A 144179-nucleotide genomic window follows, 5' to 3' on the forward strand; every position below is an offset into this window, starting at 1 on the left:
GGATAGTCAAAGCACCCTCCTGGCTATATCTCAGCACGTTTTGGAGGAGAAAGAGGGGGAGGAGCAAGAGGAGGAGTGGGAAGAGACAGCCGGGCCCACTGCTGAGGGTACCCATGCTGCTTGCCTGTCATCCTTTCAGCGTGTATGGTCTGAGGAGGAGGAGGATCCTGAAAGTGATCTTCGTAGTGAGGACAGCCATGTGTTGCGTACAAGTACCCTGGCACACATGGCTGACTTCATGTTAGGATGCCTTTCTCATGACCCTCGCGTTATACGCATTCTGGCCACTACGGATTACTGGGTGTACACACTGCTCGACCCATGGTATAAGGAGAACCTTTCCACTCTCATACCCGAAGAGGAAAGGGGTCCGAAAGTGATGCTATACCACAGGACCCTGGCGGACAAACTGATGGTAAAATTCCCATCCAACAGCGCTAGTGGCAGAAGGCGCAGTTCCGAGGGCCAGGTAGCAGGGGAGGCGCGGAGATCAGGCAGCATGTACAGCGCAGGCAGGGGGACACTCTCCAAGGCCTTTGCCAGCTTTATGGCTCCCCAGCAAAATTGTGTCACCGCTCCCCAGTCAAGGCTGAGTCGGCGGGAGCACTGTAAAAGGATGGTGAGGGAGTACATAGCCGATCGCATGACCATCCTCCGTGACGCCTCTGCTCCGTACAACTACTGGGTGTCGAAGCTGGACACGTGGCCTGAACTCGCGCTGTATGCCCTGCAGGTGCTTGTTTGACCGGCGGCTAGCGTCTTGTCAGAGAGGGTGTTTAGTGCGGCTGGGGGAATCATCACGGATAAGCGTACCCGCCTGTCAACTGACAGTGCCGACAGGCTTATACTCATAAAGATGAGCAAAGCCTGGATTTCCCCAGACTTCTCTCCTCCACTAGCGGACAGCAGCAGTACCTAAACAATACATAGGCTGCACCCGCGGATGGAAGCATCGTTCTCTATCACCATAAAAAACAGGGACCTTTTAGCTTCATCAATCTGTGTATTATATTCATCCTCCTCCTGCTCCTCCTACTGAAACCTCACGTAATCACGCAGAACGGGCAATTTTTCTTAGGCCCACAAGGCTCAGTCATTTTACTTTTGTAAGCAATGTTTATACGTTTCAATTCTCATTAAAGCGTTGAAACTTGCACCTGAACCAATTTTTACTTTAACTGGGCTGCCTCCAGGCCTAGTTACAAATTAAGCCACAGTAACCAAAGCGATTTAATGGGTTTCACCTGCCCTCTTGGTTGGGCATGGGCAATTTTTCTGAGGTACATTAGTACTGTTGGTACACCAATTTTTTTGGGCCCTCGCCTACAGTGTAATCCTAGTAATTTTTATGGGCTTCGCCTGCACTCATGGTACAGCAAGGTGTGTGGGGTTGGCCTACACTTTTGCTACATAAATGTAACTGGGGCCTTGTCTATACTGCAGCTACTGAAATGTGAAAGAGACTGTTATCTCCCCAGACTGCTGCAACAGGAATGTTACTGTGGCCTGTCTTGACTGCTACTACTACTGAAATGGAACTAATACTGTGCTCCCCCTATACTGCTGCTAGTGATATGTTACTGGGGCCTGTCCAGACTGCTACTACTACTGAAATGAAACTAATACTGTGCTCCCCCTATACTGCTGCTAGTGATATGTTACTGGGCCTGTCTAGACTGCTACTATTACTGAAATGGAACTAATACTGTGCTCCCCCTATACTGCTGCTAGTGATATGTTACTGGGGCCTGTCTTGACTGCTACTTCTACTGACATAGAACTAATACTGTGCTCCCCCTATACTGCTGCTAGTGATATGTTACTAGGGCCTGTCTATACTGCTACTACTACTGAAATTGAACTAATACTGAGCTCCCCCTATACTGCTGCTTTGGAATTGTTACTGGGGCCTGTCTTGACTGCTACTATTACTGAAATGGGCAGTTGGGCAGCATGTTACCCAGGAGAAATGGCAGCGGAGTGTCATGCAGGCAGTGATTGTGCTTTGTTGGAGATAGTGTGGTGCTTAGCTAAGATATGCCTTGCTAATGAGGGTTTTTCAGAAGTAAAAATTGCCGATATTGTGGCTTAATAGTGGGACCTGGGAACTTGAGATGCAGCCCAACATGTAGCCCCTCGCCTGCCCTATCTGTTTCTGTGTCGTTCCCATCACTTTCTTGAATTTCCCAGATTTTCACAAATGAAAACCTTAGCGAGCATCGGCGATATACAAAAATGCTCGAGTCGCCCATTGACTTCAATGGGGTTCGTTACTTGAAACGCGGGAAATTGGTGCTCGCTCATCTCTAGTAGAGATGTATCCTCCAGCATTACCCCTAGTCGTTTAATTGCTGGTGTGGTGTACAGCTACCCACCATCAAGGCCGCAGTTCTATTGGGGTGATCCAGAGGACCTTCAGAAACAAGCCCCAGCAAATGCCCCCATGGCGCCACCTTCGATGGAACAAAAGGCCACAATCAAAAAGCAGAGGCTCCACATGGGACCCCTCCAGCTGGCTAGGCCTCGGAGAACTTTTAAATGAGGCGAGTGTGTCCGCGATTCTGCCTGCAGTCCTGTCCACGAACATTCTACGGGCAAGACTGGTGCCACGGGTGCTACCCTATGGTGGAGAGGAGCCATCTCTCCCCTGGATTATAATTAATCAGGCCAACAGGGTGGCCCACGCTGTTATACCCCCAGAGTTGCATCCCTTCATACGGGATTTTGAAGACCCCAGGGTAAAGTCTTTTTCCAGGCCCGTAAACATTTCTCCCGTTTGAGGGAACTGCACCCTCCAAGGTTGACTGCCATGTCAGATACTGACAGACTTTTTTCACTACGCAACTGCATATGAGCCCCCATTGCTTCCAGGTTCTTCTGTACTTCTTTCCGTACCCCCTGCAGTGTATCTGTGGTGGCAACAGTTGCAGGACAGACCGACGCAGTAGAAATAGCTGTTAGGAAGTGAGGATGCTGACCATATATGAAAAAGAATGGAGGCACCCCAGTGAAAGAACAAGTACGGTTGTTCAGTGCAAACTCTGCCAACGACAGGAATTTTTCCCACTGATGAGCCTTTTTGCTAGCAAACAACCGTAAATATTGCACTAAATCCTGTTTTTTTCCACTCAATCTGACCATTAGTTTGCGGGTGGAATGCTGATGAGAAGGAAAGCGAAATTCCCAGGTTTCTACAGAAGGCTCGTCAAAATTGCGCAACAAACTGAACCCCACGATCAGATACAATGTTCTTGGGAACCCAATGTAGACGAATGATTTCTTTTACAAAAATTCTATCACAGAAGGTAGCTTCTTTAACACCACAAAATGGGCCATCTTTGAGAAACGGTCTACAACAACTAGGATAGTGTTGAACTTCTGAGACTCAGGTAAATCAGTGATAAAATCCACCGGTAAATGAGACCACGGATGAAAAGACACCGGTAATGGTCTCAGAGGCCCCTCCGGACGCCGACGGCTACTTTTACCACGTACACAGACAGATCATCCCTTAACAAAGTCGTGGATCTCCCGAGACATGCCTGGCCACCAGTAGTTTCTAGTACAAAGATCCAGAGTCCCCTGAGCCCCCGGATGGCCTGCGAGACCAGATGAGTGAGACTCTTCAATGACTCTGAGACGCAAGGTCTCTGGCACACACCATCGGCCCTCTGGCACCCCCGAGGGAGCGTTCTGCTGACAATTTTGTAGATAAGGAACAAGATCAGATTCTGCAGCTGCCACCACCACCCCAGGTGCCAAGATATTCTCGGGAGCCACTATCTCACTTTCCGGCGAACTGAAACTCCGTGAGAGGGCAACTGCCTTCACGTTCTTCTCCCCTGGAATATATGTAACGACAAGGTTAAACCTGGTAAAAAACAACGCCCACCTGGCCTTACGAGCCGTGAGTCTCGTAGCATTGGTGAGATATACCAAGTTTCTATGATCAGTACACATGGTAATGGGATTCCTTACCCCCTCAAGATGGTGACGCCACTCTTCTAGAGACCACTTAATCGCGAATAACACACGATAACCCATGTCATAGTTACGCTCCACCAAACTGAACGTCCGAGAGAAGAATGCTCATGGACTATACCCAAGTCTCCCGCTGACTTCCTGAGACAGTACAGCCCCCGCCCCCACCTCAGACGCATCGACCTCAATGAAGAATGGTCACCGCGTGTCAGGCTCTACTAGCATCAGGGCAGCAGTAAACACACTTTTGAGATGACTAAACGCCTCTAGGGCCTCAGGAACCCTTCTTGGTTAGATCGGTCAGGGGTTGAGCAATAACAGAATAATTCTTAATGAATCTACGGTAGAAATTTGCGAAACCTAAAAACCGCTGGAGAGCTTTCAGGTTATCTGGTCTGATCCATTGGGAGATTGCTGCCACTTTACCAGACTCCATTTGAATCTCCGTGTGTGAAATCATATAACCAAGAAAAGACACTTGTTTACTACCAAAAATGCATTTCTCCAATTTGACAAAAAGTTGGTACTCACGCAAACGGGTCAGAACCAGCCTCAGGTGCTGCACATGTGAGTCCCAATCTGGGGAGTACACCAGAATGTAACTGAGACATATGACCAAAAATACCCACAGAAAGTCTTCAAGGACCGCGTTCCTATATCCCTGGAACTCAGCGGGGACATTACAAAGTACAAAGTGCATGACTAAACATTCAAAATGTCCCAACGAGTTGTTGAAGGTGGTTTTCCACTCATCTTCTCTCAAATGTGAATTAGATTGTAAGCACCCCTTAATTCCAATTTGGAAAACCAGTGGGCTCCTACAACCTAATTCAATAAGTCAGGAATCAGGGGCAAGGAGCACTGGTTCTTCACTGTAATTTTATTTAAAGCCCGATAATCCACACAAGGCCTCAATGTCCTATCCTTCTCCACAAAGAAGAGACCTGCCCCGGCAGGGGACTTGGACGGCCTGACATGTCGTTTGGCCAGAGACTCTGAGATATAGGACTTAAGGGCTTCGTGCTCACGCCCAGACAAATTGAAAATGGCTCTCTTAGGGATGGGACTGTTGGGGATCAAATCAATACCACAGGTCCACTCCCTATGGGGAGGTAAAGTCTAAGACAGTGTTTGGGAAAATACATAATGAAAATCAGACAAATACTCAGGAATAAGTATGGTATCTGCTGAACACCCAGAAATAGTAGCTAAGTGACTATGACAGGACAACCCCTAATGTGTCAATTCCCGAGTGGACCAATCAAATCAGGGATTGTGCAGTGCCAACCAGGGGATACCAAGCACTACATGAACAAACATCCTTCCCATTACCAAGAACAACAGATTCTCAGAATAGAGAACACCCACAGTGATCTGTAACATAGGAGTCCTCCATTGTACAACCCCTGCAGATAGAGGGGTAGAATCAATACTAGTGAAGCGTATGGGAATTTTTAACGCAGAAAATTCAGTCATCAGAGTTCTGACAAAACTTAAACTAATCAAATTGTCGGCTGCACCCGAATTAATAAAGGCTGGACCGGACCGAGTGAAATTCCGGAAGCCAATCTGACAAGGCACCAACAATTTAGGGAGTACCTGTGATCCTAGGCGATCCTCCCAAAGATCGCCTGATGTTGTAGATGCTTCTGAGGACAGGTCACTACCCGATGTCCGGCTTTCCCACAATAGAGGTAGAGGCAATGAGTCATCCGGAACCGTCGCTGTTCCTCAGGACTTAGCTGATCCACATCTATAGGCTCGGCACCATAAGTTGACATGGGAGAAGGAGGAGCGAGCCTGCCGGATTCCCTAGCCTTATGGGCCTGACATTCCTCTTTTCTAGATCTCAGCCTCCTGTCAGCGTTGATCGCCAGTTTCATTGTATCATTGAATGTCACGGGAGCGGGATGAGAAATGAGTAGATCCTTGACAGCGTTAGAAAGATCCAACAAGAACACATCTTTAAGGGCGCTTTCATTCCAAGACGTTTCACCTGCATACAGTCTAAATTTAGAGCAATAGTCCTCTACCCACTGCTGCCCCTGACAGAGAGACATGAGATGAGATACCGCCAACCCCGCACAGTCTGGCTCATCAAAAATACCTCCAAGTTCCTGAAAAAAACAAGTCAACTAACTGCAGGCAAGTTGATCTTTCCGGCAAGGAGTAGGCCCATGTCTGGGTGGGACCCTGAAGTAAGTACATAATCAATCCAATTTTCTGGGATTCTGAGCCGGAGGAGCGGGGCTGCATCCTAAAATACAATCTACATGCCTACTGAAAAACAAAAAAACTGCTCATCTCCCTGAAAATACCTCAGGAGGAGGACACTTGGGCTCGGGAATAGAAGGGGCAGTAGAAACATGCACTAACTCCTGCTGCTCCTGGGCCATCATACGACCGGACAGGTCTTGGATCATGACCACTAAATCCTGCAACTGACTTGCGAGGGTACTCATGGCCTCCATTGGAGAGCAATTTTAAGGGCCAGCTATTATGTTATGGTATACTATCCTTGATATGCCAGCCCGGGTGCCCTAGATCTCACCCGCAACCCCTTTCCCTACCTGCTTACCTCCACTCCTGGCTACCTCCAGGCGGGCAACTGGGCGGCAATCCCTACTTTCACTAGGGACTGAAAAGGGACACTGGCGTACCTGGATGGAAAGGGTAGAATACCGACAGAAAAGGCAGATGTAAACAACTAACACAAACAATACTAAGCAGAGCTGAGGCAGATGGAAAAACCTGGTGGACAATAGCAAAGTATAGCAAAGAAGATGTCAGAGGCTGTAGATCAAGAGAGGCAGACTAGCTAGCACTCTGAGGGAAACCAATAACTGCCAGTGATTGCAAATCTCTGCCCGACCTTTAAACAAAAGCCTCCACCCGGGGGCAGAGAGAGGGAGACTGTCAACTCCCAACAGAAAATAATAAAAGGGAGCTCGTGCACGGCAGCTGCACTTACAGGTGCACGTGCGCACGGTGCCGTGCACCACACCGGCCGGGCACCTGCGCCCCCGGCAGCTGGACAACAACCTGAGGGGACGCGCCCCGACCACGGGACCCCACATACCGCCGCCCCGGGAGGACCAGCAACCGCCCAATGGTAACATTTAAAGTAATGTGCAGGAGGATGTTTAATACAGCACTTATTGTTTATTGCACCTGCTAAAGTCTAATTCAAAGTAATATATTCTCCTATTAATTTAATGTACTAATGTAGAAATGTTTAGCTTAGATATGCCACCGTGTGCATGAGACTGTATGTATGGTATGTATGATTTATGTGTATGACTGGAGCTTTCTTAGGTCCCCTATGTCATGTCATACTGCTGGCTGTCCCGCAGACAAAAGTAGAAAAAGCAGCAGCACCTCCCTGTGTAACACCGCTGGTGCAAGGTATTCGTTCAAATGCAAAGCGCAGAAAGGAACCAGACTCCAGGTATCAAATAGATCACAAGTGGGCAGCATCAATATATAAAAGAAGTTCCTTTAACCCCTTGAGTGGCACGCCCGGAAATTTTCCGGGACGAGCTCCACTGCTCATAGCGACATAGCCCGGAAGATTTCCGGGCTATGTATCACTATGGGAGCTGCAGAGCACAATGCCACAAGCTGTGGCAGTGTGCTCTGCCTGCACAGACCCACACAGAGCAGTGCAAGGGCTTTGAAAAACCAGCAGAAGATATTGCCGATATGCCGGCAATCTCCTGCTTTGTTTACAAGTTGCCATAGAGACCATCGGCTTGTCAGAAGCAAGCCGATTGTCTCTGTGGCAGGGAGAGCTTTGTGCTTGGCTGTCAGAGGACAGCTAGGTACTAGCTCTTACAGCAGAGATCAGAGAAAACCTCCGATCTCTGCTGTGTTAACCCTTTACATGCTGCAGTCTAAGGGCTGTCACTGCAGCATGTAAAGGGCTGTCACCATCGGACCCCCGGAATGTGATCAGGGGTCCTGATGGGTCCCTGTGGAAGTCCCCTAAAGGGACAAAAAAAAAAAGTAAAAAAATTATTTAAAAAAAATTATAAAGACACTTGTCTCCCTTTACTTGGTAAAAAAATCAAAAATACAATCACACATGTGGTATCCATGCGTCGTAATGACCCAGAGAAGGAAGTTAATTAATTATTTAACCCCTTAATGACATGGCCCCTTTTTTTCTTTTTTCCCCATTTCTTTTTTTCCTCCCCCTGTTTAAAAAAATCACAACCGCAAAAAACAAGCCCTTATATGGCCATGTCAATGGAAAAATGAAAAAGTTATGGCTCTTGAGACGCAACTGCAAAATTAGTTGAAATTTAATGATTAGACCATTTTAAAAAACCTGCCCTAGTGGGTACAACAGGGTGGAAGGAAACCCGCCACTCAAGGGGTTAATCGTCCATGATAGGAGGGGATGTACAAGCCATGTATCAACCCCACACAGGTCTTTGTGAAGCTCATCACTACTAACCCCCACCCATCCTTAAATAGGGCACACAACCAATCACATAAAAGCACAGACATCTAAAACAGGTGTAGAGAAACACTCACCCATCGGTCTGCTGTAGAGGCAGACTGTTCTGGTCTCTACAGCAGACCGATGGGTGAGTGTTTCTCTACACCTGTTTATATTGATGCTGCCCAGCTGTGATCTAGTTGATAACAGTGCTGGCTGTCCATCTGGTCTGTTCCAGCTAGCAGGGCCTTCCTTTCACCTAGTTCTACTTTTTCATGGAGAATGATGGTCATTCCACTGGTCTCTTGTTTCTCTTTACTGCCAGTCGCCCCCCTCATATTTTTGTAGTTTGTTTTATTCTTCAAAAGAGAAAGTGATGTTCATTCCACTTGTCTCAATTCTTTTTTCTTTAGAGGAAAGAGTAATGAATAACCCCCATAGCTATACTAGTATTCCTGAATTCTGTTCAGCCTAGTAGAAATTCCTTAATGTACTTGCAAGTCATATTCCTGACATACTGTCATAATAGAAAAGCCATACACAGAAATTACACTTCTAGTAGTCTCTGTACACCTGGAGTGGGTTGATCCTTCACATAAGTAACTGGGGGTAGGACATGTGTTTATCGGTTTAGCCTTGCACACTCCATGACTGTGCAGAGGTAAATAGGAAGTCAAACACTGAAGATGACCGGACTCTGGATTCACACACTCTGTTTAGGAGGCGCAGGGGCGGCTTATTCTTAAGTATGTGGGGAAACTGTAGTGGCCCAGTACATCATCTTGTCATCTCCATAAATGTCATACATGTCATGTCTTATGTTGATGCACTGTGCAAGCCTGTCTTGTCATTCAGTTATGTGTACTGCACAGCTGCAGCAAATGTAGAGTTAAAGTCTGCAAAGTGTGATTGTAACAAATTCTATCCTGTCAAGTGGCATGAGTGAAGATATAAATGAGTGCCTGAGAGCAGGAAAGGGTCTTGTCCATGTCTCCTGGGTTTCTGCTAAAGAATGCCAGCTACACGGGTGTACCTTTAACCCTCGTGTAGTTAAGAATGGAGGTAGAGAGGTTTCCCAGAGTGCTTGTGTTGGTAATGATGATGGAGTGAGGCCTCCCCCCCCAAGAGAGAGAAAGTGAGCAACAAGTGAGTGCATTCTTCCAAGGCCTAGTGCAGAGGTGGTTGGGTAGGTAGGAGAACATTTATAATTATTTCAGACCCGTGCGTCCTGAAGTCTGGGATTGCCAGGTGGAGGTATTCTACCTTCATTGCTCATCCTCAAGCGTCCTGAAGTCTGGGTCTTGCTATGTGGAGGTGCGCGTCCTTTTTAGGTCAATGTGTGATTGTTCTCAGTGAGAGAAACCCAGTAATCTTGTAAATATGATACATTTCAATGGCTTACAAAAATGCATGATGTTACAGCAAGTTTTCGGGGATATCTCGCCCCCTTCGTCAGGCTATTGAATGAAACTAGTTTGGGTGACACATAACTATAACATACAGATGCAGAGGGGAGGAGAACAAATAGCTATTGATCTAAATAAATGTTCACACATAGAAATTTAAGACTGTTTTGCAATCAAAACTTAAAACATTAGACAAACAAAGCTGAGAAGTAAATCGTAAATCAGACCACTGAGCTCAGGACAGTTTTATGATGTGTCTTATCTCTCCTTCAACCTGCACACTGAAGGAAATGCAGCATCACCTATTGGATGGCAACATTATTACAAGTCAAGTTCTGAATTTTTTGAATTTTTAAAGAGAAAAGAAAAAAAAAGTAAACAATTATTAGGTCACGCACACACGTCCTAAAGTCTGGGTCTCCCACTTTGAGATACTCTGGCTTATGTAATTCCTGCACTTTCCAACCTTGACATTTGTGCCTTGTCTATTGCTAAAGTTACCATTAAGTAAAGTTATTCCAGGACTTCATCGTTCCTGGTGACCTGAGGTACTATATCACTGTCTGTGGCTCCATTATTTCCCCGCCGATGTTCATGCCAGTAGGTACCAGAACTGTGGCGTCATCCGTGACAGCCCTTGCACCTTTTCCACAATCTATTGGGCAGCCCTATGTCGGGGGTGCCCGAAAGAGGCCCAACGCTGCACTGGCCAAGGCTACATGTGTCCCACTGGGAGGGAGCGTGGTAAGTGCCGCTGTAACAAGCCAGCATCTAACCCTCCCTTCTAAACATTTGCCCCTTGTCCAGGGTCACCCTATGGGACGCTGTACAGAGGATACAACTGACAAAACTTAACTTATCCCCTATTTTTCGGAGAGAATGGTGTCATCCCCATTGCCGCAGAGTGAGCAGATCCAGGAATTAAGAGACGAGATGCGTTTCCGCTGTCAGGGTTGTGGAATGTGTAAGGGGCACCGTGTAACCCAGCAATCAGTCTGATGGGGTGGGAAGTGGCGAGGTGCCATGTTCCTGAAGAGCTGCTGATACTGGCACAGAAAACACTGATTTTATGGGGAAGTAATGAAAGAAAACCAGTAATTTGTCATTATCAGAGTTTCTGCCACCAGTTTTTGCAGCTCTCCAATCCGGCACCATAAGTCTGGTGACAGATTCCTTTTACATATATTGTGTGTGATGTCATTTATTATACTAGAGGTAAGTTGTCACATTAATGCTACTGTGAGTGATGCCATTTATACTGGAGGTAAGTGGTGACATAAATTGTACCATATGTGGCACCATTTATTATACAGAAGATAGGTGGTATTAAATGTACTATAAATGATACCATTTATTGTACTGCAGGTAAGTGGTGACATTAATTGTACCATGAGTGGCTAAATTTATTATACTTGAGGTAAGTGGAGACATTAATGGTACTGTGAGTGGTGCCATTTATACTGGAGGTAAGCGGTGACATGAATTGTACTGTGAGTGGCTCTATTTATTATACTGGAGGTAAATGGTGACATTAAATATACTGTATGTGGCGCCTTTTATTGTACTGCAGGTAAGTGGTGACTTTAATTGTATCACGAGTGGTGCTATTTATTATACTGGAGGTAAGTGGCCATCTGTGATGACTGACAGACCCCTTGTGTGCAGGGAGGTAAAGGAATGATTTAGGTCTGTATGTAACGTGATTTCTTTTTTTTTTCAGGTTACCTTAGATTGCCCGGCATTCGCTGATGTTCCAGGATATTTGCACATTTACTTGAATCTTCTCCTCTATCTGTTTGCACAGTAAATATCTACAGTAGTAAAAATATTATTAGAAACCTTAAGGACGCCGCATCCAGAATGTAACGTCAGAATCAAGACCTTTTACTTCTGTAACCTTTCATGACCGAGGTATTTTTTTTTTCTGTTAGTGTGCTCCTCGCCTTTGTTCGGCCTTAAGGCCTCATGTCCATGAGGAATATACAGCCCGAGCAGATATTTAATGCAGATTTCTGAAGCAGATGCACTGCAGATAATCTTTAAATTTTATGTTGCGAATTTTGCAGTGAAAAAAAACTGTAGTGAGTAGTCACCCTAAAAATGACAGGTCATTACTAGGGATGAGCGAGCGTACTCGCTAAGGCACTACTCGCTCGAGTAATGTGCCTTAGCCGAGTATCTCCCCGCTCGTCCCGAAAGATTCGGGGGCCGCCACAGCTGACAGGTGAGTTGCGGCGGGGAGCGGGGCAGAGCGGGCGTGAGAGAGGGAGAGAGAGATCTTGCCTCCGTTCCTCCCTGCTCTCCCCCGCAGCTCCCCGCCCACGCGGCGGCCCTCGAATCTTTCGGGACGAGCGGGGAGATACTCGGCTAAGGCACATTACTCGATCGAGTAGTGCCTTAGCGAGTACGCTCGCTCATGCCTAGTCATTACTAGTTTGTTTGGTAAAGTTCGTGTATATATGTAACTAGCTGATATACCTGGCTTCGCCTGAGTTAATTTGGTACTGGTTTTTATCTGGTGTTCACATGGAAAATCTTATGAAGTCGTCGTTACTTTAGAGATACCGAGGAAAATTTGGATATTAATTCTTTGCACTTAGAATTAAATAATCGAGTTGGGTCCCATTAGCTTTTCCTATTTATGACATAATCTATGCTCGTGCCAAATTTCATGTTTCTATTACATCGGGAAGTTGGAGAATTAGTGGCCAGTCAGTCAGTCAGTGAGGGCGTTCTTCTTTACACACACACACATATATATATATATATAAAAACATATGCCAACATTGTCTATCACTACCGCGCCATCCTGAACCTGTGTCACACATGACACTTGCTTCACTCTCCTTTCCCATCTTTTCCACTCCTGCCTTTGGCTTATTCTTTACCACACTTGGGGCTCATGTCCACGACCGTGTTCTCACCACATATTAGGCATGTGATGCAGGCATGAAACTTGGTGAATGGAGGAAATGAATGTGAATGGACTTAGATTGATCCATGCACCCCGGCGGTGGACACTGCGTATCGATACGCAAGAGAAATAAATGGCAGTGTGAGCCCTATACACTTGTATAGGCTGTGTATGATATGTTCTCCATACTCAATAAATGGACAGTCTTCTCATACACATCCAGGTCTGAAACAGCAAGGTATTAAATAAAATTTAAAAATCACAATGCTCATGTCCGTGTGATACCTGTGCATGTGATATGTGGGCATGTGTAATGCCATATGCAGCCGTACGGGGTCGCTGCCAGTTCTCTGCTGGCAAAGCATATATTTGTCAAGTGGGCAAAATGCTGTGCGGAGACCCGCAGTACATTACACATACGCCCGTGGGCATGAGCCCTTACTTTGCTGCTTGCTCAGACCTGCCGCCTGATTTTACTGTTATGCAAGATTTCCACCTGCTGTGTCCTCGGCTCTGTCATATGACTATCCATGACAGGAGGTGAAAGTTTAACTTTTCTTTACTTATGCCAATGGATAGCGACTATCACATGACCATGAAATGTGTACTGCGGCCCCAGGTCAAATCTTCAGGCTCTCGACTACGTTTGGTAGCCAGAAACAGGGTAATCCGTGGCTTTTGTGTATGCGGCTGCCATTTTGGTGACATGCACAGAAGCTGGGGTAAGGTCTGCAAATAAATCCAGGGGCCTTAGGTACGTAATTTCATCTCCCCTCACGGATTTTTATACTTTTTTTTTTTTACTTTATATGATCATTGTTATCCATTGTGACCAGGAACCGCCTGCAGCATATGCTAGCCGGGAGTAGAGAGATATTTAAAAATTTCCTGGGGCGCGAGCCCTTCTGTGCAGAAGGCGACGTAAGGGCCTGGAAGGACCATATCGCCGCGGGACATCACTGAGGGTAGAGGTGAGTATTTTTACCTCCCCTCATGGATCCAATCCATGAGGGAAGATGTATTTTTAAACTTTATTTTACTTTTTACAACTTTTCCGGCAGCGCCGGCTCCATTGAAATGGAGAACATCTCGTTATTTTGGCACAGGGGTGGCAGGAGATTCTTTAATGCAGTGAATGCTCGAGCTTCATTGGTGGCATTAAAGGATGAAAACCAGAGAACACCGGGGGCTGCCCCTCAATTTTATCCAAGGCTAAATTGGTTTTGTGGCCCAGCAGACCCACATCCAGTGTCTGAGCTGAGTTAATCTGGAATTCACATCAGCATTTGGTGGCTCCTCTGGTAACACCTTAATATATGTAAATGGGAACAGGGATGAGAATGAAGGAATTATATTTTCGTTTGAGTGCCGCCCAATAGCTAATGATCGGCACCTAATTGAGAGGATTATTCAGAGAGATTATCTAGGAAGACATGGATTATTTTTAACTGCCGACTGCCATTTGGTTAAAGCAACCCTCCAGTTTCGGGACAAAATTTTGTCCAGGGCCCAAAGGGCGGAGGGGTATCTTACCCGTACTTTATCTTCTCTCCCTGAGAAACTGACCAGATTATTGAGGCTTGTAAGTAATAGGTATATGGGATTCTTATGTAAGCTTACATTTCCTGCCATACTGACAGCACATGTGATCTCCAAAAAGATCTCCCTTGACACCTTCCAATCCACTGTCTGACCTCTGAAGACATTATGATTTAAGGCTATACAGCTCCGATGTTGGAAGACGTCCATCAGGGTTCTCTTACTGTATATTGCCCGCCTCTCTGCTGTTAGAGCCTATCCAATGTGTTACCTCATGCAGTACTGGCTTTAGCCAGCATATAGCGCCATTGTATAACAGCAGAAAAAATAGTAAGCCCTCTAGAAAACCCAGGATACAAATTGGGTCGGAAAGGGTTAAAAATAAGCCTTTCCCTGATTATTTGGGTTTTTTGAAAGGCTTGAAATATAAGTCCTACCCTGGAAATAAAAGTCCTAGCTGCATTACATAGAAAAAGGGAATACTTACCTAGCTGGCTAAGTCCAGGTCCGCCTGCTGCTGTCCGGAGCTCCGCCATGTGTCCTGCAGTCCTTGTTCACCCACTGATCACTTCCTGGTTACAAGATTCATAAATCTCACCTCCAAGAAGCGATGGCTCTGAATGGCTGAGCAGCACTCAAGAACCAACTAATGCAGCGCTATCGAGTGCTGCTTTGATTGGCTAAGCATCGGTCGAAGAACTAATTACGACTATCGTGCTGTGGAGGCGGGATTTTTAAATTGGCCAATCAATGCCGCTGCTCAGCACATCAGAGCTCCGGAGAGCAACGGGAGGGACCTGGACCAAGCATGCTAGGTAAGTATGATAAGACATCCCCTGAAAATAAGACCTAGTGGTTCTTTTGGGGCAAAAATAACATAAGACAGGATTTTATTTTCAGGGAAGCACTGTATAAGTACACGTGGCCATGAAGCTTCACGTGTTTGTTTGCCCAGTACGTACATAGCCAAGAAATCTATAGACTTTAGTAAATGGATGAGGAGGCTGGATGCAGCGTGTGACAGTAAGCTCCGGGGCGTTTACCTTCTTCCTCATCATATATCTTTGCGACGTGTGACTGAGGGAACTATATATGTCCCATCTACACCCAGCATTCTTCAGTCTCCCTGTCTGCTTGCTGGCTCGCTGGGTAAACACTCCAATCTTCTGCTGCAGCTTCCATCACTACAGATATGGCACAGCATAGCATTATGTCCATCTTGCTGTTTGTGTGCCTATCGCTCTGCTTTGAGGTCGCACAGTCTCAGTTAGAGGTAAGGTGTATTCTTTATATCACATTATGTATTTCCTATGTTGTATATTTGCATTTATGTAGATATTTCAGGCTTCTATATGCAGCTTCTCTCTGTTAACAATAGGGGATATTTCTTGCAAAAACTAAAAAAGCTATTTTTCATTGCTCTAATTTACCAGCTATAAACCTTCCTGAGCAGATTACCATTTCTGCATGGAGCAGATCCCTCCACTTGTAGCTGCAGGACATTACATTTGCTAATATGGTTTCAGGCAATGCAATGCGGTCTCTGGTGGAAACGTCCACTTACTGCAAGCCGCCTGCTGGTAACACTATATTATATGCCATATCATGTCATCCTATTCATGTGTGTAATAGTGTCCCAGTGGGAGAATTGCTGCGTGACAAGCAAATTGTTCCTCTGATTTGGCCCACCAGATGGAGGAACAATAAGTTATGGAGAGATTACAGCATCACAATTACCCACAATGGATGTTTTGGGGCCCAAAAATTTCTTCTGAAAAAAATTATACTGGCTTGTTGAGAGTTAAACCACATCCATGGGGGGCATGATGATCTATTCACCCCCATATAGTGTAGAATATCCCTCTATCTGTCAGATTATGCAGAAATATCTTCCTTTATTGCATGCTGACGGGGATTTTGCCAGAATTCTTGATTTCGGCTGTAAATTTGTAGCTATAAAAGTTCACAGCGTGCGACATTTATTATCAATCAGTATGATTATTGACCATCAGTTTGAACCATCCTCCAGGCTTCAGTATTCAGGGTGGGTTCACATAAGCGTGTTTTTGTGCGTTCATACGCATGCACAAAAACACGCTTGTATTTACAACAATGCATTCCCTATGGTGTGTTCACACGTTCGTACTTTGCAGGTGTGTGCCTGCAAAGATAGGACATGCGTGCATCATTGGAAATGCACGCATTGTTTTCAATGGAGGCGCTGCTGCTGCCTGCGGCTCTATTAAAAACAATGGTCTGCTGGCTCCCTGCATTCTTTTTCAGGGAAGGGCTTTACATATAAGCTCTTCCCTGAAAAAGAAACATTTTTGTGTAAAAAAAACAAACAACAAAAACAAAACTTACCTCTCTGCTGCTGCCGTGACCCCTGTGGGCATGAAGAACACATCTGTGGCAGATGTAGCAGAGGAATTCTTCAATTCTCAACAGCACATGACAGCTGTGGTAGAGAATCCTGCTGCCGGCATCACCGTCAATGGCTTTTCAGGGAAGGGATTCATAAGCCCTTCCTTGAAAAGCGATTTAAAAAAGTGTATTAAAAAAAAAATCAATACTCGCCTCTCTTCAGCTGCCGGGGCTCAGCCGCAACTTCTGGCGCTGTCCCCGGCTCTGTAGTTCTAAGCTATCAGCAGCTGGGAATTTAAAATCCCCACCTGCTGGTAGATCTGATTGTGATTGGCTGAGCAGTTCAGCCAGTCACAATCAGAGCTACCAGCAGGCAGAGATTTTAAATCCCCGTCTGCTGATAGCTCAAAACAGCAGTGCAGAGTCGGGGACAGCGACAGAAGCCGCGGCTGAGCCCCGACAGTGGAGTATTTTTTTATTTTTTTTTTAACAGTATTCGTAAGCCCTTCCCTAAAAATCCATTGAAGGCTATCGGGGCTCAGCGGCAACTTCTGCCGCTGTCCTTGACTCTATAGTTCTCAGCTGTCACTGCTGTTTTGAGCTATCAGCAGCCGAGGATTTAAAATCCCTGCCTGCTGGTAGCTCTAATTGTGATTGGCTGAGCGCTTCAGCCAATCACAATCACAATTAGAGCTACCAGCAGGTGGGGATTTTAAATCCCCGGCTGCTGAAAGTTCAGAACTACAGAGTCGGGGACAGCTGTACAAGCCGCGGCTAAGCCCCGGCAGGTAAGTATTATTAATTTTTTCCCCCACTATTTTAACACTCTTTTCAGGAAGAGCTTATGAAGTCCTTCCCTGAAAAGCCATTGACAACTGCCGTGGCTCAGCGGCAACTTCTGCCGCTGTCCCCAGCTCTGTAGCGCTGCTGAGCTATCAGCAGCCGGGGATTTAAAATCCCCGCCTGCTGGTACCTCTGATTGTGGTTTGGCTAGCTTATGAAACCCTTCCCTGAAAAGCCATTGATGGGGCTGCGGGCAGCAGGATTCTCTACTGCAGCTGTCATCTGTGACAGCTGCGGTTGAGAATTGAAGAATTCCTCTGCTGCATCTGATGTGGTAGATGTAGCAGCAGGGAATTCTTTTAACTAGTGGGGGTGAAGGAAACATCTGCCTCATGCGGCTGATGTGTTCTTCATCCCCGCAGGGGACACGGCAGCGGCAGAGAGGTACGTTTTTTTATTTATTTTTGCATTAAAATGTTTCTTTTTCCGGGAATGGCTTATATGTAAAGCCCTTCTCTGAAAAAGAATGCAGGGGTGCCGGCAGAGCATTGCTTTCAATAGAACCGCTGGCAGCAGCCGCGGCCCTAGTGACGACAACAAGCACGCAGCTGTGTTCACGCGCGTTTTTGCTTGTACCTAGGTGCACACATACGTACGCACCTAAGTATGCACAAAAACACGCTTGTGTGAACCCACCCTCAGGCTGTGTGAAATGTGGCCAGAACAGATGGATTTGTTGCTCCATTGTTCACACTACAAAACACTTTGTGTCACGATGAAACCTTTCAGCATAAGTCAATATATAAACTGTAATCCGAGTTCTGTGGTTTATCTCATCACGTCTGCCCTGCCAAGTGCAACATGTGCAAAACTACAAACTAGGATAAGGAGACAGATCTGATAGTGAACACGCTGGAAGGAAGAATGTATCGGCCGTTTCATCACATTTCTTATTGGTTCATAAAGGAGATTTTTCCTCTCTACAAGTCTGTGGTATTGAAAGAGTTAACCGCCCATTATGGGGTGGAGATCATCTCCACAAGCTTATTGTTAGATAGGCATTTGGATGCATATTTGAACCACCGACTGGACTTTTCATTGTTACTTTGTTTCCTTCTAATTGTATTTTGCCTCTGGGGTCATGTGTTCTTGTTCCGAGCACCCCATTGGCTGTCTATTGTGACATAAGCATTACTCACATGTGCCTTGATGTCTGATTAAAGGCAACATGTCGTTATACGTCACTGTATGCGATTCCCAGTCACATGATCGGCACTATTCATCATTAGTGATGAGTGAGTATACTCGCTAAGGCACATTCCTCGAGCGAGTAGTGCCTTAGCAGAGTATCTCCCCGTTCGTCCCTAAAGATTCGGAGGCCGGCGGGGAGCGGCAAGAGAGAGCGGGGAGCAATGGAGGGGAGATCTCTCTCTCCCTCTCCCTCCTGCCACTCCCCCCTACTGCCCCCTGCTCCCCGCCGCAACTCGCCTGTCACCCGCGGCGGCCCCCAAATCTTTACTCGAGCGAGCAGTGCCTTGGCCGAGTATCTCCCCGCTTGTCTCTAATGTGCCTTAGCGAGTATACTCGCTCGTCTCTATTCATCATGTAAAAGTAAAGAAGAAAGTGTAACTGCAGAAAAAAAGAAAGTTTAAAAAGTTTAAGTTTCCTCTTCTGTTATGGATCATATCCATAAGGGGAGATGAAATTCCCCACTTAAGACCCTCAGATTTATCCACGGACCTTAACTTGGCATGTGCAAAAGCCGTGAATTGCCGGAGTAATTTAAAATCTCCCTGCTCCTGGTTACCAAACGTATCCAAAAGCCTGAAGATTTCATGCGGGGCCGCATTAGGCAGTAGGAAGCCCTTGGTCACATGATTGCCGCTATCCAATTGATAACAGCGGTCACGTAAAATTAAAAGAAGCTAAAGTTTCATCTCCCGACACAGATACAAACCGTGAGGAGAGGTGAAATTACTTACCTCAGGCCTCTGGTGATGTCCCCTGATGGGATCCTTATTAGAGATGAGCAAGCATACAAGATAAGGCTAACTACTCGAGCGAGTATTGCCTTATTCGAGTATCTGCCCGCTCGTCTCTAAAGACTCGTCTGCCGGCGGGGTGCGGGGAGCGGCGACGGAGAGCAGAGAAGAACAGAGGGGAGATCTCTCTCTCTCCCTCTCTTCCCCCTTGTTCCCCCCCTGGTCACCGCCGCAACTCACCTCTCACTTGCGCCGGCAGGCGAATCTTTAGAGATGAGCGGGCAGATACTCGAATAAGGCATTACTCGCTCGAGTAGTTAGCCTTAGCGAGTATGCTTGCTCATCTCTAATCCTTATCAGCAAACCTCTCCCCAGCTTGGATGCGACCCATTCACCCATCTGCAAAATGGCGGATGCAAGCGCAGAAGCTGGCGAGGACTCGTGAAATTCAAAATGTCCTGGCTACTGGGCCCTGGGGCAGTGACCAAGGATTGCTGTGAGTGGTCTCTGATCACGTGATCGCCATTATCCAATAGATATTGGCAATCACATGAAAGTTAAAAAAACTGTTGCTTTCACTAACTAATCCCCCATTCATAGTATGAGGAGGAAAATAAACCATCCTGCTAGCCATGCCCATAGACATGACCCGGGTATAACAGACTGGTTCCTTTACTTGCTGTAGCTTGAATTCATAAAAATACACCTTTCCCTGGATAAGCAGACAATTTTATTACAAGACAAAAACATTTATTCACTCATTACTAATAATCATAACCCTGAATTAATCTTCCCCTCCAATATGAGGGGAGGTCCTTGGAGTCCAGACATCTGTCACCTTCTCATTCCAACACCAAACACGATCTGACCACCTCAGATCTGCGCTGCCCACCTCATTTAGGTGAACACCATCAATCTCCCAAAAATTGCCTTGGCCTTTTTCTAAATCCACATACCCCCATTTCTTGCCACAAAACTGGAAACTTCCCTATTCAGTTTAATTCACACTTTATTAAATAAATAAATAACCACCGACCCTGGAAATGTAGGATATCATACCGGATATCTCAAGATACCTAGCGAAAAGGCCTCTTACCTAAATCGTTCCTGCCTGCATGCAGCACCAGATTATTTGGTGCCCTGTCCAAATCCACAAAATGATGAAACTCGTGCAAAACCCTCCATCACAACACTCCTCGTATTCCTATGCATCACAACACCGCCGATCTTTCTTCAAAACCCAACTGTCTCCTTTTTGATCATACTTTTGCTCTCTCCCCACCCCAATACACATATGAATGCCCCAGAATCTCTACTAGGGCCTGTCGCTGATCTGAAAGGGAAAACAAAGGCAACCATAGCAACATAAAAAATTCCTCCGCCCCTAAATGAACCTTACTCATTAAATTCCCAGACCACTTCATGACCACCGTGGTCTAAATATAAGATTTAAACCTTCCCGACTGCCATCTCTCACTCCTCTTAATTACATCAACACTCAGATCCCCTCTTGCAGCCTCTATCGCCACCCCAATCCAAAAAGAATGGGGCCCAAAACTAGTACTGTCCCAGCTGAGGTGCGATGGGGCCTTTTGAAAAACCACCACAAACTGAAACCTGGATAGGAAAGACCTATGTCATAAAAAACTGCCCCATCCTCACCCTGGCCAACTCGTCATAGTGCTTTCAACATGCAACAAGGCTCATCTATACCCTATGAACCTATCAAATCAATACCCTTCTTCCTTTTTCTTTTAGGTCTGTCTTAGACCTTCATATAAAAGACTCAAGCTGTTCTTCCCCAACTCTCACATCCTCTGTTAGTAGTCTCCTCCCTTTTTTCTTGCTAGGCAAAACCAATTCGCCCAACCTTAATGCTCAAAAAAATGCTAGCATAAAAGCCAAATAGAACAAGGCCCCCTCGAAACGCCCCGCACAGATTATTTCCAATGCAACCACCACCTCTTTCAAAAACTGAAAACGACACAGGCCTACGTTTATCTGGGCTTATTTTTTTTCTTTTGAAAGCCTTCTAAGGCCTATCACATCCCAAAACATCGTAAGTTTAAAACCAAGAGACAGGCCGGCCAAAAATTGATTTACCATTGCCACAGATACACCCAACATATGCACAATCCCAAACCACTGCAAAACAGCTCCTTCTTTATCCTTATTGGTCCTTATGTCGCTTAACATCTCGACCCGCTGTTTCTACTCCCGCCACGCAACTTTGTATGCTCTCCTTGTACTCTATTCAAAAATTATCCACTTATTAGGTGCTCCGCTACTTGCCAACCAGTTTCCAAAGCCAAGCCGGACACATTCTGCTCAGGACCACCTTTCGGAATTGCTCACACTGAAAACGAGAGAGAGAATTCACTATTAAATTTTGTACGCCTGGTATATGCACAACCACTACCCACATGTTTAATAACAGTGCCTGTAATACCGCATGTCACAATAAATTCACCATTGGGAAGAAGATGCCGCCAAATTGGTAATGGCCTGAACCACGTCCTAATTAGTGCAGTGAAAACAGACCTTGTTATCTTTCAAAAACTCACCCCATAAGGACACAGCGAAAACAATTGGAAACAGCTCCAAATACACCAAATCCTTAACTTATTCTAAGTAGAGATGAGCGAACGTATTCGTCCGAGCTTGATATTCGTGCGAATATTAGGGTGTTCGGGATGTTCGTTATTAGTAACGAACACCATGCGGTGTTCCGGTTACTTTCACTTCCTTCCCTGAGACGTTAGCGCGCTTTTCTGGCCAATTGAAAGACAGGGAAGGCATTACAACTTCCCCCTGTGACGTTCAAGCCCTATACCACCCCCCTGCTGTGAGTGGCTGGGGTGATCAGGTGTCCGCCGAATATAAAAGTCGGCCCCTCCCGCGGCTCGCCTCAGATGCCTTGTGAGTTAGATGAGGGACAGTGCTGCTGGTACCGGAGCTGCTGTAGGGAGAGAAATAGCAGTTAGTGTAGGCTTCAAGAACCCCAAAGGTCCTTATTAGGGCCAGTAATACCTGTGTGTTGGCTGCTGTTAGCAGTGACTTTTTTTTTTCTTTTCTCAAAATCGCCTCTGTAGAGCGTTGCACCCGGCATTAGGGACAGAAGTGTTGGATAGGCAGGGAGAGTGTTAGGAGTGAGTGTAGCCTTCAAGAACCTCAACGGTCCTTTCTAGGGCCACTTCTATCCGTGTGCAGTACTGTCCAGGCTGCTGTTAGCTGTGCTGCATATTTTTTTGTTTCTCAAAATCGCCTCTGCAGAGCATTGCACCCTCCATTGATACTACAGGGAAAGAATTGTGTAGGCAGGGCCACAACACAGTTATTATTCATTGAATATACGCAGTGGGTCCTTTTGGTGTAAAAAAAGGGAAACAAATTCTATTTGTCCTGCCTCTGTCCATCCTAAGGGCTGTGGACACGTGTGAGCTGCGTGTACAACGTTAAAAAATCAGACGCACCCAGCTACGGTTTACTGCTGGCTTCGCCATTTGCTTTCCTTAATTGGGAAAACAATACCTGCTCTGCCAGAGTTAATAACTCTGCTACCCTCAAGTTCTGTGACACATTAGCAGGGACACAGCACAGTTATTAAACTTAGATTATTCATTCAATAGAGGCAGTGGGGCCTTTCGTTTTCAAAAAAGGGAAACAATTATATTTGGCCTGCAGTCTTGCGCCAATTTATTTCCTGCCTGTGAAATCAAATCACTGGTAATACAGCATGCTGAGGGGTAGGGGTAGGCCTAGAGGACGTGGACGCGGCCGAGGACGCGGAGGGCCAAGTCAGGGTGTGGGCACAGGCCGAGCTCCTGATCCAGGTGTGTCGCAGCCGACTGCTGCGCGATTAGGAGAGAGGCACGTTTCTGGCGTCCCCACATTCATCGCCCAATTAATGGGTCCACGCGGGAGACGGTTATTAGAAAATGAGCAGTGTGAGCAGGTCCTGTCCTGGATGGCAGAAAGTGCTTCGAGCAGTTCTGCGCCGTCCACTGCTGCAAATCCGAATCCTCTGTCTGCTGCTCCTCCTTCCTCCCAGCCTCCTCACTCCACTACAATGACACCTGCTCAGGAGCGGGAACACTCCCAGGAACTGTTCTCGGGCCCCTGCTTAGATTGGGCAGGAGTGGTTCCTCTCCCACCAGAGGAGTTTATCGTCACTGATGCCCAACCATTCGAAAGTTCCCGGAATCCGGGGGAAGAGGCTGGGGACTTCCGCCAACTGTCTCAAGAACTTTCTGTGTGTGAGGAGGACGATGACGATGAGACACAGTTGTCTTGCAGTGAGGTAGTAGTAAGGGCAGTAAGTCCGAGGGAGCAGCGCACAGAGGATTCGGAGGAAGAGCAGCAGGACGATGAGGTGACTGACCCCACCTGGTGTGCAACGCCTACACAGGACAGGTCTTCAGAGGGGGAGGCACGGGCAGCAGCAGGGCAGGTTGCAAGAGGCAGTGCGGTGGCCAGGGGTAGAGGCAGGGCCAGACCGAATAATCCACCAAGTGTTTCCCAAAGCGCCCCCTCGCGCCATGCCACCCTGCAGAGGCCGAGGTGCTCTAAGGTTTGGCAGTTTTTCACAGAGACGCCTGACGACCGACGAACAGTGGTGTGCAACCTTTGGCGCGCAAAGCTCAGCCGGGGAGCCAACACCAACCGCCTCACCACCACCAGCATGCGCAGACATATGATGGCCAAGCACCCCACAAGGTGGGACGAAGGCCGTTCACCGCCTCCGGTTTGCACCCCTGCCTCTCCCCCTGTGCCCCAACCTGCCACTGAGATGCAACCCCCCTCTCAGGACACAGGCACTACCACCTCATGGCCTGCACCCACACCCTCACCTCCGCTGTCCTCGGCCCCATCCACCAGTGTAGTTCAGCGCACCGTCCAGCCGTCGCTTGCGCAACTGTTGGAGCGCAAGCGCAAGTACGCCGCCACGCACCCGCACGCTCAAACGTTAACCGTCCGCATAGCAAAATTCATCAGCCTTGAGATGCTGCCGTATAGGGTTGTGGAAACGGAGTCCTTCAAAAGTATGATGGAGGCGGCGGCCCCGCGCTACTCAGTTCCCAGTCGCCACTACTTTTCCTGATGTGCCGTCCCAGCCCTGCACGACCACGTCTCCCGCAACATTGTACGCGCCCTCACCAACGCGGTTACTGCCACGGTCCACTTAACAACGGACACGTGGACAAGCACAGGCGGGCAGGGCCACTACATCTCCCTGACGGCACATTGGGTGAATTTAGTGGAGGCTGGGACAGAGTCAGAGCCTGGGACCGCTCACGTCCTACCCACCCCCAGAATTGCCGGCCCCAGCTCGGTGGTGGTATCTGCGGAGGTGTATGCTTCCTCCACTAAAGCACCCTCCTCCTCCTCCTCCGCAACCTCTATCTCGCAATCAAGATGTGTTAGCAGCAGCATGTCGCCAGCAGTCGGTGTCGTGCGGTGTGGCAGCAGAGCGGTGGGCAAGCGTCAGCAGGCCGTGCTGAAACTACTCAGCTTAGGAGATAAGAGGCACACGGCCCACGAACTGCTGCAGGGTCTGACACAGCAGACCGACCGCTGGCTTGCGCCGCTGAGCCTCCAACCGGGCATGGTCGTGTGTGACAACGGCCGTAACCTGGTGGCGGCTCTGCAGCTCGGCAGCCTCACGCACGTGCCATGCCTGGCCCACGTCTTTAATTTGGTGGTTCAGCGCTTTCTGAAAAGCTACCCACGCTTGTCAGACCTGCTCGTAAAGGCGCGCCGGCTCTGCGCACATTTCCGCAAGTCCCACACGGACGCTGCCACCCTGCGCACCCTGCAACATCGCTTTAAGCTGCCAGTGCACCGACTGCTGTGCGACGTGCCCACACGGTGGAACTCTACGCTCCACATGTTGGCCAGGCTCTATGAACAGCGTAGAGCTATAGTCGAATTCCAACTCCAACATGGGCGGCGCAGTGGGAGTCAGCCTCCTCAATTCTTTTCAGAAGAGTGGGCCTGGTTGGCAGACATCTGCCATGTCCTTGGTAATTTTGAGGAGTCTACCCAGGTGGTGAGCGGCGATGCTGCAATCATTAGCGTCACCATTCCTCTGCTATGCATCTTGAGAAATTCCCTGCAAAGCATAAAGGCAGCTGCTTTGCGCTCGGAAACGGGGGCGGTGGAAGACAGTATGTCGCTGGATAGTCAGAGCACCCTCCTGTCTATTTCTCAGCGCGTACAGGAGGAGGAGGAGGAGCATGAGGAGGATGAGGAGGAGGGGGAAGAGACAGCTTGGGCCGCTGCTGACGGTACACCGGCTGATTGCCTGTCATCCTTTCAGCGTGTATGGCCTGAGGAGGAGGAGGAGGAGGAGGAGGAGGAGGATCCTGAAAGTGATCTTCCTAGTGAAGACAGCCATGTGTTGCGTACAGGTACCCTGGCACACATGGCTGACTTCATGTTAGGATGCCTTTCTCGTGACCCTCGCGTTGCACGCATTCTGGCCACTACGGATTACTGGGTGTACACACTGCTCGATCCACGGTATAAGGAGAACCTGCCCACTCTCATTCCCAAAGAGGAAAGGGGTTCGAGAGTGTTGCTATACCACAGCACCCTTGCGGACAAGCTGATGGTAAAATTCCCAGCCGACAGCGCTAGTGGCAGAAGGCGCAGTTCCGAGGGCAAGGTAGCAGGGGAGGTGCGGAGATTGAGCAGCATGTACATCCCAGGCAGTGCAACAGTCTTTAAGGGCCTGGACAGCTTTATGGCTCCCCACCAAGACTGTGTCACCGCTCCCCAGTCAAGGCTGAGTCGGCGGGAGCACTGTAAAAGGATGGTGAGGGAGTACGTAGCCGATCGCACGACCGTCCTCCTTGACGCCTCTGCCACCTACAACTACTGGGTGTCGAAGCTGGACACGTGGCCTGAACTAGCGCTGTATGCCCTGGAGGTGCTTGCTTGTCCTGCGGCTAGTGTCTTGTCGGAGAGGGTGTTTAGTGTGGCTGGGGGAATCATCACAGATAAGCGTAGCCGCTTGTCAACCGATAGTGCCGACAGGCTAACACTCATCAAGATGAACAAAGCCTGGATTTCGCCAGACTTCTCTTCTCCACCATCGGACAGCAAGGATACGTAAGCAATACGTAGGCTGCACCCGCGGATGGAAGCTACGTTCTCTCTCACCATCCAAAACGGGGACATTTCTGCTTCATCAATCTGTGTCTAATATTCCTCCTCCTCCTCCTCCTGCTCCTCCTCCTGAAACCTCACGTAATCACGCTGAACGGGCAATTTTTCTTAGGGCCACAAGGCTCACTCAAATAATTTTTCTGAACAATTTTTAAAAGTTTCAATGCTCTTAAAAGCGTTGGAACTTTAACTTGAACCAATTTTTCGTTACACTGGGCTGCCTCCAGGCCTAGTTACCACTTAAGCCACATTAACCAAAGCGATTAATGGGTTTCACCTGCCCTCTTGGCTGGCCATGGCCAATTTTTGGGATGTACATTAGTACTGTTGATACAGCAATTTTTGTGGGCCCTCGCCTACAGTGTAATCAAATGAATTTTTAGCCCACCTGCATTACAGCTGACGTTACCTCAGCTGTGTTGGGTAATGCAATGGGATATTTCTATGTACTGCCGGTGGCTTCCTGGCACCCACCCATGCTGTAGGTGCACACGGAGTTTTTACTACATCTGTACACATTCGAAAAGAACCCCAGTCTGACTGGGGCATGCAGTGTGGGCCGAAGCTCACCTGCATTAAGCACGACATTACTACCTCAGCTGTGTTGGGCAATGCAATGGGGTATTTTTGTGTACCGCCGGTGGGTTCCAGGGAGCCACCCATGCTGTCGGTCGACAGGGACTTCACAATAGGGAGTTGTACCTGCCTGTGTCTATGAATTAAAAACCGCGGTCTGACTGGGGCATGCAGACACCTTGACAGAATGAATAGTGTGTGGCACATAGGTTCCCCATTGCTATGCCCACGTGTGCAGCTCCTGATGGCGGTGGCACAGGATTCTATTTCTCATTGCTTCTGTACAGCATTGTGGGCTATCGCCCCGCCACTTTTAAAGAGGGTCTCTGCCTAGCCGTGCCAACCTCTGTAGTGTGTGCCTGCGGTCCCTCGTCATGGCAGACGCAATTCTAAATAGACATGAGCGTGGTGTGGCATGAGGGCAGCTGAAGGCTGCGCAGGGACACTTTGGTGTGCGCTGTGGGGGGGAGGGGGGGCGGTTGGGCAGCATGTAACCCAGGAGAAGTGTCAGTGGAGTGTCATGCAGGCAGTGATTGTGCTTTGTTGGAGGTAGTGTGGTGCTTAGCAAAGGTATGCCATGCTAATGAGGGCTTTTCAGAAGTAAAAGTTGTTGGGAGGGGGGGTGGCCCACTCTTGCCGGTATTGTGGCTTAATAGTGGGACCTGTGAACTTGAGATGCAGCCCAACATGTAGCCCCTCGCCTGCCCTATCCGTTGCTGTGTCGTTCCCATCACTTTCTTGAATTGCCCAGATTTTCACACATGAAAACCTTAGCGAGCATCGGCGAAATACAAAAATGCTCCGGTCGCCCATTGACTTCAATGGGGTTCGTTATTCGAAACGAACCCTCGAACATCGCGGGAAGTTCGTTTCGAATAACAAACACCCGAGCATTTTGGTGTTCGCTCATCTCTAATTCTAAGTTACTAATTCCAACCCTACCAACATTCCCATAAAGAACAAGGCTTCGCCAATGAAGGTTACTAAAAGAAGTCAGTTTTTAAAAAGATGATCGGTCTCTTACTTCTGCCGTACCAAACAGTAGGTCCCCTACCTTACAATTTGAATTCCCACCTGTTCGTCTATGATTTCCATGCCTCTGACGGTTCCTATACGTCGCAGTTACAGTCTGAATCTTTGGGAGTGTGTTTTCCCGCTATGAAGCAAATAGCTCTTTGGCACCCAAGTGGATCTTCTCTCTCAGTCAATCAGTCTTAAAACCTAAGAGCTAGCAGGACGTGAAATCACCCTCTTCTGACCCTCCAAATTCCAAATGATCCCCCAGAAATGTTGTAGAGTCCAATGACACCGGGCTGTTTCTTCAGAAAGCATAGACACTTTATTGCATCCATATATATGTGTCCAGTTGGAATAGTTTCTAAAAGACTGAACCAAAACAAAAGGAATCCACGCAGAGACATTCTTCCATCTAAAAGCAAACTAATTGGTTACATTTCACTACAGTGTTAAACAGGCGCAGTAATTCTTTAACTATACAATTGCTGTCATCTCCTACTCTAAAATAGGCATACTTCTGCCCTCCTTTTTACAACAACCCAGCTTACTTGCATTAACTCTGAGCCACCGTAGCTCAGTCAATCAGAAGTAGCGCAGGCTGCTCAATGCCGCCAGATGGAGAATGGAGGTTGTACCGTTAACGTCACCAGCAGCTGCAGAGTGTGAGAGAAAACAAACAGGGCGCCTCCGCTATAGGAGGCCGAGCTCCATGGTCAGGACTCTGAGGGGCTCTGTCTCTCGTGTTAGTGTTGGGGAATCAGCCGACCAGGATGGGGAGCAGTCAGAGAGCCGAGCAGGATCACAGCAGAGAGAGGCAGAGACGCTTGGTGAGGTCACTTCAGAGTAAAAGACGCCACCACTTCTAGTCCAGAAAATACAGTATATGTCACACACGCATGTATACATATCACACACTGTATATACCATCTAAACACATATACCAAATAGTTGTTGTTAAACAGCACTAAAATAGTATGAAAATGAAACTTTAGAGAAATGCACACGTTTCATAGGAGCCATTTACAGTGTTTAACCCTTTCCTGACATTTACCCTAATGAAAAATGTCAGATTTAAAAAAACAAACTGTGCTGTCAATAAGATCAAAGCAAGCTGCGAGAGGAAGGAGTTAAAAGCTAAAAAGAAAAACCTGCAAGAGCGAATAGGCAGCGTCACACCCTTTTTGGAAGCATTTCTGACCCTAAAAACATAACTAAAAAAGCTTGAAATTTCCTCACTTGTGTTTTTAAGACGGCTTTTTTGGGTGTCTTTTTAAGGTCACATTTTTACATGCTTCATCCACGGGGATGAAGGAAACTCCTGCCACAGCTGTCGCTGCTGTCGCTAGCCCCATTGAAACCATTTGCGATATGCCGGTTCTATACCGGCCTCTTTCTTGCGCTGCGAGATTTTTCTCGTGCTCTCGCAGCGCAAGAAAGAAAATCTCACCAGTGGGTGGGAGCCCTTACAGGGGAATCATACATCTTGTGAGATGGAGGCCTAATAGCCCAAGCCCTTTCAGAACGCTTGGCAATTCTCCGGGGAGTCTGGTAGGTCTCCTTTTTTCCAAAGCGCCTCCTGGGTTTTCTGGTAGAGTTGGCGTCTACAGATGTAGCAAAGTTTAACTTGTCTGTAATAACTTTCTGCTACAAGTTATGTTGTTTTCAGCCATTAAAAAGCTATTGTTCTCTTATAGACGCCGACACTTGTGTCAGTTATTATATGTGGCAGCAGCAGCTTCTGTATTGTGTTATTATGAAATGTAATGACCACTTGTCTGTTTGTATGAGTGCGAGTGCTTGGCTCCCTAGCGATTTCATAGCCCCACCTCTGGTGACATCATAGCCTTGCTCCTGGCTACGCCATAGCTTCGCTCCCTGGCGCCATTACGGCAGGTCCTAAAACACTGAGAATACAACTAAGCCACTATTATGTCAGACACAACTCAGTGGTCTTGACAGAACACACCTCCACCACAGGGATCTGGTAGGCTGAAGGACCTGTGGGGATGTCCCTGCTGTGTTTGTTCCAGCTGTGTTTGTCTTGTGTGGTAATCAAGCTGCTGTATGTGTGATGTGCCACCAGAAACACTGCTGCTATAATGTCCTAATAATTACTAGTCTTCTATAAAAGGCTTCCTTCCAAGATACTTCAGCAGTAGAGATGAGCGAACACGTTCGGCCCCGCCCCTTTTTCGCCCGAACACCGAACTTTGCGAACACCTCGGTGTTCGGGCGAAAAAGTTCGGGGGCCGCCGTGGCAGCGCGGGGGGGTGCGGCGGGGAGCGGGGGGGGAGAGGGAGAGAGAGAGGGCTCCCCCCTGTTCCCCGCTACTGCCGCCCGCGCCGCCGCGCATCTCCCCGCCCCCCGGCGGCACCCGGACACTTACGCGCGAACACTCCAGTGTTCGCTAAAGCCGGTGTCCGGGTGCGGATGTGTCCGTTACGGACACATTCGCTCATCTCTATTCAGCAGCATGCGGTAGAATTGACAACTGCGAATCCCAGAGATCTCCCCTAATCCTGGAAATCTTAAGGATATTCCCGGGTGACAAGTATGAATCGTCTTTACTTCCTCATGTGAAATAAATGTGAAAACTTATAAACAAATTCACTGAATATTTATTTTCTCTGTTTTACATTTAGCCCTTCGCAAATCAATGTACGAGAAGTTCTGACTGTAGGAGCCGATGTTGCTTCAGATTTTTGGGCGTCGGTCTATGTGTTCCACGCGACTTGCCAGATCTCAGCTGTATCGGCCTGGTGAGTACCTGTACCCGGTTGTTATATGGTGCGCAGAGGACAGACTAGTACGATTCCCCGTTCATGCCGGCCTTAGGCTACTCTCACACACGTGCTTTATACTGTTATTAATGCAGTGTTTTGAACGCCCCGATAATTGAGATACAACACTCCCCTTGATTTCAATGGGGCCCTTCAGACCTGCACTCGAATACATTTTCTAAAACGCGATTTTTGTGTGCTGACTGCTCTATTTTGACGTGTTTTCAAACTTTTTGGTTCAACTGGTTTTATTGAGAAATAATATGCAAATTATTACGAGCTGTTCAGCTAGAAAATTCCCCTCGCAGGGGGTGCAATAAAGAAATATCACTGTGAAAACAAAACAATTAAACAATTAACTTCCACAGGTCAGTTTATACGAAATCTAAAGTATTTCCGTTACATTTTTAAAAATTCTTCTTTCTCTTCTTTTGAGGGGAATGTGAGACTAAGACTAGGACTACGGTTTCGGCATATGTCCCGTTCTACACATTCCTTCTGCTTGTTTTCTATCTCATAATGAGTACTCTGGGAAGCCCAGGTATAGCCAAAGAAGCACACCATGGTTGCCAGGTTTTTAGGAACAACTCCATTTTGTCTTCTCTCATGGCCGACAGTTTTCCATATAGCATCATTCTTGAAACCCTGGCAACAATTGGGTTAACTAGAAGAGTGGGTAAAAGCCATTAAGAGGCAATGTATATTCCAGCAGCCATACAGGTGTACTGCGAGAGGTAATGCTGTTGATCATTGAACCCCATGGGTTTGTCAGCCAGGAGACAAAGGGGTGGAGAGAGGGGGAATGGTTTGCCCAGGACTCTGGATATAAGGTTAGGCATCTGCCTCCAGAGGAACCTCACCCCCTGGCATGTCCACCATATGGGAGAGGGCATCCCCAGGGAGTTATAGCTCCTGAAACAATTTGGTGCAGTACTTGGGGAATACTTGCGGATTATCGATGGAATCAAATATGTCCTGTGAAGTATTTTTAATGATGTTTCAGCAAGAGTTACCTGATGGCTTCTCTTTGATATAAAGGTGCAGCAGTGATGCCATCAAGGTATGGAGAGTGAGATGTTTAGATCTGTTTCCCAGCGTAGCATAAATGTAAGCTTACTTCCCAGTGCTGGCTTGTTCATATTGGTGTACAGGGAGGGTATCACGCTGGACTGAAGGGGGGACCATAGACAAAGTCTTTCAAAGCCAGTGGGCTTTACAGCGGGGTTGTTGTTACTTTTTAGGGTTCAAATGAAACTGTATATTTGTAATAGTTTCATCCAGAGACGTCCTGGGATGCAGTATTTATCTAGGAGTTCTTGTGGTGTAAGGAGTTTGCACTGTGCCATGAAATGGAAGAATAAAGTTAGGCCTCTGTTTCACCACTATAGGAGGCTGTTTTCTTGGGAACTTAAGTCAAACACTTGATTGAGGATAATGGGTAGCAAGGGGGAATATTTGACATCAGCAGGAACTTGAATCTGCACCTCCCCCAGATGAGAAAGAGATGGTATGTTAGTGGTAATAGGTGTTGGGTGGATTGGGGCTATAAGAGATGTTTCTATTTCTACCCATAGAGGAACCCTTAGGCCAGAGGACATGGGGGAATTTGTGACAACTGGGCTGCCAAGAAGTATTTTTGCAGATTAGAGACTGATAGGCCTCCAACACTTTTATGGAGGTGCATAACTTTTTGTTTGATGTGGGGTCTCTCGTTATACCAAGATTGCCTGTTGCATTTCCTTTAGGTTGGCGCTGGGAACAATGATGGGGAGACATCTGAAAAGGTAGAGGAGGCAAGATGGTACTGTCATTTTGATGGCATTTCTCCTACCCAGGAGAGGGTGGGTTGGTCCCATTTTTTCATACCAGCTTTGATTGTGTGTGTGTGCAGGGGTCCATTTATATAGTGAGTCTAGGGAGAGAGAGAGTTTGATACCTAAATAGGTAATGTAGTGTGGGGGTGTCTGAAAGCCAAAGTTAAGCTTTATGAGTTTTTGCGTGTGTGAGGGTAGATTATTAAAAGGGCTTTTGTTTTATCAATATTGACTACTAGGCTAGACGTTTCGGCAAAGGTATCAAGTGTAGCCATTAAGTTTGGGAGTGACGTGAGGGGCTTGGTACGGGTGAGAAGAATGTCATTTGCAAATAGATTAAATTTATAATTTTGTTTCCCTATCTCAATGCCTGAAATGTTTGGGTTACTTCAAATAATACAGACCAGGGCTTCCATTGTCAGGGCAAAGAGGGCAGGGGACAGAGGGCATCCCTCTTATATACCTCCTCGTATGGGTATTGTCGGAGATTTTGAACAGGGAAGTTTCAGCTGTGCAAAAGGAATAGAGTATATGGCATGTAAGGCTGTGACATAAGCTCCATGGATACCAACTTTCTTTAGTACCGCAAAAAGATAGTCTCAAGAGAGACTGTCAAAAGCTTTTTCAATATCCAAAGCTAGGACTACCAGTGGGACTTTTTGCAGATGCGAGGCATGGATGAGATTTAGTATGTTTCTTACATTGTCTGGGGCCTGGCAAACTGGGATAAATCCGACCTGATCTCTATGTATCAGAGAGGGGAGATAGCAGTTAAGTCAGGCGGTAAATATACTTGTGAGGATTTTATAATCTCAATTTAGTAATGAGATTGAACGGTAATTTTTAGGGGAGGCAGGGTCTTTATCCGGTGGGCCCTCAAAAGTTCCTTAGGGGTATCTTTTCCAGATAATATGTCATTATAAAAGAGTGCTAATGGATGGGATAGAAATGTACAACATTTTTTGTAGTAGAGGGCTGTCAATCCATCTGGACCGGGTGCTTTGCCTAATTTGAGATTTTTCATAGTCTTCTCCACCTCCTCCTCAGTGATTGGATGGTTAAGCTGTTTGTTTTGTTGTGAGGTAATTTTCGGGAGTGAGATAGTTTTCAGTAAATCTGACGTAGTAGAGTTTTTTGAGGTTTGTATTTATATAAGGCGCTATAGAAATTGTAGAATGTTTCAGAAATTTTATCTGAGTTCGAGGTGGAAGAGCCATTTTCAGATCTGATGGAATGAACTGTGCAAATTCTGTCTTTTGTCCTTAGTCTCGTTGCTAAAATTTTGTCCGGTTTATTGGCAAATCTGAAATAGGTAGCTTGGGTCCAGTGGAGGGCTTCTTCTGCCAAGGAAGTATACAGGAGGTTAAGTTTTAATTTTGTATCTTTAATGTATTTTATTAATGATATGCTAGGTTCTTGCTGGTTGGCTAGTTCCAGCAGAGCGAGACGTCTCTCCGGCACAAGTTGAGTTTGTTTTTTTTCTCTTTTTATGGGAAGCAATTTGGGAGATCTGACCCCTCATGTAAGCCTTATGGGCCAGCCAAATCCAAACTGGTTGCAAGTTGCCATTATTGTTTGTTGCAAAATATGTCATGAGCTGATTTGTTATCTTTGCAAGAGATATGGGGCCTTTCAGCAGAAATTCGTTGAGCCTCCATCTCCTGGGGAAAAATGGGGTACCTTGGTTCAAAAAGTGGGATATGACCATGTCATGTTCTGGCCACGCACAGGGAATGTGCTCCACTTGTGCTAGTGCTGACAGAAGGTGAGTGAAGGCAAGCGTCCAGTCGATACGAGAATATGATTTAGGTGGGGCTGAGGAAAAGGTATAGCCTCTTTTAAAATTGCGTGCCTCCACACATCAGCCAGAGCCAAGTTCCCCAGGATGGAGGCCAGTGTTGACCTCTGTGATGCACTTAATTTGTCTGGATTGGAAGAGGAACGATCCAGAGCAGGGGAGAGTACAGTGTTAAAATCACCCATCACAGGGTATCTTGTAAGATGATGACTCTGCCATGTGGGTCTATCTCTGCTTTGTTTATGGTCGGGGGGAGTGAGTTGTGTAGGATGATAGAAACAACCTGGTGCGTCTTGGTGGCTACTGATGAGTATGCTTGTGTGTATTGGGAGTGGAAGTATTTAGGGGTTGAAGTGGTGGATAAGTGGGTCTTCTGTAGACAGATGACATCTGGCTTGTATTTAAGATACTGAAAGAAAGCCTTTCTCCTTTTTAATGGGGAATTAAACCCTTTAACATTATGGGAAATTATTAAGACCATTGTGGCGGTAAGCTGGGAGCTGAGTAAGCCTAGTTTTCCCAGAGAAGAGGCGAAGGTCGTTCGCTACTTGTGTGGAAACAACATCAAACATAAGTAACTCAGCAGAATGAAATATGTGAGCAAACTTAATAAAAAAAACAATATTAGGTCTATGGACCCAAGGTAGCCCAGGCTAAGTGCACCTCCAAATAAATATGTGAGGCGCATCTAAATTCTCAATGGGAAGGAGCATCAAATCTCTCTGTCCTAGCAAGTTCTTAAAATATGTAAGATTTAAACTAAATAACCAGCTGACCGGAAGAGCTGGTCAGTAAACCATTTAACTATGTCCGGGATTTAGTAAGCCAAGAATTAGAAAACCTTAACCTTTCAGTATTTAAACAAAGTCTGTTCATACGTATCTTGTTTCAGAGGTTCTGGTTGCGTTGCAGTGGAACTGGCTCATTTCAACGTGGTCTTTCGTCCAGGTGCAGGTTGGCCATTGAGGTCTAGGCGGTGGGTTACTGCCAGGATCGTAGGGAATTCCTTCCTCTTCTAGCATATATTTCCCTTCTTCCAGGTTAATGCGAACAGATAGTGCAAACGGGAAGTTCCATCTATACTTTATGTTCACCTGCTATAGTGCTGAGGTGATGGGTTTTAGGATCTTCTTTTTGCAAGGGTAGAGGAAGCAATGTCAGGGTACAACTGGATTGAAGGTGGAACGCCTGGAAGTGAGGGTGAGTTGTGAGCGGAGGATGGGATTTGGTCCTTCATCTCGGAGTAGTGGAGCTTCAAGATAATGTCTCTTGGGAGGTCAGAGTTGGGCAGGCTTAGTAAGGAAATGATGAATTCTGTCCATATGGAGGGTTTCCTTGTCAGCCGGCGGAGGAAGTGCAGAGAAGAGGTTGGTGGCCACTTCTTTTAAGTTAGTAATGCTCTCGGGGACGCCTCGAATCCTTAAATTTGAACTTCTGCTCCTGTTTTCGAGGTCTTCACATTTCAGCTCAAAAGCTTCAACCCTTGTTGATTGTTCATACCATTTGGCTCGCTCTTGGTCCAATGCATCGATTATCTCATCCATTTTTTGTTCAAGGTTATTTGTACGATGGCCTAGGTCAGAGATTTGCTTAGATATATCATGAAATGCTGATTGCAGCTCGCCCTGAAACATTTTTTTTTTACGTGGTTAAAGAGCTTTGAGTCTGCAGTGGAGAGGTCTGTAATTTGGGTGTTTTTCACTGGTTCACTAGCTTGGAATCAGAGTTTTGAGGAGAGAGAGCCATAGTGGTGGAAACAATAGGCTGAGATCCTGAGAAGAGTTCTGGAAGGGTACTTTGAGCTGACATTGTAAGCAATTTTTTTCTGTTCTGTTTGTTTTTGTCATTCTGAAGCCATAACCTGGAGGGAATAGCTTGGGGAGTGAGGATTGAAATATTCCAGTCAGCTGTCTAGGACAGAGTCAGGGCACAGATCAAGGGAGGATGGCAGTCATCCCAAAGGCCATGTATGCGCTCATCCCACGGGGTGATGGAGGGGCTCAGGCCAATTACAGCATGGGTTCCTCTATTATTTACAAGATTTTTACTTGTTGCTTTACTGAGTGATGACCGGAGGCAGGAGCCTGATATGTCCATCGTGGTTATTGGATTATTTTTCTGGGGAGGAAGGGAGGAGGGGATCCCACTGCTTTTTTAGGAGGCAGTCCTGCACTGATTTATTTGTCCTCTCCTGTACATGCTTGTGTGTGTTGCAGATGAAAGGGGGTCTATTCTTGCAGGCCACTTCAGTCTAGCAAGAATATATTGTAAGATATTGTTCCCTTAGTTGGCCACTGGGTGACAGCAGAGAACAACAAAGTCCTGCCAGCTGAAGACCAGGTTTCTATTTCTCCCCTCACTAATAGGGGGAGGCCAGGCAGCTTCACCCCTCTGGGCTATAGGTGTTGTATACCCAGGGGCACTTCACTGAGGACTGCCCTCCTTCCGCAGTTCCTCTCCCCTGCTACTTCCTTTCACTTTTTGTGCCCTCTCTCTACCCCCTGCAGCTGCGGGAGTACAACAGGAGGGACGCTGTCCGCTGTCCCCCGGCTCAAGATTGCGGCCGCCTGACGGGGAGGGGGTGGGGAGTGTCTGATCGCCCCACGGTCAGGCTCTTCCTGGGGATGCAGCGACTTAAGGAAAGCCGGTCCCGCTTTGCAGGGGGCCCGCTGCAGCAGGGGGCTCACACTAGATGGTGTCTGCTCGGCTGGCGATGATGGTCTTAGCTTCCTGGGGTACAGGGTTGTCCAGGAGGATGCAGTGAGCTGCATGGGGAGCCCGCGGTGGCCGAGGCCCCACAGGGCAGAAGCTGTCGGATGGAGCTGCCGCTGGCGGCAGTGTCACCTGGCCACGAGGAGCTAGGAGCAGGCTGCAGCTTCAGCAATCTAGGAACCTCTAGCTGGTCCCCACTCTGGACCACCTGATGAGGAAGGCTTAGGCTGGGTTCTCCTCGGGTGTTAGCACCCGGTGCTCGCCCTTGCGGGGATGTTCGGGCCTTGCGAGCGCAGTGGATCTCCGGTCTGTTTGGTCTCTAAATGTTCCCCTAAGGCCTCATGCCCACGGCCAGGTCAGATCTCGCTGCGAGATTCATGCAGTGGGAGGCGACTCATGCCCTCGAATTGACCTCAAACTCACTCGTCCGGCATCTTCTCCTCCGCTCTGCAGAGCGGAGCCGGCACATCATCAGTGACATTTTTGTGTGGGCTTCTGCGAGGCCCGCACAGAAACAGAACATGCCTCCATTTGTTTACCGCACGGATTTTCATGCGGTCAAATCAGGGCAGTGAGCATAGGATGGCATTAAATTAATGCCATCCTATGTACAGCGTGCCATGGCGAGATTTCAGTGGAAAAAAATGCTGCAGAATTTCTGTCCATGGGCATTGGGCCTAACGCTGGAGGGTAAGATGCAGGGATTTGGGAGCCTGGCTCAGGTCCAGCAGAGGCAGGATGCTGATAGATCTTGTAAGGCAGGGACAGAGCTCTTGGAAGCCCAACCGTTCACCATTCAGACTAGGCCACGCCCCCGTTCATTTTCACAATTTTTAGCATACCTCATCACCCTCACAATGGTGGGGTGCGTTCAGAAATCACGTTAAACTATCCCGGCAAAATGCGATGCCGTGTGTGAGAGTGACCTGAAACTGTCAGATTAGCGCCATATTTTCCTGATGCGGCTCTGACCATTTAACCCACGAAAGATCTCTGAGACTGAGCTCTAGAATTCTGCTGCAGATTCTTGTGTGCATTCGCACGTGGATGTAACCTCTGTTACGGGACACATCCATGTGCGGCCGCCTGACGTGGTTTCATCACCAAGAAATGACGGGTCAATTATCTTTCCCGCAGTGCAGACTTGAAAATTTGCACAAGGAAACATCTGAATGATCCGCCTCCTGACTGTCTGTTTAACAACTAGTTAAATTGTCCATAGACTGTAAATCCAGGAGCGTCTTATCTTATAACCCTACAGCTGTTCCTCCTTTACTTCTCCTGGAACTGTATGATAAATACCTCCTTGGTGCTGGTACACATAGCAGTAGTGCGCCGCTCTTTACCGCTAATCATGTTTTGGGACGCACGGGTTCCACAGGTAACCTTTACCGCCTTGTGTTTTATCTGTACGAGCCTCACCGACAAACTGCATTGAACAACTGATACAATTTGAGGTAAAACCGCGTGCGGCGGGAGGTGTAGCGCCAGACAGGACATTCTCGGACCCTGAACCTCCGGCCTCACGCTGCGTCTATTTACAGATAATTCACTGTAAAGGAATGAAATCCACACAAAGATCCTGGTGGCAGTGATTATACACTTCCATTATAGGAATCCCTACTGCTCCCTACAGAAATAACTACTGGATGACAAGAATCCCCCCCCCCCCCCTTATCTGTCATGGAGATGATACTCCAGCCGGGGGATCAGCTGATGCCTTCACTTACTGAGATGTTTATGCCCAAACATGGAATAAAAAAGGCACACTTCTACTGCACCTCCTGGCACATAGCTCTGCCTCCTGAGGGCCTCTGCCTCACTCATCATGATGTACTGGTGTTTCTATGGGATCTGCCTGCAGGGGCGCCACTGATCTCCAAAGGGAGGGCAGGATTTATGTGCAAACAAGGTCAGCAGGGCATCAGCATGTCCCTGGCTGCCTGCCATACATCCATGGGCCCGGGGGAGAGGAATATTTTTGTATAGGGTCCCTTCCGAGAGACTTCAGTGACGTACGGCAGATTTGACAACTATTCCGGTAATCAGGTCTCCCTTCTGCCTGGGAGTCTCCCGGATGTTACTGGAGAGTTGGCAAGTCTGTAACAGTCTTTACTTCCTCCTGTGATGTAAATGTGACGCCTTAGAAACAAATTCACTAATTATTTATTTCCTCTTTTACATTAAGGAAATCGAAGATGAATGTTCTAACAGCAGTGAATGTGACAGCGGGTGTTGTGGAATTCGGATTCAGGATTCCATAGCCAAATGCATACCAAAAAGAGGACCGAATACGAAATGCATCGGCCCGGTGAGTACCTGCGTGCCGCTGCTGTCCTGGTTTCTCCTCCGCATACAGTACAAGGTCTCATTCGCACGGTCTATAATCCGTCAGATCCGGGTCAGATTTATCCACGTAGATCTGACTGTTTAACCCTCGGTGGAATATTGCGGCTGAGCTTTGGGGTTCTGTGATCTTTTTGCATACAGATGGATTTATCTCCTGGCGGCGGGACAAATCCGTGTTCGCCAGCAGATCTCGTCTCTGCGGTAATTGTCAGGGCAATTATTTTTGCCGCATTACGGATTTGAAGATCTGCATGAAGAAAAATCTACTATATGAGCTACAGCACAGATCTGGGGAGCAGCGATAGAACACTAAAATGGCGCATTTCACCGCAAAATCGGGTGTGGAATCTGTGCTCAATTCAGTGGCAACATTCTGCCATGAGAAGGAGACCCGAGAGCCGTCCGTCCGTCTGCAGACAGATCTAAGTAACTATTTGTATTGGCCATAAAATAATAATCCTGAGGATCGTATATGATGATGTTCCTCCATTACTCCTCCTGGAAGTGTATGAATAAGTACACACTCCGGGTACTTGTACACATAACAATAGTGTATGACGCTTTTTTTGCTGCATTTTCAATGCAGTTTTTGGGCACACGGCTATCACAGATAAAACATTATATAACCGCGTGTTTCATCTGTACAAGCAATAAGCCTTAGTGTTAGCCAGTAGAGATGAGCGAATGTACTCGTCCGAGCTTGATATCCGTGCGAATATTAGGGTGTTCGGGATGCTCGTTACTCGTAACGAGTACCACGCGGTGTTCCGGTTACTTTCAGTTTCCTCTCTGAGACGTTAGCGCGCTTTTTTGGCCAATTGAAAGACAGGGAAGGCATTACAACTTCCCCCTGTGACGTTCAAGCCCTATACCACCCCCCTGCTGTGAGTGGCTGGGGCGATCAGATGTCACCGGAGTATAAAAGTCGGCCCCTCCCGCGGCTCGCCTCAGATGCCTTGTGAGTTAGCTGAGGGAAAGTGGTATCGTGTTGGAGCTGCTGTAGGGAGAGCGTTAGGAGTTAGTGTAGGCTTCAAGAACCCCAACGGTCCTTCTCAGGGCCACATCTAATAGTGTGCAGTACTGTGTTAGCACTGTATTTTTTTTCTTTTTCAAAATTGGATCTGCAGAGCATTGCGCCCTGCAATAGGGACAGAAGTGGTGGTTAGGCAGGGAGAGTGTTAGCAGTGAGTGTAGGCTTCAAGAACCCCAACGGTCCTTTCTAGGGCCACATCTATCCGTGTGCAGTACTGTCCAGGCTGCTGTTAGCAGTGTTGCATTTTATTTTTTTTTTCTCAAAACCGGCTGTGCAGACCATTGCACCCGGCATTAATACTACAGGGATAGAATTGTGTAGGCAGGGCCAGAAGACATACATTATTCATTGAATACACGCAGTGTGGGTTTTCCTTGGAAAAACAAGGGAAAAAATTCTATTTGGCCTGCCTCTGACAGTCCTCAGGGCTCTGGGTACGTGTGTGCTGCGTGCAGAACATTAAAAAAAATCAGACGCAGCCAGCTACGTTTTACTGCAGGCTTGCACCAATTTCTTTCCTGCATGGGAAATCCCTGATCTGCTGGAGCGAATAACTTTGCATCACTGCAGTTCTCTGACACATTTGCAGGGCCACAACACAGTTATTAAACTTAGTAGTATTCATTGAATACACGCAGTGTGGCTTGGCCTTTGAAAAACACGGGAAAAAATTCTATTTTGGCTGCAGGCTTGCGCCACTTTCTTTCCTGCCTGGGAAATCAAATCACTGGTAATACACCATGCTGAGGGGTAGGGGTAGGCCTATAGGACGTGGACGCGGGCGAGGACGCAGAGGCCCAAGTCAGGGTGTGGGCACAGGCCGAGCCAGTGCGGTGGCCAGGGGTAGAGGCAGGGCCTGACCGAATAATCCACCAACTGTTTCCCAAAGCGCCCCCTCGCGCCATGCCACCCTGCACAGGTCAAGGTGCTCTATGGTGTGGCAGTTTTTCACAGAGACGCCTGACGACCGACGAACAGTGGTGTGCAACCTTTGTCGCGCCAAGATCAGCTGGGGAGGCACCACCAACAGCATGCGCAGGCATATGATGGCCAAGCACCCCACAAGGTGGGACGATGCCCGTTCACCGCCTCCGGTTTGCACCACTGCCTCTCCCCCTGTGCCCCAACCTGCCACTGAGATCCAACCCCCCTCTGAGGACACAGGCACTACCGTCTCCTGGCCTGCACCCACACCCTGACCTCCGCTGTCCTCGGCCCCATCCAGCAATGTCTCTCAGCGTAGCGTCCGGACGTCGCTAGCGCCACTGTTTGAGCGCAAGCGCAAGTACGCCGCCACGCACCCGCACGCTCAAGCATTAAACGTGCACATTGCAAAATTGATCAGCCTAGAGATGCTGCCGTATAGGCTTGTGGAAACAGAGGCTTTCAAAAGCATGATGGCGGCGGCTGCCCCGTGCTACTCGGTTCCCAGTCGCCACTACTTTTCCCGATGTGCCGTCCCAGGCCTGCACGACCACGTCTTTCGCAACATTGTACGTGCCCTCACCAACGCGGTTACTGCCAAGGTCCACTTAACAACAGACACGTGGACAAGCACAGGTGGGGAAGGCCACTATATCTCCCTGACGGCACATTGGGTGAATTTAGTGGAGGCTGGGATAGAGTCAGAGCCTGGGACCGCTCACGTCCTACCCACCCCCCGAATTGCGTGCCCCAGCTCGGTGGTGGTATCTGCGGGGGTGTATGCTTCCTCCACTAAACCACCCTCCTCCTCCTCCTACGCAACCTCTGTCTCGCAATCAAGATGTGTCAGCAGCAGCACGTCGCCAGCAGTCGGTGTCACGCGGCGTGGCAGCACAGCGGTGGGCAAGCGTCAGCAGGCCGTGCTGAAACTACTCAGCTTAGGAGAGAAGAGGCACACGGCCCACGAACTGCTGCAGGGTCTGACAGAGCAGACCGACCGCTGGCTTGCGCCGCTGAGCCTCCAACCGGGCATGGTCGTGTGTGACAACGGCCGTAAGCTGGTGGCGGCTCTGTCCTAATGCTACGTGCCATGCCTGGCCCATGTCTTTAATTTGGTGGTTCAGCGCTTTCTGAAAAGCTACCCCCACTTGTCATACCTGCTCGGAAAGGTGCGCCAGCTCTGTGCACATTTCCGCAAATCCCACACGCACGCTGCCACCCTGCAACATTGGTTTAATCTGCCAGTGCACCGGCTGCTGTGCGACGTGCCCACACGGTGGAACTCTACGCTCCACATGTTGGCCAGGCTCTATGAGCAGCGTAGAGCTATAGTGGAATACCAACTCCAACTTGCGCGGCGCAGTGTGAGTCAGCCTCCTCAATTATTTACAGAAGAGTGGCCCTGGTTGGCAGCCATCTGCCAGGTCCTTGGAAAATTTGAGGAGTCTACCCAGGTGGTGAGCGGCGATGCTGCAATCATTAGCGTCACCATTCCTCTGCTATGCATCTTGAGAAGTTCCCTGCAAAGCATAAAGGCAGACGCTTTGCGCTCGGAAACAGAGCCGGGGGAAGACAGTATGTCGCTGGATAGTCAGAGCACCCTCCTGTCTATATCTCAGCGCGTTCAGGAGGAGGAGGAGGAGGAGCAGCATGAGGAGGAGGGGGAAGAGACAGCTTGGCCCACTGATGACGGTACCCATGCTGCTTGCCTGTTATCCTTTCAGCGTGTATGGCCTGAGGAGGAGGAAGAGGAGGAGGAGGAGGATCCTGAAAGTGATCTTCCTAGTGAAGACAGCCATGTGTTGCGTACAGGTACCCTGGCACACATGGCTGACTTCATGTTAGGATGCCTTTCTCGTGACCCTCGCGTTACACGCATTCTGGCCACTACGGATTACTGGGTGTACACACTGCTCGACCCACGGTATAAGGAGAGCCTTTGCACTCTCATTCCCAAAGAGGAAAGGGGTTCGAGAATGATGCTATACCACAGGGCGCTGGTGGACAAACTGATGGTAAAATTCCCAGCCGACAGCGCTAGTAGCAGAAGGCGCAGTTCCGAGGGCCAGGTAGCAGGGGAGGCGCAGAGATCATGCAGCATGTACAGCGCAGGCAGGGGAACATTCTCCAAGGCCTTTGCCAGCTTTATGGCTCCCCAGCAAGACTGTGTCACCGCTCCCCAGTCAAGGCTGAGTCGGTGGGAGCACTGTAAAAGGATGGTGAGGGAGTACGTAGCCAATCGCACAACCGTCCTCCGTGACGCCTCTGCCACCTACAACTACTGGGTGTCGAAGCTGGACACGTGGCCTGAACTCGCGCTGTATGCCCTGGAGGTGCTTGCTTGTCCTGCGGCTAGCGTCTTGTCAGAGAGTGTGTTTAGTGTGGCTGGGGGAATCATCACGGATAAGCGTACCCACCTGTCAACCGACAGTGCCGACAGGCTTACACTCATCAAGATGAACAAAGCCTGGATTTCCCCAGATTCTCCACCAGCGGACAGCAGCGATACCTAAGCAATACGTAGGCTGCACCCGCGGATGGAAGCTACGTTCTCTCTCACCATCCAAAACGGGGACATTTCTGCTTCATCAATCTGTGTCTAATATTCCTCCTGCTCCTCCTCCTGCTCCTCCTCCTGAAACCTCACGTAATCACGCCGAACGGGCAATTTTTCTTAGGGCCACAAGGCTCACTCATATAATTTTTCTAAACAATTTTTATACGTTTCAATGCTCTTAAAAGCGTTATAACTTTAACTTGAACCAATTTTTCGTTAAACTGGGCTGCCTCCAGGCCTAGTTACCACTTAAGCCACATTAACCAAAGCGATTAATAGGTTTCACCTGCCCTCTTGATTGGCCATGGCCAATTTTTTGGATGTACATTAGTACTGTTGATACAGCAATTTTTGTCGCCCTTCGCCTACAGTGTAATCATAGCAATTTCTATGTTCTTCGCCTGCACTCATGGTACAGAAAGGTGTATGGGGTTGGCCTACACTTTAGCTACATAAATGTAACTTGTGCCTTGTCTATACTGCAGGTACTGAAATGGAACGAAGACTGCGCTCCCACTATACTGCTGCTTCGGAATTGTTACTGGGGCCTGTCTTGAGTGCTACTATTACTGAAATGGAACGCATACTGTGCTCCCCCTATAATGCTGCTAGTGATATGTTAGTGGGGCCTGTCCTAATGCTACGGCTGAAATGTTACTAATTATGGGCTCTGCCTATACCGCTGCTAATGGTATGTCTCTGGGGTGTGGAAACAGAGGCTTCCCAAAGACATGATGGCGGCGAGGCCATTTCCCACCAACGCTGTTACTGTTAAGGTGCATATAACCACGGACACGTGGAGAGGACACGTAGTGCCTCAAAAACATCCCCCGCCACAGCCCACTAAATCCTGGCCACATTCCGAAAACCAACAAAATAAAACCGCACTACTAGGTCCGCAGTCACCAACACATTACCACCAACGCGGTTACTGTTAAGGTACATATTACCAGTCTGACTGGGGCATGCAGTGTGGGCCGAAGCCCACCTGCATTAAGCATGACATTAGTACCTCAGCTGTGTTGGGCAATGCAATGGGATATTTCTATGTACCACCGGTGGCTTCCTGGCACCCACCCATGCTGTGGGTCCACAGGGAATTATAAATGCATCTGTTTCCACTTGTAAAGAACCCCAGTCAGACTGGGGCATGCAGTGTGGGCCGAAGCCCACCTGCATTTAGCACGACATTACTACCTCAGCTGTGTTGGGCAATGCAATGGGATATTTTTGTGTATCGCCGGTGGGTTCCAGGGAGCCACCCATGCTGTCGGTCGACAGGGACTTCACAATAGGGAGTTGTACCTGCCTGTGTCTATGAATTAAAAAACCCGGTCTGACTGGGGCATGCAGAGACACCTTGACAGAATGAATAGTGTGTGGCACATAGGTTCCCCATTGCTATGCCCACGTGTGCAGCTCCTGATGGCGGTGGCACAGGATTCTATTTCTCATTGCTTCTGTACAGCATTGTGGGTTATCGCCCCGCCCCTTTTAAAGAGGGTCGCTGCCTAGCCGTGCCAACCTCTGCAGTGTGTGCCTGCGGTCCCTCGTCATGGCAGACGCAATTCTAAATAGACATGAGGGTGGTGAGGCATTAGGGCAGCTGAAGGCTGCGCAGGGACACTTTGGTGTGCGCTGTGGGGGGGAGGGGGGCGGTTGGGCAGCATGTAACCCAGGAGAAGTGGCAGCGGAGTGTCATGCAGGCAGTGATTGTGCTTTGTTGGAGGTAGTGTGGTGCTTAGCAAAGGTATGCCATGCTAATGAGGGCTTTTCAGAAGTAAAAGTTTTTGGGAGGGGGGGGCCCACTCTTGCCGCTATTGTGGCTTAATAGTGGGACCTGTGAACTTGAGATGCAGCGCAACATGTAGCCCCTCGCCTGCCCTATCCGTTGCTGTGTCGTTCCCATCACTTTCTTGAATTGCCCAGATTTTCACACAAGGAAACCTTAGCGAGCATCGGCGAAATACAAAAATGCTCGAGTCGCCCATTGACTTCAATGGGGTTCGTTACTCGAAACGAACCCTCGAGCATCGCGAAAAGTTCGTCCCGAGTAACGAGCACCCGAGCATTTTGGTGCTCGCTCATCTCTATTACAGATGAAACATAGAATTAAAATTAGGAATATGAAAAGAGGTTTTTTATCATTGGCCCCAATAATCGTTATCTAATGAGCCAAGTAATATTAATTTGCTCGCATGCTCTCCCTTCACAATGCTCCTTCGAGGAGACAGAATTTCACCAGCTTGACCGGGAGTGCAGAAAGATGATGGCGGTAAACACACTGAAACCAGGTCCTGCCAGCGACAAGGAAGCCAGAAGCTGGCCGCTGGACCTGACGGGATGTGAGCATGATCTTTGTGTGTTTGTGGGGCTGCATGCCCTGCATTTTTTCAAGTTGCCGCTGAGGGACCAACGGTCTCCATGGCAACTTGCAAGCAATGCAGGGCCTGGTAAGGCAAAGGCAGTGCCCCGAATGCAATTGTGATTGCGCTAGACGGGCCTCCTATCTTTTCTATGGGCACTGCGTTGGCGTTAGACGCTGAGCGCACGACATGTCGCGTCTCCTTTTCTGGACGCAACCTTTGCACGTTCAGCGCAGCCCTCCATCTGCATGTGGAAATGCTTTCATTTAGAAAGCTTTGCCCACAGCCATCGAGTTAGACGCAAGCGTTCAGAGCCTGCGTCTAACGCAATGAACAAACGCTTGTGGAAAAGGGGCCGAAGACCCCACTATTCTGAGTCGTTTTGCCTGGAGCAAGCCTTATTGGTGACAGAGTCACCTCACACTTTCCAGAAGTTTCTAGAACTTGTTTAGAAGTTCATTAGTGCCGACAGCAAAACTACATCCTGTGCCAACACAAAGGGGGCAGAATGTAAAGAAAGAAAGCATGGTCACCGGACCACAAGACATGTTTCTTCTTTACAAAAATTGATATCGCCATAAACGATCGATGTTACCGATATATCGGACATACCAATATCGATGAAAAGTATCGCCAAAGCATTAGTGATATTTCGATATATCGGTTTTTGATGTCCCAACCTTACCTGAAGGGGCTTTCTGAACGTTGTTTGCACAATTGGATCTTTAAGCGATTAATGGTGTGGAGAGAGGCTGCATAACTGATACAGACATACTATGCCATCAGGAAACACATTAAACAAAAAAGATGTATTTAAGCTAACACACAAGTGGTTTCCCCATGTTTTTCCTCTTCTGCAATACATAGTGAACGTGGAGTGTCCATAGCTATCAAGGATACAATTGTATTTTCTGTCCATTAAGTGATCTTGGATATCAATCGGCGTTACGCTATACTGATATGCTCTATTACCGGGACTAAGTACACTCTAGCCTCAATACATGCCCCTAATTCTAAGCAGCATACTATCATTAAAAACTATAGACCAGGTTAAAGTTGGTCCATTAGGACTATTGGGTGACTTCAATAAAACTCTATGGCCCTTAGTGGACACATCATCCACTACTCAAATTACAGACCAACCTGCTTCCATTGTTCCCCTACTAAACAGTAAGAATCTCTTTGATATTGGGCATCTACAGCATCCAACTAAGTGCAATTATACCTTATTTAATTTCAATAAATCTTTGGTATGTTGTTGGGTAGCGTAGCATAGTAACAGTTTTACATTGTCATAGAGTTGTAGGCCTAAACATCACATTTTCCTCGTTTTCCATACCTTAACATAAACATATCAAACAACATAAGGAGCAGGGAAGTAGAAAAGAGGGGTGGGGCAAGGAGGTATGTACGTTCGGAAAACTGCATACATTCTAACCCAAGAAAGCTCTCCAATTGCCAAACCTATATAGAAGCGTATTGTAACAAGTCGTGGTTGACTCGCGTCTGAATCGGCGTCCACACGGTTAGGAAGTGGCACACCTCACACGAAAATAGGCTCCAGCCGTCTGAAATTTCTTTAAATCTGGCTCCTGCCAGCCTTTATTCGCAGCACATCACAAATCATAAACAGTCCATATAGGCCTTTTCCCCAGTCTCTGCTACCTTAGTGGCCTGCTCTGCTTCAGCAGTTTCACCTTCTGCCTTCTCGTTGGCCTCTTGTAATTCAGAGGATTGCTCACCCTCCATCTGTAGCTCAGCTCTCACTTTCTCAATGACTTTCCAGTTGGACACCATCTGCCATTGATAACCAAGCTCCACACTAATGTCTTCTACTTCCTGCTGAAGACTCACTGTAAATGTTTCAATTTCATCATAGATATCAGTTTGAAGAAAAAACAACTGATTTATCACTTTCACTTCTTCTAGGATTTCACTGTCTTGCTCTTCAACCGTGACCCAGCATGCAGGGTTCTCATCCAGTTTCTTTTCCAGAACTGACACCTGCGCCTGAAGTGATGCAATCTGTTGTGACAGATTCCTCTTAGTTTCTGCATCTTTCTCTTACTGCTTGAGGAACACATCTCTCTTATCTTGCATAGTCTTCAGGCGTGCACTAAGACCAAGCCTCTGCTGAGTCTCCTCTTGCACCAGCCTCTGAGACTTCTCAGTCTGAGCTTTCAACTCCACCTGCAGTCTATTCACCTTCTCAGACAGCTCTATCTGCACTTGGTCACTTTCAGTAACTTTTACTTGTAGCTCTTGAAGCAGCTTCTCTACTGCATTTTTCTTGCATTCAAATTCATGTTGGTCTTCCAACAATCCCTTCCCCTTTTCGGTCAACTTAGAACACTCGCTTTCCCTTCGTCATCATGACAGCATACGCTTGGAGGTTGCTCACCTGCTGACCTGATGGGACAGGAAAAGGCAGAGCATAAAAGAAACCTCCCCTCCACCAAACACCAGTGTTTTTCCTGTCCCTTCAGGACAGCAGCGGCAGAGCTCCAGCGATGCTGTCCCATGCCGGAGGTTCCAGGGCTTACCGGTGAGCGGCGGCATCTCTCCTGGCAGGCCCCGGCACCCCAGTGGGAAGTACCTCATCTGGGAGCTTACCGGGGACTGCGTGGGCCTGGGTCCAAGTACGGGCTTTCCGGCACCACTGCGGCCGTCATTTCGGCGGCGGCCGCCATCTCTGGGTCCAGGGCCGAGCGAGGTTCCTCAAGGGGGCGTGGCCTCAGCGGAGCTCCGGGAGTGACGCGGTGACGTCAGACGCTTCGCAAGGGGGCGTGGCCTAGCGTGAAAATGGGCGTGGCTTAGCGCGGCTGGCGCCGGATTCAAATTTTTAAAGCTCCTCCACACCAGGGAAGCAGCTGGTGTTTCTTTACGCCGGGAATCGATCCTAAGTACAGGAGTTGATCCCACAAGCAAGCGCAGGATGTCGGCCAGAGAGGACCCAGAGAATCTCCAAACTGTAAGTGGTCCAGTGGGCCAACCTACAGACACCTGCACTACATACACTTCCTTACTAACAGAGTTCTCCCATGTCATTTCAGGACAGGGATACTCAAAAACCTAGGGAGGCTAGGAGGAGGAGTAAAAAGTGTCCAGTGTGCTTGGCCAAACTCGACGACTTCTACACCAAAACATTATGTGCCGTTTGTTCTGCAAAAGTTCTGCAGGAGGAAAAATCTTCCCTCATGTCCGAAATTCAGTCGGTCGTCCGGGAAGAAGTTCAGTCCTCCCTCTCGGACCTCCAACCTGGGCCCTCAGGGGTTACACGAAGGTCTGCTCCGGCTGTGTCAGAGTCCGACTCTGACATGGCGGAAGATTTGGAGTTTGGTAATCTTGGGGAAGTGTTGCAGGAGGAGAAAAAGTACCTTTTTTCCACCGCTGACATGGATCAACTTTTAAAAGCTGTACGTAGAACCATGCAGGTGGAGGAAGATGTGCAGCAACCCCGCACAGCACAAAACGAATATGTTTGCGGGATTGCTTCCACAACGGAAATCTTCGTTTCCTGTAAATGCCACACTTAAACAACTAATCCTGAACGAGTGGGATTGTGTGGATCAGACTCCGCTAATCCCTAGGGAGTTCAAGGAGCGCCTTTTATTTGCGGGAGACGAGGTGGCGTTTCTGGACGAAATGCCGAAAGTAGATGCGGCTATCGCTATGGTGTCCAGGAAGTCTGGATTACCATTTGAAGATACGTCCCACTTAAAGGACTCCTTGGATAATAAAGTGGACATGACCATGCGCAAGGCCTGGTCCACGTCCAGCCTTATTATAAAATCCAATATCGCGGCCACTTCGGTAGCTCGCTCCATGGCAGTCTGGCTGGATCAGCTTGTGTCCGTAATCGACCAAAAAGCCTCCAGGGAAGAGTTGGCGAGCGGCATCCCTCTGCTACAGATCGCAACGGGGTTTCTGGCGGATGCCTCTATGGAAACGGTCCGCTTCGGAGCTCGCACGGCAGCCCTATCCAACACCGCCAGAAGGGCAGTCTGGGTAAAGGAGTGGTCGGGGGACTTAACATCCAAAAACAAGCTGTGTGCCCTACCCTTTCGGGGTGCACGCATTTTTGGACCGGACCTGGGACAAGAACCAGGGACTGCCAGCCATCAGACCGCCCAAAAGACCCTTCACTCCACGTCCCTCGTCTACATACGCTGGGAAAGGGAAGACCGGAAGATGGTCTTATCCGAAGGGTGGAAGGGGTAAGACTCTTATTATCATCCCTCAGCCCGCATCTTCGTGCCCGGTGGGCGGTAGACTGGCTCGTTTTGCCACTAGTTGGCATAATATAACGACTAACGAGTGGGTGCTACACCTGGTGGCGGAGGGGTACAAGAACTAGAATCTCGCCCCCCTGACAGATTTATTGTAACCCCAATCTAGTCTCCAGCCCTAGAGCAGGCTCTGTTGAGAGGTGTACAGAACCTGCTGGATCTCGGCGCGGTTATCCCCGTCCCCAAAAAGGAACAGGGGAAGGGATTTTATTCCCCCCTTTTTCTGGTTCCCAAGCCAGATGGCTCCCACCGCACAATAATTAACCTCAAAGAATTGAATAAATTCATTGAGTATAGAAAATTTAAAATGGAGACTGCAGAACTGCAACTCCCCTAATTGCCAGGGATAATGTAATGGCTACAATTGACCTAAAGGATGCTTACTTTCACATCCCTATTTACACCAACGCGCAAAAGTTCCTGAGGTTTGCGCTGAGAATGGAAGGGGAAATCTGTCACTTTCAGTTTATTTGCCTCCCATTTGGAATTTCCTCCGCTCCGCAAATTTTTTCCAAGGTGGTGATAGAAATGGTTGCCTTTTTGCGCAATCGTGGGACTATTATTGTCCCCTACTTGGACGACTTCCTGTTGGTGGCAGATTCCCCGACTATTCTGAGGTCACACTTGGGTTCCACACTTCAACTGTTTAAGGACCTGGGTTGGATTATTAATGATCTAAAATCCAACATGGAACCAGAAACCAGGAAAAAATTCCTGGGAGTCATTCTGGATTCCAGTCTCCAAAATTCATCCCTTCCTCCTCTAAGGAAACAGCATATTTTAGAGGAATGCTCCACTCTCTATAAAAAATCTAGAGTAACAGTAAGAGACGCAATGCGGATCCTGGGGCTAATGACTTCGTGTATTGGCGTAGTTCCCTGGGCTCAGTTCCATAGTCGCGGTCTCCAGTCACTAATCCTTCAGAATTGGGACAAGTTACAGTCCTCACTCGACCAGACAATCGAGAGATCTGGTTCGTCTAATTTTAGAGAACTTAATGCGGTGTGGAAATCCCTATGTAGCCTGCAATCGCTCTTAGGGATGAAGCATGTGAGGATCTTTTCAGATAATATGACAACAGCGTCACTCATTTGCCACCAGGGTACCACCAGGAATCCTCTACTGCAGCAGTTGGCGGGAAGGATCCTTCAGTGGGCGGAACTCACAACCAAGTCACTGTCGGCCTTTCACATAAAAGGAGCCGAGAATTCACCCGCGCACTTTCTAAGCAGGAAGAAAGTGGACCCAGGAGAGTGGGAACTCCATCCCGAGGTGTTCAGCCTGCTTGTGACGAAATGGGGGGTACCGGAAATAGACCTATTTGCGTCAAGTGCAAATACCAAGTGCCGGCTTTTCTTTTCCCGAGGCGCGGAGAAACAGGCCTTGGGCACGGACGCTCTCTCTCACCCCTGGGTTTGGGACTTGGCGTACGCTTTTCCCCCTTACCATTAATTCCGCTCCTACTAAGGAAATTACTGCGGTCAAGCATGTCAGTAATTCTGGTAGCACCTTATTGGCCCAAAAGACCTTGGTTTCCCCTCCTGAGATCTCTGTCAGTAGGAGAGCCTTTCCACCTTCCACCAAGACCCGACCTATTGCTGCAGGGCCCTCTTCTTTACCTGGAGGTTCACAGGTTCAGGCTTACGGCCTGGATCTTGAACGGGTAAAATTCTTGGGGAAGGGTCTTTCTCCTAACGTAATTTCCACTATTAGTGAGAGCCTTAAACCCTCGACAAAAAAGATCTATTCCAAAGTCTGGGAAAATTCTCAGAGTGGATAGGCCAGGACATCCAGCAGTTAGATCAGCCAGACATCCGTAAAATCCTAGATTTTCTCCAGGCGGGCCTGGATAAAGGGTTGAGTCCGAATTCCCTCAAAGTCCAAGTTGCGGCTTTGGGGGCATTTATTGATCTCGCGCTTGCGGAGCACAGGTGGATTAGGAGATTTCTTAGAGGGGCAAGTAGATTGCATCCATTTACAAGGCTTACGGCACCCCCCTGGGATCTGACCATAGTCCTTCAGGCCTTCTGCGATCCCCCTTTTGAACCTATTAGAGATCTATCCATCGCCTTGCTGACGTATAAGGTAGCCCTCCTTGCGGCAGTCACGTCGGCCAGACGCGTGGGTGAAATCCAGGCCCTCTCACGAAGGGCCCCATATATGACTATTCACCCAGACAAAATAGTATTTTCTTTAGACCCGTCCTTTCAGCCTAAAGTCTTGTCAGATTTCCACAGAGGCCAGCCAATAGTTATTCCAGCCTTCTGCCAAAATTTCAAAAACGAAAAGGAGCAGAAGCTCCATAATCTAGATGTCAAAAGAGCTATACTAGCGTACCTTGAGGCACCGGAAAGTTTCAGGAAGACCGATAAACTTTTTGTTCAATTTCAGGGGCAGGCCAAAGGAAGGGCCGCTTCTAAAGATGCGATTGCCCGGTGGCTCAGGAGAGCGGTCCAGGAAGCTTAGAAGGCCAAGGGCATCCCTCCTCCAGAAGGATTGAAGGCCCACTCGACGAGAGCGGTGGCATCTTCTTGGGCAGAAAGAGCGCACGCGTCAATCGAGCAGATTTGTAACGCAGCCACGTGGACTTCTGGCCATACTTTTATTAAACATTACAGGCTGGACTTTAAATGTAGTCAGGACGCAACCTTCGGTAGGAAGGTGCTCCAAGCGGTAATCCCTCCCTAAAAAAGCCCATGCCAGTTATTTGGTATTCCTCCAAGCATATGCTGTCATGATGACGAAGGGAAAACGGGAATTTTTCTTACCAATAATTCCCTTTCTTGAAGGCATCATGACAGCATACGGGCTTTTTCCCCCCCTACCGACATGGTTACCCTTATTTTGTCCAACACATGAGGTAATGTGTATGCTTATGTTTCTTTGTCTGAGGTGTGTGATGTCAATAAAAACACACCTTCTGCTTAAGTATTCTGTCACTGTGGTTATTTGGAACACACTGGTGTTTGGTGGAGGGGAGGTTTCTTTTATGCTCTGCCTTTTCCTGTCCCATCAGGTCAGCAGGTGAGCAACCTCCAAGCGTCTGCTGTCATGATGCCTTCAAGAAAGGGAATTATCGGTAAGAAAAATTCCCGTTTTTCAATGTTTCTTTCACTTTTTCAGTTTGCTCCAACTGCTTGGACACTGCCCCCATAACTAGAGCATGACTCCGTTCCAGCTCCCGGATCTGGGTTTCCTGTAGTTCAGCTTTCTCATCCAAGCTCATCTGTAGCTGCGACACCAGTCTCTCATGGAGCGCTTCCTGGTTTTCTTTGTAACCCAATCAGTTTTTCAAGATCTCTGCTTGCTTCTCTGCCTGACTGCAAGCAGCTTACTCTATTTCCAGCTTTTTCTTGAGCTTTTTCTTTTTCCTGAATATTAAGCAAGCGTTCTATTTCTATCTCACTCTGGACCTCAAGAACTGCACTGAGAACCTCACCTGTCCCATTAGGAGCAACCCTTTTTTTTTCTTTTTTGCACCTTTAGTACGTGCGTAGAGCCGATTAAAAGCTTCCGCTATATCTGTTGGGTTGCAAAGCTTATGCTCTGAGCCTGGTTCTTTTATAAATGGAATCTTGGATTTGATCCTTATTTGTTTTACTCTCCGAGCCATATAGCTATTAAATTTGTTGTTAGCTGTATAGTAGGTAGTTTTTATAGGCTTTGAGTTGTTTTTCATGTTCCAATAGTAAGTGGTCCCTCAGTTGTTGTCTTACGCAGAGTAGTTTCCTATGTATGCTATCTGTCGGATCTTTCTGTACCTTTAGTTCTAGATTTTTTAATTGTGATAGCAGGTCGTTTAGGATTTTATTTTTTGTATTTTGTAAAGTCCCCTGATTACTGATTTATGAGCATTCCACACAGTAAAAGGTAGATCATTAATTGCAAAATATTCTTGGATAGCTGTACACAATTGACTTTTGCAAGGGTCAACCTTCATTAAATAGGAGTTAATCCTCCAAACTTTTTGTATATACTCAGAGTGAGACAATCCCAAGGATAGAAATCTGGTGCGTAATCAGACCAGGAGGTGGTTCCAATCCAAAAATGTGGATAGGATCCTTCATAAATATTGGTATATCCTACTTAAGGATAAGGACTCGGCGGATTGCCTGGGAAGTAGGCCTTCTATCACATACTGAAGAGGTAGAAATCTCAAGGACCATCTGGTTCATAGTCATTTCACCCCTGAGTCCCCTAAGAAAACATGGTTAAACTCCAAAAAAACTAAGGGGTCGTACCCTTGCTCCGACTGTGCAGCGTGCCAATTTATAAGGAAAGGCACTACATTTGCAGGTTCCAATACAAAAAGACGTATGAGATCAGTGATTTCATAAACTGCAAAACGTCAGGGGTGGTATATCTGGCCACCTGGCCATGCCCCATGGAATATGTAGGCAAAATGAAACAACAATTGAGAAGAAGAATACTGGCTCATGTGGGAAATGTGCAGAGAAATGAGCATACCAGTTTAGCGAACCATGTGAGAGACCACCATGATAACAACCCTAGTGTCCTGAAGTTTCAGGGCATAGAGCTGATCAGGTGCAATGGAAGAAGAGGGAATATTAATAGAAAATTACTACAAAAAGAGTGCATGTGGATCCATAGATTACAGACCTGCTCCCCCAAAGGCTTGAACGAACAAGTTTCTTATACGTCATTTATCAGACTAATTCCAGTGGGAATAATCATGTGACAAAAAGAAGTATAAAGCTTCCTATCTCCCACTAAGATCTGGAGGAGAATGAGATTAAAGGAAAAGAAAAAGAAGGAGGGAGAAGAAAAGAAGGAAAAAGAGAAAAGTTCAAGATCAAAGAAAAAGAGAAATTCCTGAATGAAAAATGACTTCCTCTAATTGATCTCCACCTCTTATAAATTTTGAAATTTTGGATTTGGTGTACATGCTGGGTTTGACCAAAAATTAAAAGACACACATAGACTTTTATGCTTCCAGTGTTACTAACTCAAACAATCCCTCTAGAGTATTTAAATAGCCCCCACCATCTAATGATCCTGATGAGAGAATTTATGGCATCATAAAAAAACTTCTTAAAAACCCCTGAAGCATGGGAAGGTGCTCATTATGCCTATACATTGCATTTTGAGTGTGGGAGCTGTCCAGCACTGATTATTAAGCACTACCACCCTGCTGTCTGATATCGTAACAGCAGGGGGAGCTGTCCAGTGCTGAACTTCTGTCAGAGAACACACTCCCTGCAATATATCGCGAGGGAGCAAAAGAGGGGAGTGTTTCAGATCTCAATCAGGATAGGGGATAGATGGAAAAAGGGGAGTTACTCTGGGGATGAGGGAAGGAGGGGTGTTTCACATATAAGCGCTGTCAGTTCCTGACGCGTGGCACTCACTATCGGGAAAGCCGCCGTTCATCACGGCCGCTCAAGCTAATGAATTTAAACACATCCTGATGACACAGTCTGCCGTAGCAGAGTGTAGAAACGCGTTGATGTTATAAGAGTAGTGAGTCAGTTCATCTCCAAAGCGAGTTAGCTAGTACAGTGTTAGCCGGCTGCCCGGTACCTTTCATCGGGCGGCTACAACAATGCCCAGACAGTCAGCTATCTCCTATTATGGCAATTAATGCCAGAATACTTAGCAGGGAGTTCCATTTAGCAATTTGGGTGAATTTATGCATCAAAACCCATTTACTGCAAGGAATGGAATACACTGCTTGAGATCGGAGAAGCTGATTCACATTCAGATACATAGGGGAACTTTAACCCCTTGTGCACTGGACCCTCTTTTTTCTTTTAAGAAAACATACACTTTGCAATATATTGATGGCACTGTGTTTGGACTGTGGGGCAACATATGTACAATCCTAAAAGGACTATATGTGTGCCTGCTATAGCTGTCCTGCTTATAATTAACCCCGTCCTTTCCACTACTACATGCCATTTAAGGGAATCATTAGGAGTGTTTTATTTTCTATCTAGCACACCTTGATTCCCTAATTCTGGGTCACACTTGCTCAATGGGCCGTATCTGTGGACATAGAGGGGTCAGTATTATGCATCTCTTTCCCCGTTTTGCAATATCATATACAGAGGTAATGAAGTATTAAAGAGGTGCATTTTTTAATGTATCTAAGAGTGTACATATTCAGTAGTCATCACACACTATCTTAACTCCCTTTTGTGACTATTACTAATCTAGGAGACCGCAAAGAGGCTCTTAGATAAACTTTAAAAGGGAATGACCTTCCCGATCTGTTGATCTTACTGAATTAACACCTAGGGGGTGTCTCCACCTGTGGTACAAACACTAATAATAAAGTGGATTGATACTCTGTATTTGGAACAATAGTACGATCAAAGAGAATGGGTTTCTTTTTGGGGTAGGGGAATTTTCTGGCCACAAATTATCAATAAATTCCCCTCATTTTTGAAAAATATATGTTTCAGTCTGTCCATTAATAAGTTTTTAAGAATTTTCAATAAAATCAGTAGTTTTAATTAAATTTCTTCTTCGGTGAGTGGTTCCAATCGAGGCCCCCTTCACTCTTGGTAACAAAAAAAAATCCACTAAGATCATGTCAGTCTTAGTCCAGGTTCTATGTCTTGTGGAGTAGGAGTACTTTTTTGTGTTTGCGTTGTATCATAGAGTTCCTCTTTTAGCAGCCATGGTGCTAGTGTAGGCGCTACCGTTCTGCCTCTGCTGTTGGTGTCTATACTTCTATCAGAAATTAAAACCTTTCTCATCACCATATTAAGAAATCGTATTTGCCCATTGTTCAGTACATACATGTTTACCAATGTTACAGGAAACCCATTACCATCACAAATTAGTATTATATATCTCCCCTTTTCATCTATTTTGGATTTAACAAGTTTGAAATCAATAGAATCTCTAATTGCTATAAGAACACCTGCTTTTTTCTTTTCCGTATTTTTTTTTTTTTTCAAATCCAATTTTTTTATTAATTTTAACACAGCCAAACATACAATAACAAATTGCCTGAAACCTTAATTACATCACATGTGATCCTGGCAAGGACGGCGCCACACAGGCAGTAATGCAAACCGTAACAAAGGTCTATCTAGCATAGTGTGGTGACATCCTACTAACAAAAGAAGACGGGGGGATACATACATCGGTTCGTGGGTGTGGTGGGGAGGGGGGGGGGAAGGACAAGAAGGGGGAGGGGTCCAAGTGAGCTCAGCCACGGCGCTGCCAAGCCAGCCAGCCTTTTGAGGTGCTCAGTGGCCTACCTGATCACGTACCTCCCTCCACAGACCCCAGACCTCCACGAATTTTTCATTTGAGCCAGTGGCCCAGCCAGAGAGCTCCTCCAAGTTGTAAGTCAGGTCCATTCTGTCCCTCCACTGACTCAGGAGGGGGGGAAACTTTTGCAACCAGAGAAGAGGGATAAGTGCCTTGGCCGCATCAATTGCGTGGGCCAGCAATTTATGCTTGCGAGGATTAAAGCTACTCGTGGGCCTCCACAGAAACAAAACCTCAGGTGAGAGTGTAAAGCCTGGCGAAATCTTTTGTAACGACACCGTGATCTCCTGCCAAAAAGCCTCCAGTACCGGACAACTCCACCAAATGTGTAAAAAGGTGCCCGTGTCGCCCCCACATCTCCAGCACTTATTGTCAGGGGAAAGTTTGTGGTCAGCGAGCCACTGGGGTGTCCTATACCACCTGGCAAGGAGCTTATAATGGGCTTCCTGCGAGGTGATGCAGGGGGAAAGCCCGTAGGCAAATTTCAAGATTATGTGTGTTTCGTGGGGTGACAGTGTGATATGTAGCTCTTTTTCCCAGGAGTATAGAAAAGCTGGCTTTGCAATTTGTAAGGAAGAAGAACAGGATTTGCGAATGAACACAATTTTCTTGCTGCCTGTTCTACTGTCTTTCACTGCCCTCTCAAATGCGGTAAGAGGTCTGGAAGACGTGAAGGTCTGGTTAAATTTTTTAATCACTCCCTCAATCTGAGCCCGTTGGAGGAATGACAGTGGCTGGGCGGGCAGCAGGGACTCCACTATCTCTCTCGGTCCCAAGTGTCTCATAGCCTGGAGCTCGCTGAGAGGTCTATTGCTAAGTGTCATCCAGAGTCTCTTCGTACAGGGATCCGGCGGCAGTCCCAAGAGAGCTGGGATAGAGCCTATGGGAGTAATGGGAGAGGGCGTGGGCGCCAGTGTCTCCCTCCGCAGGTCCCACGCCTCACAGGGTCCTCTCAGCAAAGGATTGAACCCTTTGCTCCTATATGTATTCTTCCTAGTGAACCACAGATCCGCCAATGCAGAGGTCCCATACAATTCTGCTACCAACTGATATAGGAGAGGGTCCTCTCCAGTCAGGGTGAGTCTCTGCCAGTTACTAATGTGGGAGGCTATGTAGTAATCATATACGTTCGGCATTCCTATTCCCCCCTCATCTCTTCCTCTGATCAGGAGACTATACGCCAACCGGGGGCTCCTCTGTCTCCAAATAAACTTTATGAACAAGGATCTAAGGGTGTCAAAGAAGCTGGCGGGCAAGTGAACCGGAAGGGATCTAATCTGGTATAGGACGATGGGGAGTATGTAGGTCTTTATGAGGTTTTTCCTCCCAAACCAGGAGATGTACGGTACATCATAGTTCTGGAGCAGGGACTTTATTTTAGCTAGCAGCGGGGGAAAATTTGCAGGGTAGAGATCCTCTATCCTCCCAGTTAGCTTTACTCCCAGAAAAGTTATTGATGAGCTGGACCAGGAGAACGGGGAGCCCACCCTCAGCCTTTCATACCTTGCTTTTGGAATCGCGACGCCCAGGACTGTTGATTTGTTGAAATTAATTTTGAAGTTCGAGAGTGCTCCAAATTGCTCTAGGCAGGTGATCAGTCTCGGTAGCCCACTCTCCGGATTCGTAATTGTAAAAATAACATCATCTGCGAACGCCGTCGCCGATAATTCACAGTCCCCTACTCTTAGTCCCCGAATCTCCTGGTCCAGTCTCACTTCCTGCAGGAGGGGTTCCAGGGCTAATATAAACAGGGAGGGGGACAACGGACACCCCTGGCGCGTGCCATTACTTATTTCAAATGGAGGGGAAAGGGTGTTATTAATTTTTAGCCTAGCATGAGGCTCAGCGTATAGAGTAAAGATGGCTTCTACAAAGGAGGGAGGGAAGTTGAAATGTAGCAAGACAGATCTCATATATCCCCAATCAACTCTGTCAAAAGCCTTTTCGGCATCAGTACTGACCAGAGCGAGGGGGATTTTCTTTGCATTAGCATACTGGATTGCATGGAGAATACGTGTGCTATTGTCCCTTCCCTCCCTGCCCCTCACGAAGCCAGCCTGTTCTCTATTTACCAAGAGCGGGATATAGTTCTCCATTCTCCTGGCGAGAAGTTTAGCCCACATCTTGACGTCCAAGTTTATCAAAGAAATGGGCCTATAGCTGCCACACATCTCCGGGTCCTTGCCCTCTTTATGAATCAACGTGATGTGGGCTTCCTGGGCCTGCCTTGATAAAGAGCCGCCATTCATGAGATTATTAAACAGTTCTGTTAGTCTCGGGACAAGAATGGGACGTAGGGATTTATAATATATGAGGGGGAGGCCATCTGGACCGGGGCTTTTACCCGGAGGGGATGAATCAAGGGTTTCGTTTACTTCCTTTTCTGTTACTGGGGCAAGGAGAGAGTTAGCTGATTCCCTCTCCAATCCGGGGAGTTTAAGTTTTTGTAAATAGTTTGCGATCTGGGTGTTAGATTTAAGGATCTCTTCCAGATTCCTCCGAGGTCGCAAATTGTATAGCTGGGAGTAGAAATGTTGGAATTCAACCGCAATGTCAGTGGAAGAGGTGACTTTAGTTCCCGAACGGGCCTTTATTATATCAATCTGGTTTTTTGCGCGGGCTTTCTTTATCTGTGATGACATATTTACTTCCTCTGTTGCCTTGGACGTACACTATATGTTTTAGATGAAGACCTCTTTTGTTAAATCTAGACCTCAGGCATAAATTTAGTTCCTTCCTGAGCGCCGTCAGCTTATTCAGGTTTTCTTTACATTGCTTAAGTTTAGTGGAGTGCTCTAGTTTCGCGATTTGCCCCAGCAAGTTGTCTATTTCCCTTTGTTGTAACTTCTTTTATCTGGAACCTAAAGCTATTAAATGGCCTCTGATAAACGCTTTATGCGTTTCCCACACAAGGGCCGCCGACTGGTCTCTTCCAGAGTTAAATCTGAAAAATTCCTCCAGTTGTTTGGAGAGCATCATCCTGTCGTCCTCAGAGTCTAAAAGGGCAGGATTTAACCGCCACCTCCACTCCTTAGGGGTGTTGGAGAGCATTGTAAGGTTCACATGTAACGGAGCATGGTCAGAAATAGTGGTGGTAGCAATCACTGAATCTACCAAAAAAGGCAGGAGTTCAGAGGCTATTAGGACATAATCGAGCCTCTGAAAAGAAGCATGGACCTGAGAAAAATAAGTGTAATCCCTTGCGGAGGGGGAACACTGGTGCCAGGCGTCCACCAAGCCCAACTCAGAAAGGGCTCGATGTAGCCTCTTCAGTTTAATTTGTGAGATCTGCGAACGTCCAGTTGACGAGTCTACTAAAGGGTTCATCGTCAAATTTAGGTCACCCCCTAAGATGATGGGGCCCACAGCGAATTCCTTAAGGGTCTCTAACTGCCCGACCAGCCAGGGAACCTGACCCGAATTTGGGGCGTAAAAATTGGCCAGGGTAATCTTAAAGTTTTGGATGTGTCCCCTCAAGAGAATCACCCTACCCTCCTCGTCGGTGTGTTGTGCTTCGCATGTGAAGGGGACAGAGCTATGGAAAAAGATAGAGACCCCCTTAGAAGCTGAGGTTGTGTGTGAACTGTGGAAGCCCAATGAGAACTGTCTGCCCGGAAGGGCCAAGCACTTACCCCTCTTGTAATGCGTTTCCTGAAGAAAAGCGATTTTTGTGCCATATTTTCGAAGAAGCTGAGCCACACTGTGACGCTTGAATGGGGAGTTGATCCCTCTCACGTTAAATGAGGAGACGCGGAGGAGCTCATTCATCTTCGGCTGTTGAGAGAGAGGCATGGCAGACTAAAAGGGTGACCTAGAGTAGAGAAGGCTGACACGTGAGTAATTCCTTAGTATTTTATATGAGCTTTCTGTATCGTAAGGAAAGCGAGATGGGGGGGGGGAGGATACACAAGGAGGGGGAAAGAAACACAAGGAAAGAGTAATACGAACTCTGAATATGTGAACAAGTGATCAACAAGACCAGTCAGTCCAAGGACGGTCAGTGGAGGCGGTGTGCAGTACGATAAACTCCTCCAGGGGAGCGATACCGGCAACAAACGCCACCAGGCAGAGAAGCCGCACTGCACCAAGCCTGCCCTGACAGACATCCCTGGAGGTCAGAAACTTAAAACGAAAGCAAGCATTTAAACTTTCAAAGGGTATGGTTATCATGAGTCGAAACGAGAGGGTCAACCGCGATCCCTGCGAGCCGCACGAGCGACTGGACAACTATAAGTCCAAACAAGTCCACCCGATACTCTTTACGGAACCTCAAGTCCAAACACAAAGACTTCCCGGCCTGATCCTCAGCCTGTCGTAGATACAAAACGTTTTCAAGCATTTTGGGATAGCTTAGAGAGGGTGAATCACCAAACTCTCCCTAAGGGCTCTGGGTAAAAGCATCCAACTGAAAGACTGCTGCTTAAGGTTCAGTCACCCGCGGGTGTGTTGTCACGACTCTTCTTTTTTTTGTTTCCGGGAGATTTAGCGGGTCCAACTGATGTCCAAGCAGACGGGGAGGGAAGCTTTGGTAGGTCAGGCAGCCCCGGGAGTGGCAACCAACTCGGGAGATCCAGCGGCTCTATTTCAAGTAGTCGCCAGCACGCCTGCAGGTCTCCAGGGTCTCTGATATTTATCCTGTGACCCCTGTGGGAGAAACCCAGGCCGAATGGAAACAGCCAAGCATACTTAATACCCTTTTCCTTGAGTATCTCCAGCAGTGGCCGAAGCAGGCGACGTTTGGTTAGGGTGGTAGGGGCAAGGTCCTGAAAAATCTGCAGAGGAGCCTCGGCATATTTTAAATTTTTGTAATTTCTGGCGGCTCTCAAAATGGTGAACGCGTCCTGAAAAGACAACAAACTGCAAATTATGTCCCTTGGCGGGTCAGCGTTCGCCGGGAGGGGCCTGAGGGCTCTGTGAATCCGTTCTATTGATATTGGGGCTGCCCTCTCTGGGCCAAGCAGGGAAGAGAAGATTTCTTTAGCTACCTTAGAAAGACTTTCCGTGGCCCAAGACTCCGGAAGCCCCTTGATGCGAATATTACATCTCCTATTCCTATTTTCCAAGTCCTCCTGCATCAAGAGGGCTCTGTTAAGGTGATCCTGATGCAGCTGCAGAATCTGGGCCATTTCAGAAGCGTGGCTTGTTAAAGAGGACGTGGATGTCTCCAGTTCCTCTACTCTTCTCCCCAGGTGTCTTATGTCTTCTTTTATCTCCCCCAGCTCAGACATTATCGGTTGCAGGGCTTTCATGATTAAATCCTTCATGAATCCCTTTGAGACTGTTTCCCCATCTTCATTATCGGAGCTAGCTCCCTCCTCCCCCTCCTTACTGTGAGCTGCAGCCGGCGCCATCTTGGCTGGGAACAGCGGTGAACGGGGGCTTTTTTCTTTAAGGAAGCGCTGCATACCGGCTTGTCCTCCGCTTCCCCTCGGCGTCCCAGCGTGTTCCGCGGCTCTCTCCCTCCCGACTCTTCTCATTTCGTTGCTTTAAGAAGCTGCTGTGACCTCCAGAAGGTGTCTTGCCGCCGGAGCTCTGCTCTCAAGCGGCTATTAAGCACAGCGGTCAGGCTCCGCCTTCTTTTCCGTATTTGACATAAACATCATTGGAAACTTGGGGTGGGACAACCTTAGGTGTCTCTCTTTTGTAAAGTCAGTCTCTTGCAAACAAATGATGTCTGCCCAAGCTGCTTAAGCATCTTTCCATAGGAAGGCTCGTTTGTATGGAGAATTAAGCCCCTTCACGTTAAAGGACATAAGTTTCATACTCATGATGGCAGGTCTGTTTACCGTTTTATATATGGGTTTTTATTACCTAGTTCCAAACAGTTCCAAATGGTCCGGCGGGAAGAAACTCTCTCAGGTTCCCATTCCAGAATGTGCTCCAGTATTACTGAGGAAAAATTAGCGGTCAGAATATACCTCCAAAATAGGGGAAATTGACAGGATAGAGGAGAATCACCTGACCAGGTGTGGAACCACAAACTTTGGAGAATCTTAGCTACAATGTCCTTCTCTGAATGCTCAAACGTCATCAAAAAAGGACACCCTTCTTTGTTTTAGGGGGAAAAATGTCCAGCCATTGCAAGACTCAGGACCTTCTTAAATCAAACCTTAAAGAAAGGAACCTTAATATTTTCAACAGGCGACTCCTCATAGTGAGAGACCATGAAGCAAGGAGCACATTGAAAGGCTCTCCTATTAATAAAGCGGTTAAGGATTTTGACCCAATCTGGATTAAGGCGTGACAGAGCGCTCATGTTTTACAATTGAATTTTCCACTTTTGCAAGAGTTGTTGTCCGTCTTCAGGATTTTGTATAAAATTAACTATTTGGCTATAATCATTTTAGGTGGGAATCTCCATTTGTAAGGGATCTTGTTGTCCCGCAGGGCCAGGGTGATATTGCAGAACGTTTTCCTAGTTTTAATAGTCATCTGGGAAAGATCTGTAAAAAGTTTTATTTGCTTATATGGTACAGGCAGGGATGCATTCTTCCTAACTGCGAACAGTATGGTTTCCTTGATATGGAAAAAATGAATCCTCACTATAACGTCTCTAGGTAGATGATCAGGCTGATTTTGGATGTGGCAGTCTATGCGCTCTGTCGATTATTCTTTCCTCTGAGGGGGTGCCTGGCAGCAGATGTTTTATGAGCTGCTGGATAAATTCTTTTAACTCAGATCGCGGGATTGACCACGCAATTCCTCTGATTTTTAGATTGTTGTGCCTGTTCCTGTCTTCTATATCTGCCACTTTGCACTTTAATGCTTCTAACTCTCCCACCACATTATAGTGTGCATCAATAAGATCGTTGTGTGATTTGCACCATTTTACTTTCCAGATGTTCTACTCTATTTCCTAGCTCTGCCATGTAAGAGTTTAGTAATGTTGAGATAGATGATAAATCTCTTTGAAGCGCCCCCCTCAGGGCTAGGATCATTTCTTTTATAAACAGTTCTGATGCTGCTTGTTCAGAGCAAGAAATACTTAGAATGGGGTCTTCAGGGTCTCCTGAGACTGCATCAGAGTCTCTTTCCTGCAGCTCGGGGTTTTGGGTGGTTTGCAGGAGACCCCATCGCTGTGGAGTGTCGCTGCTGTAATTAAAGGGCGGGAGTTTTACTTGCATCAGAGAAAGCAGGCACCATTTTAGAAGTTCCTGCCTGCGCCTCTCTGCTGTGACCTGATCCCCAATTTTCCGCTGCAGCCGCATTATGGGATCCCGAAAGTGGGGGAATGGGAGAAGGTCTCCTACCCTTGTTTTTCTTCAAGATGTCCTCCGGTCCACTTCTCCTGTGTGCCGGCAGTCTATTCTTCTCCTCCGCTTGTACGAGTGGTGCAGAACGATGTGAGCCCCTGCAGTCCGGTTTTCATTCTCCTCCTTGCAGCCATCGCCAAAGGGAGTCTCTGTAAGCTTTCCCTTTCTCAGGTCTCCTTCTTCTTGTCGCTTTGCAGGGCCGAATCTCACAGAGCTCAGAGACCTGCGACTGCTCCATCCAGACCACTAATACATTATATATTTAAAAATTATACATTTTTTTCCACATCCTCAAAAAGTACACAGCAGAATTGATTTTACTCTAATAGACATAAACCCTTATAAAAAAAATGTTATATTTACGACAGTAGCGACCATAACCTGGCCAAAGCATGCCGGGGTAGCATGGACACTTTAAGAATAATTTAATCAACCACCCACTGCTACTTGGTGCCTGAATAATTACATATTACAGCACCCAAAATATGCACTTTAAGGTGCATTTACACTGTAAGATGATCGCTCAGATGACAGTTTCAGTGACAGTTTTGAGCGATCATCTTTGCATAACTCTTAAGTAGCTAATTAGCTACTTAAAGAGTTAAATGCAGGTGGAGCAGGACACCGCTGATACTCTGAGAACAGCAGCTGCTTTGTATATGCAAATATCTGCTTTGCTCTTGGAGTTATCAGCGGTATCCCGCTGAGCTGATAGCTCTAAGAAGCAGCGGGAGTGCTGACAGCAGCTTAGTTCTCAGAGCTTGCAGCTGGTATTCTGCTGAGAAGTCCCAGCGGGATATCAGCTGAAAGAATGGTATCAGCGCTGCCTGCTAAGAAAATCAGCGTGCAGCACTGATAAGAGTTATTGGTGATTTCTAGCTTGCTAGAAATCACCGATGAATGAATTGTGCACGAACAGTGCATAATGGCCGCGTGTTTAGACACAGCGATTATTGCTTAAAAGATCGCCTTTGAGTTAATTTTGGCCGATAATCGTTTTGTCTGAATGGGCTTTCAGTCACTGCAGGACCTCCTGGATTACTTAAATCTCAATGGCAATGCTGAGGTTTCTAACCCAACTCTGGTGCACACATAAAGCTACTATCAAGGGTCATTTTATCAAGCAAGCATCTTACGATAAAAAACATAGCAATGACTTATTACTGTCCTCACAACTATGCACATTGCACTGATTAAACAAAGCATCCTACTCCTTGGATAGAGCTAGAGAGATATTGGCCCTACACCAGCAGCTCCAGGAGCTTCATGCCTATGAACATGACCTAGCTCTAGGAGAATTACTATTAACAGAGATCAACGAACATACTCGTTTAGGGCAATTTCGAGCATCGCTTTTTTCAAGTAACTGACTACTCGGGTGAAAAGATTCGGGGGGCGGCGTGGTGGAGCGGGGGTTAGTGGGCAACAGGGGGGAGCTCTCTCTCTCCCCCCCCCCACTCCCCTCTGCAACCCCCCGCTCACCCCCGGCACCCCCCGAATCTTTTCGCCCGAGTAGTCAGTTACTTGAAAAAAAGCGATGCTTGATTGCGAAATCGCCCTAAACGAGTACGTTTGCTCATCTCTAACTATTAACATACTACTGGCAAGGCGATAAAACTGGATCTACATTAGTGAATCAAGCAAAAACTCGTACAGCTAAAACATGCAAACTCTTTCTTCATGCTGCTCAGGTTAAGACATCTGACCCTCAAGGCATTGTTGATGTATATAACTTAACCCCTTGATGCTCCAGGATGTACATTTACGTCCTGCAGCGTCGGGGTAAGTATGAAGAGAGATCGCAGGGTGACCTCTCTTCATACAGAGTGGACTACAGCTGTTTATTACAGCTGACAACTGCGGGCAATAGCTGCAATTAGCCGAGTGAATGATCAGCGCTATTAACCCTTTAAATGCTCTGCACTTTAAAGAGTTAGTAGGAGAATTAGGCTAAATGACTTACATGAAGAGGAGGGGGTACAGACCCTAGCTTGAGAATATCACCCCCCCCCCATTCCCCACCCCCTTTTCTTAGACCAAACACATCAGGGAGAAGTCTAAATGATCAGTGATAAAATTCTGTAATCCGGTAACAAGGAGTGGGGTAAGGAGCACAAGGTTAGATGCAACACGTTCTGGTGCTAACATGCACCTTTATCATGAAGAATTTGACATAAAGGAGAGAGATATTTATAAAGACTCACCACAATGGTGGAACCATCAGGCGGCACGCACCACCGAATGATGCCAGTGGACATGGACAAGTTATCAAAGGCAGCCACACGGAGCATGGATGCTAGTGTCTAGCACACCATGGCACCGCAGACTAATTGTGTTCCATCTGGGGGCAAGTGCCCAGTGTGCGCAGCTGTGTGAGGTCCAAGAGCGTGATGATGTCACTACAGCACCACGCAGGGTCATAATACATCATGGGTGCATGAAAGGAGTCATGTAAAAGATATAAAAAAGATAATATTGATAGAAATATATAAATATATCGGGAACATGATAAAAATAACAATAAATTACTATTTCTCTAGGACTTCATTAAGAAATTTGGAACAAAAGTATAAATTCTGAAAATCCAGGACATTTCTTTTGACTTTAATCGTGAGAATAACCTTGACTTTACATATTTCATTGGGGTGACACAGAGTTTTGTCTCGTATCTGTCGAGGACATGTAAAAATTATCGAGAAACACTATCTTTTATATATCCGTTAGAAATGATGAAATGTGTTCTTAAAGCATTTATAGTTCGTCGGATATACTTGAGGCCACAGGGGGCTCAACAAGATAAATGACATCGCTTACTCCACAGTTTAAAAACGGCCATTATTTAATTGGGTCCTGATCCGGGTTTATAGGAATCTCCTTTCTTCCATGTTGCACATACGGACAGCAGTTGCACCTTTACAAGCCACATCTAAGGAGCCTATGAAGGGTTTCAGAAATGTGTTTTTGAAAGTAGGTAGATTAATGTGAGAACACAAAGTGTCAAGGAACCGGGATACTGGAAGTCCCTGAAAACCGCCCGCAACCCCTGTCCCTACCTACTTGCCCCCTGGGCTAAGCCCCAGGGCGACAACTGGGCGATGGTCCCTACACTCACTAGGGAAGTGGGACATGGGGACAGACAACAGACAGACACTGGAACAAACGAAACACTCAGGCAAGCCAAGCTATCCAGGTCGGCAACAGGAGGGTACGCAGTACAAAGGGTCAGGCAAAGGCAAGTTGGGTCCAGAAAGCAGAGAATCAAAACAGGAGTCAAATACAAGGAAATGCGGGTACAGCAGGAAGACCACACTAACACTGGCAAGGTCAGGAGCGCATAGACGTTTAAATGCTGGGTGACATGACCGGAGATGTGGGCACGGAGGACCCGCGGGCCGCGGATCCTGACACAAAGTTGCAAGGATGTTTTTAGGGTTCTTTTTGTGGAAAACAACTTTAGGGTTATCTGGGGTATCAGTAAGTAAAAAGGGGTCTCCTTTTAGGATTCCACATTGCTTAAAAAGCATGTATTTTATAGAGGCATGCTGGGAGTTGTAGCGGGGAATGAACAGAGTTTTCAAACTAAAGTCATTTTTCTTCGGAATCATGTCTTTTCTATTTTTGTCACTATGGTGATCTTCTTCCAAGGCTTTTGTATATGCCGATGCAATAAGTGTTTTAGGATACCCCTTATTCTTAAATCTTGTTTTCCTGATTTTCGCCTGTTCACTGTGCGTTCGGGTAGAAGAACAGTTTCTCTTAATCCATTTAAACAGTCCATACTGGATATTAGTTTTCCAGTTCTTCGCTGCAAGAGTTTCGGTAACTATTTAAATCAATGGGCTTAAAATGGGATTTACTTCGGGTGTTACCTTTAGGAATAAATAATTCCAAGTCTAAGAAGGCCGCACTAACAGGGTTCATAGTACCAGAAAACCCGAGGTCAGTTGTTTTTATTCAAATTAACAATAAAAGATGTTAAATCCTCCAAGTCCCCATTCCAGGTCAATAAGATATTGTCAATAAATCCCCTAAAAAAATACAATGCAGGAATCATTAAAATTACTTTCTTCAGATGCACCCAGAAAAAGGTTGGCATAGCCGGGTGCAAACTTGGTAAATAAAAAGTTTTTGTTGGTGCGATGTTAGAAAATCTCCACTCAGAAAGTGTTCAACTGCCTTAATCCCTAGATCATTTGGGATAGTAGAGTAGAGAGACTTAAGGTCTAGTGTGCATCATATATAGGAGTCTTGCCAAGGGACTGGGTTGATCAGGGTAATTAGGTGCCCTGTATCTTTACCCTTTAGTGACCAGTTGAGAAAAGTAGAAGTGGAGAGGAGCTGCTACCATTAAAAAAAATGTCCTTTATTGAATAGAAAGCATACAGCTCACAGGTCCGCGCTGAACGCATTTCGGCTACGATAGCCTTTGTCAACAGCTCTGAGGTATGAGATACGCAAAACATTTATAGACAGAATACAAATTAAAGTCAAAAAAGCAACACCTGTGTGTGCTAGCTTGTGAAGAGGGGAACGGCTGGGGAATGGTGTGGTGGGTGTGTTCAGAAGTTAATTGCATCACGTTATGACTAGCAAGCAGAGGTTTGTTACAAAAAAAGTTGAAAACAGACAGAAGGAAAGACAAATAATTACAATAAAGTAACTGTATTACACGTATCTACATGGAGATTATATGATGGGTTTATGGTAACTGATTATCTGACTCTGCTACTTATACAATACATTTTTCCTCTCCTATATACTTTTCAATCATAATACAATTACTTTACTATAATTATTTGCCTTTCCTTCTGTCTGTTTTAACTCTTTTGTAACAAACCTCTGCTTGCTAGTCATAATTTAGCCAATTAGAGCAATCTCTTGCTGAGAGGCGGGGTGTGTTTTCTGGAATGTCTAGAACAAATTAATTGGATTTACATTGATTGCTATGGAAACAATTACCTCGACTTTCATTGGTTTCATGTTTGGCTGATTGCTTTCAGACGGATTACCAACAAATCTAGAGATTTAACTGTAATTGGTTTTGCAGTGACCGACTGACCCGATTTAAAAAAAATAATTGCCAAATTGAGACTCCCTCTTCCAACCTTCATTAAAATCAAAGGCAACAAAAATCGGGTTCTCTAATTTGGCCTTCAAAATGTCCCTGGAACAACAGTGGAGGTGGTGGTGGCCCAGTGGGCAGCACTGCTGATGGAAATCTAGATCTCCAGCACTGCAGGGCAGCCGCACAGCACCAGCACACCCGTCCCCTCTCCTCTAAGTAGGAAGTTAATAATTTGGCAATTTTTGCAAAAATTAGATCAGGATGATCCAATCCAATTTAGCAAAACTGGACCCAATTTTATCGCCCAGCCAATCACGATGATTAACACAAGTTATAAAGAGCATTCCTAAATCACAGTGTGTGCCTGTCAGCTCAGCCCACTATCAGCTGGGCTGAGTGGTAATTAGGGGATGTTTACACATAGCGGCTCACACAGTTCTCCCTCTCACCTCGCACTTCCTTGCACTGCAGCGTACCCCTTCATTCGGCGGTCTCTAGTGGGCGCAGCGCTGCTGGTCAGGTGATGCAGCATTTCCGCTATGTGTAAATGTACCCTCAATGTGCAGAATGCTTTCCCTGGATGCGAATACTCTTCAGTGGTGTGAGGGCCCATTCACACCGGCGTTTAGGGCTTCTGTCACAATTCTGTTTTAAGAGCAGAGAAACAAATTGAAAATGTAAATAAAAGTTCCCTTTTTTTCTCCTTGATTTCAATTGGTTTTCAAAAAACGGAAAGCTTTCTATCTGCTTCTGTTTCGTTGGTTTCTTTTTTCCCCACTGGAACAAGTAATGCCGTCTGCAGCGCTATTTGTTAATTTTTTAAAAATGTAAACCTAATGATATGGAGGTAACATCGATTTTTTTCCGTTTGTTTTCCTTTAATTTGAAAACCCAATAAAATCAATAAGAAAAAAATGGAAATGATTATTTCCATTTTAATTTCACTTTTCCGCTCCAAAAATGAAAGAGAAACAGAATTGTGACTGAAGCCCTAAATGCAGGTGTGAATGGGCCCTAAATGGGATTTCATATAGTTTTGTCATTACATATGGACTTGTCAAAGGTTTCTGTACACTGGGGGTCTGAGTGCCGAGACCCCAACCCATCACTAGAGCAAGTCAGCTAAAGATCTCATCAGTGCTGTCCCTGCTATCTGGCTGAAGACGGGCTCAATATAAAGACTACGGCCCATCCTCAGCGAACCAGCAGTGACAGCGCTGGGATGAGGCTTCAGCTGCTTCATTCTAGCAATCAGTGGGGTCTCCGCATCTGCACCCCCAGCGATCAAAACTTTTTGCGTGTCCCTATGATGTGTCAGTAATTTTTAGAAAACGCACTTCTTTATGTGACATAAATGTGAGACCTTATAAATGGATTCCTAAAACTTTTCTCTCCTCTGTTTTATATTTAGAACGATGGAGAGTCATGTTATTCTAGTGACCTGTGTAATAGCGGGTGTTGCTTCAGGAGTACCTCTCGCCGGGCAGCTGCTGAATGTGGACCAAAACGCCACCCTCAGGAATGTCTCGGCCCGGTGAGTACCTGTCACCAGCTGCTGTCCTGGTTTCTCCTCCACATATTCAGTATAAGGTCTCATTCACACAGGCTTTGAATTGTTACATTTTACACCATATATTTCCTATATGGATTTCACAGCTTAATGCGCCGAGACAAACAACAAAATGAAAAAATGAAAAACTTGAGCTTCTTCTATCAAGAAAGGCACAGGGTGGCGCTTTGCCCCAGAACAATGCCCGGGGAACACTTCATGGCCTATGATCTAGCTGTGGCTAACGCTCTAACTTGGCATCTGGGACACAGACAGGATCTATCATACATGACACATGGATGTAAAAGTTTTGTTTAGTAGTTTAAAACACAAAAAGCAAATAAAATAAGAGTGTTCACTGCTGAGCGGTGGAGAGAGTAAGTAAGTACAGGGCCGGATCGGGGGCCCAATGGGGAGGCCCTACATAACAGGGATCAGGAGTAGATCATCTTCTACACCTATATCTTCTTGTAGCCTCGACAACCGCAGGGATAACCCGCAGAAACGCGTAGCGTACGAATCAATAAATTATTTAAAGTTATTCACGGACATTGTGTCCTCTATTTCTGCTGGAACCGACGAGCGCCGGGGAAATTTTTCCATTTAACACGAGAGGTATGCAAACAGCCTGTCACGGCTGTAAACCCCAGAGACGCTCTCCGGTAATCGGATCCGGGACTCCAGAGACGTTACAAGCCAACTTGGATATAAGGTGCCGGTCAATCTCCTGGACAGGAGTTTTGGCCGAGCACCAGGTGAGTACTTAAAAGTAACTCACATTCTTTTGAAAATCGTTGTGTGTGAGTAGGCGCTGATTTTTGTTTTCTTGTATTAAGTAGGATTTAACATACAAACATACCCCCCCCCCCCTTTCTTGTTCCCATGGTCACTTCTGAAGAGATTGTAACCCTGTAAATTCACCCCAATCGCACTTATCATCAGGCCATGTTTCTGTTATTTCTACTATGTCTTAATTTTCATCAGACATTCTCGCTTAACACTCACCCACTTTACTAATAAATAACCCCTCATATAGCTTCTAATATCACGGGGACTAAATAACCCCCCATATAGCTTCTAATATCACCATATGGGGACTAAATAACCCCCCATATAGCTTCTAATATCACCATATGGAGACTAAATAACCCCACATATAGTTTCGGAGTGACCTCCCATATAGCTTCCACTATCACCATATGGGGACGAAATAATCTCCCATATAGCTTCCAATATCACTATATGGGGACGAAATAATCTCCCATATAGCTTCCAATATCACCATATGGGGACTGAATAATGCCCCATATAGCTTCTAATATCACCATATGGGGACTAAATAACCCCCATATAGCTTCTAATATCACCATATGGGGACTAAATAACCCCCATATAGCTTCCAATATCACCATATGGGGACTAAATAACCCCACATATAGTTTCGGAGTGACCTCCCATATAGCTTCCAATATCACCATATGGGGACGAAATAATCTCCCATATAGCTTCCAATATCACCATATGGGGACTAAATAACCCCCCATATAGCTTCTAATATCACCATATGGGGACTAAATAACCCCCCATATAGCTTCCAATATCACCATATGGGGACTAAATAACCCCCCATATAGCTCCTAATATCACCATATGGGGAATAAATAACCCCCATATAGCTTCTAATATCACCATTTGGGGACAAAATAATCTCCCATATAGCTTCTAATATCACCGGGACTAAATAACCCCCATATAGCTTCTAATATCACCATATGGGGACTAAATAACCCCCATATAGCTTCTAATATCACCATATGGGGACTAAATAACCCCCCATATAGCTCCTAATATCACCATATGGGGACTAAATAACCCCCATATAGCTTCTAATATCACCATATGGGGACTAAATAACCCCCATATAGAGCTGTCAAGACAACATGAAATGCACTGTTAGTAAAGATTTCCTTTACTTCTACACACAGTACCATATGGCGCCATACTCTCTGCGCTCCTTAGGACCATCCACCCATGTAGCACCGCCATCTCTCATCGGAGTCCGGCCCCCGAGTATTTCTCTTATGTTTTACAATGGCGGAGGAGCAGCTGGAGGGAAGCATTACTCCATGACCCCCATATACAGGCATCCCTCCTCCAATCCCATTATGTTATAACTATGCACCGAATGCCCCTCTATTAGAGACCCCCATCTAGTAACAGTAGAGCTATAAGCACTGACAAAATAATCCGGGTGCCGTTCTCATACAGCTCTTAGTGGGGTTTCTCATGGGCGATAAAATCACACGATTTCAGTGCAACGCGGAGGGAGTAAAATAGCAGAATTATGAAATCAATGATTCTCAATGGTTTCCTTCATATCGGTAAGGTTTTCACTCTGCGATGTTGCATTTAAAAAATATATTTCTTGTTTTTTTCAATCTCCCGTGTTTCCCTATGGAGCCTCCTTTTTATTGCATCGCAAAGCACAAAACTGTTATTTTTATGCGATGTGTTTTTAACATTAAAAGGTACTATTGACTTTTGCGCTATAAAAAATCGCCACAAAGCCCGTGTGATCGCGCCTTATTCCTGTTTATGGAGGCGTTGTTCCCAACAGAACCTCTATAGGGAAAGAAGTCCATAACACTAAATGATAGAGGTCTAAGTGTGCGCTCAGACGGATGCTTGTGAGGTATCCCATGTAGTAATCAGCGAGTGGCGGCATACATGGAGCTCGGCAAAGACCAAGGCCGCCGAATCGTCGCAATTTTAGTGGAGGAATAAAGATAGTTTTAATATTTGCGCCATGCATGCTGCCACTCGCTGATCACCGCATTGGATGACCCCTACAGAGGTTCGGGGTTCTGTCCTCCTGCTGGCTTTTGCATACTTTTATTATTGCCTCAGCCTATTTGGCATTTACGCTTTTGGTGTGCTGCAGACCTTGCTACATATATTGGTAGGATGTTTGTGAGTTGTGTGTGACAATCTAGGGCCCAACTCGCAGCGGACCGCACGCGGATGTACGTCCATGTGATGTCTGAGCGGCGGGTAGTGGACATTACATATCCTGCTCATCCATGACACGGACCGGAACAGGACAGGATCCACGTGAAATAACACTCATGTGAAGAGCCTGATTGTCATATATGGGTCCGTGTGCCGTGAAATACAGGGACAGCACAGATGGGGAACAACCGCCTGAACTGTCCCTAACAGCCTCTCCTTCCTGGTGTGAAGTAATAATTGTGGCCGATCTCAGGAAGGAGAACAACGAGACAAAGAGAATTCCAATCACATCACATTTATGTCTCTCTTTTATATTTAGGACAATGGAGATTTCTGTTCTCTAAGTGCAGAATGTGACAGTGGGTGTTGTCGTAGGACATCCACAGAGTTCCGTGTTCCTACAAATAAATGTGAACCAAAAGCAGCAAAAAATGCGACCTGTAACCCTCTGGTGAGTATCTGTAAGCGGCTGATGTATCTGCTTCTCCCTTCGTTGTGCCCAGAATTCCCGGGTGCCGCTCCCATCACATGGGCGCCCCATCCGTGTGTTGTGTGATGTGCGGGCACCACAGATTACATGTCCTGTTCTCATGTGACACGTAAATAGAACATGTGGTGATTCTTCAGTCCCCACTCCTAATAGCACAAATACGGTTATTTCCCTTCATTGTCAGTTTTACTAAATATTTGCATCACCCACCAAATAAGCCTCCTGCAGCCTCTTATCTCCGAGCTCTACATGCTGCGGTTCCTCTGTTACTCCTCCTGGCAGTGTATGAATACCTACACACTCAGGTACTTGTACCTGCAGCAGTGAGGTGACAGGAGCCTCTACTACAAATTACCACAATCTGTGGCGCCCCCTAAAACCTCGTGTTCCGTCTCTACAAGCTGCGTGGCCAAAACCTGCGCTGAGGAGCCGCGATATTATTCACACGGAGGAGGTTAATGCTCAAGTGTGAAACGGACAGAATTTGGACAAAACTTGGAGCAATCAGGGCCCATTCACACCGCCGTATCCCCTGTCCGCACAACATGGCTGATCTGCATGGGTGGAGTCAGATGTAGATATGTGATGCGGATGTCCTGCTGTCACCCCGATTTACAGACCAAAATCACCAGGAAAGAGCGGATTGGGGAAAAAGCTGAAAATACAAAGTTACATTTTCACCGTGTTTATTACACTTGTTGCCAGGAAAAGTGCATAAAAAGTGACAACAATTCGTCCTTCTTGCGGTTTTTTTTGCGCATCTGAAAACCACAGGGAATACAGACGCAATATGCAAGCAGAGAAACGTGCAAAAACATCCAACATACACGGGCGGAAACAATGGTGCGCTCTTCATGGGCTACATTGCGTACGCTGGTGTGAGTTCTTAAAGGCGATGAGTTTATTTATGTGCGATTTTTAAATTTTATTTTTTTAACAGATTGAATGTCTTATTTTTTGATTCTCTGACCAGAAACGCACATTAATATCAATGAATGTATTTAAAATAAACGCCCCTGTACGGCGAGGGAGTAACTTCTGTTTCATTGACGCACCCATTGAATTTAATGGGAGGTTTAAATGACATCATCTTGACCGCCTTCCGTTTTTTTCTCCCCCATTAAAAACACTGATTGCAATCAGATGACATTTGTGCGTTAAAAACACAAACTCTGATGTAAGACGCCCCACAGCGACATCAGTCCGTCTACATGGACTAAAGACTAGCGGATGTGGTTAGGAGTCACAAGTGTCTTCATTAACCCTATCATCTCTTTCTTCAGATTATTAATGGGCTCTACCCGGATTACTGCCCGTGTGCGAGAGGACTTACATGTGAGATGGACCTGAATGACCGTTACTTCTGCAAGTAGCCAAACAGCAAATAACTAAGTCTAAGATGAGAAAGTATCCGCCTGTATCTACACGGATCTACAAGAAGTTGTGAATCTTATGGAAATAAAGCTTCTACAACTTCCTGATATGTTTTGTCTTTCTTCGCTGTTTTCAAGATCTCTGCTTGCTGTCAATAAATGAAAACATTGACATTCAGAGGCTGAGAAGCCATCACGTTGTCTGGCTCACACAGCAGCAGTTTGTTACAATGTAGCAGCCAGGAGTCTAGAACAGGAGTAATAGGAGGACTGCTGATGTCTGGAGCTCATAGAGGAATCTATAAAGGGCTTATCCAGACGGACTGGTTCTCACATCCGTGTGCTCTGCATGTTACTGACTTCATACTTACATTACACTGACCTGTTACAGTCAATATGACTCTGCAGACAGGTGGAATTTATTATGATGTTTTCCTTTCCTGTAGCCCTGACAGCAGCACATATAGACATGGGGATCTATTCCCCTACCATGTGCTTTGGAGAGTTAATTCAAATTTTGTACAAACCCCATAAGAAGGACTTTAGCTCCTCCCCCTTGACTGTTTTTAAAGACTACAAAGGGATATAGAGAAAAATACTTTATTGGTTGGGTAGATATGTGCTGCTGTTAGATCGCCAGGAAAAGAAGAATAACATAATAACTTCTGGCTTCTTTGGGTATCCTCACACAGCAGCCATATACATACGGGGGGAGAAGGATTTATTAAGGGTGGGAAAGACCAGAAAAAAAACTGAGGGACCAGCAGAAAAGTCTTCTCCATAGAGAGGTTCTTCTTACACAGAAGGTATGTTGTGTGCACCAGGAACTCCACTTTTCCTGATAGGAATAGCAAATCCGTTTCCTGTAAAGGTTAGGAGTGCTCACATAACTTTGAATTTTGGGAAAGGGTTGATTTAGCTGTCTTCAGTCTCTGAATGGCCATTATGAACCACTTTGTCAAAGGGTCTTTCGCTAGAGACTTACCTAAGCCTTTCTCAAATCCATCCTGTGGAATATGGAGCATCACTCCTAAATATGGGTCTTCTCTGCTAAAAGCCTTCCTCGCTCACACTATTTATGAAGGTGGACACTATACAGCGGTGTTTCTCAACACCAGTCCTCAGGACCCCCAAACAGGTCATGTTTTCAGGATTTCTTACAGTATTGTACAGGTGATCTAATTATCAGTTCCTCAGACATTGCCACATGTGTTCTTCCTATAGGATACTGTGAAAACATGACCTGTTTGGGGGTCCCGAAGGACTATAGTTGAGAAACACTGCTATACAGGTATAGGCACCTTTTGTTGCCATTTCTTGGGTATCCAACAAAGTTCAGGTTTCTACCTCTGATTGTTATATCTGTGCAGGCCATGGGAACAATGACATAGATGAACGCAACCCAAATAAAACAGGAGGGAAAGAATATGCACTCTAACACTAATAACATACAAAAAGCAAACATGCATACAAACAACAACAGACGCCAAAATATTTACCAATAGTACACATTGGAACCTAGGGGCCCATCTCATCCAAGATGGTAACAGACAGGAACACCAGGCAGGGGAGATATAACAAAACACACACTGAGCAGGACAATTCACACCAAGTGTAGTCAACACCTACAGACATACACAGAACACGACCTTGTTCACACCAAGTGACTGCAACACAGAGGGAACACCACACAGAACATGTCATTGTACACACCAAGAGCAGTCCACTCCTTCAGACCACACTGAAGAAGTGATTGTTACCACATGAGCTCTGCTCACCTCACAGAGGAAAACCCCACTCAGAACTTCATGCATGCAGAAACATGTTATGGACAATGAGTGTGGACCCACTGTGCCAACCAACCGGTTTGGCCTTGGCCTGGGCTAATCCTAAGGGCATTATCCTGATGGTTCCCCGGTATTCACTCTTTAACCACTGTACAGGGATCTAGAATTTACTGCAGGAAACCGAGCAGGCTGCTACCTCCTGGAGCTACCTCCTGCAGCTGATCCATGGAGGTCAAAGGGACCGGTGCAAAGCTCTGTAAAACAGGCCAAACTGTAAACAGAATCTGGTGCAATGTCTGGGCAGGCAGAGAACAAACATTATCCAGGTAAAAGGAATCAGGGCAAACACAGAAGTCATAGACAACAACACTCAGGCAAAGGAGGAGAATCTCCAGCTCCAGCAATAGCCTATTACCCTTGTTAGGGGGTCAAAACCAGACCGTTCAGCTAATGCTGTCTGCTTCCGAATTAGTCTTAGATGTGAGTACTCAGACGACGCAAATAGACAGCCACATGCACCATGGGATTGTCATAAGCGAAGTGAAGGTTTATTCACAGAGTTACAGAAGTTATAGAAGAAGTTTGCTGACGTAATGATTTAGTTACTGCGCATGCCCGGGGTCGCTGGACATCTGGAAATTTTAATGAACAATATATCTTTCAAAGACGTCTTCTACATAAACAATATATCAACACTCGGTGACAGTTGTATCAAAGCAGAATATGTCCTTGGATAAGGTTCTCAGAATATGAACAGAAAACAGGACAACATGTGAAAGTACAGATAAGACAAGTTTCAGCGTCACATAGTGGGAAGAGGACAGATAAAAGGGTAAGTTTGGAAGAGAAATGAAATGTATTTTTCTTATTTATTCTGAGACAAGGGAAAATCTAGAATTAACCCCTCACATCTCCCCCATTTTGGACATGGAGTCAAGCCACGTACGACTCCTAGTCCATAAACACGTGATTCATATCGGCGCAGAGAAAGCTTTTTCAGTACATTTAGAAATACATGAAATTATAACCTTAATTGCTATATAAATGCATGATAAAATCATCACAACTTGTAATATACTTTGTAGGATCCCCATAAACCAACCTCCTAAACCAGAGAACCAATTGGCAGGGTTCAAAGAACTAAATATGTTACCCCACCAGCTATCCCTGGTTTCTGAGTTTCCATTTGTCCATGCAAGCAGTTCTTTCGACGGAACAGGAACAGCCAGGAAAGGAAAACTAGTGGCAGTTACTGGTGCGTGTGTACAAGTCCAACAGTCCTTCACCTGTGAGGTGTTTAGTCCATCTACCAGTATTTGGTGGTGTCTAACAAAGTGGTTCTGGGCATTGTCATTTTGCACCCTCTCACAAGGGCGAAGTACGGAGTGAGGAGTCCAAAAAGTCCATCAATAAACAAAATGTCCTTCATTTTCCTTCTCATGGGGGGCAAAGTAGGGCGTGAAAAGTCCATTAGTCCCAAAACAAACAACAATTCCTTCAACCTTTACCAAAGTAGGTGTGATCAGCAGGACTCGATAGGGCCCCTCGAGTCTGGGCTCTAGAGATTTCCGGACAAGCCTCTTTACGACCACCCAGTCTCCAGGTTGCAGAGAGTGTGATCCCTCTAAGTTGTCTAGGCCTGGAATGGGAGAAAAGACTAGATTCTGCGTCACTGTTAGCTGGTCACACAGGTGCTTTACATATCCGGCTACTGGTCATAGCCCTGCTGTGGGGCCTGTGGATGATACAACCCCAATCTTGGCATAAAGCCAAACAACACTTCTTTTAACTTAAGCGTACCATTTAGTCTTATACCTTTGTTGGAACTCTGCGGGTGGTACGGGGTGTGAAACGCTTGTTCCACCCCAAGGGCTGACATCACCTCTCGCATCACTTCACCTGTAAAATGTGTACCTCTGTCACTCTCAATTGTCTCTAGTACCCCGTATCTGCGGATTACCTCATTCATGAGCTTCTGTGCGGTTACCTGCTTATTTACTTTAGTAACGGGGTAGGTCTCCAACCTGAAAAGAAATCAACAACAACAAGCACATATTCATACTTCCCAACAAGTGGGAGCTGAGTGTAGTTAATTTGCAATCCCTGAAATGGGTAGAGTGGTCTAGGCGAGTGTTATGTGGCAAATTTACTTCTGCCCTGTTGCTTACGGCAAAGATCATGCAAAATTGGACAAATGATGATGCAGCAGCTACAGAAAACCCAGGAGCCACCCGTCCTCGTTCAAGCGTCGACATCATTGCTGCTTTGATAGGTGTGTCTTTCCGTGCATCAGCTGGGCCATCATGGGGCACAGGGACCGTGGTAGGCAAGTGCTGTTAACTGTTCGCCATACGCCGTCCCATTTCTGCTGCTCCCATATTTAGACTATTTGTCTTTTTCTTCCTTGCTGGCTTGTAACTGTACAGTCTTTAGCATATCAAAGTCCAAGTTTATATCAAAGTCCAAAGTTTTTATCAAAGTCCAAAGTTTAGTCAAAGTCCAAAGTTTAGTCAAAGTCCAAAGTTTAGTCAAAGTCCAAAGTTTAGTCAAAGTCCAAAGTTTTTATCAAAGTCCAAAGTTTTTATCAAAGTCCAAAGTTTAGTTAAAGTCCAAAGTTACTGTTAAATTCTTCTTTTCTTCTTTTCTTCCATGGCTTGAGGGCCGCTGCCTTTGCTGTGTGGTCTGTAATGGCGTTGCCTCTTGTTTCTCTGGTGTAGGAATTGGTGTGAGCTTTCCACTTTGTCAGGTAGAAGTAAGTAGGGCCTCTGTGAGACTCTGCACCGCTGCACCATTCTTAATTGGCTGTCCTACTGAGGTAAAAGAAAACTGTCTGGCCTTCCATGTTGGGCCGTAATCATGAGCTATGCCAAATGCATACCGGGAGTCAGTGTAAATGTTTGCCGTCTTACCTTCTACCACTCTACACGCTTCAGTGAGGGCCTGCAATTCCGCTTCTTGTGCTGAGACATGCGGGGGCATTCTGTTTTTAGGACATCTTGTTGTGTGATCACTGCAAAACCTGTTACAAACCTTCCCTCGTCATTTAGGTATCTGGATCCGTCCACAAACAGCTCAAACTGGGGGTTCTGCAGGGGCTTGTCTGTGACATGCGCAAATCCAGCCGTTTCCTGGGCCATGAGGGCCACACAGTCATGCTGGTTTCCGATGTCAAATGCCTCCTGTTCATCAGTCAGGGAGTTGTAAAACAACTGATCCCCTGTACTTACTCCCTCCCCCCATTTGAATCTACGTCACCTAATGGAAGTAAGGTGGCTGGATTCAAGGTGGTGCACCTTTGGCTTGAGATGTTCGAGGAGGAATGCACTGCGAGTTCCATTTTTATCTGTCTGGCAAGAGACAGATGTCTACGGCTTACCTGAGTCAGGATACCATGTATGTCATGTGGGGTGTAGACCACCATGGTGTGATCTAGGACAACGTCAGAGCTTTTGTCCAGTAGTGCCTGGACTGCTAGAACCGCTCGGATCCAGGATGGAGACCCTCTAGCCACCGCATCAAGATGGGCACTGTAGTATGCTACAGGTCGTTTTTTGTCACCATGCATTTGTGTCAGTACAGCGGTGGCGTGTCCCGCCATCTCAGTGACGTACATTAGGAAAGGTTTGTCATAGTCTGGCAGCTCCAGTGCGGGTGCACTGGTTATCTGTACTTTCAGCTGATGGAAGGCTGACTTGGCCTGCGGGGTCAGGGCAAATGGCCGTGAACCCAAACAGTCGTACAGAGGCTGCATGGTCATGGAGGCAGAGCGTATCCACGGCCGACAGTAAGAAACCAGTCCCAAAAAGGTACGCAACTGAGCCTGGGAGGTGGGAAGTTGCATGTCACTTACCACCTTCGTGCACTCCGGCGTCAGGTGTTTAGTACCTGGACCTAGGCAGTGGCCCAGGAACACTATGTGAGATTTGCAGAGCTGAAGTTTGTCTTCCTAGCTTTGCAGCCATTCTACTCGGATGGAGATAACACAAAAGGCTTAGTGATGCATCAAGGCAGCTTGTTGGGTCAGAAGCACATAAAAGTAAGTCATCAACATATTACAAGGGGGCAGTGCCCTCGGGAATTGGCCAGGCGTCTAATATCAGCTTCATGCATCTGGTGAACTGGTTTTGGGTTATTCCGTGCCCCTTATGGCAGCACTGTCCAACAGTACTGCTTTCCTCTGAAAATAAATGCAAACAATTACTGACAGTCTGGCTGGCCCTTTAAACTCTTTCTGTTAATGGGGAACAAAGGGGTATTGGCTGGGAAGACACATTCCTTAAGGGCTTTAAGTTAACATAAAGAAGAGACAGTGAGAAGAGAAATTAAATGTATTTTTCTTATTTATTCTGAGACAAGGGAAAATCTAGAATTAACCCCTCACACCCTGCAGCTGGGCTGAGAGCACTGGGGAGGATTAACTCCTGCAGTGCCAGTGGAAAGTACACAGCTAAGAATCCATTCACATAGAAGGAGCAGAGCAAAGCCTGCGTCTGCCCAGAATAGCAAGGGGGCGGCAGACATGGGTAGCTGGCCTAACAAATAAAACAGGAGTTAGTTTAAGTGTTCACACATCAAGAAAGGGGCAAGAACGTCAGACACCCAACTGACATAAGAGGAACATTACAGATATCACCCACCTGACAATGTATAGGACATCAGATGTCTGGAGGCCACATCTGATAAAAGGGAAGGAAGGAGGGGCCACAGAACCTGCAGACAGGAGATCAGATGTGCAAACCATCTTCAGTGAAAGCATAACACCAAGCACTGAGTTGTAAAAGGATAGTGGATAAATGACCAGCACCCTCTAGTAAGAGGGGCTGGTATATATGTGTGCATCATGATGGTGATTAGCTGGCTGGAGAGCTCCACACCATTAGCTAGCCAAATCACCTATACCTACAGCAGTGTGATCCTGGAAACCCATAGTACTACAGACCCCAGGAGCACAATGTGACACAGATAAACCTATTTTTCTTAGCAAGTACCTTAAAATCCTCACGCAAACAGGCTGAATACCTTCAGGCTCTTGAACAGCTGGTCTGATTGAAAGTCTGCCATGGTTTACATGACTAATCCTCCAAAGCAGGAGAAATCACGCTTCCTTAGGTCAGAATGGTATGATTGATTTTAAGTAGGCTTAGTTTTGCCCGAGAAATTTCCTCAAAGTCCCAACTGTAGGTTGAGCGAACATCTCTGGATGAAGAATTGTCTGGAAATGGCTGAAATGATCTGTCCACAAGTTTCTCTGACATTTTTGAGGAAACTTTCACATGGCTTGAAGTACAGTAAGTCGTCTTGTAGGACAGGCAGACAGCATATTAGAGGCTAACCCGTCCTCTTTGCTATTGAGTCTTGGCATCAGAATTTACCTACTTTCTTCCTGGTTCATCTGTATAAATTTCCCTGGAAAGGAGTTAGATTATTATTATATCTAATATATTTTCCACTTTGTATTGACATTTGGGGGAAAATCTGGATCCTCCTATTCTTAAGGCCCATTTAGACACAATGATTATCACTCAAAAATTACTTAAAAGTAGAGATGAGCGAGCATGCTCGCTAAGGGCAATTGTTCGACCGAGCATTGCCCTTAGCGAGCACCTGCCCGCTCGGGGGCAAGGGTTTGGCTGCCGGCGGCGGGTGGGGAGTGGCGGGGGAGAGCGGGGAGGAGCGGAGGAGAAATCTCTCTCTCCCTCTCTCCCCCCACTCCCCCATGCTCATGGCCGCAACTCACCCCTGCCGGCAGCCGAACCTTTGCTCCCGAGCGGGGAGATACTCGCTAAGGACAATGCTCGGTCGAGCAATTGTCCTTAGCGAGTATGCTCGCTGATCTCTACTTAAAAGCCATCTCTTGAGTGATAATCGTTGTGTCTGAATGCGCTGCTATCATGCACTGCTTTTTACTATTCATTCATCATTTATTTCCTGCAAGCTAGAAATCAACAACGAGTGTTATCAGCTCCGCAGGCTGATTTTCTCAGCAGGCGGCACTGATGGCATTCTTTCAGGTTGTATCCTCCTGGGACTTCTTAGCGGAATACCAGCAGAAAGCTCCGAGAACAAAGAAGCTGTCAGCACTCCTGCAGTTTCTCAGAGCTAGCAGCTCAGCAGGACACTGAGAACAAAGCAGCTGTTTGCATATCCAAATAGCTGCTTTGTTCTCAGCTTTTACAGCAGTGTCCCGCTATGCCTACATAACTCTTTAATCAGCTAATTAGCAATTTAAGAGTTATGCAGGATGATCGCTCAAAACTGTCACTCAAAATGCCGTTTGAGCGATTTTTGAGTGATCATCTTTCAGTGTAAATGCACCTTTACTCTTGAGACTATCCGCTGAAAACACACAGAAGTCATCAGCACAATACAGTTATGGGTGACGCAGTACTAGGTGTTGCAGTGATACGGAGGGATGTTATGTGCTGTCCATTACCACAACTGGAAGAGGATCAATACTTGTGAAGGTTCTTCTGGGATCTGAACCCGGGACCTCTTGTACCAAAAGAAAAAATCATAACCATAGACCAACGAGCTGATCCTTTGATGCTCTATAGGAATGCTTTGCAGCAGAAGATCCAATTTCCTCCTTACCTACAATTTTGATAGGAACACCAATCCCATATGTTCTCTATAAGTTGTGTTCTGGGACCAGCAAAGTTCTAAACCCAGGATCATCTCTTGGTGGGTGGCTAAAACTGAGATTCCCAGTTTCCATCTCTACAGTCTCTACAAAGTTGGTCATCACATTCATCAGGAAGTGATTCTCATTTCAGCAGGATAAATGGTGACATTTAGAAGATCCTCCTGCTGAAAGCTCCCTGAGTTCTCACCAGACATCATCCTAGTGAAGGCAGTATAAATATATTTATATACAGTGAGGAATAGAACAGCTGACCACCAGCTCCAATTACAGAAGGAACTGCTCAGGACATTAGACCCCTTTTTACCAATGGGTAAATATCCCCTTCAAGGGCTCAGTCAGACGAGTGTGTAAAACCACGCTTCTATAGCAACCAATAAGCTGCTATAGAAGGATTACAGGGATCCTTTTTAGAATCCTGTCAGCTCCATGCTGCGCACTGTCCAGGTGCTTACCACAGGCTCCTATGGGAGCCGTGGAAGTAGGCTGCTCGCACCATGGACGCCTGACCGGGCTGCTCTGCGGAGCTCGGGGGAGCTCATTCACATGCAGAATTCCCTGCTTGTCAGGAGCGCGGTTTACACCTTGCTTAGCAGCGTTGTCTAACCGAGCCCTAATAAGAGAGGGAGGCAAAGGAGGGACATTAATATTGTCGGGTCCTGAGCCATAATACATACGCAGGGGCATAACTAAAGGCTCAGGGGCCCTGATGCAAAAGGTGAGCTGGGGCCCCCCTCTATCTGTATCTGTACCCATACTTGAAGCTTCTGGGCCCCAATGCAAAACCTGTAACAGGGCCCCCAACTATAATGCTTTATTCATAGTACTGGGCTCCCTATATGGAGAAGAGAGGCCTTATGGGCCCCCTAAGGTTCCTGGGCCGGGGTGCAACCGCATCCCCTGCACCCTCTATAGTTACGCCCTTGTTCATACGGTAAAGGAGTGTTTCAGAGCATCACAAGCCTTAAATACATATTAGAGGGTTACACTCATCTGGTCTCTACTATGAGGCTAAGGCTGCTTTTATACGGACCTCAAAATCTCGCTACTAAACATCGCTCATGTTAAAAAACCCATTGGAAACCATGAACTTCACATTGTAGCGATGTCTTGTAGTCTGTGCGGATGCAGCCTAAGGGCTTTTACCCACCAGTGTTTTATTTAACGCTGCAATATCGCTGCGTTTTTTAAATCGGACATTCTAATGTTAAAATCGCATTGCCCAAAAATCGCAGAAGCACAAACTTACGATTTTTGTGCGATACGATTTTAACAGAAGGTCCCATTGAAAAAAATGCAGCAATATCTCAGCGTAAAAAAAAAACCAAAAAACACTATTGGGTAAACAGCCTCAAACTGCTTTAATACGGGATAAAAAATTGTGCGATTTTTTTTAATAGCAATGTGACAGCGCTACAAAATGCATGTTTGTGAAGCTCATGCTTTCCAATGGGTTCCTTCACATTAGCGATGTTTTCACTGATATTATGTTGCTAGAAAGAAAATCGCAGCATTTCCTATCTTTCTGCGATCTGCTATTTTTGTAGCCATGTTTCCCTATGGAGCCTCCTTGTTTATCGCATCGCATAGCAGAAATTAGCGATTTTCATGCTATGCAATATATTTTTAACATTAGAAACTCCTATTAACTTTCTTAACAATCATGGGTGCCAGCAACGCAATGCCTGATTTTTCACAAGAAAAAGCGTGTAATAGAATCGCATGTACAAAGCTGTGGTACCGCTGTCGCCCGTGTGATAGAGGCCTAAATGACAGGTTATTTTGATAGGAGCTGACAAGGCCCCCCGTCCCAGATAAGATGCGGTCTCATATAAGGGGTTGTGCACTGAGCATTGTGCATGTCAGACCGCTAGAAGTGGCGCAGAGAGAAGATAAAGCTGCCACAAGCTTTCACATTACATGTATGATCTATATCTCCAGCCGTGTTACATATCAGATACACGGATACAGCAATGGGCTGTATCGGATGAGATACAAATACTCTGCAGTGTCTGGAGGACGGCACGCTGTATATGACGGGGGGTGTAGGAGGACGGCGCAGCGGCCACAAGCTGTCAGTGCGAACGCATCTAACCAGTAATTCCATTTGTAATGATCAGCAATCATAATATCAGTCAGCAGCTTTGTTATAGACAATACAAGGATACAGCGACGGCTCTAACAGGCTGAGGGCAGGGATAGAGGAAACCTACTTACTGTGCAGTAGTTACTTCTCAGATGCCGCAAGCTGTAGGGGCTGCGCCAATGATGTCACACAACCAACCACTGCTGGTAGCGTCCAGCCATAGAACACTGCAGACCAGGGAAACTCAGAAGGAGTTACAGCTGAGCAGCCGTGTCTGTGTGTCAGTGCAGTGTGTACAGGAGCTGCACAAGTGTTCATGGGACAATCACCTGCATAAAGGCTGCTTTATAGATACGTATGCACAATTGCACATGCTTAAGCACAACACATCGGCACATTTTACTGTCGTTTTTGGGCACGCAGGGCATGTTCACATCACACAGGATCTTCCAGCTACTGAATGTTACAGATAGTAGACTCTATATCCCTTCCATAATACTCAGTGATATATACATATAAGAGGCGGATACCGGACTGTATTATATGTGATACATAAACCGGCTGAAGGTATAACTGAGTAATATTGATGACAGAGCGCCACCTGCTGGCTATATAATCCAAGACAATGAACATGCTACAAGTTATAATGACGGATCCGGCACTGAATGTAAGACCTCGAACACACTGAAGTTTTCTGTGGATTCAGTACCAAAATCCACATTGGAATCCAAGTCACTTTTACATCCCATAGAAGTCCTTCGGATTGATGACGTAGTTCATGTGACGCGGGTTTCTGCACAACGATTTATAATCCGCGTTGTGGAATAAAAACCTGCATCAGAAGATCTGTACGTGGGTAAGCTCCATGGAATGGGGGTAATCTGTGAGCGGGTGTGCAGAGGGGTGCGCCTGGCCCTTCTGCAGCCTGAGGCGAACAGCTAAATGGCGCCACCCCATATATGGTATACACATACAATCTTACTGAGGTGTTGCTGCTTGTGCTTTTTCAGCTCACTCTGGAGTCATTTTCTTACCTCCCGATGGCTTCTTGCTGAAGGTTTTGTGTGCAACCAAGTAAGAACACAGAGTGACGCTGTCCTCCCAAAACAAAGTCAAGGGAGCGCTCCATAGCCTACGAGTGTTCTAACTTCTAGCTTCGGTGCTGCCTGGTAAAGTTGTTGTCCAGTAGTTTAAAAAAGATGTCACTAAGAACAGCAGGTGACTCCTCTAGTCGGCGACTAGCTGTAGCAGTCAAGTGCTGTTATAGCACATCATCGCTGGCCGACTGTATGCACAGACCACTGGGGCATCTGTGCTGGATCAAGGAGACTGAGGAGGCAAGGGTGGCTTTTTTTTACTCTAGGATATTATCTGCTCTTTAACCCCTTAAAGCTACAGGATGTACGGTTACATACTGCAGGTTCGGGGTATGTATGAAGGGAAATTGCGGGCCTATCACGCTCCATACAATGTGAGTGTCAGCTGTTTCTTACAGCCAACACCCTCCCAAAAATGCTCTGATAAGCCACGCCACTGATCGGAGCTGTTAACCCTTTAAATGCTGCCATCAATTCTGACAGCGGCATTTAAAGGATCCGACCAATGTTCAGAGGTCTCGTACAGGCTTGAGATGAGCGAACGTACTCGTCCAAGCTTGATGCTCGCTTGAGTATTAGGGTACTCGAGATGCTCGTTACTCGAGATGAGCACCACGCGGTACTCAAGTCAATTCCATTTCCTTCCCTGCATGTTTTGCGCCATTTCCTGGCCAATAGACATGCAGGGAAGGCATTACAACTTCCTCCTGTGACATTCCAGCCCTATCCCACCCCCTGCAGTGAGTGGCTGGCGAGATCAAGTGACTGCCGAGTATATAAGGCAGTCCCGCCCGCTGCTCGCCTCAGACACACGCTGGCAGAGATTAGGGAGAGTGCTGCTGGTGCTATAGGGAGAGTGTTAGGCTACTGTTTGCGTCTGCAAGAACCCCAACGGTCCTTCTTAGGGCGACATCTTACTGTGTGCATTACTGTTGTGGCTGCTAGGAGCAGTTTGCACCATTTTTTTCTTCATCTTGGGCTCTGCAGACTATTGCGTTTTCAGTCTGCAGCCAATTATACAGAGTATAGGGGCAGTACTGGTGAGGCAGGGACAGTGGTAGTGTAGAATCCTGTCAACAAGTACCCCCAAAAAGCTCCTGCTTACGGCTACCTGTCACCGTGTGCATTACTGTTCTGGCTGCTGTGACTTGTAGTGGCTCACTATTAGCCAGCTTGGCCTTTCTGTAGGCAAGCATATAATTTTTTCGGCCTACAGTACCGCGGTCAGCCTCCAAGTGCAGGCCAATAATTGCCTAATTTTTTACACCGCTCCGTGCGTCCCGTCAACTTCACGCACAGCGTACGGCCACAGCTGCTGATAGAGGGAAATACATGTACATGCTATCTAGGCTGCTGTTTTTTTTTTTTAAACTGAAAAAAAAATCCTCCTTAGGGCTACCTGTCACCGTGTGCATTACTGTAGTGGCGGCTGGGAGTTGTAGTGGCTCACTATTAGCCAGCTGGGACTTGCTGCAGGCCAGCGTATAATTTTTTCGGCCTACAGTGTGCGTTACAGTACTGCTGTCAGCCTCCAAGTGTAGGCCAATAATTGCCTAATTTTTTACACGGCTCTGTGTCTGCTGTATTCGAAATACACCGTGCTGAGGGGTAGGGGTAGGCCTAGAGGACGTAGCCGTGGACGCGGGCAAGAACACGGAGGTTCAAGTGAGGGTGTGGGCACAGGCCGAGTTCCTGGTCCAGGTAAATCGCAGCCGGCTGCTGCGGGATTAGGAGAGAGGCAAGTTTCTGGGATCCGCAGCTTCATATCACAATTTATGGGTCCACGTGGTAGACCTTTATTACAATATCAGCAGTGTGAGCAGGTCCTGTCGTGGATGGCAGAAAATGCATCCAGCGATGTATCGACCACCCAGTCTTCTAAGCCATCCACTGCTGCAACTCTGAATCCTCTCGCTGCTGCTCCTCCTTCCTCCCAGCCTCCTCACTCCATGAAAATGACACATTCTGATGAGCAGGCAGACTCCGCTGTCCTCGGCCCCATCCAGCAATGTCTCTCAGTGCAGCGTTCAGCTGTCGCTAGCGCAAGCGCAAATACACTGCCACGCACCCGCACGCTCAAGCTTTAAACGTGCACATTGCCAAATTGATCAGCCTGGAGATGCTGCCGTACAGGCCTGTGGAAATGGAGGCTTTCAAAAACATGATGGCGGTGGCGGTCCCACGCTACTCTGTCCCCAGTCGCCACTATCTTTCCCGGTGTTCCGTCCCAGCCCTACACCAGCACGTCTCCCGCAACATCAATCGTGCCCTCACCAACACGGTTACTGGGAATGTCCACTTAACCACGGACATGTGGACAAGTACTGGCGGGCAGAGCCACTATAGCTCCCTGACGGCACATTGGGTGAATTTGGTGGAGGCTGGGACCAAGTCAGAGCCTGGGACCGCACACGTCCTACCCATACCCAGAATAGCGTGTCCTTCCTCGGTTCTGGTATCTGGGGCGGTCTATGCCACCTCCTCTAAACCCTCCTCCCCCCTCCTCTAACAATGAAAACATTCTTGGCAAATGCTTTCACTTTGGTCCGTCTTGCGTCGGTCCAAGAATGTCACCTCTAATGGCAAATGAAGTTCAATGTTGATAAATGTAAGGTTATGCACATGGGCAGCAAGAATGGATGTTACCAATATTCACTTAATGGGGTACCGCTAGGGAAAAGTGATATGGAAAAAGACCTGGGGGTACTAGTGGATTATGGACTAAACTGGAGTAACCAATGCCAATCAGCTGCTGCAAAGGCAAATAAAGTTTTGGGATACATTAAAAGAGGTATAGGGGCGAAGGACGAGAACATTATCCTCCCATTATATAAGGCACTTGTCAGGCCTCACATGGAATACTGCGCACAGTTCTGGTCACCGGTGCTCAGGAAAGATGTTACGGTATTGGAGGGGGTTCAAAGAAGGGCAACTAAACATGGAATGACGGGACTGGAATACCCAGAGAGGCTATCCAAATTGGGACTATTTACTCTTGAAAAAAGAAGGTTAAGAGGCGACCAAATAACCATGTATAAGTACATGAGGGGACAATACAAGGATCTCTCCTAGGATCTGTTTATACCAAGGACTGCAACGGTAACAAGAGGGCATCCGCTACGTTTAGAGGAAAGCAGATTTCATCACCAACATAGAAAGGGGTTCTTTACGGTAAGAGCAGTTAGACTGTGAAACTCTCTGCCTGAGGACGTAGTGATGGCAAAATCCTTAGAGGAGTTTAAAAAGGGACTTGATGTCTTTCTGGAGAGGAAGGATATTACAGGTTATAAATCTTAGGTTAATTGTTAATCAGGGTATACAGGCAGGTAGGAACTACTAGGGGTTGATCCAGGGAACAGTCTGATTGCCATTAGGGAGTCAGGAAGGAATTTTTTCCCCAAAAGGGCTAATTGGCTTCTGCTCTTGGGGTTTTTTGCCTTCCTCTGGATCAACAAAACACGGAGCTAGACAGGCTGGACTAGATGGACATTGTCTTCATTCAGCCTTACAAACTATGTTACTATGTTACTATGTTACAATACGAATGCCCCCGGCCGTCCCTCTTAATCATGGCCCCAGTTCCGAAAACCAACTAAATACAACCGGGGTCCTATTCCATTATTCCTAGCTGAAGTATTCAGCCGACCGGTAGAGCAATAGTGGAATACCAACTCCAACATGGGCCGCATAGTGGGAGTCAGCCTTCCCAATTCTTTACCAAGGATTGGGCCTGGATGGCAAACATCTTCCAGGTCCTTGGAAACTTTGAGGAGTCTACCTAGATGGTGAGCGGCGATGCTGCAATCATTAGCGTCACCATTCCTCTGCTATGCCTGCTGAGAAGTTCGCTGCAAAGCATAAAGGCTGATGCAGATAAAAGCACTCTTCTCCATCACCGGATAAATGGGGCATTTAGCTTTGTCAATCTGTCTCTGACATAAGTCCTCCTCCTGCTACTCCTCCTTCTCCAGAAACAGGTCATTGCACTGAACTGCCAATTTGTTCTGCGGCCCAAAAGGCTCATCTAGCAATGTTTTTACAATTTTTCAAAGTTTCAAAAGTATTGATACTTTATAACATGAACCAATTTTTTCAATAGGACTGCCTCCAGGCTTTGTTAGAAATTAAGCACCAGCAAGCTGTATCTTTCAAAAAATGTTTATGGGTTTCACCTGCCCTCTTGGTTGATACATTTTTCAGAGGTACACTTGTACTCTTGGTGCACTTATTTTTCGGGCCCACGCCTACACTCTTATCCAACCAATTTTTCCTGCCTTCGCCTACGCTCATGGTACCCCAATGTTTCAGAGGTTGGCCTATACTTTTACTACAGAAATTTTACTGGGGCCTGCCTGCCTATACTTCTTCTACAAGATTGTTACTGGGGTCTGCCTATACTTCTGCCACGTACATGTTACAGGAGTCTGCCTATACTGCTGCTCCATAAATGTTACAGGGGTCTGCCTATACTGCTGCCACTTAAATGTTACAGGGGTCTGCCTATACTTCTACTGCAGAAATGGTGCTGGGGTCTGCCTATACTGCTACTACATAAATGTTACTGGGGTCTGCCTATACTTCTGCCACATGAATGTTACTGGGGTCTGCCTATACTGCTGCTACATAAATGTTACTGGGGTCTGCCTATACTTCTGCCACGTGAATGTTACAGGGGTCTGCCTATACTGCTGCTCCATAAATGTTACAGGGGTCTGCCTATACTTATACAGAAATGGTACTACTGGGGTCTGCCTTTACTCCTGCTACCGAAATGTTAGACGGGTCTGCCTATACTTCTACTAAAGAAATGGTACTGGGGTCTGCCTATACTACTGCAACCGAAATGTTGCTGGGGTCTGCTTATACCTTTTCTACTGGAATGTTACAGGGGTCTGTTTATACTATGGGTGCACACAGAGTTCCCATCGCAGTGTTTTACCTATCTGGCTCAAAAACACTCACGGACTAGGGCATGAATTGTGGGCCGAGGCCAATATGCATTTTCTCTTGTGTTACCACAGTTATCTGTGAAACTCGTTTGGGCCACTGAAGAGGAGCGTTACTGCCTTCATGAGACGTGCACAGCTGTATTAGCATTGGAATCCGCTCTATGCCCGCATTTGCTGAGGGTGTGTGCAGTGGCCTATGTCCTCGGTGGAGTGAAAGTCTGCCATGTCTGGGCACTGTAATTTCTTCAAGTTTATTACTTTCTTTTGGTTCCTTCTGCCCGCCTATGCTGTGGGTGCACAAAGACTTCCCATTGCGGTGTTTACCTGTCGGGCACAAAGTCACTGGCTGACTTGGGTAGGGTGCAGAGTGCAGATGGCTTTCCCCTTGCGGTGTCGATTGAGCTATCCAACACCAACACAGAATGAATAGTGTGAGGGGACCCGGATTGCCCATTGCTATGTAACTCACGGCACCTTGGGTACCACAGTGTGTTTGCTGGAACCAAGCCGCACCAAGGGCCTGTTCACATACTTCCCACAAGGCTACAGTGGGTCCTGGTCATGGTTTCTTGGCCTTGTAAGGCCACCTCCTCCTCCTGTTTGGGGTCAGGGGATCAGCACTGGGCATCATGTATTTGCTCTCATGTTACCACAGTTATCTGATACACTGGTTTGGGCCAAAGAAGAGGAGCGTTACTCCATTAATGAGACGTTCAGTGCTGTGCTAGCATCGAAGTCCGCTTCATGCCTACGATTGCTGAAGCTGTTGGCCGAAGCCTATGTCCTGGGGGAACTGTAACTGCGCCAGGTTGGGCCTGTGGAACTTTTTCCTGGCTAATCCAGTCATTGGAGCAGTGAAAGAAAACGTAATTGATTTAATGGGTCCGTCGCAGATGAACTAGCATCGAAATCCGCTTCATGCCTACGATTGCTGAAGCTGTTGGCCGAGGCCTATGTCCCGGGGAAACTGCAACTGCGCCAGGTTGGGCCTGTGGAACTTTTTCCTGGCTAATCCAGTCATTGGAGCGGTGAAAGAAAAGGTAACTGATTTAATTTTGGTGCTCGCTCATCTCTAGTACAGGCCCCTGTGATGAGATTGCAGGTTGCCATGCGGTTGTCATGGCAGCTGGGGCCTTGGGCAGCCATTGCAGGGTGTCTATGAAGCCACGCCTGTAGCATGGCTTAATAGAATGCCTGTCTGATTGCAAAATAATATAATGCTATGGCATTACACAATACTACAGGAGAAATCAAAGTATTGCAAGTTCTTGCCCCCTATGAGGACTAAAGAAAAATGTAAAAATAAGTTTTATAAAGTTTTACTAATTCTGAAAATGAAAGGTAATAAAAGTTTAAAAAAAAACACCTTTTGCCATATCTATATATATATATATATATATATAAAGGTGAAAGCCCTCACTCACTAAGTCCCTGACTGACTGACTGGCTGACTTACTGACTGACTCACTGACTGACTCGCCACTAGTTCTCTAACTTCCCAATGTTGTACAAACATGAAATTTGGCAGGTGCATTCTTTACGTCCTAAATAGGAAAAGTAAAGAAGTCACAACTCAAAAATTCTATGCTAAGTGTAAAAGTATTGACGCCCCTGTGTAATGTACCAAATCTAATTCTCTAACTTCCCGATGTTGTACAAACATGAAATTTGGCAGGAGCATTCTTTGGTCCTATATAGGAAAAGTAAAGGGGTCACAACTTGAAAATCCAATGCTAAGTGCAAAAGTATTGGCAAAACTTTCCGTGCAAACATGTAAACACCTGTATCAAATTAAGGGCGAGCACCCACTGGCGTTTGCGTTTTCGCCGCGTTTCCCGCGTTTTTTCCGCGCGTTTTTCGCGGCGTTTTCGCGGCTTTTCCATTAATTTCCATGGAGAAAAATAAGGACACATATGCAACTGACAGTTCCTATGTTAAAAACGCAAACGCAACACAAAAAAAACGCCAGTGGACAGGAACACATGTTATCTCTATGCCTGTGCAGGAAAAACGCAAAACGCAAAACGCAGGTAAAAAAACGCCAGTGGGTGCTCGCCCTTACTCAGGTGAGGCCCGGGTGTCACGTCCGTGCGGCTCACAAGCACCACGTTCAGCACGGATGCAGGATGATGTTCACAGCTACTGTAGTAGATAGATATGCATCGAAGAACAGTGCGCCCCACAACTGAAAAACGTAACCCAGATGACAAGTCTGTGCAACACCAGAGTACAACACTCAGCACGGCAACAGGGAATGTACACACTGTAGGAACTAGCTGCACACCATGCCATGCTGAGCAGTAGCACCACTCCAGGGATGAGGAAGCCTGACCCTAACCTAGCAGGTTGATGGACTGAACAGCAAAGCAAAATGGAAATGAAAAGGAGAAATGCAACAGAAAAGGAACCAGCAACAACTTATCTGCAAGTAGAAATACACCCAGCACAGAAGAGCTCTAAACTCTATGGTCTCCACTATGGAACAGATTAAGAAGCACTGAGCAAAAGGAGGGGTGAGAATATATAGCACCTGGGAACTGGCAGAGTGAATAGAAAACCACATCTCCACCCTACTTCCAGGCATGACTAATCCAGCATGCATCCACGCAACAAAGACAGACAGCACCAGCAGTCTCTGTACATGGTGCATTAACCCTTGTCCTGCATAACAAGGTGACAGATCTTAACCTGTGTCGAGGCCACCATGTCATGATGCTGTCGCGACTGACAAGCTGCAACAGTGGGTATATCAGCTAGTCTTTAATAATGTGTAAGAATGGGTTTCATATTTGTGCGTCTCGCAATGCACAAATCTCGCACGATTCGCTCAGCTGTCTGAGTCCCTGAGTCACGCAGCCTGGCCTTTCATCACCGATGTCAGCCCAAGGTGCTGGAATGCTGGAGGGCTGTGATGAAATGCTGCATGACTCGAGGCTCGGGTGGTCCACCTCCGTGGCTTATAAGAGGAAGTTATTAAAAGTGAGTTTTTACTAAAATACAATGCTTGTACTAATAAACATGCAGAATTTGAGTAATCTGCCAGAGAGCTATGGGGCTCATGTAAATTATTCTTAACTCCTTCAGGAGGTGGCCCAGTTTGGTACGTTGGTGCAAAGACCAATTCCCAGCATGCAGGAGGAAAATACTGTAGCAGGGGACGTAACAGTGGCAAAATACTGCTGAACAACCACTAATAGAGCTTGTATAGGGGCCACTGCCACAAGTACATGGAGGGCTCTGTACAGGCTTACAGCACCATTAGCTTCACCCATACTATTAGATAAAAGGACATTCCTCCATTGGTTTTTGTATTTCATTGTTACGTCACTCGGGGTCTGCAGGATTCCAGCGATACCAAGTTTATGTAGTTTATGTTTTGCTATTTGTGTGCACTAAAACAATATATTTTTTAAAGATTTGCTTTTGTGTCACTGCATCACAAGAGATAGAAAATTGTTCTTCTCCCATCAACGGAGCGCTAGGAGGGCTTATTTTGTGCAGGATGAGCCCTAGTCTACATTGATGCCATTTTTAGGAACATAAAACATTTCTTCACTTTTCAATCAGAGGCCCAGAGTTTACTGCCAGAGAGATGAGTTAGTGCGGTTATTCGGGCTCAGTGTAAAACACCTCAATGGGAAGTCTGTGTGCACTCACAGCATGGGTGGCCCCCCAGGAACCCACAAACGGTACAGAAAGAAATCCCATTGCAGTGCCCCGGATAGTTGCGGTTGCGTGAGAGGAAATACATGTTAGCTGCGGCCCACACGCCATGCCCTAGACATTCGTGTTTTTTTAACAATGCCAGGCAGGTACAACTCCGCTATGGCAAGTCTGTGTGCACCTGCAGCATGGGTGGCTAGCAGGAACACACAGACGGTACAGAAAGAAATCCCATTGCAGTGCCCTGGATAGCTGCGGTTGCGTGAGAGAAAATACATGTTGGCTGCGGCCCACACGTCATGCCCTAGACATTCGTGGTTTCTTTAAAAGTGCCAGGCAGGTACAACTCCGCTCTGGCAAGTCTGTGTACACCCGCAGCATGGGTGGCTAGCAGGAACACACAGACGGTACAGAAAGAAATCCCATTGCAGTGCCCCGGATAGCTGCGGTTGCGTGAGAGGAAATACATGTTGGCTGCGGCCCACACGCCATGCCCTAGACATTCGTGGTTTCTTTAAAAGTGCCAGGCAGGTACAACTCCGCTAAGGCCAGTCTGTGTGCACCCGCAGCATGGGTGACTAGCAGGAACACACAGATGGTACAGAAAGAAATCCCATTGCAGTGCCCCGGATAGCTGCGGTTGCGTGAGAGGAAATACCTGTTGGCTGCTGCCCACACGCCATGCCCTAGTCAGTCTGGGTTCTTTTTTGGGCCAGATAGGTAGGACACCGCGATGGGAAGACTCAGTGCATCCATAGTATACACAGACCCTTGTATTATTTCTGTAGCAATGGTATAAGCTGACACCAGTATCATTTGTGTTGCAGAAGTCTAGGGAGACCCCATTAACATTTCTGTAGTAACAGTATAGACTGACCCCAGTAACACTTCATTAGCAGCAGTATAGACAGACCCAGTAACATTTCATTAGCAGCAGTATTGCCAGACCCCTGTAACATTTGCATAGCAGCAGTATATGCAGACCTACTGTAACATTTACGTGGCAGAAGTATAGACAGACCCCAGTAACATTCTTGTAGCAGAAGTATAGGCAGACTCCTGTAACATGTAAGGGGCAGCAGTATAGGCAGACCCCTGTAACTTTCTTGTTGCAGAAGTATAGGCAGGCAGACCCCAGTAAAATTTCTGTAGTAATAGAATAGGCCAACCTCTGAAACATTGGGATACCATGAGCGTAGGCGAAGGCCGGTAAAATTAGTTGGATAAGAGTGTAGGCGTGGGCCCCAAAAATGAGTGTACCAAGAGTACAAGTGTACCTCTGAAAAATGTATCAACTGAGAGGGCAGGTGAAACTCATAAACATTTTTTTTTTAAGACACAGCCCACTGTTGCTTAATTTGTAACAGAGCCTGGTGGCAGCCCTGTGGAAAAAATTGGTTCATGTTAGAGTCTCAATACTTTTGAAACTTTGAAAAATTGTTAAAAAAATTGGTAGATGTAGATGAGCCTTTTGGGCCGCAGAAAAATTGGCCGTTCAGGGCGATGACATAGCAGGAGGAGGACTAATGTCAGAGACAAATTGGCAAAGCTAAATGCCCCATTTTACCGGTGACAGGGAAGAGTGCTTTTATCTGCGGTTGCAATGAAAAGAATCTTTAGGTTCCGCTGCTCTCCACCGGTGGAGAAGAGAAGTCTTGGGAAATCCAGCCTTTGTTCATCTTTATGAATGTAAGCATGTCAGCACTGTCAGTTGACATGCGGGTATGCTTGTCCGTGATGATTCCGACAGCTGCACTAAACACCCTCTCTGACAAGACGCTAGCGGCAGGGCAAGCTAGCACCTCCAGGGCATACAGCGCAAGTTCGTGCCACGTGTCTAGCTTTGACACCCAATAGTTGTATGGAGCAGAGGCATCACGGAGGACGGTGGTATGATCAGCTGCGTACTCCCTCACCATCTTTTTACAGTGCTCCCTCCGACTCAGCCTTGACTGGGGAGTGGTGATGCAGTCTTGCTGGAAAGTCATAAAGCTGGTAAAGGCCTTGGACAGTGTTCCCCTGCCTGTGTTGAACATGCTGCCTGATTTCCGCGCCTCCCCTGCTACTTGGCCCTCGGATCTGCGCCTTCTGCCGCTGGCGCTGTCAGATGGGAAGTTAACCATCAGTTTGTCCACCAGGGCCCTGTGGTATTGTATCACTCTTGAACCCCTTTCCTCTTCAGGAATGAGAGTGGAAAGGTTCTCCTTATACCGGGGGTCGAGAAGGGTGTACACCCAGTAATCCACGCCATAGATGCTAAACAGATGGGAGGCAAGCAGCATGGGTACTCTCTGCAGTGGGCCCAGCTGTCTCTTCCCCCTCCTCCTCCTCCTGCTCCTCCCCCTCCTCCTCCTCCTCCAAAACGCGCTGAGATATAGGCATGAGGGTGCTCTGACTATCAAGCGACATACTCTCCTGTTCCGACTGCAAAGCTTTAGCCTTTATCCTTTGCAGCGAACTTCTCAGCAGGCATAGCAGAGGAATGGTGACGCTAATGATTGCAGCATCGCCGCTTACCATCTGGGTAGATTCCTCAAAGTTTCTGAGGACCTGGCAGATGTCTGCCATCCAGGCCCACTCCTCGGTAAAGAATTGGGGAGGCTGACTCCCACTACGCCGCCCATGTTGGAGTTGGTATTCCACTATAGCTCTACGCTGCTTATACAGCCTGGCCAACATGTGGAGCGTAGAATTCCACCGTGTGGGCACGTCGCACAGCAGCCGGGGCTCTGGCAGATTAAACCGATGTTGCAGGGTCCTCAGGGTGGCAGCGTCCATGGTGGACTTGTGGAAATGTGCGCAGACGCGTCGCACCTTGCCGAGCAGGTCTGACAAGTACGGGTAGTTTTTCAGAAACCACTGAACCACCAAATTAAAGACGTGGGCCAGGCATGGCACGTGTGTGAGGCTGCCGAGCTGCAGAGCCACCACCAGGTTACGGCCCTTGTCACTCACGACCATGCCCAGTTGCAGGCACAGCGGCGAAAGCCAGAGGTCGATCTGCTCAGACAGACCCTGCAACAGCTTGGTGGCCGTGTGCCTCTTGTCACCTAGGCTGAGTAGTTTCAGCACGGCCTGCTGACGCTTGCCCACCGCTGTGCTGCCGCGCTGCGCCACACGGACTGCTGGCGACGTGCTGCTCACATTTCTTAATTGAGAGGTAGAGGTTGCGTAGGAGAAGGAGGAGGGGGAGGGTTTAGAGGAGGTGGCATAGACCGCCGCAGATACCAGAACCTAGGAAGGACCCACAATTCTGGGTGTGGGTAGGACGTGTGCGGTTCCAGGCTCTGACTCGGTCCCAGCCTCCACCAAATTCACCCAATGTGCCGTCAGGGAGATATAGTGGCCCTGCCCGCCAGTACTTGTCCACGTGTCCATGGTTAAATGGACCTTCCCAGTAACTGCGTTGGTGAGGGCATAATTGATGTTGCGGGAGACGTGCTGGTGTAGGGCTGGGACGACACACCAGGAAAAATAGTGGCGACTGGGGACCGAGTAGCGTGGGACCGCCGCCGCGATCATGTTTTTGAAAGCCTCTGTTTCCACAAGCCAGTACGGCAGCATCTCCAGGCTGATCAATTTGGCAATGCGCACATTTAAAGCTTGAGCGTGCGAATGCATGGCGACATATTTGCACTTGCGCTCCAACGCTTGCGCTAGCGATAGCTGGACGCTGCGCTGAGAGACATTGCTTGATGGTGCCGAGGACAGCAGAGGTGAGGGAGTGGGTGCAGGCCGCGAGGCGCTCGTGCCTGTGTCCTGAGAGCGGGGTTGGATCTGAGTGGCAGGTTGGGGCACAGGGGGAGAGGCAGTCGTGCGACCTAGAGGCGGTGAACGGCCTTTGTCCCACCTTGTGGGGTGCTTGGCCATCATATGCCTGCGCATGCTGGTGGTGGTGAGGCTGCTACTGGTGGCTCCCCGGCTGATCTTGGCGTGACACAGGTTGCACACCACTGTTTGTCAGTCGTCCGCGCTTTCACTGAAAAACATCCACACCTTGAAGACCTAGGCCTCTGCAGGGTGGCTTAGCACGAGGGAGTGCTTTGTGAAACAGTTGGGGGAATCTTCTCTCTGGCCCTGCCTCTACCCCTGCCCACCCCACTGCCTCTTCCAACCAGTCCTGCTGCTGCACTTGCCTCCCCCTCTGAAGACCTGTCCTCAGTCAGCTTAGCGAACCAGGTGGGGTCAGTCACCTCATCGTCCAGCGGTTCTTCCTCCGAATCCTCTGTGCGCTCCTCCCTTGGACTTACTGTCCTTACTACTACCTCACAGATAGACAACTATGTCTCATCATCATCGATCTCCTCACCCACTGAAAGCTCTTGAGACAGTTGCTGGAAGTCCCCAGCCTCATCACCCGGACCCCGGGAGCTTTCTAAAGGGTGGCCATCGGTCACAACAAACTCCTCAGGTGGGAGAGGAACCATTTTTTCCCAATCAAGGCAGGGGGCCGAGAACAATTCCTGGGAGTCTGCCTGCTCATCAGAATGTGTCATTTTCATGGAGTGAGGAGGCTGGGAGGAAGTAGGAGCAGCAGTGAGAGAATTCAGAGTTGCAGCAGTGGACGGCGTAGAAGACTGGGTGGTCGATACATCGCTGGATGCATTGTCTGCTATCCACGACAGGACCTGCTCACACTGCTCTGTTTGTAATAAAGGTCTACCACGTGGACCACAAAATTGTGATATGAAGCTGGGGACCCCAGAAACTTGCCTCTCTCCTAATCCCGCTGCAGCCGGCTGTGATTCACCTGGACCAGGAACTCGGCCTGTGCCCACACCCTCACTTGGACCTCTGCGTCCTCGCCCGCGTCCACGTCCTCTAGGCCTACCCCTACCCCTGAGCATGGTATTTTCGAATACCGCAGACACAGAGCGGTGTAAAAAATTAGGCAATTATTGGCCTGCACTTGGAGGCTGACAGCGGTACTGTAACACACACTGTAGGCCGAAAAAATTATACACTGGCCAGCAGCAAGGCCTAGCTGGCTAATAGTGAGCCACTACAACCCCCAGCAGCCACGCAGAAAACTGCACACGGTGACAGGTAGGCCTAAGGAGGATTTTTTTCAGCTTTTCTTTTTGAAAGAGCCAACAGCCTAGATAGCTTGTATATGTCTTTCCCTCTATCAGCGGCTGTGGCCGTACGCTGTGCGTGAAGTTGATGGGACGCACACTGCGGTGTAAAAAATTAGGCAATTATTGGCCTGCACTTGCACGATCACAGCGGTACTGTAACGCACACTGTAGGCCGAAAAAATTATACGCTTGCCTGGAGAAAGGCCAAGCTGGCTAATAGTGAGCCACTACAAGTTACAGCAGCCAGAACAGTAATGCACACGGTGACAGGTAGCCGTAAGCAGGAGCTTTTTTGGGGTACTTGTTGACAGGATTCTACACTAGCACTGTCCCTCCCTCACCAGTACTGCCCCTATACTCTGTATAATTGGCTGCAGACTGAGAACGCAATAGTCTGCAGAGCCCAAGATGAAAAACAAAATTGGTGCAAAACTGCTCACCGCAGCCACAACAGTAATGCACACGGTAAGATGTGACCCTAGGAAGGACCGTTGGGGTTCTTGAACATGCCAACACACTAACTATAGCACCAGCAGCACCCTCCCTAATGTCTGCCAGCGTGTGTCTGAGGACTGATTTAAATACTCGGCAGTCACTTGATCTCACCAGCCACTCACTGCAGGGGGTGGGATAGGGCTGGAACGTCACAGAAGGAAGTTGTAATGCCTTTCCTGCATGTCTATGGGCCAGAAAATGGCGCAAAACATGCAGGGAAGGAAATGGAATTGACTTGAGTACCGCGTGGTGCTCGTCTCGAGTAACAAGCGTCTCGAGTACCCTAATACTCGAGCGAGCATCAAGCTCGGACGAGTATGTTCGCTCATCTCTATTAGTTTGTATATTTTGGATGGGTCTGGGGAAATTTTGGTTCCTAGGTATGTTATGTGGGAGCAAGTGTTTTTAAAGGGGGATTTTTTGGCTAGCAGGGCCCACGTTGTTTTATCAATATTTATATTGAGGAGTTCTGATTTTGAAATATTAAGTTTAAAATTAGAGATTTGACTGAAAAGCTCAAATTCTCTCAGTAGTGGTTTAAGAGAAAGATGGTGGTTGGTTACAAATAACAGGACATCATCTGCACAGCATGCTGTCTTGTGTTCTGTTCGCCATACTTTAAGCCCATAATTTGTTGGTTTTACCTTATTCATTACAAGAAGACCTCCATTGTAAGGATAAATAGAAGAGGGGAAAGAGGGCAGCCCTACCTTGTGTCGTTATTAATAGTGAAAGACAGGGAAAGGTTTCTGAGGGGATTTTCTATAGAGCCATAATCTTATCAATAAAGTCTTCAGGGAAGCCAAATTTCTGCAGGGTCATTTTAAGAACAAGCCAGTTTACCCTATCGAACACCTTCTCTGCGTCAGTCATAAGAAGAGCTAGAGGGGTTTTGCTTGCCTGTGGGGTGTGAATCCCACTTGTTCCATGTTGATGAGATTCGGGAGAAGTTTGATTCTATTGCCAAGGATTTTTGCATACGATGTAATGTCACGATTGATTAGTGAGATTGGCCTATAGCTACTGCAGAGGGTATTATCTTTCCCATCTTTGGGGATGAGAAAAATGTGGGCGGTAAGAGCTTCACTAGAGAAACCATTAGTGGCGTTGATGTAAATAAAGTATTTGTGTAAAGCAGGGATTAGCATGTCTTTAAATGTTTTATAGTAAATGGCACTGAAGCCATCTGGGCCTGAACTTTTGCCTTTAGGAAGGGCACTGATAACGTCCTCAATTTTTTAAATATGGAGATAGGGTTGTTCGGTGCTACTTTCTGAGGATTGAAATTTGTGGGAGAGCGTTGGATTTTAAAATTTTTGAATTTGCTTCGTTTTGTGTGGGTCATAAGCAGTGATGGCGAACCTTTTAAAGACTGAGTGCCCAAGCTTCAAATCAAAACCCATTTATTTATCGCAAAGTGCCAACACATGAGGGGAGGAGGATTATCACAACATATGATTTTATCTCCGTCAATATACAGAGGACAGTGCTGTTTCAAAATAGACATGTGTGATACGTATGGGACACGATTGAACTGAGTGGCTGTACAAAGGCATAGGTAGGTAGTAATCACTAACTAGTTGCCGTATGGTTTTCCATAAGCTTAATACTAGTTCAATGAACTAATGAACTTATCTGAATGTTCTTCTAAGCTCTAGACATATATGGTATGGTCTAGTGAAAACCAGCTAGAATGACTCATAGTCATGGGGTATTGCACAGTAATATTGTCCAGATATGGATAACTTCATAGAGAAACTATACAGTAGTATATGTTGCCAAAGAGCTTGATTAGTTACATAAGAATGACGTGTTTTATCATACTGCGGAGAAGTGAATATTACACATAACCAAACAGTAGTATAAATAAGAGTGATTTTCAGGGGGGCTTTGGAACTCGACTTTGTTGCCTAAGCAGACGTGCCGGCGTTTTCCCGGATTCCTCCTACCAATCGTATCCGGAGATCCCCTGATTGTGGAGTGATGCTACAATATCCGGTGATGTATTAATGCTTATTTTGTTACCCATGTGATCTGTATGCTTATATGTTTCACTTACATTTATATACTAAAGAGTAAATAAACTCATGCGTTTTATATTTGTTTTACCTCAGACTGTATGCTTAGCTTGTATGCTAATGAGGTTATAGAATTACTAAATCTTAAGCAGGTAAGACAACATGGTGCAGATTTTGACTGCTTTTTGGATGTGGAAATGTTGCGCAATTTGCCACGGAAGTCTCTACTGAGGACATTCTGCAGCATTTCTGCCATGGGTAAACATATCCCATCAGTAATAGTGACCCCCAGAGCGGCCTCAGCCATAATGGTGACCTTCAGAGCAGCCCCAGCTGTAATAGTGACCCCCAGAGCAGCCCCAGTAGTAATAAAGACATCCCACAGTGGCCCTAGTAGTAATATTGACCCCCCAGAGCAGCTCCAGCTGTAATAGTGACGCCCAGAGAGGCCCCAGCCATAATAGTGACCCCCAGAGCGGCCCCAGCTGTAATAGTGACCCCCCAGAGCAGCCCCAGCAGTAATAGTGACCCCCAGAGCGGCCCCAGTAGTAATAGTGACATTCCACAGTGGCCCTAGTAGTAATATTGACCCCCCACAGCGGCCCCAGTAGTAATAGTGACATTCCACAGAGGCCCCAGTAGTAATAGTGACCACACACAGTGGCTTCAGTAGTAATAGTGACATCCCACAGCAGCCCCAGTCTTAATATTGACCCCCCCACAATAGCTCAAGTAGTAATAGTGACATCCCACCATGGCTTTAGTAGTAATAGTGACATCCCACAGCAGCCCCAGAAATAATAGTTACACCCCATAGTGGTCCCAGTAGTAATGCTATTACTACTAGGGCTGATATAGGGAACACTATTACTAATAGGATTACCTATAATAGCCCCAGTAGTAATAGTGCCCCCTGAGACCCATATATTTACCTCTTCCTCCTCGTCGAAGTGCCGCTGCTCCTCTGCTTGGTGCTGCTGTTGGCGCTGATCTCAAGTGCACTCTATGATGTCAGTGTGCTTGTCCATACACCTGCTCCCCTCTGCTCTAGCAGAACCAAAGAGGAGCTGTCAGGGGATGGGGCAGGAGGATCCTGGGTGCACACTGACATCACAGTGTGCACCTGGAATCAGCACCACTTAGCAGTGCCACTGAGTGAATACCTGCAGGGGAGCTATCGTGGCCCAGAACACCATCCTGGTCCCCTTGATAAATGTCATACATCTTTTGTCCTATGTAGATGCACTGTGCAAAGCTTGTCCTGTCATATCCAGTGTGTGTGTTGCACAGCTGCAGCGCTTGAGAGGTTAACTCCAATAAAATCATTGCTTGCATGTAAATGTGTCAGTTTGTCATGTCATGTGGTACAATTGAAGTTATAAATGTGAGTGCTTGAGAGCGGGAAGAAGTCTTCCATCTTGTCTACCTGAGAGAGTGCCATATGGAAGCACCTTCAGCTTCCATGTAGGTGAAGATGGAAGAGTCAAGAGCGACATCTCATAGCGTTTGGAGTGTGGATGTGAGCGGAGTGAGTCCCAAGATCTTAGAGTGAGAGCAAATTCCAATAATTCTGTATAGAGGAACCCACCGTACCAGGTAATAGTTCACACTACAGGCTCTTCCTGTGCGGCCGTCCAAAGTTAGGATCACTGTACAGAGGTACAAGACTGAGTTACACCCACACACCTGCCATGCGGCGTATCATTGTTTAAGCCTTTTGTCAATAATTGTCTGCCAGAGAGTCTGCAGAGTGATTCCTACCCCTTCCTCCTCTGGAGTGCTCCCAGTCCAGGAGTGGTGCCATACAGATAATGTGGACTGTAGGATCATATTCATCCTGTGTATCCTCACGGACCTTTGAGCTCTAGTCTGTGTTAATTGAAAGTGAATTGTACCAGCCTTGTCTTTAAAACCTCTCTGTTTAAAAGTTTATTTCTGCAAGTATAGTTATACTGGGCCTCAAACGTTCCTGGGGACCTGAAGCACTATACACAAGTCTCTGTGTTCTTATTCTCCGCTGCGTGGCATGCCAGTGTGTAGGAATGTACTACTACTCCCCCATCCTGTTTATTGGAATTCGCTATCATAGGGGTGTGGAAGCTGGCCTGCAATAATACTCTGGCTTTAGCTACGTGTCATCCCTCCAGGACCAGAGCCTGGTAAGTGCTGCCATAACACATCAGCACTTATCCTTCCCAGCTCTGCACAGTAGTCAAGTGCCCATGGTCATCCCTCTAGGGTGTTGCAGAGCTGCGGCACCCCGGGCTGTATTCACTACCGTGGTGAGCAGCTGCCGGCACGTGTGCCAGGAAGGAGGGCTCTGTGTGCCACATCTGGCACGTGTGCTATAGGTTCACTAACACTGGTCTATAGCATTTTGCTTATGAATATTATAGAGTCAGAGTAGTAAGCGCTGAATATCTTGGCTATTTCATCTGTTGTTTAGTGAAGTTGGTCTTTTTTTTTATTTCAGTGATGAACATTTTAATGTTTTGTTTTTTGATCAGAGAGGCTAATATTTTTGCGCATTTGTCTGATAAGGCATAATGCTTGAATTTTGCATAAAAAAAGGTATTTTTCAGTCTTTATATTTAGCGATTCCCTAGTTTAGACGCAAGTCAAAGAGTTATTTTTCTATAAGGCATGTAGTTGTTTTTTTGTGCTGTAGTTCAAATTTTTTAATTTGTTCAATAAGGTCAGCTTCCTCCTTCTCTTCTTTCTTTCTCGAACCTATCTTTATTAGAAGGCCTCTTATTAGCGCCTTATGGGCTTCCCAAAGAATTGCTGGTTTTGTGTGGTAACTTGCATTATCTTTAAAGTACATCTGGATGTTTTGGTTGATGGTAGTGATGACGTCTTTGTTTTGGAGAAGACTATCATTTAATATCCAGTTTATTGGGTGTTTTTTTTTTTGGTTTGAAGTTCTATTTCTATAGAGAAGGGGGCATGGTGTGAGAAGAGTATTGAGCCATATAATGACTTTGGTCACCGTGCTGAGTAAGTGATGGGGTATATAGAGTATTATGCACCAGGGAGCAGAGGGAGAAGTCCTTAGTGGAGGGATTATGTATCCTCCAGGGGTCGACCAAACTTGGCTCTGAGAATAATATTTTTATTTTCTTTAAATGAAGATAGGATATTGATGATGTGCCATTAGACGTATCGATCAATGGTTGTAAGGATGCATTAACACCTTCAGTGGTATGCCCGGAAATTTTCCTGGATGAGCTCCACTGCCCATAGTGATATAGCCTGGAAGATTTCCGGGCGTTGTTTTACTGTGGGACCTGTACAGCTCAATGCCATATGCTGTGGCATTGTGCTCTACCTGCACAGACTGACAGAGAACTGTGCAGGACTTTAAAAAAAGAAGCAGAAAGATATTACCGATCTGCCGGAAGCTTACCGCTTCTTTTTTTAATCTTCTGCACTGCTTTGTTTACAGGTTGCCACAGAAACCACCAGCTTGTCAGAAGCTAGCCAATGGTCCCTGTGGCAGGGAGAGCTGGTGATCGTCTGTCAGAGGTTAGCTGGGCACCAGCTCTTACACAGCAGAAAATGGAGAAAACCTCCGATCTCTGCTGTGTTAACACTCTACATGCCGCAGTCTATGCGACTGCAGCATGTAAAGGGCTGACAGAGAGTGGGGGCTCCCTCTATCAGAGGACCAAAATTTTAAACAGTAAAAAAAAAAAAAAAAAAAAGAGTAAAAAAAGGAAAATAAAAACACCTTTCTCCCTTTACTTTGTAAAAAATTAAAAACAAAATTACACATGTGGTATCCCTGTATTCATAATGACCCAGAGAAGGAAGTTAGTACATTATTTAACCCCTTAATGATGCGGCCCTTTTTTTCGCCTTTTCGTTTTTTCCTCCCCCCTTTTAAAAAACATAACTGCTTTATTTACTCATCGATGTCTCTGCATGAGGGCTTGCTTTTTGTGGAACAAGTTGTATTTTTCAGTGGTGGTACTTAATATACCATATAATGTACTAAAAAACTTTCACAAAATTCTAAGTGAAGTAAAATGAAAAAACAAAATCACATTCCGCCATCTTTCATTGCGTTTTGTTTCTACGGTACACAAATTGCCATAAAAATGACATGATAACTTTAGTCTATGGGTCAGTACGATTTCTGCGATACCAAGCTTGTATAGTTTTTTTTTTTTGCTATAGTACTTGTACTTCTGCGTGCAATAACTTTTCTTTATCGGCAAGGGCTCATTATTTGTGGGATGTCCTGTAGTTTACATTAGTACCAATTCGGAATATATACGACTTTTTGATCGCTTTTTATTGCATTTTTTCTGGGAAACAGGGTGACTGAAAAAAATGCATTTTTGGCATTCTTTATTTTTTTTTCCGGACTACGTTCACCATGTAGGGTAAATAATGCACTACTTTAATAGATCGGACTTTTACGGATGCCGCAATACCAAATGTGTGTTTTTCTTTTATGATTTAGATGTTTTTATTATAGATTTGGCAAAAGGGGGGTGATTTAAACGTTTATTACTTTTTTTTTTGCAAAAAAAAAAAGCACTTTATTGAGTTCATTTTTTCTTGTTCATTTGTTCTTTTAAGCCTCCTGGGGGACCAAAACTAGTGGTGCTTTAATTGCTTCCGCAGTATGACGTAATTGCAGTTATTTCCCACGGGTGTCACCTGTAATAAACAGCTGACGCCCGCACTGTATGAAGAGAGGTTGCGCTTTATACATACCCCGACGCTGCAGGACGTAAATGTACGCCCCCCCCCCCCCCCCCCGGAGCCGGAAGAGGTTAATCTGCAGGGTGCACAGTATTAAAAAAAATTTAAAATGTGGTGGAATAGAAAGTGATCAAAATTCTGCACAGAATAATAAATGGTATTAATAAAAAGTACAACTCATCCCGCAAACTAAAAAGCCTTACACATCTCTGTTGATAAAAAACATTTAAATGCTAGGAGTCTTTGAATGCAGTGGCCTGTAGAATGACTTTAATATATTATTTATACTGCTCAGAGAATGCAGTGAAAAATAAAAATAAAAAACATCCAATAATTACAGATTTTGTTAATCTTGCCCCTAGAAAAAAATTGAATAAAAAGCGATCAAAATTTTACATGTTCCTAAAAATTTGATAAATCAAGACTTGAGTTCATCCCGCAAAAAACAAGGCCTTCTAGAGCTCTGGCAATGGAAAAATAAAATTAATGCGGCTCTTGGAATGTGGCGACACAAAAGCAAACCTTTAAGAAAAAAAAATGTTTTAAAAATTTACAAAAATAGCAAAACATAAAAAAACGGTATAAACTTGGTATCGCCGGAATCATGTTGACTCAGAGAATAATGTTATCACACTATTTATTCTGCACACTGAAAGCCGTAAAAATGAAATCTAAAAAACAAATGGCAGAACTTTTTTTCCCCCAATCTCCTTTCAAATTTTTTTACAAAAGTTATGCAATACATTATATATACCCAAAAATAATGCCATCAAAAAGTACAACTTGTCCCGCAAAAAACAAGCCCTCATACAGCCGTGTCAATGGAAAAATGAAAAAGTTATGGCTCTTGGAACGCGACTGCAAAATTAGTTGAAATTAAATGATTGGCCCATTTAAAACACCTGCCCTGGTGGGTCTGACACAGTGATAAGAAACCCAACACTCAAGGGGTTAAAGTCTCCTCCTATTATTAACCGACTTTTGAATGTTTCTAATTGGTTGAAGATTTTGAGGAAAAACCTTGCTTGGTTCTTATTTGGGGCATAGTTATTGACAAATGTCTATGTTACTCCTGGATCGTGCCTTTAAGAAATATATGGCGTCCCTCTGGGTCCGGTTGTACATTTAAAAATTGAAACTGAAGATTTTTGGTTAAGGTGAGCGCCTCTGTGTCTTTTGAGCAGAGAAGAGGCGTTATACCATTTGGTGAATGTTTTATTCTTGGATAAAGGAGTGCAGCATTTCTTAAGGTGTGTTTCTTGTAGAAAAGCCACGTCTGTTGTTTTTTTTAAGATTCTAAATAATGTAGATCTGGGATCTCTTTTGTGGAACATTAATGCCTTTACCATTGTAAGAGCCGATGTGTAAATTACTCATTAGGCAATGTGTGGGTTGGTTTGAGGCGAATGGTTCGGGGATGGAATATGGGGGAACACAGAAAATCTTCATCGTCAACATGAGGATGAGATTAAAAAAACAATTGGTAGCATTTTGCCATTGGGCAGGAGAGTATGGACTATGTCCGCACCCACTCAGAATCAACAGCAAAAAAATCAAAGTTTGGGGGTGTGGGGCGTAGGGTCAAACCAAAAACGATGGTTTATGATTAGAGATGAGCGAGCATACTCGTCCGAGCTTGATGCTCATTCGAGTATTAGGGTGCTCGAGGTGCTCGTTACTCGAGACGAGCACCACACGGTACTCGTCTCGATTAAACGAGCACTGACCATTGAATTCAATGGAGCCGGCTATACAGTCCCTGCGCTGAGCCAATCAGAGGCAGCACTCACTCACCCATTCATGAATTCATGAATGGGTGAGTGAGAGCTGCCTCTGATTGGTGAGGCTGTGACCAATCAGAGGCAACTCATTCAGCAGCCGGGGATGTTAAATCCCCACCTGCTGAATACTACAGAAAGCAGTTCAGGAGAACTGCCGGCCAGATGCGGCTGAACTCCGGCTTCAGCGGAAAGGTGAGTATACATTTTATTTTTTATTTTTAGACATTTAAGGATGATTTTCTGGTAAGGGCTTATATTTTTAAGCCCTTCCCGAAAATTCATCCCGCGCTCGCTGGCAGCCCATTGCTTTCAATGAAGCCGGCTGTACTGCTGGCTCCATTGAATTCAATGGGCTAACATCGTTCTGCCGGGACAAGGTGAGTATATTTTATAGACTCAAGAATAGTGATAAAGGATTTTTGTAATAATTGGAGAATAAACGAGTCAATACTTATTTCTACAAAGGAGAGCAGATTGTTGAGATGGTATGGAGTGTCTGATCTGGTCAAGTGGTGTCTAATGGACGATCTCTTACAAGGGATCTGGTGTGGCCCTTTTCTAATCTCCTCCTCTTCCCATCTTCCTTGGTTTGGTCGGGGTGACTCGGGTCCAGGAATCTGTTTTGGGGGGAGGGGAAGATACAGAGATGCCTCTGTGCATGTCCAATCTGAGATTTGGATGTGGGAAAGGTCTAGCTTGCCTACAACCAAAGGAAGGTCCTCTGGGGTCTTAATAACCCATGCTCTATTTGGACTTGAGATTGCTAGGCTGAACAGAAAGAGCCATTTGTACGATATTTCTTTATGCCTCAGCACTCTTGTGAGGGGTTGGAGTTTTCTCCTCAGGTCAACTCTAAGTTTGGAGACATATCAAAAAATGGAATCTCATTGGGGGCGTGGCTTGGTGAGGCTCCGGAGCAGACGCTTGAGCTCTCGCTCCGCTGTAATATAGACTCCCAGCGACTTTAAAGCAACTGAGGAAAGGAGTGAAACAGTCCAAAACTTCAGCTAACATCCCTGGAACCCGGGGATGCCAAGAAGAAGAATCACCAGAGGGAAGCCGGCGAGATTAGAAGACTTTTTCCCCGCGCGCGCTACCTCACCTGTCATGGCGCCGGAGGAGCTGGCAGAGAGCGGAGAGCTGATGGAGAAGAGACAACTCGCCCGGAGCGCTGCAGTGACAGGTGAGCCGTCGGCACATAGCGTTCGGCAGGACTTCTCCCCCGAGTGCGCTGCCTCACTTGTCATGGCACCGGAGGAGCTGGCAGAGAGCGGAGAGCAGACGGAGGAGGGACGATTCGCCCGGAGCGCTGCAGCGGCAGGTGAGCCACCGGTATATAACGTCCTACAAGAGGACATATCAGTGAGCTCAGAATCATACTCAGCAAGTCAGGCACGGGGCTCACAGGGAGAGGGAGGAAACATTAAAGGGGAAAAAAAGCACAAAATGGCGACAGACATGCGGCCGTTGCCCCCCCCCACCCCCTCCTCACCCACTAACAGTCCAGAAAAGCAAAGGCAGAAAATGTCGGATGTCCCCTGCCAAACCAGCTCCCTCTCACAAAATGACACTGCCAGCTCCCAGGGAGAAAACAGCTTAGCTGACCTCTCAGCATCTAACAAACCTGCATCGGAGCTATACATCAAAGAGATCGTTATGGCTCTTCGCAACACTATTCAGCTAGATATAAAAAATCTAACCTCCTATGTTGATTCATCAGTTAAAGAAGTCAATACCCGCATAGAGAAAACCGAGACAAAAATGGGAGAACTGGTGAAATCCCACAACTCCCTAATAGATACCCATTACGACCTAGAGGCAAATGTAACCAGACTACAACAAAAACTAACCGACCTCGAGGACAGAAATTGCCGTAATAATGTCAAAATAAGAGGGGTCTCAGAAAAAGTAACCAATGCAGAAATTATGAGCTTTGTGACACGTTTTCTCCGCAAAATTCTACCTGAGGTCCCAGAGCAGGAGTTAAAAATCGATAGAGCTCACAGGCTCCCTCTTCCAAAATTCCTTAAAGGAGATGTCCCGAGGCAGCAAGTGGGGTTATACACTTCTGTATGGCCATAATAATGCACTTTGTAATATACATTGTGCATTAATTATGAGCCATACAGAAGTTATAAAAAGTTTTTTACTTACCTGCTCCGTTGCTAGCGTCCTGGTCTCCATGGTGCCGACTAATTTTTGGCCTCCGATGGCCAAATTAGCCGCGCTTGCGCAGTCCGGGTCTTCTGCTGTTCTCTATGGGGCTCCGTGTAGCTCCGTGTAGCTCCGCCCCGTCACGTGCCGATTCCAGCCAATCAGGAGGCTGGAATCGGCAGTGGACCGCACAGAAGAGCTGCGGTCCACGAAGATAGAGGATCCCGGCGGCCATCTTCAGCGGTAAGTATTGAAGTCACCGGACCGCCGGGATTCAGGTAAGCGCTGTGCGGGTGGTTTTTTTAACCCCTGCATCGGGGTTGTCTCGCGCCGAACGGGGGGGGGGGGGGTTTAAAAAAAAAAAAACCCGTTTCGGCGCGGGACATCTCCTTTAAGGAAAACACTCCGAGAGACATTATTATACGCATACACCATTTCAGTACCAAGGAGGCTCTGATGACCGCCGTTAGGAGGTTGAAAGTTCTCCCAAGCCCTTACTCAGAGCTTCGCATTTTTATTGATTTATCACAGGCCACAATGGAGGCAAGGAGGGGATTTGCCAAGATAACAGCAGCTCTCAGGGAGGCCAATGTCCCTTACAGATGGGGCTTCCCTACAAAATTGGTCATCTCTAGAGCAAATGCTACACACGTCCTCCTAAACCCCACCTCCGCTGCCGAGATGTTAAAATCCTGGGGTCTAAAGTGCCAAGACCAAACTTCAACAACTCAGGGCAGAGGCGACCCACGCAACCTGGACATCCGTACCAAGAAGTATGCCACCTAACTGTTCTATGAACTGTATTTTGAGACCTAGGAAAAGAGACTGTTCCCTTTACCTCGCTTAAAACTAAGTGTATATGAGTCTTCTCACCACAAGAGACTTATCCCCCCCCCAAATGGAAACGCAGGCGCAAGCTTGTGCTACACCCTGGTCAAAACCGTACCCTGGCGACAAAAATTCTTCTGGGTACAGCCACTTTGCCCGCTTTGGAGTGTTGTTGGGTTGGTGGTTTTTATGTTGCGCATCAACCTTTATTCAAAGAGTAAAGTACTACCACCGACAAGGGTTGACCTCAAAAGTTATGCTTCCTTTCAAGCATGTTGATATGCATATGGTTTTTATATGTTCTTGTAGTTTTTGTTTTCCGGCAGTGTCACACAGGTTTCTTCATCCTCAGTCCCACCTCAGCAGAAGCAATCTCAAGAGAAAATGTCAGTCAAAATGATGTCACAGAACGCCAACGGCCTGAATACTCCCTTCAAAAGAAACGCAGTATGGAAAGAGGCCTGTCGTCTCGGCGCGGACGTAGTATGTATACAGGAGACGCACCTACTAGACACAGATAGTCACAGAATGTCACATAAAAAATTTCCTCAGATCATACACGCATGCGCAAAAAAAACAAACAAGCAGGAGTATTGATTGCATTAAAAGAATCGGCCCCGTTTAAAATAGATTTACAAATTTGCGACCCAAAGGGGAGATATATAATCCTGGGAGGATCCCTAAAAAACACACATCTCACCATAGTGAATGTGTATGTCCCGAACTCAAAGCAGATAAGCTTTCTAAATAAGCTGCAAAAAAAATAAAACGTGTAGTAAGAGGCACATTAATTATTAATGGTGACTTCAACCTGGCCCCGGATAGACAATTAGACACCTCATCCCGCGAAACCAGAGGAAGCAGATCCTTAAACGGATGGATCAGAGGAGCGGCGCTATATGACACCTTTAGGTGTCTTAACTAGAGATGAGCGAACGTACACGTCCGAGCTTGATATTCGTGCGAATATTAGGGTGTTCGGGATGCTCGTTACTCGTAACGAGTACCACGCGGTGTTCCGGTTACTTTCAGTTTCCTCTCTGAGACGTTAGCGCGCTTTTCTGGCCAATTGAAAGACAGGGAAGGCATTACAACTTCCCCCTGTGACGTTCAAGCCCTATACCACCCCCCTGCTGTGAGTGGCTGGGGAGATCTGATGTCACCCGAGTATAAAAATCGGCCCCTCCCGCGGCTCGCCTCAGATGCCTTGTGAGTTAGCTGAGGGAAAGTGGTATCGTGCTGGAGCTGCTGTAGGGAGAGCGTTAGGAGTTAGTGTAGGCTTCAAGAACCCCAAAGGTCCTTCTCAGGGCCACATCTAATAATGTGCAGTACTGTGTTAGCACTGTATTTTTTTTTTTTTTCAAAATTGGATCTGCAGAGCATTGCGCCCTGCAATAGGGACAGAAGTGGTGGTTAGGCAGGGAGAGTGTTAGCAGTGAGTGTAGGCTTCAAGAACCCCAACGGTCCTTTCTAGGGCCACATCTATCCGTGTGCAGTACTGTCCAGGCTGCTGTTAGCAGTGTTGCATATTTTTTTTTTTTTCTCAAAACCGGCTGTGCAGACCATTGCACCCGGCATTAATACTACAGGGATAGAATTGTGTAGGCAGGGCCAGAAGACATACATTATTCATTGAATAGACGCAGTGTGGCTTTTCCTTTGAAAAACAAGGGAAAAAATTCTATTTCGCCTGCCTCTGACAGTCCTCAGGGCTCTGGGTACGTGTGTGCTGCGTGCAGAACGTTAAAAAAAAATCAGACGCAGCCAGCTACGTTTTACTGCAGGCTTGCACCAATTTTTTTCCTGCATGGGAAATCCCTGATCTGCTGTAGCGAATAACTTTGCATCACTGCAGTTCTGTGACACATTTGCAGGGCCACAACACAGTTATTAAACTTAGTAGTATTCATTGAATACACGCAGTGTGGCTTGTCCTTTGAAAAACAAGGGAAAAAATTCTATTTTGGCTGCAGGCTTGCGCCAATTTTTTTCCTGCATGGGAAATCCCTTATCTGCTGTAGCGAATAACTTTGCATCACTGCAGTTCTGTGACACATTTGCAGGGCCACAACACAGTTATTAAACTTAGTAGTATTCATTGAATACACGCAGTGTGGCTTTTCCTTTGAAAAACAAGGGAAAAAATTATATTTCGCCTGCCTCTGACAGTCCTCAGGGCTCTGGGTACGTGTGTGCTGCGTGCAGAACGTTAAAAAAAAATCAGACGCAGCCAGCTACGTTTTACTGCAGGCTTGCGCCAATTTTTTTCCTCCATGGGAAATCCCTGATCTGCTGGAGCCAATAACTTTGCATCACTGCAGTTCTGTGACACATTTGCAGGGCCACAACACAGTTATTAAACTTAGTAGTATTCATTGAATACACGCAGTGTGGCTTGTCCTTTGAAAAACAAGGGAAAAAATTCTATTTTGGCTGCAGGCTTGCGCCAATTTTTTTCCTGCCTGGGAAATCAAATCACTGGTAATACACCATGCTGAGGGGTAGGGGTAGGCCTATAGGACGTGGACGCGGGCGAGGACGCGGAGGCCCAAGTCAGGGTGTGGGCACAGGCCGAGCCAGTGCGGTGGCCAGGGGTAGAGGCAGGGCCAGACCGAATAATCCACCAACTGTTTCCCAAAGCGCCCCCTCGCGCCATGCCACCCTGCAGAGGTCAAGGTGCTCTACGGTGTGGCAGTTTTTCACAGAGACGCCTGACGACCGACGAACAGTGCTGTGCAACATATGTCGCGCCAAGATCAGCTGGGGAGGCACCACCAACAGCATGCGCAGGCATATGATGGCCAAGCACCCCACAAGGTGGGACGATGCCCGTTCACCGCCTCCGGTTTGCACCACTGCCTCTCCCCCTGTGCCCCAACCTGCCACTGAGATCCAACCCCCCTCTGAGGACACAGGCACTACCGTCTCCTGGCCTGCACCCACACCCTCACCTCCGCTGTCCTCGGCCCCATCCAGCAATGTCTCTCAGCGTAGCGTCCAGACGTCGCTAGCGCCACAGTTTGAGCGCAAGCGCAAGTACGACGCCACGCACCCGCACGCTCAAGCGTTAAACGTGCACATTGCAAAATTGATCAGCCTAGAGATGCTGCCGTATAGGCTTGTGGAAACGGAGGCTTTCAAAAGCATGATGGCGGCCCCGCGCTACTCGGTTCCCAGTCGCCACTACTTTTCCCGATGTGCCGTCCCAGGCCTGCACGACCACGTCTCCCGCAAAATTGTACGCGCCCTCACCAACGCGGTTACTGCCAAGGTCCACTTAACAACAGACACGTGGACAAGCACAGGCGGGCAGGGCCACTATATCTCCCTGACGGCACATTGGGTGAATTTAGTGGAGGCTGGGACAGAGTCAGAGCCTGGGACCGCTCACGTCCTACCCACCCCCAGAATTGCGGGCCACAGCTCGGTGGTGGTATCTGCGGGGGTGTATGCTTCCTCCACTAAACCACCCTCCTCCTCCTCCTCCGCAACCTCTGTCTCGCAATCAAGATGTGTCAGCAGCAGCACGTCGCCAGCAGTCGGTGCCACGCGGCGTTGCAGCACAGCGGTGGGCAAGCGTCAGCAGGCCGTGCTGAAACTACTCAGCTTAGGACAGAAGAGGCACACGGCCCACGAACTGCTGCAGGGTCTGACAGAGCAGACCGACCGCTGGCTTGCACCGCTGAGCCTCCAACCGGGCATGGTCGTGTGTGACAACGGCCGTAAGCTGGTGGCGGCTCTGCAGCTCAGCAGCCTCACGCACGTGCCATGCCTGGCCCATGTCTTTAATTTGGTGGTTCAGCGCTTTCTGAAAAGCTACCCCCACTTGTCATACCTGCTCGGAAAGGTGCGCCGAATCTGCGCACATTTCCGCAAATCACACACGCACGCTGCCACCCTGCGGACCCTGCAGCATCGGTTTAATCTGCCAGTGCACCGACTGCTGTGCGACGTGCCCACACAGTGGAACTCTACGCTCCACATGTTGGCCAGACTCTATGAGCAGCGTAGAGCTATAGTGAAATACCAACTCCAACTTGCGTGGCGCAGTGGGAGTCAGCCTCCTCAATTATTTACAGAAGAGTGGGCCTGGTTGGCAGCCATCTGCCAGGTCCTTGGAAAATTTGAGGAATCTACCCAGGTGGTGAGCGGCGATGCTGCAATCATTAGCGTCACCATTCCTCTGCTATGCATCTTGAGAAGTTCCCTGCAAAGCATAAAGGCAGACGCTTTGCGCTCGGAAACAGAGTCGGGGGGAGACAGTATGTCACTGGATAGTCAGAGCACCCTCCTGTCTATATCTCAGCGCGTTCAGGAGGAGGAGGAGGAGCATGAGGAGGATGAGGAGGAGGGGGAAGAGACAGCTTGGCCCACTGCTGACGGTACCCATGCTGCTTGCCTGTCATCCTTTCAGCGTGTATGGCCTGAGGAGGAGGAAGAGGAGGAGGAGGAGGAGGATCCTGAAAGTGATCTTCCTAGTGAAGACAGCCATGTGTTGCGTACAGGTACCCTGGCACACATGGCTGACTTCATGTTAGGATGCCTTTCTCGTGACCCTCGCGTTACACGCATTCTGGCCACTACGGATTACTGGGTGTACACACTGCTCGATCCACGGTATAAGGAGAGCCTTTGCACTCTCATTCCCGAAGAGGAAAGGGGTTCGAGAATGATGCTATACCACAGGGCGCTGGTGGACAAACTGATGGTAAAATTCCCAGCCGACAGCGCTAGTGGCAGAAGGCGCAGTTCCGAGGGCCAGGTAGCAGGGGAGGCGCAGAGATCAGGCAGCATGTACAGCGCAGGCAGGGGAACATTCTCCAAGGCCTTTGCCAGCTTTATGGCTCCCCAGCAAGACTGTGTCACCGCTCCCCAGTCAAGGCTGAGTCGGTGGGAGCACTGTAAAAGGATGGTGAGGGAATACATAGCCGATCGCACGACCGTCCTCCGTGACGCCTCTGCCACCTACAACTACTGGGTGTCGAAGCTGGACACATGGCCTGAACTCGCGCTGTATGGCCTGGAGGTGCTTGCTTGTCCTGCGGCTAGCGTCTTGTCAGAGAGTGTGTTTAGTGTGGCTGGGGGAATCATCACGGATAAGCGTACCCACCTGCCAACCGACAGTGCCGACAGGCTTACACTCATCAAGATAAACAAAGCCTGGATTTCCCCAGACTTCTCTTCGCCACCAGCGGACAGCAGCGATACCTAAGCAATATGTAGGCTGCACCTGCGGATGGAAGCATCGTTCTCTCTCACCATCCAAAACGGGGACATTTCTGCTTCATCAATCTGTGTATAATATTCCTCCTCCTCCTCCTCCTGCTCCTCCTCCTGAAACCTCACGTAATCACGCCGAACGGGCAATTTTTCTTAGGGCCACAAGGCTCACTCATATAATTTTTCTAAACAATTTTTATACATTTCAATGCTCTTATAAGCGTTGAAACTTTAACTTGAACCAATTTTTCGTTAAACTGGGCTGCCTCCAGGCCTAGTTACCACTTAAGCCACATTAACCAAAGCGATTAATGGGTTTCACCTGCCCTCTTGGTTGGCGATGGCCAATTTGTTGATACAGCAATTTTTGTGGGCCCTCGCCTACAGTGTAATCAAATGAATTTTTAGCCCACCTGCATTACAGCTGACGTTACATCCGCTGTGTTGGGCAATGCAATGGGATATATTTATGTACCGCCGGTGGCTTCCTGGCACCCACCCATGCTGTGGGTCCACAGAGAATTATAAATGCATCTGTTTCCACATCTAAAGAACCCCAGTCAGACTGGGGCATGCAGTGTGGGCCGAAGCCCACCTGCATTAAGCACGACATTACTACCTCAGCTGTGTTGGGCAATGCAATGGAATATTTTTATGTACCGCCGGTGAGTTCCAGGGAGCCACGCATGCTGTCGGTCCACAGGGACTTCACAATAGGTAGTTGTACCTGCCTGTGTCTATCAATTAAAAACCGCGGTCTGACCTTCAGCATGCAGACCCCTTGACAGAATGAACAGTGTGTGGCACATTGCTATGCTCACGTGTGCAGCTCCTGATGGCGGTGGCACAGGATTATATTTCTCATTGCTTCTGTACAGCATTGTGGGCTATCGTCCCGCCCCTTTTAAAGAGGGTTGCTGCCTAGCCATGCCAACCCTCTGCAGTGTGTGCCTGCTTTTCCTGTGGCAGAGGCACATATAAATAGACATGAGTGTGGCGTGGCATGAGGGCAGCTGAAGGCTGGGCAGGGACAGTTTGGTGTGCGCTGTGGACACTGGGTCGTGGGGGGGGGGGGGTTGGTCAGCATGTAACCCAGGAGAAGTGGCAGCGGAGTGTCATGCAGGCAGTGATTGTGCTTTGTTGGAGGTAGTGTGGTGCTTAGCTAAGGTATGCATTGCTAATGAGGGCTTTTCAGAAGTAAAAGTTGTTAGGAGGGGGGGGGGGCCACTCTTGCCGGTATTGTGGCTTAATAGTGGGACCAGTGAACTTGAGATGCAGCCCAACATGTAGCCCGTCGCCTGCCCTATCTGTTGCTGTGTCGTTCCCATCACTTTCTTGAATTGCCCAGATTTTCACACATGAAAACCTTAGCGAGCATCGGCGAAATACAAAAATGCTCGGGTCACCCATTGACTTCAATGGGGTTTGTTACTCGAAACAAACCCTCGAGCATTGCGAAAATTTCGTCCCGAGTAACGAGCACCCGAGCATTTTGGTGCTCGCTCATCTCTAGTCTTAACGCATCCTCAAAAGAATTCTCTTTCTTTTCGTCTAGACATAGATCCTTCTCCCGCATTGATCTTAGTTTGGTGGACAAGTCACTTATTAGCTCGGTGGTCGAGGCAAATGTGGGAACAATAACGTGGTCGGACCATGCTCTGATAACGACATCCCTAGCATTTGGAACAAACCGTCAGGCAAATAAAATGTGGAGGAATAATACCTTTTTAATGAAACTCCCCAAAATCCAAAAAGAAATACAGGAAGAAATAAAATCTTACTTTACATCAAACGATACGCCAGATATTAGCCCTGAGGTTCTATGGCTGGCCCATAAAGCCTACATGAGAGGCATTTTTATCAAAATAGGGGCCAAATACAAAAGAGAAAAACAAAAAAATACGGACACATTAATGCAAAAAATCCAAACTCTAGAAAAACAACTAAAAACCAAGGCGACTCAGGAATTATACTCTGAGCTGTTTAATACTAGACTAGAACTACGCAGGGTGCTACAGGGAGATTTTGATAGAGAGATCACCTCCCACCGGGCTAATGTCTACTCTTCAACCAACAAACCAACTAAATGGATGGCTAATAGGGTCAAAAGAAGAGTAGTCAAGGCCTCTATTCCATATGTTTTGAACTCCCAAAAAAAAGAACACAAAATAACTCACCCAGATCAAATATTGGAAACTTTCCGATCATATTATAGCAGCCTATATAATCTAAAGGAGGATCCGCTAATTCCCCACCCCACAGAAGAGAGCATTGGGAAATTCCTGAATAAAATAGACCTTCCACAAATAAACAAGTCTCTGACAAACACCTTGGAAAGCCCAATCACGACTCCAGAACTACTGGAGACAATTCTTTCTATGAGAAGCCAGAAAGCCCCAGGGCCAGACGGCTTCTCATCCGAATATTATAAATTGTTCGCGGACAGTCTTGCACCACATTTGGGGAACACCCTCAATTCAGTGATGTCTAAGGGAGTCTTCCCGGAGGAAATGCTCCAGGCTACTGTAGTTGTGCTGCCTAAACAGGGTAAAGAGCCAAACGATCCTGCAAATTTCAGGCCAATCTCTCTGCTTAACACAGATACTAAGATTTACGCAAAGATATTGGCCAACAGACTGCTCAATGTTCTCCCAGATGTGGTGCACTCTGACCAGGCGGGATTTGTGAAGGGGCGGCAGGCCTCGGACGGCGCGAGGAGGCTTCTTAACCTTATTCATTCTACAAAAATCTCCAGCACATCGGCTATCATACTGGCCTTGGACGCAGAAAAAGCATTTGATAGGGTCCATTGGGGGTACGCTTTTCAAACTTTGGCGAAATTTGGCCCTGGGGGAGGGGGGATTCACGCCGTCCGGGCCCTGTACTCCTGCCCGTCTGCTAGGGTCCTAATTGATGGGGTAATGTCGGACAAGTTTGTAATATCTAACGGCACCCGTCAGGGATGTCCACTTTCCCCCATATTATACATCCTAATGGTGGAGCCGCTGGCGGAGGCAATTAGATCCTCTCCAGAGATAAAGGGTATCTCACACAGCTTTCGCCAGCACAAGATCGGCTTATTTGCGGATGACATCGTCCTCACGATGTCCTCCCCTCTGGCATCCTTGAGAGCAGCATACCACATTCTACATCAATACTCAAAGATCTCGTATTATAAACTAAATATTAACAAATCAAAGATACTGGGACTCAATGTTGCAAAAGATCTAAAACGGGCCCTTCAGACAGAATTCTCATTTGAATGGAGTTCCGAAGGCATCCCATACCTGGGCACAATAATAACAGCGAACACCAATAACTTAGAAACCACAAATTTTGTACCACTCATGAAAACAATTCAAAAAGAGTTAGATTACCTCTCGGAGATTAGCCTTTCATGGCTAGGTAAAATAATGACGTACAAAATGAAAATTCTTCCAAAAATTCTGTATCTGTTTAGAGTCTTACCGATTCCGATTTCAAATAATACCCTCAAAAAATTACAACGCCAGTTAACAGACTTTATCTGGCCCGGAGGCAGACCGTGCATAGCCCTCCCCATCCTGACTCTCCATCGCAGAAGGGGTGGCGCTGACATATCCGACATAAGTAGTTACTTCAAAGCAATAATTTTGAACCAAACTCGAAACTGGGTGAGAAAGGACGAGGCTATGGCTTGGGTGTACATGGAAACCTCCTGCATCAACCCCCCTAAAGGGAACCTACTATTATTGGCGGCTTCTCTTGCGACGTCGTGTGTTCATCCCGACCTAAAAATTATATTAAAGGACCCCTCTCCAATGGTAGTGGCCTCCATAGAGGTCTGGAAGGAATACTCTAAAAAAGCGACAACACAGGATCTTTGTAAATTACCAGATCTCCCTCTGGAAATATTAAACATATTCATACCTGACATAAATGTGGAACCCTGGAGGCAGAAAGGCATTAAAACAGTGGATATGCTTGCCACTAATAAGGGAGTGAAATCATTTACAAGTGTATGCTCAGAATTTAAATTAACGGATAGTGACATGTTCAACTACGCGAGAGTGTCAGCCTTCTTAAAGAAATATCCCATATACAATGCTAAAATCTCTAGACTTGTCTTAGGGAAAATTACGACCCCCCCTATAAAAGGTAAATCTGATACGAGATATTTTTACGACACATTATCCGGCAACACCACCCTACAAAAAAAATCCCACATTCTTAACTGGGAAAAAGAATCAAAAGAAAAAATACCAATAGAAGCGTGGGAATCAGCATATAAAACAGCGTGTGGCTCCACCAAGGGAATGGGCATTCTAGAAACACAGATTAAAATCAACTTGAGATGGTACTTCACGCCCAGCCTGTTGGCCTCGAGACTCCATCACGGTAATGACAAATGTTGGAGAGAATGCGGCCAAAAAGGTACACTCACCCACATCTTCTGGTCATGTACCAAATTAAACAATTACTGGACCCCAGTATTGAATCTCCTAGAAAAAACATTGAATATCCACATAGACAGAATACCAAAAATGATCTTACTCTTAATAGACTTAAATAAGCATCCCCCAAACATTAGATATCTGCTGGCCCACGCTCTGATGACGGCCAAGGCGATTGTGGCCAGACACTGGAGGTCCCCTACCCCTCCCTCCTATAACGAATTCAGGGACCGTATGGCGAAACAGCAACTTTTTTGAAAAATGGTTGGCATTCCTCTTTAAGGAAGCATAAAGAGGTCTGGGGAATATGGAAAACAACGTAATTTAGGACTATGTGATCTGCCAAATGTTATGTTTAATTCTTGTTTTGTTATTCAAAGAGTTAGCAAAAGTATACACTTGACACAGATAGCTTACCCAAGCTAAGTTACACATTGTGTGATTACTACTTCAACTTCGCACAACTTGGGGCTCTAGGTCCCTTCCCCCTCCCCCTCCCCTGCTCCCTCCCCCTCCCCCTCCCCTGCTCCCTCCCCCTCCCCCCCTACTTCTGCCTTCTCCCCCCCCCACAATTAATAAGATAAACGCCTTTGTGTACTATGTCATTTAGCACCTCATTTTACTGTAATTCTGTTACTTGTACATTGTATGTTATTCAAATACCAATAAAAATTCAATAAATTAAAAAAAATAAAAAATAAATGGAATCTCATTGTCGACGAATTCGATTTTTTTTTAGCTATTCTTCCTTGTTTAGAATTTCCTCTTTAGTTGGGGGGCGTGGCCAAGCCTGCAGAGTGTGAGGACGCACTGAAACGTGGCTCCGGAGCCATAGAGGCTTTTAAGGCTTCTTTTGGTGTTTTATAGCCAGCAAGTGCTTCCCACACTAGGAGAAAGACCCTTCCTGCAGTGTGAGGATCATTTTAAGCGGTTTCCCCACGAAATCGGGACATCGGGAGTCTCGGTGCGCTGAGCCGGCACGGAGTCCTGCACGGGAGCGGGGGAGAGAAGAGAGAGCGGTGCGCACAGGGGAACCTCTGAGAAACTGCTCCCTTGCAGCGGAGGACCCCCGGTAAACTTTTACCGGCAGCGCTAGCGGAGGGGAGCTGAGGAGAGCCAGGAAAACAAGAGCGGCTCACAGAACGCTTCTCCAGGCAGCTCCGCGAGCGGGAGCCACGGGACGAGTGAGGAGAGAGAGCGTTGAGCACAGAGGAGCCTCTGAGAAGCTGTCCCCTTGTAGCGGAGGAGCCCCGGTAAGCTTCTATCGGCAGCGCTGACGGAGAGGAGCTGAGGAGAGCCCGGAGAACAGGAGCGGCTCACAGAACGTTCCCCCAGACAGCCCAGCGAGCGGGAGCAGTGGCAACAAGCAGGAAGGAGAGAAAAAACAATGATCACTAAAGCAGTGAGTACCCGAGACCCTGATAAGCCTCCCCACACACTAGGCAATCTCTCCAGGGCTAAGGGAATGTTCAATTTAACCCGAAAGCCAGCTCCCGGCCAGCAAACCCGCTTCCCGCCATCCAGCCCCCCCTCCCTCTTCCCCCACCGTCCCTGCGGCCATTAGAGAGAGCAGAAGCTCTAACCTAAAGGAACTGTCAGCCTAAACGGCACAAGTTTCAGCAAAACAAAGTCTGCTTAAAGGGCACTGCCCTAATTTTTTCGGAGCTGGTTCACCCAGCTCCATAACTCTTTCAATTTTTGAAGTCATCAGACACACGTGGGCTTGCACTACAACCCGCTAAACAATTTTTCATCACCAACAAGCAAATAGCCTATAAGCTTACAGAAAAGAAGAAACCCCTCCAAAAGCATAGTTCAAACCTTCTACGGAACTGTAATACACAGATCTGCAACAAAATTTTTTAGGACCATAGAAATAAGTCTGCCAAAACCGCAAAATTTAATTTTTTACCTGTCGTCTTGTAACTCCATCCTTCCATGGGCTGAATCTCGCCCACAAAGATGACAGGCTGAATTCTATCTAGTGTGGAGGAAGTTGCACCTTGACCTGACCCATAAAGCCGGGCATAATAAAATACAGCTGATTCCCGGGACCTTTCTGACCGTCAAACAAACTCCAACAAACCTCCTACAATCGCATAAAATGGTGAAAGGTAGCAGAGACCGCAGCAGCGATCCGCCAAATACACCAAGAGGACAAAAAAATCAAGTTGACATGCAGAAATTTCTAAAAAAGAAAAGCTTACAATCTCCAAGCACCTCTGCAAAATCGCTTCCCCCACAAAACACCTCTGACCAAGCAACCCCAGATTCAGAGCTAGCCAGCGACATGGAAGAGGAAGAGTGCGACCTCAGTGCCCAAATATCTAAATCTTTCCTTCAAAAAGCACTTCTGAAAGTCACCCAACCAATAATGTCAGAACTGGCGGACATCAAAACCGAGTTACAACAAATAGGCCACAGAGTGGAGGACCTGGAAGGTTCATGCTCAGCCATCATAGAACATGCAAAAGCCACCACACAAGTGGTGGGGGTCCACCGCTCATACCTTGACCGAGCGCTTACCTTAATTGAAGATCAAGAAAACCGTAGCAGGCGCTGCAACATCCGGATAAAAGGGCTACCGGAATCCTGGGCAGCAGAATCCTTACGCAAAGTGGCTGAAGAGATTTTTACTGACTTACTGGGTGAAGAGAGGGCCACTCACATCCAAATCGAAAGAATACACAGAGCAATTAGACCCAAACCAAAAAACGGAGACCCGCCAAGGGATGTAATCTGCGGCCTGCTCTCCTTCACAGACACAAGTGCCATTTTAAATGCCGCAAGAACTCGCCAGACATTTAAATATAACGATGCGACACTACTCTTCTTCCAAGACATCGCGCCATCTACTCTGGCAAAAAGGCGGATACTGCGACCGCTTCTAGAAGCTCTGAAATCAAAAGGAATTCAATACTCCTGGCTGTTTCCATTTGGCCTAGCAATCAATAATGCAGGACACAGATTGACGGTCAGAACCCCGGAAGATCTCGAGGCGATTTGGCAACAACTGAAAATAGATCCAATAGATACACCTTCCTGGATGCCGACACAATACGATCTAACTATACCACCGCTTCCGGAGGTAGAGCCCTGGAAGTTAACAACAAAGCTCAAATCACCCAGAAGCAAAAAACATGGCGCAAAAACCTCATCTTAGGACACTTTAAGAGACTTTTCCTTGTTGTTGGAGTGGTGATGGTCTCCCAGAGGAGTGGCGCTGTGGACTAATGAGAGTGAGACCCAGACACGAGACTTTTACTTTCTGAGTAATTAACGAACTTCTTCACACTGCCTTCTTCATCAGTAACGTTATTGAAAAAGAGACGCTGGTGGGCTCCTCCTCGCAAAACTCAAGAATGCACAAGGGAGTTCTCGTTCGGTCCTCCCCGTGTGCATCCAGACCAGCATAAGAGGGTATGAGCACCGGATGTTAAAGCAAAGTGTTTTAAGTAAAATCTATGTTGTCGGAGGTATATTAGCCCTTGTTGGTTGGGATTGTGCATGGGGGGGTTCGGGCCAGAGGAGTGGGTCCTGGGGCTGGGTGGGGCCTGGGGGCCGTACGGGGGTCGGCCCGCTGGGTTCCCTCCCTGCCCGGGGATCACAGCGCGAGAGTGGTTCGATCAAGTTGGCTCACCAGCTTACTCTAGTTATAACAAGTTCCTAGGCAGAATGTGTCATATGGACTGCGAAGGATACTGTTGCACTTATTATTGTCCTATGTTAATGTGCCTTTCTTTTTCCTTCTACTTCTCACCTCGTCCACTTTCTGCTGCTCCGACTAGCCTTTCTCCATACCCAGGTTAAGCCAAAAACACCAGGACTTTGCCGGTGGAGGGAGGTGCCCACCCAGAGGGCGGAGAAAAATTCTCCAGACGGCACAAGCGGAACAGAGAATAACATCCGACCACGCGCCATCAGGGGAGGCCACACATGTGAGTGAACTTACCACACACCGAACTCCAACACCCGCCCTTATTCAAGGGCAATACCGAGATGAGAAAGACACCGACAACAGAGACCCGCAAGGGGAGGTTGTCGGGGTGCTTCTGATCCACACAAAACAAACACAGAACATACAGCAGTAGACTGGACATACACACCCCAGTCAAGAACCCAACGTTAATTGCAGACCTTCTGCTAACAGTTTAACCCGCTTTCCCCTCCACCCTCATTTTCCGCGCAAACCGACACGTATACAGAACCCAGAAATATGTCTGCGAGACAACTTAACAATGCTGATACCCCACAATACAAACAGAAAAAACAACAGAATTTCTCCACATCCCCCCAAACAGGTAGCACAACATTTACCACCTTCAACGCTAAAGGTTTAAACTCCCCTAACAAAAGACACCATATGATATGGCTATTGAGGAAAAATAAAACCAAAATAGCATTCCTCCAAGAGACCCATTTTAAAAGTAACAAGATTCCAATCCTCCCCAAAAACTATTTCAAACAATGGTTCCACAGCTGCAACCCCTCCTCAGCCTCTAAGGGAGTCACAATTGCAATTCACAAAGATTTCCCATTTCAGTGTGAAAAACAACTAACAGATACAGAGGGACGCTTTATATTCGTTAAAGGCAAAATAAGAGGAGTCCCATACACCCTAGGTAACATCTATGGGCCCAATACGAACCAAACTAAGTGGCTCGCAGATACTCTGCATACACTGAGAGCCTTTGCGGAGGGCCAGGTGATTCTGGGCGGGGATCTAAATGTGACATTAAACCCGTTACTAGACACCTCAAGAGGCAAGTCCCAGGTCTCGCAGAGGGCGCTAAAAAAAATCCATGTAGCCTTGCAGGAACTAAATATAACTGACTCTTGGAGATATAGACACCCAGGAGAAAAAGATTTTACATTTTACTCGCACATTCACACCTCACATCAGAGACTCGATTACATTTTTGTGTCAAACAATCTACTAAAAGCAATACACAGTTCTCAAATAGATTGCATAACAATTTCAGATCACGCCCCAAGGCACATGAGTTTAAATATATTTTCGAACAACCTAGGGGAATGGAGATGGTCCTTGAACGAGTCGATACTAAGAGAAGAGGAATACAAACAAGAGCTGATAAAAAATCTCTCTGAATTTTTTGAAATAAATTCAAAAGACAACACAAATGCTCCCTTGATATGGGAAACGCACAAGGCTTTCGTGAGAGGCTTATTCATTTCCCTGGGTTCGAAACTGAAGAAACAGAAACAAAAGAAAATAGATGATCTATTAACAAAAATTGCAGTCTTAGAGCGAAAAAGAAAACTAGCACTTGTAGAAAAGGCACAAACCGAACTAAATTCCCTCAGAGATCAATTAAGATCAATCCTTGACAAAAAATTCACTAAATCCTCTATAAATTACAAACAAAAGATCTATGCAAACGGAGACAAGGGTGGAAAGCTGATGTCAACCCTCATTAAAAAAGTGAGGGAAAAAACCCATATCAAAGAAATTAAAAAAGCCTCGGGAGGGAAAGCTACATCATCTAAAGATATAGCGACAGAATTCCATAACTACTACACAAATTTATACAACATTGAAGGCAAACTCACACAAATAGAGCTTGAAAGAAAACACAAGAACATGGAGATATTCCTTAAAAAGCTCACTCTTCCCAAGATTAACTCAGAAGAAGCCACAGATCTTTTGACCCCTGTGAGTCAAGAAGAACTGACAGAAGTAATAAATAGCTTCCCTAACGGCAAGAGCCCGGGCCCTGATGGCCTCACTACAGGCTACTATAAAACACTACTACAAAGTCTGGAACCCCATCTTAGAACTACGTTAAACGCAATTATGAACGGAGCTACATTCCCCACACAAACGCAGGAGGCCCACATCACCTTAATACATAAAGAAGGCAAAGACCCAACCCAATGCAACAACTACTGCCCAATCTCTCTACTGAACGTAGATATAAAAATCTGGGCAAAAATAATTGCTAATCGCCTGAGCAGCATTATACCCAAACTAGTTTCTGATGAACAGTCAGGTTTCGTTAAAGGTAGAGAGGGAAAGGACAACGCCGCCATACTCCTGCATTCGATACAATATGCTAAGAAAAAGAACATCCCCCTAATTTTCCTGGGGATCGATGCTGAAAAGGCATTTGATAGAGTTAATTGGTCATTCATGAGAGCGACTCTAGACAAATTTAATTTCCCTAGCCAACTAACCGACGCTATCTTCTCCCTCTACGCAAAACCCTACGCCAGAATAAAAATTAATGATATCCTATCCCAACCATTTAATATAACAAACGGCACGCGCCAGGGATGCCCACTTCCCCCCACACTATTCATCCTTACATTGGAAATTCTCCTCCAGGCGGTTAGACAATCCCCAGATATTCGAGGCATGGAGGTTGGAGGAGATTGTATACAATCTGCTGCATTCGCAGATGATGTGTAATTCCTGATCACAAATCCGGCACAGGGACTCAATAGCTTAAATCTCCTGCTAGATGAATATGGCAGCTTCTCCAACCTAAAAGTGAATATAAATAAATCGGTAATACTTAATATTTCGCTGCCCCCCCACAGGGCAGAAGAAGTGAAGAGATCATCACCATATATATGGGCAGATCATTCATTAGACTATTTAGGTATCAAAATTTCAAATAACCTGTCCAAACTTTATGAGATCAATTTGGGACCGTTAATAACAGAAATCTCATCACTTCTCACCGCATATAACTTTCCCATAATTTCTTGGTTTGGGAGGAAAAACCTCATTAAAACATACATTCTACCTAAAATTCTATACAAATTACAAATGCTACCAATACACATACCCAAATCCTTCTTCAAGAAAATCAACTCACAATTTTCACGTTTCTTCTGGAAATACAAACGTCCGCGACTAGCATACTCTTTAATGTCTAGAAGAAGACAACACGGAGGAGTGGGCCTCCCTAACATATTGGAATACTACAAGGCAATAAACCTTAACAGATGGCTGGGTATGGTAGTCCCGACCAAAAGCCAAAAGTTAAGGAAAATCGCACAACAAACCTATGGTAACAACCTGATAAGAGATCTGTGGCTTCCCTGCCCAAAAAAATACCGAGCCAAAGAATTTAGCATCCTGCTGAGGGGTATCTGCGAGACCTGGAACTCCCTATCCCACAAGTTGGCCCCCCTGCCATCACCATACACACCTTTAAGCCTGCTCCCCAACACCATCAAAAATCCTAAGACTGGGATTCCAGAGAACCTCTGGAACATTTTTGAAGAAAACACAATTCAGGAGTTTCAAAACATTATGCACGAGGAACCCACCACGATTATCAACTCCCTAGGCTTACAAAAGAAACTACAAAATCTCCATATTACGCATATTGCGAACACAATCGCTACATTTAAAAAAGATTACCCCTCCACAAGACCAACTACGGAATTTGAAAGGTTAATAAAAACACAAAATACAGAACTCAGGAAAATTTCCTCGCTTGTCAAAAACTTCACAACACCTCATACATTAAGTAGACCATCTTATATCTCCTCGTGGGAGAAGGAGCTGGACATTAAGTTATCGGAAACAGAAATTAAAACGATATTTAAAGCTTCTTATGGCGCTTCCCCATGCGTTCGCCTCCAAGAAAACAACTACAAACTATTGTCCAGATGGTATAAAACCCCCGAGTGGTTGTATAACTACAAACTTGCAGATTCAAACAGGTGCTGGAGATGCCAGGAGGAGGTGGGATCTTACTTACACATCTGGTGGAATTGCAAAATAATTAAACCCTTTTGGTCAGCGATTGAAAGCGAAATGCATAGAATCTTGGGAAAAGCAATTGTCTTGACTCCAGACACGATAATTTTAAATAGACCAAACAGGTCATTCAATCCTCTAAAGGACAAACTAGCCGCATTTATGGTGGCGGCAGCTAAAGCGTTAATACCCCTCCCCTGGAAAAGCCCTGCACCCCCCCCACCCACCCCTATTACGATGTGGAAAACAAAGCTCAACCAGATATACCAGTTTGAGGAGATCCTTAGTTGGACAAACTCGACATATCCAACATTTTTGACAATATGGTCGTCGTGGGTAGACTCTTGTTCTAGTACCACATCACAAGGCTGATTCCCCGGAGCGGACCACTCTTGACTTGAGGGGGGTAACTCCATCGGAGTCTCCACAATAGTCTCCCTAGTTGATTTAACCTGAGAGGAGTCCGGATTGCACTGAAATAGAGTCAAACCCAAGTAGCGAACAAGTAAAGATACTAGCTGGAAATAATCCACCTCACACAACAAACTCAACCCTCCAATGCCATACATTAGAACAATCTTTTCACACCAGCTCTGAGCTATAGCACCCCACAAGACTTGAGACATGACGGATCTACCCCCGTCCGCTTGTGAGACCACAGAGCTTCAGGGTGCCTAGAGAGCTGCCAATTGGGAGATGTCGGGAGGACATCGCTGGGGCCCATCGCGCCCCTGCACCCCCCGGCAGGGACGTGACCGCCCGCACACATGCGACTAAATCTGAAATTTGCCTCAGGGACTTAGAGATATGGGGAAATAACATTATTATCCGCATTTGGATTAAAGTAGGTGTCGCGTGGAGGATAACAGTTTATGTACCACGCCCACCCAAGTGGCGTTAACCGCAGAACTAAAGGTTGAAATCTGAATATGGAGACTTGAGACCACCCCCCCACCCCCTCCCCGTTCCCCACCCACCCTTTAAGTCTTACCCTTCTGATAAGTCGTAGAGATTTGATTAGTATAGGTACTTGAATGTGATGATTTATGCCCACTCTGGCCAGATAAATAAAGACTCTGAGCCGGTGTCTGGCCGGGCTGGGCAGTTCAGATACAAGTCAGTTTGATAAGAACATAATGTTATGATGGTAACACACGCTTACAATTTTGTAAGAAACTCCTTATACTCCATGTTACTGAAGTTTAGACAAACAGCTGGTACTTATGTAAGGTTGAATACCATGTATGAAAAACTCTTTCAATAAAAAGTGAATTAATAAAAAAAAAAAAGAATTTCCTCTTTAGTTCTAAAGCATTGCAGGCATCAGAAGACATCCCATGGCCTGTCGGAGTTCACAGATCTAGGCTTGAAAACCCTATGAGCCCTTTCCAGGCCAAGATCCATGCCTTCATCTGTTCCCAACAGGCCATTAAAGATCTGGGAGAGAACGATGGGGATCTCCTTGTCAGGGATATTCTCTGGGATTCCATATATTATGCGTATGTTGTTATGTCTGGAGCGGTTCTCTAGGTAGTCGTCTATGTGCATTCTTTGAAGGTACGGTTCTTTATGCTTGTTGATCAGAATTCTTTTGACTTTTTCTGCATGGTGGATTATCTTGCAAGAGTTCTCTAGGGTGTTGATTCTAACATGCACTTCTTTCACATCTTTCCTTAAGTCTGAGATCTCTTCCTTTATTGTGTGAATGAATTCCTTGAAGAGATCTTTCATGCACTCCCTGGTAAGCAGAGCCCTCATATATTTTCTAATGTCGGAGTCTAAATGTATTGGTAGGTCATCTTCAGAATCACTCTCTGAGTCTAGCAGGTAGGCAGTGTGGCTTTTGTTGTCCTCTTCCAGTGATGTCTGCTTGGGCTGGTATGTGTAAGGAGTGTCATGGGAGGATTTTCTAGAGGCTGTTGCTGGATCTTGTAGTTACTTTGGTGTCTTGGGATCCCTGGTTTTGTCAGTAATTTGGGGTTTTGTGGGTCTCCCCATTTTGCCTGTCTGATTGTAGTTACGCTGGGAGAATTAGAAATGAATTGTGTTCACATAACGTGTATTATTTGAGCGATTTCTTCAAACCAAAGGTCCTAATAAAATTGTAGATTGTAGTATTACTTTCTACCTCTAGATGGCGTCAGGGTCTAAATATAGTATTTTTAAGAAAAATAGAACTACCATAATAGAGAGAAAGTGTTGTATAGAAATGCTATGGAGGGATTTATATTGGCTCAATAAACTGTTCCAGATGGAAGTTTCTTAATACTGTAAGGAGTAATTAGCAGCTTAAAGACTTGGTGTCTGTGGAATGTATGTACTCAGGGTGGTGTGAGGGGTGCAGGGTGTTACTTTTCCCAACCTTGTAGGTTAAACTGAGCATCTCCTGCTGCGGGGAAGGCAGCAGCTTCCGTCATTGAGATGCTTTATGAGGTCCTTTGAAGCAGACAACGGCTCCACAGGATGAAGCCCTGGCCCTTTCCTATCCGCCTGCGTTCTCCGTTAGAGGGCACCTGGTGACGCTGCCCGATGGTGCAGAGTGTCGGGTGAGTCAGTGTCGGGCTATCTAACCTGCGCTTAGCGCTCCATGCACTTACTTTTTGAGGAAGGGAGCTGCACCTGCAGGCAGCTGCTACTTTAGGTCTCTGTTTGGTGTGATCAGCTAGGCCGCAAGCAGCCGCGGGCTCTCCAGGTGTTTCTGCCTGTCAAAGTGGGCTTCTGTGTACATTTATAGGGCAAATACATTGGGACAGGAGGCTTTAGATGCCTGTCAGGCTGTTGTTGCGCAGTTTTGTGCGGTCCTCGCCGGAGCTCGTTGAAGATCCTGCTCTCCACTGTCGCAGTTAGGCGCCACCCCTGAATCACCATTTTAATAAGATTCATTCTCCCCGCCACACAGAGCGGTAGTTTAGACCAGAGTCTGAGTTTGGTTTTGATTAGATCCAGCAGTGGGTCGATAGTTTGTTTAGGGCATGTTCCTGATCACACACCATTGTAATGCCTAAGTATTTGAATTTAGATACTACTGGCAGCTTGTCTGGTTATACATGAATCTATAATCGGCCTTTGTGCGGTAAACAATATTGTGGACTTTTGCCAATTTATGTCGATAATATTCATGGCATGAGGAAGCGATTGTTCTGGGTTACATAGCCCATATTGGTTATCTTGTAAATGCCGCAGTGTTGGTTGCCATCTGATTTGGCAGTATTGAGGCCAATACATTGTTGCAGACAAAACAGTAAAATTCGATAAAGTTGAATTAAACAGCTTATAAAGCTAACTTGTAGCATCCATAACATATAGCATGTCGGGGATACTACATTGTAGAGGAACAGATGTGTAATCCCTTCCTTCAAATGAACAGCTAGAATGTGACTTGGGTATTATTGGGGATAATCCCGTGGCATGAGAGCAGGGCAGCACCCACAAATGTAATAGTAGTGATATTATTGTGTGCAGCTTAATACTATCTATTCCTACAATGATGGTAGATAATTGGCACAATGTGGTGCAGGGGAACAGCCCCATATTTGACTCACTATATAGCTACCATTCCCTTTAAGGCCAGATGACATCTGGTTATCGAATTTCCACTCAGTGACATGGAGGAAGAATCAGAATGATGCGGTGAGTCCTGTAAAATAAGGGTTAGTGAAATGAGAGTCAATTAATGTCCAACATTTTAAACATGATGGGAGCGGAGCCGCTCCTGTGCTTCCGAGGGGAACTGTAGAAAGATGGTTTTGCCCTCCGCCACAATGCAAAGGCATTCTGGGTACACCGTTGAGTAAATGATGCCCCTATCTTTAAACGTTTTCATCACTTCTGTTAACATCACCCTTTGTTTTTCAAGATCCACCGAGAAATCCAGGAACAGAGATTGCAGAGTTGTTAGACTTGATGGGACCCTTTTGCATGGCTAGACGCAACGCTGTAGCATGATCTCTACAATTCAGCAGCCTCACCAAGAATGCCCGCGGGGGTTGGGGGCTCCCGGTAGAGGTGGCTTCGAGGTTTATGATGGACTCTTTCCATTGTAAAAGATATAGAGAATGCATCCTCTCCTGAGGTAGATTTCAGCCACTGTTCGGTGAAGGTTTCTGGATGCGATTCCTCTTCTCTCTCCGGCAAACCTATAATGCGCAAATTATTGCGACAGAGGTGATTTTTAAGTCATCAGTTTAGATTGGCAAAATTCAGCTTTTTTAGTAGCTGTCTGAACTGCGCCAGAAAGAGGTCGTATCTCATCCTCCATGTTGGATATGCGGCTCTTCATTACGGTCATTCGGCCCCGCATCACTTGCAAATCTTGCATCAATCTGGATTTCAGCCATTTGCCCTGTCAGTGTGGCTTTACAAGCATTAATGGCCTCTAGTAATTGTGAAGACACTTGTCGCAGTGTGGGTTCTGCATTGTGCTCCATGTCAGCATCCGCGTCCTTTTCTTATTCTTAGAGTTTTTTGCAGACGCTGTGCGTGGCGTATTGTCAGATGCATCCACTCAGATAAACTATAAGTCTTTCTGAGGCAGGAGTACTTTTATTTCTTGTGCTCATATCCGCTGTTATAAGAGGATCATACTTGCCTTGCGTGACTGTTGATGTGGGACCTGATGTGGGTTTGTGCTGATATAATCTACATATCACAGTGGAACCGAACGGCACTACAAGCTCCAGAACCGACTGTGAGAAAGCACTTTCGGATTGTCCTCCTTTGCTGCCTTCTGCTGTGTAGGTATGGCACACTGAGGGTGGCTGATATGCCTGTGTTCTTATATTAGAAATGCCCCAGTTTATATATATTATGCAGCTCTTAGATGGAGCCCAGCTTCAGTAATCCATTTCTCACCAGCTTACCCCCGCTGGGTGCTGTTTGAGGTTCTTGCACTGATCTTTCTGCTGTTTAGTGTTCCTTGTTGGGTCTTGGCTTCCAGCCAGGAACTCCTCGTGGTTGTCAGGGTTGGTGGTTCTCGGGGCTGCCTGCACTGCCAGTACTGTCGCTCCTGCGAGTGGTGTGCAGCATAGGGGAACCCCCGGGACTGGTTACTACTCCTGGCCGCGCGGCTCCTATATGCCGCAGGGGTGCTCGGGATGCGGTGGCAGCTGCTCGGCGGCACGTTCCTGTTGCTAAGACAGCGACTGCACCTCTTCTGTGTTAGTTTGTTCTGCTAGTGCTGGAGGCGGTTTCCCACAGTACGCTGCGATTACTGCTGCTGTCTGACTCTACACCCCAATCAGCTCCTGGGCCGGGAGCTCTGACAGCATTTAAACCCCTCAGTTTCTGCCAGACACTGCCAGTGTTTGATTAGGCTCCCAGTCGCTCACCAGCGTTTCCTTGTTATCTGACTGATAGTGGTATTGATCTCGGCTTTTCCCCAAGACCTGACTCCGTTCTTCCCTTGCCTGTACGGCACTTCTTGGACTGACTTCTGTGCTTTGGACCTTTGGCTTGCTCTTGGACTGGTTTGTTGTTTCCCTTGGTACTGCACTCTGGTTGTTTGTCTGTCTGTATTCTCGTTCTCTGTGTCCAGGGACTGTGATGTCCTGCGTCATTTTTCCTAGCTCAGAGTAGGGACCGTCACCCATTTGCTGCTCTGGGGCCTAGCCCAGAGGGACAAGTAGGCAGGGTCAGGGGTTGCTGGCTATGTTGCAGGGACCTCCGACTTCTGCTTTCCCTGGTCCCCTGACAGTGGTGCCCTCTAATAGAGTCCTTCAGCTGCTCCCTTACCTTGGCACTGCCGAGCAGTGAGTATGTGCAGCGGTGGATAGTGCTGTTGTGCGGCTTGTGATCAGGGCTCCCAGTGCAGAGACTGCCATGATTTAGAGCAGCTCGTGGTGCAAGTGCGTTCCCCGGCTGGACCACTGAAGGGATAGCACGTAGCTTCCCAGCTGGCAGGAGGGGAGCGGGCATACGTGCTCACTGATGTGGCTGCCATGACATATCACAGAGGCGGCCGTCGTTTTTGAATGTGTCAACGCTGCAGCGGCCTTTCGGGGTCACAGTGCCGGCTGACCTTCTCCCACAAAAGAGGCGGCTGCCGTATAGTGAGGTGTCGCCGGGGAAGCTTCCGTAAGGCAGAAGAGAGAGACGGCCGCCGCCAGACACAGCTGTCAGTCAGGCCTCTGCACATAGGCGGCCGCCCTGACCCAGTAGAGAGATGCCCACAGTATCTTCATGTGCCACCAGGGGAGCGGCCATCACCCAGCACAGAGATGGCCAGTGCAAGACACTGCAGTCTGTCGGCCCCCTGCAGGGAACACGCAGCCGGCGGTCCGTACGGAGGACTCAGGTGACGGATAGCAGAGAGCCTTCAGCCGCCGCCTGGGAGGTAAGCATGCCTGAATTGACAGCTGGCCTGCAGCACACAAAGACAGCAGCACACGGTGCATTGATTTGTGCATGTCCTGCACGCAGCAAATCAATCCACACTGTGCTGCTAGGATCTTGCTACGTTGACCCTATCGGAAGCTAGGGGTGTGACAGGGGCTTAACTCCTGTCAAACCCCTACCTTTCGGTGGCATCAAGCTACACTAATACCCCCTTTTCCTACCAGCACTGGAGACCTGTGCCATTATTCTGATGCAGAGCCATAAAAAAGCGCAAGCATCAGAATAAAGCCAATTATTGAACACTGTTTTAAAGAGAAGGGGAGGTCACTAAGGGGTTAATGACCTTTCCACAGGATAGGTCATCAATAGTTTATTGGCAGGAGGGGAACCACCACTTGGGATTCTTGCCTATAGGGCCTCTTTCAGTATGCGTTTTTACTTTTGACCATATGCACTAAAAAAAAAAAACACATGAAGAACAGCCGCAATCAAGTCCCCATCTTTAGCTGCATATTTTCTGCAGCTCACACGGCCGACTGCAGCATGTTGGCACAAAAAATATGCTGCATCGTGGAAACCCCGCAATCAGCAGAAATTCTCAGAATGACTGCTAATGCTTAAATAGAGCCAGCTGTCGTCTTTTCCCAGTGTTGGGCGCAGCTAAATTCCCTAACAACCAAATTGTTACTGTGATAGATCGCCTGCAGATCATCGCCCGTGGACAGGCAGCCTAACAGAGAGTAACTGACCACCGTCACATTTGTTATAATGTTAGCTAGTGCCTCACCTCCATAAAGTGATGCTTCGTGCTGAGCCAGTAGATTCTGTGGGCAGGCATTCCTGTGTCCTGATTCATCACCAACAAGACTGCAGTTTTAGTACGGTTGTCATGTCTCACTACCTGACTCTATTCATTGACATGTATAAGCTGTACTGTATCTCCAAGTGTTTGCCTTTTTAGTTTGTCCCTTCTGGTTCTCTGTACCCCCTGTGTTGTACAACTCTTCCCTTTCCTCCTGCTGGGGAGTTTCCTGTCTATACCCACGTGTTACTCTCTACTCTGTGCCGTGGCTCATCATCATTCCTTTTACCTACTGCTGAATGTGCATTCTACAAGACTTCTACCTAAATAAACCCTGGAATCTTCTCCCATGCCTCTGCAGTCCAGTTGGATGTTGTCTGACAACATATACCTGCTGTGAGTACTGGTCCATAACTACAAGAGCAGTTACCTCAGCCGATACGCTTGCAGCCATGTTATTGAGTCAGAATAAGGGTGTTAGCCAGTAGAGCAAAATGTGGTTGTTCTCAGCAAGAAAAACCAAGTAATTTGTAGATGATACCTTTTAATGGCTAACAAAAATAACACAATGTTACAGCGAGCTTTTAAACCTATTTTGGGTCCTTCCATAGGCAAAAGAGATGGTGCAGGGGATAGTGACGGGTGACGGAGCAGCGGAGTTCTGAAAGACCGGAGCTCCGTGTCACTGCGGCGCTTGTTCAGCAGGCGGAAAGGAAGAAGCAGATTGGTGGAGGTGGGGAAGCAGAAGCAGTGCCTGCCGGTGCTCACCACCAATCAGCAGCACATATGGGCGGCATTGGGGAGGAGAGAGAACTGCTAACTGATCGCACATTTGTTCACAGTCTCGAGTTTGTTAGTGCGACCGTGATTTAGTCCGTGCGATTGAGCAAACAAATGCTGATGCAGTGAATTTCAGCACGTTCACTTTATAAGATGCAGCATCTTACAAAGCAAAAACTATGGCACTTGGTTTCTCTTGCCGAGAACAATCAAAATTCAAAAACAGCACAGAAAAGTATCTGGAAAGTTACTACACCTTATGCTGGATCTCCACGTAAAAAAAAGAAAGGAACCAAATCCTTTGTCAGAGATTTCTAACCACTAAATAATAATAATCTTTATTTCTATAGCGCCAACATATTCCGCAGCGTTTACAAAACAGAAGAACAGAGACAAAAAACAAAGATACAAAAACCACGGCTGCATAGTAATCATTGATGTAAACAATAGGGGTGCGGGTCCTGCTCCAACGAGCTTACATACTACAGATAATGGGGTGATGCAGAAGGTAAAGAGCTGGAGATGTGCGCGGTATGGTGAGGTGGAGAGTGAGGGATACTATACACATAGACAATGGTCAGACATTTAGCCGTGTGACGGCAGAAACAGTGTGACCATAGGGGAGGGTTGATTGCAGCTAGCAGGGATTGCAGTCAGTAGGTCAGGGAGAATGTTATCAGACGGAGTACAGAGGGTTTTGGTTCAGGGGATATGGTATGCCTCCCTGAAGAGGGGATGTGAAGTCGCATGGTGGCAGGCGTTTGTCCGTTCACATCATAAGTGACATTATGCATGTGATATCCTCTGTGCAGTTCACAGCCCTGAGATCTGGAACGCATGTATTTTTGGCTGCCTTAGGGGGGACACCCACTTGCTATGCGACAGCTTTGCGATGCGAGTGTGAGTGAAAACGCATGATAATGAAACCAATGATTTTCAGTGGTTTCATTCTCATTTGCGATGTTTTCACTGTAATCTAGCATCACAACGAAGAATGGGCGATATCGCCCATTGTCCTCAATGGGTGCAACAGCAGCAGCGCTAACCCCAGTGAAAACAATAGGGGGAACATTGCGCTTCCCTGACACAGCTGTGGCAGGGGATTCCATAACCGCCGCGGGGACGAAGGAATCCTGCTGTGGCAGAAGTCCATGATTCTTTCCCATTTCTTTTAATGGGGCCGGCACTGCTGCGGCCCCATTGAAAGCAGTGGGTTTGCAGCAATGATTTTCGGGGAAGGGCTTGAAATATAAGGCTTTCCCCGAAATTTATAGCTGTGTCAGGGGAGCGCAATGTTCTCCCTACTGGTTTCCGTGTGGAAGGCTTCCCTTTAATTTAATGGAAGACGTCCGATCTGCAACCCTTCTGCAATGACATTGCGGAAAGGTCAGGGATTCAGCGTATTCGCTAGACAAGAAATAGCATTTTGTCCAAGTGCATTATCCAACATGATGAGGACGTGGACGTGGGCATCTGATTGAGGGTGTGGGCAGAGGCCGAGGTCCTGGGCGGGGTGAAACAGTGCCTGCTGCTGAGGAATTAGTAGAGCGTTGCGTATCTACGCTCCCTAGCTTCATTGCACATTTTACAGGTCCGCGTGGTAGTCCATTATTAAAAGTACAACAGTGCAGTCAGGTAATGACGTGGATATCGGATAACGCGTTTAGTAATTTATCCAACACCCAGTCTTCCACGCAGTTCACTCACACTAGCCAAGGCACTGGACCTCTGAATCCTCAGGCTGCTCCTCTTTCCTCCCAGCCTGCACACTTTCAAAAAAGGAGAGATTCAGAACAGGCATATTCCAAGGAACTGTTCTCGGGTTCTCGAGTTAGAAAAAATGGTTCATCAGCCACCTGAGTTTGTCATGACTGATGCACAAAATTTGGACCTTTCACAGTCTCAGAGTGATGAGGGTGGGGACTTCCAAGTAGTGTCTCAAGAGCTATTTGTGGATGATGATGATGAGACACAGTTGTCTATCAGTGAGGTTGTTGTTGCTGTAAGTCTGAGGGAGGAACAGACTGAGGATTCAGAGGAAGAACTGGTGGATGATGAGGTGACTGACCCAACCAGGGTTGGTAAGCCTACTGAAGACAGGGCTTCAGAGGGGGAGGCAAGTGCAGCACCAGAACAGGTTGGAAGAGGCAGTGGGGTGGCCAGAGGGAGAAGCAGGTCCAGAGCAAGTAATCCCCCAACTGCTCCCCACAGAAATTCCTCGTGGCAAGCTCCTGTGGAGAGGGCTAGGTGTTCGAAGGTCTGAAGGTTTTTCGATGAGAGCGCGGGCGACCGACGAACAGTGGTGTGTAACCTGTGCCGCACCAAGATCACCATGGGAGCCACCACTACCAGCCTGACCACCACCAGCATGCACAGGCATATGATGGCTAAGCACCCGATGAACTGGAACAAAGGCCATTTACCGCCTGCGGGTCACACCACTGCCTCTTCCCCTGTGTCACATCCTGGCACTGAGATGCATTCCCCCTCCGAGGAAACAGGCATGAACGTCTCCCGGCCTGCACCCACCCCTTCACCTCCACGGTCCTCCATTGCCTACACCAATGTTTTCCAGCGCAACGTTCAGCTGTGCATAGCCCAAGCATTGGAGCGCAAGCGGAAATATGCAGCCACCCACCTGTATGCACTATCGCTAAACGTGCATATCTCCAAACTACTGAGCCTGGAGATGGCCATATAGGCTGGTAGAAACAGAGGCTTTCCGCACCTGGCCGTCCCTCGATACTCAGTCCCCAGTCGCCACTATTTTTCCCGCTGCGCCGTCCCCACCCTACACCAGCACGTGTCACAGAATATAAACCGTGCCCTCACCAACGCGGTTACTGGGAAGGTCCACTTAACCACTGACACGGGGACAAGTGCTGGCGGGCAGGGACACTACATCTCCCTGACAGGCATTGGGTTAACCTGGTAGAGGCTGGGACTGAGTCTGACCCTGGGTCTGCTCACGTGCTACCCACACCGAGGATTGCGGGTCCTACCTTGGTCATGGTTTCTCCGGCTTATTATGTCATCTCCTCCAACCCCTCCCCCCTCCTTCTCCTCCACTTCTCAGGTAGCTCGAGGCGCTGCAGCACTGCCATGGGGAAGCGTCAGCAGGCCGTGCTGAAACTCCTGAACTTAGGTGACAAGAGGCACACCGCCCAAAAGCTGTTACATGGTTTGACGGAGCAGACAGATCTGTGGCTTTCGCCGCTGAACCTCCAACCAGGCATGGTCGTGTGTGACAATGGCCGTAACCTGGTGGCGGCTCTGCAGCTTGGTAGACTAACACACGTGCCATGTCTGGCCCACGTGTTCAGTCTGGTGGTTCAGTGCTTTCTTAAGAACCATCCCAATTTGTCTGAGCTGCTCAGCAAGGTGCACCATGTGTGCACACATTTTAGAAAGTCCATCACAGATGCTACCACTCTCAGGACACTGCAACATCACTTCCAGCTGTCAGTGCACCGACTGTTGTGCGACGTGCCCACGCGCTGGAATTCAATGTTGCACATGTTAGCCAGGGTTTACAAGCAGAGTAGAGCCATTGTTGAATACCAGCTGCAACATGCCCGTTGGAGTGGTAGTCAGCGTCCGCAGTTCTTCACAGAGGAGTGGGCATGGATGTCTGACATCTGTGAGGTCTTAGGAAACTTTGAGGAGTCAACACAAATGGTGAGCAGCGATGCGGCCAATATCAGCGTAACCATCCCTCTGCTTTGCCTGCTGAGAAGGTGCTGCTAAGCATTAAAGCCGACGCTTTACGGATAGAACAGGAGATGGGGGATGACAATACGTTGCTTGATAGCCAGACCACCCTCAGTTCTGTTTCTCAGCGCGTATTGGAGGCGGCGGAGGGAGAAGAGACTGCTGCCTACACTGCAGAGGGTACCCATGCTACTTCCTTCACATCTGTTCAGCATGTATGGGCTGAAGAGGAGGAGACTGAGAGTGGTCCTCCTAGTGAGGAAAGCGATGTTTTGCGTACTGGGACTCTGGCGCACATGGCTTACTTCATGTTAAGCTGCCTTCCCCATGACCCTCGCGTTAGACGCATTCTGGCCAACACAGATTACTGGGTGTTCACCCTTTTCGACCCACGATATAAGGAAAACCTTTCCACTCTCATTCCCGAAGAGCAAAGGAGTACGAGAGTGATGCAATACCACAAGGCCCTGGTGGAAAAGCTGATACTAAAGTTCCCATCTGACAACACTAGTGTTAAAGGACGTAGTTCAGTGGGCAACTAGCAGGGGAGACGTGGGGAACAGGCAGCATGTTCATCGCAGGCAGGGGAACACTCTCTCCAAGGTCTTTGCCAGTTTTATGGCTCCCCAGCCAGACTGTGTCACCACTCCCCAGTCTAGGCTGAGTAGGAGGGAAAACTGTAAAAAGATGGTGAGGGAGTACATAGTTGACTGTACCAACGTCCTCCGTGATCCCTCTGCTCCATACAACTATTGCGTGTCAAAGCTGGCCCGAACTTGTACTGGCCTGTCCTGCCGCTAGTGTGTTATCAGAGAGGGTGTTTAGTGCTGCTGGGGGGATTATCACGGATAAGCGTACCCGCCTGTCAACTGCTAGTGCCGACAGGCTTACACTCATTAAGATGAACAAAGCCTAGATTTCCCCTGACTTCTCTTCTCCACCGGTGGAAAGCAGCAAAACATAAAGTATCTTTCAGCTGGAACTGGAGAACCATGCACCCTCTATCACCCCAAAAAAGGGTAGAAGTAGCTTGGTCTATCCTTCTCTGATCTTCCTACTCCTCCTAAACCAGCATGTCAGCATGCTGAACAGCC

General features: G+C 46.9%; 1 protein-coding gene across 1 annotated transcript; it reads left to right on the forward strand.

Moving 5' to 3' along the window:
* The first annotated feature begins 15391 nt into the window (after positions 1 to 15391).
* LOC136614110 (leucine-rich colipase-like protein 1) lies at positions 15392 to 76890 on the forward strand. The gene is made up of 6 exons (XM_066594099.1): positions 15392 to 15557; positions 30819 to 30935; positions 39469 to 39591; positions 71773 to 71895; positions 75239 to 75370; positions 76693 to 76890. The coding sequence occupies exons 1-6, from the start codon at positions 15477 to 15479 to the stop codon at positions 76780 to 76782; spliced, it is 666 nt and encodes a 221-aa protein (XP_066450196.1). The 5' UTR covers positions 15392 to 15476; the 3' UTR covers positions 76783 to 76890.
* Positions 76891 to 144179: the final 67289 nt, after the last annotated feature.

This window comes from Eleutherodactylus coqui, chromosome 1 (assembly GCF_035609145.1).
Source record: "Eleutherodactylus coqui strain aEleCoq1 chromosome 1, aEleCoq1.hap1, whole genome shotgun sequence".
In the NCBI taxonomy this organism is placed as follows: domain Eukaryota; kingdom Metazoa; phylum Chordata; class Amphibia; order Anura; family Eleutherodactylidae; genus Eleutherodactylus; species Eleutherodactylus coqui.

What these genes read in the sequence shown, in the direction of transcription:
- LOC136614110 (XM_066594099.1), top strand. Translation starts at nt 15,477, where the DNA reads ATGGCACAGCATAGCATTATGTCCATCTTGCTGTTTGTGTGCCTATCG. An exon ending in ATACGAAATGCATCGGCCCG is followed by an intron (nt 39,592 to 71,772) that starts GTGAGTACCTGC and finishes TTTTATATTTAG; the next exon opens with AACGATGGAGAGTCATGTTA. An exon ending in CTCAGGAATGTCTCGGCCCG is followed by an intron (nt 71,896 to 75,238) that starts GTGAGTACCTGT and finishes TTTTATATTTAG; the next exon opens with GACAATGGAGATTTCTGTTC.